Here is a 104,095-nt window from a genome sequence, read left to right on the forward strand (position 1 = left end):
ACACTCGTCATTGCAATCTTCATTACCACACATTGGCAGTTAAAAAAAAATTTAAGCCAGTTTCTCTTAAAAAATGTCCCCGATGAAGTGGTAAAAAGTTACTAACATGTGATGGGTTTCTTATCATTATTTTAAATGAGTTAATAGGTCCTGTTTTAATGTCAAATACCGTATATATTGATATAAACCCACATAAACAAAAGCTCTTTGGGGCCCTCAGTAACTCCTCAGGGTATGAATGGATCTTTGGCCCAAAGTGTTGGCACTGCTTGGGTTATTCCTAGGCTCTTTCTAGCTTGAGAAAAATGTCTTATCTGACAGAAAGGGTGGAGAACATGGCTGAGTTTTCTGGCATCTTTCTCTCCCTCAAAAACAGACACTGTCACTAGAATGAAAATTTTAATGGTCTCCACTCACAGGAGAAGCAAGACATACAGGCCTTCAGCCCATCCATGCCACACCTCTCCCCTGCACAGTGTATCCAATGATGGGTGGTGGGAGATAGAGGGGTGTTTGTGGCCTGTGTGGGCTAGGCCCAGGTGTGGACTCCTCCCACCCCCTAGATTCTCCTATAGTCCCTTTTCCTATTCCCCCTAAGGTGGCTCTTCCCCTTCTCCATAAAAGTCACAGTGTAGCAAGGTTGAGGGAAGAGGGCACAGGAAGGGGCAGGGGGGGTCCAGGAATCCACACCCCAGGCTGGCCTGAGTCAGCGTGGATGGTGGGTGTGTGTGCCTGTGTGTGTGCCACTGGGCATGACTGTTGCTCTGGTCTGGCCCTGTGAGCTTTGAGTTCTCTCTCCCCAACACCAGTCCTCTTTAGAGGTCATATGTAGTGTCTCCACTAGAGTCAGTACACCTAACCCGTTCACACCACTTCTCTGATCCTTTGGCAATGGCAGGGCTGCTGGGGGTGAGGGTGAGACCTCTCTGTCACTTCTGGCACAGGGAAGGGAAGTATGGAAGGCCAGCAGGAGAGGCAGGTCAGCCTCGGGTGCTATTTCCTCGCTCCCCCAGGAGCCAGTAGGTCCGAACTTTGCCTTTGCCCTGGAGGGAAAAAGAAGAGGTTGGGATAGGGAGTGACAAGCCCACTTTCCCAAATGATGGGAGCGAGAATGGGTGCTTAAGAAGGGGCCTCGGGGAGAGTAGCCCCCTCTGGGACCCCAAGGGTGGTAAGGGTAGGGGCTTCCTTCTCTACCTTCATTTCTACATCCCCTCGAAGCTCCAGCTCAAAACCACCAAACTCCTCCAGGACGGCCTTGGTCTCAGAAGACAAGTGGATCTTAAGGGCTGAGTGGGATAGGGAGAAGAAGGGAAGGTGAAGGATGCAGTAGGAGGGAGCAGGGGAAGTCAGGGACTGTAGAGCATAGAAAGATGCTCTCTCCTTCTCTGTCCAGAAAGCTTCCTAATTCAGAGTTTCACATTCTCCATGTGGTGTCTGACCATACTGGCCTCTCCCCTAGAACTTGAGAGCTGTATTATCTACCCTGGTAGGGAAGAGTAGAGTCAAGGTTGCTATTTAAGTTAATTAAAACTAAATGCAGTTGATTAGATGCCTCAGTTGCAAGCCACATTTCAAGTGATTAATAGCCCCCTGTGACAAAGGCTACCAAATTGGATGGCACAGATTAGAGAACATTTTCATCATTGCAGAAAGTTCTATTAGTACTCGAGCACCTAGACAAACATCAAATAGCACGGCTGGTCAGGAGATCAGGCTTCATACCCTGCTCTGCCCAGAAGAATGCTAGTGTGAATGCTTGCTTGGGGAAGTAATAGGAACTCTCTGGGCCTCATTTTCCTAGTCTGTAGAGTGGCAATAGTGACAATGCCCATCTCAGAGCCTTGCTGTGAGGATTCAATTCAGCATTCATGGGGAAAGGCAGAAAACCGTACTTGAACAACAATAAAAAATGTTTAAAAAATAAAATCAATTTCAACATTCATAAACACAATCTGGCACACAGGAAGCACTGTATTAGCGGTTGCCATCAGTTATTTAACTCACCATCCTCATTTTTTAGCTAAGGTAACTGAATCCTAGGTGAGGAGATCTTCCCAGGCTGCTGAGGTCACACTCAGAGACCTCCGGATGTCTGACGGGGCATCCTCACACCCCTTCTCTTCTGTGACCTCCCTCTAAACACACTCCCTCCACTCCTGAGGTCTGCATCACAGTGACCTTGTTCTGTTGTTTAATCATTTCTGAAAATGTGCTCCTTCAGGACTGGGCCTCAGCAAGAGGCTTTCCTCTACCTCGTCAGCCCCAGACACAGCGCCCAGGGAATGCCTGCTGAACCAGAGCCCCTCTCAGCTCCCAGTAGCCCTTCTCCCGCATGAGGCTTGGATGGGGTCTGCATGTATCCTCCATCTAACTGTGTGTGGTCTGGGTTTTCTCAGTATGCCAGGGCCTGGCACTCAGTAGTTGCTCAATAAATGTTTACTTGATTGAACTGTGTTGAATACAGCAGGAGGGCAGAATATCAACAGGAAGCGGGACCAAAGGAAGGGGTGGGAGGAAACATTTATTGTGTGTCAGGGGCTGTGCTAGTTTTTTTACGACCTGAGACAGACATCATTTTACAGATAAGCGGCTGAGGCTCAGACAAGCTGAATGACAGTTACGTGCTCCTCATGTTATTCGGCTGTCTCATATGACTTTAGTGAGGCGGGTATTTTGTTCTAATTTTTGCAGATGAGGAAAATGAAACTCAGAGCTGGGTTAGTTGCAGAGCTGAGATTCACACCCGAATGAGCAGCTCTGAGCCCCCAAGAGGCGCTAAAGGTGGCATTCCTGCTGGCAACTGGTGAACACTGGCCTGGGAAGACTTTCCAAACACTTGGAAAGACAGGGCAGCTAAGATCCGAGTCTCTGATTAGAATTCAAGGTGATCTGCCCAGACTGAGCCCTTAGGAGCAGGGAGCCTGGGAGGAGAGAGGGCTTAGGAGCAGGAGCTGGGAAAGAATGGGACAGGCACAAGCTGTCCAGGGGGACTTTCCTGGACTCCAGCTACCCTGCCCTCCCTTTCCATCTAGAGGGCCACCATACCTTCTCCGTTAGACTCCATTCTTGAGGCCGTGTTGACTGTGTCCCCAAAGAGACAGTAACGGGGCATCTTCAACCCTACCACACCAGCGCACACAGGTCCTGGGGGGAGCAGAACCCATCAGCTAGGGAGCAGGAGGATGTTAAGGGAGGTAGGTGGGAGCCTGGAGGGTGGCCACAGGGAGGGGCAAGGGCATTCCCGGAGAGGTAGGAGGTGGAATCTTGAGGCCCGTGGGAACAAGCCTCACTTTAGCAGCTCGGCCTCCTGGAGCCGCTTTTCCGCGCCGTCAGGGCTTCACCTGTGTGGATGCCGATGCGCAAGCGCAGCTGCTCCTGGGGCCGGTGGCGGATTCGGAAAGAGCTCACAGCGTCCAGCAGCGCCAGGGCCATGCGGGCCACCTCCCGGGCGTGCAGCCGCCCATTCCGCACTGGGAGCCCCGACACCACCATGTAGGCGTCGCCGATCGTCTCCACCTGTGAGGGTGGGGAGAGGGTGGGGGACTCTATCTCTTCCCTGTGCCGCTCCTAACACTTCCTGCACTGCCGTCTTCATTCTGAACCCCCATCCACCAGTCGCTGGCTTTCCTCCTCATCTCCATTCTCCCATCCTCCCCGAACCCCAGCGGTTTCTCTGCCTGCTCCTGGATCTCCTTGTGACGCTGTCTCTCCCCATGTGCCTTGGGCTCCTCTCTTCAAGGCTCTTTCATTCTGCCCTTCACTTTTCTCTGACCCTGTCCAGGAGTCTCTCTGGCTCTTCCCATCCACACTCCCACTCTCACCTTGTACACATCAAAGTTGTCTATGACGGCATCAAAGCAGGTGTACAGGTCATTGAGCAGGGTCACCACCTGGAAGGAAAGAGAACCAAAAGGGATGGGGAGTAAGGACCCACCTGGGCTTGGGTGGGGAAAGCAGAAGCAGAAGGTAGGCCTATGGGAGGGAAGTGCTAGGCAAGCACACCAGCCCTGTCTTCCCCAGTGGGCTGCTCCCTGCCTCACCTGCATGGGTGTGCTCTCTGCTGACAGGGCCGTGAAACCCACAATGTCACTGAAGTAGATAGTAACGCTGTCAAAGGCTTCCGCCTGGACTGTCTCCCCGCGCTTCAGCTGCTCAGCCACTGAGCTGAGGAGGGGTCAGGGATCAGAGGGTGAAGTGGGGTTGGGACGGGGGTGGCAAGGCACACATCACGAGACAAGGGCACTCACTGAGGCAGGATCTGGTAGAGCAGGGCCTCAGCCTTTCGCTTCTCTTCCAGGTAGGCCTGGGTCCGCTCTTCCACCAGCTCCTCCAGGTTGTTGGCATACTGCTCCATGCGAGACAGCAGGTTGTCTAGGATGTTGCTGCTGTTCTCTCTGAGGACCAAGGGGCAGCGGGCAGGGGTGAGAGGGGGCAGCGAGCCCTACACCCAGCCCACTCCAGGCCTTCGCCCGACCCAGGCCGAATGTCGGCCCACCTCCCAACTGCAGTGGGGACCCTGGAGGGAGTGCAGGTTGAGGGGCACAGCAGGATGGTGTGGCAAAGGGTAGGAGGAGCGTTCAGCTCATCTTTGAGATGAGTCAAGCGTGACTTGGGTCAAGTGTGAAGCTTTAGGCATCCTGGCTGTTTTGTTCAACTTTGTTAAAACAGTGAGTTAGAAGGAGGTAGAGGAGGAAGGAAGGGACAGGGATGACTGAGAACAGCAGGAGGGCAACAGGCTTAGTGGTGTCTGCAGACACCAGGTTAGGCAGCACAGTGGGAAGGTGAGCTCACAGGGTGAGCTCCTGTGGAGGGCAGAGAGTCCCCATTTACCCTGCACACCACTGGAGACTAGGGACCCTGGGGGCCGGCTGCCTTGCTGGAGGAGAGGAGTATGAGAGGTAAGGGGCTGTGGGGACAGCTGGGTCATCCGGTATTCACAAGGGGGGCTGCGAGGCTGTGGTGGGTGCAGTAGGCTATGTAAGGGGGGCTGTGAGTGGCTCCCTCTGCCACTGCAGGGGTGAGATTAAGTGAGGCATACTGGTGGTGGAGGGGCACGGGAGGCTGGGGCTGCTCTATGACTAAGGCCGGTGACCTGTTAAACTTTCTCAGCATCAGGCGGATCTGCTGGAAGGGTGGCCGCTCCTGTGGGTCCTCTGCCCAACACCTCTGCATCAGGTGCCCCAGTCCTTCCATGTGACTCTGCAGGGCCAGGGACGGCCGAAAGGGTGGTTGCTCGCCCCTAGTCACACGCTCGATGATCTCTGTGTGGTTGGGGGAAGGAGCTCAGCAGTGGGCCAGCCAAAGGCCTGTTGACATATGGGGTGAGGAAGTCCAGGACCAGGGCATGGGGCAGGTGAGCCCTGTAGGGTCCTAGGCCAGTCAGGAGTCAGGGTCACTGACAGCAATGGAGCAACAGGTGGCTGAGCTTTCCAGAAGGAAGATGTATTTCCAGGGGTCCCTCTCTGTGGAGCTGGGGTTAATTGAAACTGGCAGGGCTAGGAGACAGCATGGTCCTCTCACCTTTGGGGCTGAGGTCCAAACCTTCCACGTGGAATACACCACTCCTCAGAGCAATCTCCTGAAGGATGATCCCAAAGCTGTACACGTCACCAGCCTGAGAGCCCCGGGTGGGAGGCGAGGCCATTCGCAGGAGCTCAGGGGCTGTCCACAGCTTCTCTGCAGGTCAGAGGTAAGGAGAAACAGGGTGAAGGGCCCCAAAGCTAAAGGCCCTTTGTTTGCCTTTATGGATGTAACTAAAGGTATGGAGGTATGGATGTAACTAAATTTGGCTGGGACTGATGTTGAGTGTTAGAGCTAGAAGAGGCCTGGAGACCACTAGCTCCATCCCTCTGACTGACTGACTCTTCCTTCTGCTGATGAATGAACTGAGCAGGAGCCCAGGAAGGCATGCTCAAGGGCATCGAGGCCAGGCCTCAGTTTCCCTGCTGGGCTGGGCTGCGGTCAGGGTTGGGGACAGAGTGGGTCTGAGCTCACTGGCATAGAGGATGTGTCCTTGCTCTGGCTCTGGGTCCCTGAAGCTCTCCAGCCCATAGTCAGTGATCTTCAGCACAAATCGGCTGTCCACCACGCAGTTGGATGACTTGAGGTTGCCATGGGAGCAAATGGCCCCATTGTGCAGGAACAGCATCCCCTGGAGAACGCGAGAGGCAGGGGTCTTCGGTGTGGGCAGGACACACAACCACAGCCAGAGAAGCATGCCTCCCCCACACCCAGGGGGCTCTCCTGGACCTGCCTTGACGATGTCATTGGTGAGAGAGTACCGGAACATCCAGTCTAGGGTGATGCTGTCATTTTCCAGAATGTCCTGCCGGGCAGTGAGAGTCAGACCTGTGCCCTGCAGACTCCCCCAGGGGGAGGAGTGCAGGGCTCCGACTGCCATGCAGAACAGGACAAAGCTTTGCATTTACTCTAGTGCCACTGCCCATTTTACAGATGGGGCAAATAAAGGTCAGAAAGGGAGAGGTTTGCCTGGGGTCAGACAACCGGCCAGGTTCAGAGCCAGGGCTAGACTCAGGTTTCCTGACACCCCTTTGTCACCTCACCTGTAGGCTCCCACGGGGACAGTACTCTGTGATGATACAGATGTTGGGGGGGTCGGTGCAGGCACCCACAAACCTGGTCAGGTGTTCATTCTGTACATCTCGCATCTGCAGGTGGAAGCCAGCATCAGGAGCCTGACAGAGACCTCATTCCTCACCAAGTTGTCCCCTTTTCTTAAGGACCCCTCACCCTTCTTAACTCTGTTCATTCTCCACAGACATTCTAGGACCTTCCCTGGTGATTCGCAGCCATGTTCTTTCTCCCAACTTCCCCCTCCCCCCAAATCTGCTCCCTACTCCCTCAGCCTCCTAAGCCCTCCACTCCCCAGGGGCATCAAATATGGCCCCTCAAGGACCTTCCTCCAGGGTATCTCCGGTGGCCCTTTCCCCATCTCTGACCCCCTCCTACCACACACAATATGCAAAGGCCTATCCCCCAGGGCTACCAATAACCCTCAGGTCCCCCCAACCAATGCTATTGGCCAACCTCCCTGTGTCCCCTGGGTGGGATGCTCCCCCAGGCTACTGCCTCACTCCCCACATTACATGCTTCAGTTCAAACAGGACTTTTCGTGTCAGCTCAACCCGTTTACGGTTCACATGTTTCACAGCCACGAGGTTGCCCTGGGCAAGAAATGGAGACTGTCACTGTGCGTCACTCTGGAGAGATGGCCCAGTGCCCTGGGAACTCCAGCTGCTCCTGACAGCCCACCCCTGTCTCTGGGACCCTCCCCTGTTCTCTGTTAGAGAACACCCTGCCCCAGACCCCCAGGCCCACCTTATAGTATGCTGTCTTGGCAAAGACTTGGAACTGGCCCTCCGTGGTGAGCAGGGAGCCATAATTGGAGCCCCTCTGAAGGGATGGAGAGCAGAAGGGGTGTCAGCGCACGCGCCCACCCAGGGGCTGGCTCTCTCTGCTGGTGGCTTGAGCTTTAGTCTTCACTACCCTGCCTTATCTTTGTGTCTCCCTCCTTCTCATTCCACACCATGAAATCCTCTCCTTAGTTACTTTTTAAAAATGCATTTTCACATATACTATCATCAACCTTTGAAAGAACCCTCTGAGGGAAGCTCTGTAAATATAATTATTATCTGAGGTCATCTCAGAGAAGGAGTGTGACTTATCCAAGGTCACACAGCAAGTGTAGAAAGAGCTGGGACTAGAACCCTGCTCCCTGCTCTCCCATACCCATCAAGCACTGCTCTCCCCCTGCCTCTCATATCCAGGTTCTCAGCTGCCCCCCACTTCCCCCCCAATGCCAGTGTTCTTACTCCACTCAAGGTCAGCCGGCTGCCTGCACTCCGGAGGTGCCGCTCAAGGCTACTGGGCTGCAAGTCCTCCCAACGCACCCGCCACAGTTCTGAAGCCAGTTCCTTTTCCAGCTGCATCTTCCTGGAGCAGGAAACTTGCATCTGAGCCCCTGACCCGGGGCAAAGGCACTCTGTCCCACAGCCCCTTCATAGAGCCCTGGGACCACTGCACATGCCTGAGAGCCCCACTGTTATGCTAAGAGGCAGATCTCAGGATTGTCATCGGGGCTAAAAGTCAGGGGGTGGGAGAATTCTGCCTCACTGGGACCTTGGGTAGTCACTTCATTTCTGAGTTTCATGTCTTCATGTCCAAATGTCCTCATTTGGAAACTGGGGACTCGATGTTTATTTCAAAGCATCATTATAAGAATGAAAAGAAACACACTGTGCGGCAGTGTCCGCACAGAAGTATGATCAACCAGCACTGACTTTCTTCCCTTCCTCCTCGCTTCCCTCCACCCTTAACTTCTCCTGAACTTTCACTTCAGCTCCACCGGAAGGCAGGAGTGGGGCTCCTTTATCTCTCTTGGTGCGCACAGGGCTCCTCAGCCCTGCTCTGCTAACGGGGCCCAGTCCCAAAGGGTCTGAGCCATAGCTTCTCATCCAGTCTCCAAGAGTGAGGAGGACAAACCAGCCCCTGGGCCAGAATCCAGGCCTCTAGGATGCCACTCCCCCAGCTGCTCTGGCTGCTAGGGGATCACCAGGCTCTCCTGGCCACTCCCATCCCTGTTTCCTCCTCCTCCTCCTCTTTTCTTGTGTCCTAAGGCTTTTTAGTCTCTTTTCTCCTCCATCTCCAAGGTCCTTCCCCTGCTGTACCCTCACCCTTCCCCCTCCCTCTGCACCCCTGCCACCTCCCCTGAGGTTAGTGCTCCAGGTCTCCTAGCCCACTGACCACTTCATCCCAAGGCTCACCTGTATATGAAGATGGAGACGACCAGGATGCTGAGCAGGGAGAGGCTGCCCACCAAAGCCAGCACCTCCAGGGTGGAAAAGTGTGCTGTAGAAGACAGTCCAAGTTGCAGCAAGAAAGATTTTGGTTAGACAACAGAAGAAAGAACCTTCTAAGAGTCAACCAGTGAACTACGATGATGGATAAAAGGAGGAAAACTCTCAGTGTGGGAAAGGAGCGCTTCCTTAACTCCTCATGCGGGGAACCAGGGGCTCCAGAAGGGAGGCCTGGATGGCAAGGGGCAGGCACCTTGGTTGCAGGTGGGATCCTCATTTTCAAAGCCGCATTTGGGGATGTCAGGAGGCGGGTATCCTAGGGGCCAGTATAGTTCGCGCCCTGATACAGCCACCAGCTCCTGGGAGGTCCCATTGTAGTTCAGAACGACCTACAGGAGGGAGGGCAGGAATGGTGGTGGGGGCAAGGCCCCCTGTCCCGTGGATAGTCCTGCCTCCCACCCACCCCCTTCTCTGCTTCCAGGCCCTGTGTCTGGGCTGTCAGCTATGCACCAGATCCCTCCTGTGCGTGGATGTGTTCTATACCCATGCCCCATGTTATTAGAATGGAAAAACTTGAAAACTCTTCAAAGCAGGAAAAAACCTTCATATAGGTAAAACTCTATACAAAGAAAACTCCATATGGAACCCTAGCCCTATACATGGGCAGTCTGAAGCACACAGGAAACAGGAAAAAACAGGAAAAGGCAGTGTTCTCAGTTAACATTCTTGGCCTAATCCATGTACTCTTCCTCCAAGAAGTCTTCCCTGGATGACCTGCTCCTTGGGGCCTGTGCTCAGTTCCTTCCTGTTCCTGACCGTGCTAGAGCTGCTCGTGTGTCCATCTCGGCCCTGAGCTGCCTGTCTCTGTGGCAGGGCTTCTGCCGACCTTAGGAGACAGCGGGCTTCTTGAGAGCAGGGTTGCACGGCCTCCTCAGACATGGGGTTCCCCAAGGGTAGTGCCTGTGAGCCCCTAACATTCTGGCTGCTATCCCAGACTAGAGCAGATCTCTTTAATCCAGAGCTCTCCATAAGTGACCAAGCATGGTAGGTCACAGAGTAGTCAGATACCCTGGTAGGGCTGGGGGGGGGGGCACAGAAGCACAGAAGGGTGAGATGTCTTTCTCTGTTGGCACCGTCTTCTCTGGACACAGCCTTACCCTAAAGGCACTAGTCTCAGGATCCATATCCCAGAGGGAAAAGTCAGTCTCTCGGTCTCCATTGCTGTCCATTCTCAGGTATCCTGTCACACCTAGGAGCATGGAGAAAGATGGCTGGAGTGAGTGGAAGGAAGCGCAAGGACCGCCCCCCATCTTGTCTCCACCCCGACTGCCTCTGCCTTGCCCTCCTAACACATATATATGGAATGACAACAAAAGGGACAGACACTTCAGCAGCAGGGATGACTGGGGCTGGATGAGCAGAAGGACTTCTTGATGGAGCTAGAGGGATGGGGCAGGAGGCCTAAAGAAAGCTTTGGAGGTTTCTTGGGGAAGAGAGGAAAAGACTGGCGTAACTAGCTCTGCTGCAAGACTAGAGGCTTCTCGTGGCCTCCTGCTTGGTGCATGCACCACAAGGCAGCCCACTGCTACCTCCAGGTCCTGACCTTGGAAGCTTCGGTTCCACATCCGCTGAGTGATGCCCTCCCCATCGGTGACAGTTCCCCCTTGTGCCAGAGTCTCTCTCACTGCCTGGACAAAGAGCAGAAGCCCGTCGTGGAAGGATGCTGGGATGGTGTTCACCTGCAGGGACCAGCAGAGCCTGCCTGGGGTGGGGTACAGAGTCGGGTGCTGAGGGGAGGGGAGGAATGGGAGGTGCTGGGAATTTGGGAGAGGATGGGAGAAAACACCCCACGTGACAGATTTTGCTTCTGATAAGGTGCCTCTGCATATAACACCGTTCGAATCCTGCTAAGCAGATAGGGTAGGACATACTGTCCCCAACTGACTGACGAGGACATGAGATTCAAAGGTTGAACAACTCGTTAAAGCCACCCCTTGCCCCCATCGGCAGGAGAGACATGGAAACAATGGGAAGGGAAAGGAGGATCTGGGGATACTGGGATGGCTGAGAAAACAGGGCGGAGACTGGGGGGGCCATGGAGTGGGGGCTGAAGGTCCACACTGGAGGGTCCTAGGACCCCCTCCTACCAGGCCATCCTCCATGGTGAAGTTGAACTGTTCATGGGCCAAGTGTTTTAGTTGCTGCAGGAATTCCAAGTACTCAGGATTATCTGGCTCTTTATATGTAATGATTTTGGCAGCCTGAGGAAGGGGTCAGTGGAGAGGGGTGAGCTGGGTGCTTACCGATCCTCACAGTACCCTGGTGCCCACCTCAACTGGACCCCATGTCCTGGGTGAGGTGCTATCTGCTCCAAAGCAGGGGATCCAGTGGGGTGGCTTCTCCAAGTCCAATTAGTCTGCAGGACTTGAACATACTTCCACATCCAGTCTATTCTCTTAAATCTCGTTATCCTGGCTCTGAGTCCTCTGGCCCTCCATACACCCCTGGCCCCAGACTCCTGCTCTTCATCACCTAACTCCCTGTGAGCATTAAGAAACTCGTTTCTAGAATCAGACACTGCAGGACCCAGTGCCCAGAAACTATGTGTCACCAGCTGAGAGTCCCACAGCAGGGCTTCTGACCTGGACACTCACCTGAAAGGCATGGTGGGCACTGCCATCCTGCCCATCCCCTCTCTCCCAGGGCCTGCGGGGAGCAAGGCCATGTGCACCTTGCAGGCTTTGCCCAAAGAGATCCAGGTGGAAGAAAACATAGTCCTTCCCACTCAAACCAGCTTCCAGGGCCAGAAGCATCAGGGTTCTGAAGGCATCTGGGGAGCTGCAGATGTAGATAACTGGGAAGGAAGGGGGGCAGTCAGAGAGAAAAGCAGCCTAGTCTTGGAGGAGGACACTCCTCAGTCAGGGACGCCGGGGCACCTAGGGGGTGTTCAGAGACACTGTGGTACTTAAGTGGGACCACTGGCTCACTAAGTCTAGGCTTCGGCCGCAGAAGGATGGAGAAGGGTGAGAGAAGGTGGGAGGGGAGAAGGAGCAGAGGTAGGGGGAGCAGGGACAGCTGAGCTGAAGGTGGGGAAAGTGGGGTCAGGAGTGTAGGCAGGAGGGAGAGGAGGGTCAGCTGGAGAGGGGAGGTTGTGTGGGAGCAATGGAAAAAGAAGATGGAGGAGGGGATAGAGCTTGTTGAGTAGAAACAGAAAATGGGTGAGATGAAAGAGATGGGAACTAAGCCGGGGACCTACTGTAAGCGTCAGGGTGGCGCAGGCGTTCCTTCCCTCCGGGTACTTCAGGAAGAACTGAACCACCTCCATGCAGGAGGTGGGAGAGTGGGGGAGGTGAGAAGAGAGAAGAGCATAGTATCAGGAAAAGAGGGGGGATGGAGAAAGAGAAGGAAATATAAACTCAGAGATGAAAAAGGCCAAAAAGGCTGGGATAGGAATGAGGAGCCGTGAGAAGGAGGAGGGGGAGGGGGAGGAGAAGGGGAAAGGGAGGGGGAGGAGGAGGAGGAGAAGAGGAAGAAGAATGGCCGGAGAAGATGGAGGACTTCCGAAGGCACCTCCGAAGGCTCTGGAGCAAAGCGGCGGACCGCTGTGCCCTCTCACCTCGGCCTTTGCGCTGCACCGTCCGCAGCACAATAGAATACTGGTGGAGGTCGCCCTCGGCGAACTCTAGGTGTTCTATGGTGACGTTGAGGCGGTCTCGGACCCTCACGTAGAGCCCCTCCACCATGAAGAAGCAGCGCTGGTCGTCCTGCGGCCGGTAGGCGTAGATCACAAGCGCCCGGCGCTCCCAGCCCAGCCGTCGGTGCAGCGCCGCCACGAAGTCGCCCAGCTTGGCGTGGCTGGGCCCCGCGCGCGTGGTCAGCGCGTACTCGCCCTCTTCCCTGAAGCCCAGCGCCGGGGCGCCGGCCGTCAGCAGCGGCACCCGCCAGTGCGCGGTGAAGCGCGCCACCGGAGCCGCGGCGTACACGCAGCCCGGGCCCAGGAACACCGCGGGCTCGTGCTCCCACTTGAGGTCCACCGCGGCCAGAGGAGCGGCGGTGTCGGAGCAGACACCCCGCGCGTCCTCGCTGCTGCCCAGCACCGTGCGGACCGTCCAGCCGGGCAGCAAGTCCGGCTGCGCCTTAATCCTGGCCAGGGCCAGTTCCACGGCCGGGCCCACGCGCGCCCAAGACCACGGATAGGAGGTGTTGGTCAGCGGCAGCACCGCGGCCACCGTCAGGTTGCCCGCGTGGCTGCCCCGGAGCAGCAGCAGTGGCGGCAGGAGCAGCAGCAGGCGCAAGTGGGCGCCGGTGGGGCACCTGGGGCGCGGCATGGCCTCAGAGGGCACCGCGACGGGCAGGGACTCCCACCATGGCTTCCGCGGTCCCCTCAGGCTCAGGGCGCGCCCCGATGAGAGGGAAGCAGAGCGGGGCGATCACCCCGGGGCACTCAGTCTCCTCCAGCTGCGACGGTCACCATCAGGGTCTCCAAGAGTGCACGGCGGGCGGACCCCCAGCGGGGCGCGCGACGGCGGGGTGCGTGGAGGGAGCTGCGGAGCAGGTGGGTGCGAGAAGCAGATCGCCGGAGCCCGCCCCGAGTGAGCGTGTGTGTGTCAGGAGAGAGAAAAAGTGCTCGCGGGAGCTCCGGAGAGAAGGTGCGAGAGGGCGCGAGGGAAGCAGAAAGGGGAGTGAGTGCCGTGCGGGAGCGCAGCCCCAGCGAGTGTGCCAGAAGGGGTGTCCGGCCGGCCCAAGTCTCCGGCTGTCCGGGGGGGACTGGGGAGGACCTGAGCCAAGCTCCAAACCCTCCCTCCCGGACGCTTCCCCTCCCATACTCGGTGACAGCAGAGCCAATCCCTGATCTTTAACTCTTTCCTCTCCGCCTCCAAATCGCGGGCTCTCCCGCGCCCACAGCCCGTGCGCTGTCCCTTAGACCCTCTTCCAGCTTTTCTGCCGCCCGACATCCACCCCATCAGAGAGGTGGCATCGCCTCGCAGGAACGTGAGGGGGGACTGAACTGGAAAGTGCGTGGGAACGACCGGAGGCCTCTTGCACTTCTACCTTCTCCCTCCCTTCTCACCGGGTTCCGTCTGGGGAGGAAGGATGTGCTGGTGTGGGATCTCCGCAGGAAAATGTGTCTGTGTCTGAGAGTGACTTGTTTCTGGAAAAGACGTTAAAGTAGGTGAGCCCAGGGTCCCAGTGATCCAGCCCATCTAAGACGCCCCTCGCTCTCCCATAAGCGAACCATCGGAGAAAAAGGACCAGGTGGAAGCGCGGAGTTAACTCTTTAGTTCCCAAAGTGTTGTACGCAGTGGAGGGAGAGCATGCGGGTGGCTGGCGGGGAGAGAGGGGTGACCTCAGGGCCGCTCTGGGAATGTGACTGTGTATGTGTTTTGTGTTGAGAAGAGTTGATAAAATGAGTTTCGTGGTGGCGGTGAGAAATAGTGCTGGGAATGACCGGCAGAGGAGAGGGTTTGGCCACACTTGACGGCAGCGCGGCTGGTCAGGACCGCTGTGGAATCAGTCTGCCCTCTAATGGTCAGCAGGCGTCATTGACCGTATTATGCCACAACCTCCCCAACCCTGCGCCCAGGCCTGGACCCAGGGTCAGCAAACTTGTTCCGTTCAGCAAACAGTTGCAGGGGACCTAGTACGCATTAAGCAATGGCTAGAAGCTGAGGGTAAAAAGAGAGATACATATTCAGTCTGTACCTCTGAGGACCTCTTTTTGGGATATATAACCATAACGTACTGTCTTTAAGCACTACAGTATGGAGATGGATACATTACTAAAAGGCCCAGATGAGGACCATTTTGCCTGCCTTGGGACCAGGAAAAACTCCCAAGAGAAATCATTCAACAAGGGTGGAGAATGAGAAAGATATTCTAAAGAGCGTATAATACTGAATTATGTTTCTTATATAGAGAATTTTAGGAACTTTTAAAATATTTTTATGAGTAAGAGGCCCATGGACCAACTCAGATGGCAGGCATGTTTTGTTTAGCCTGCATCCTCTCCTCTCTCCGTGTGTGTGTGTGTGTGTGTGTGTGTGTGTGTGTACGTACGGTTTTATTTACTTTACTTTTAAAGAGGGGAAGGAAGGGACAATATGCGAGAGAAACATTATCGGGCCACCTCTCCCATGCGCCGCAACTGGCCGGGTTGCAACCCAGGCACTTGCCCCGACCAGAAACCAAACCAGCAACCCTTTGGTTCCCAGGCCAATGCTCAATGCACTGGGCCACACCAGCCAGAGCTCTATATGTGTTTAACCTAATAACCCAAACTTAAACATCAATAGATGACATGTGAGTATTTGTAATTATGACTTACCTCGACCTACTGGAGAGCTGCTAGTAGAAGTTCTGCATTTCTCCATGATAGCTCAGTAGGAATCAGTATCTATTACCTCTTTGAGATGTCTAGTTCATCTGGTTCTTTTCCACCCTGTTCACTCATTGGCATCATTTCTTTTTTTTTTAATTTTTATTTATCTTTAGAGGGGAAGGCAAGGACAGAGGGAGAGAAACATCAGTGTATGGTTACCTGTCATGTGTTCCCCACTGGTGCCCCCCACTGGGAACTGGCCTGCAACCCAGGCCTGTGCCATGACTGGGAATCAAACCCGGAACCTTTGGTTCACAGGCCCATGCTCAATCCACTGAGCTACACCAGCCAGGACTCATTGGCATTTCTGATTGCAGTAAAGATTTATGTTTTCAACACTGATTTATGGCGTAAGGTGTGTACATGTAGGAATGACTGTGGAAGAGGTAAAAAATGGCAGCAGAGGGCAGCTCATTCAAGTTTCTCTGTGACAGGCATGTCTTTCTCCTGTAAGGGGAGCTCCAGAGGCTATAGGGGTGGATAAGAGATTGGAAGATTTTAGGTTTTTTTTGTTGATACACAATTTTTTACTGATATGCAGCAATCCACTTAAAATTTTATATTAACCCTGGCCGGTGTGTCTCAGTTGGTTGGAACGTGTCTGGTAGACACATCTCAGGTTGTGGTTTTGATTCCTAGTCAAGAGAAGGCGACCAATTGATGTTTCTCTCTCCAATCAATGTTTTTTTCCCTTCTCTGCCTCCTTCCTCAAAAAAAGCATGTAAAATTTATTTTAAAACATTTGGAGAATGTAGTAAATTTCCTTGATTAAATGTTAGCCTCAAAGTACACTACCAGGCATACTCTTGGGGAGATCACAAAACGGAAAGTTCATAGACAATACAAGATTACTTGAAGGATGTAGATTATTAAATCTTAAAATTTCTTCAACTTTTTTACTAGGGAGGTTTTTAAAAAAGTTTTATTGAGGTATAATTGATGGACCAGAAACTACATATTTAGTGTATCCAGTTTGATATGTTCAGACATATGTGTACATCCATGAAACCATCACCCTGATATCTAGGTAATGAACATATCTGTCACCTCCAAAAGTTTCTCTGTGTCTTTTTGTCTGCATGTATGTGTGTTAAGAATACTTAACATGAGATCTACTCTCTTAAATTTTTAAATGCATAAAGTATTATAAGTACAATCAATTGGATTTCATGGAGAGAAGACACTATACGGATAACTGAAGTCTAGATGACATTGGCCCATTCGCTGAGAAGTTGAAGAAGCAGGTTTTGGGGAGATGATAAAACTTTTAGCGTATTGAGTTTGAGGTGACTGTAGAAACCTAAATGGAGGTGTCCAGTAGGTCATAGGGTTAGTGGAGCTGGACTTCAGGGGAAATGACTCTGCTACAAGTCTAATTTAATATTTGAAATTCTCCATCACTAATAGTGAACTAAACAATTTGTGTAATTTCTGAGCTGAATACAAACTAAAACATTGAATGAAACACTTGGGCTTGGTGATAACTTGACCTGGGAGGCATTTTATCTGCCCTTCCATTCTAAATGATAGCTTTGGATAGGGCAATCTTGGATGTAGGTCCTTGCCTTTCATGACTTTGAATACTTCTTTCCAGTCCCTCTGGCCTGCAAGGTTTCTTTTGAGAAATCAGCTGATAGTCTTATGGGAACTATTTTGTAGGTAACAGTCTTTTTTTCTCTTGCTGCTTTTAAGATTCTCTCCTTATCTTTAATATTTTTTAAAAGGATTTTATTTATTTATTTTTAGAGAGAGGGGAAGGGAAGGAGAAAGAGAGGGAGAGAAATATCAGTGTGTGGTTGCCTCTCTCACATTCCCCCCTACTGGGGACCTGGCCAGCAACCCAGACATGTTCCCTGATTGGGGATCGAATTGATGACCCTTTGGTTTGCAGCCCAAGCTCAATCCACTGAGCTACACCAGCCAAGGCTCCTTATCTTTTATTTTGGGTAGTATAATTGTGATGTGTCTTGGTGTGCTCCTCCTTGAGTCCAACTTCTTTGGGACTCTTGCTCATGGACTTGCATGTCTATCTTCTTCACCAGATTGGGGAAGTTTTCCTTCATTATTTTTTTCAAGTAAGTTTTAAATTTCTTGCCCTTCCTCTTCTTCTGGCACTCCTATGATTTGGATGTTGGAACGAATGAAGTAGTCCCAGAGATTCCTAAGCTTCTCCTTATTTTTTTAAATTCTTATTTCTTCATTCTGTTCTGATTGAATGTTTATTTCTTCTTTCTGTTCCAAATCATTGATCTGAATCCCAGTTTCCTTCCCCTCACTGTTGGTTCCCTGTATATTTACCTTTACTTTGTTTTGCACAGCCTTCACTTCTTCCTCCATTTTGTGACCACACTCAGTGATTTCTATGAGCATCTTGATTACCAGTGTTTTGAACTGTGCATCTTGATAGACTGTCTATCTCCTCATCACTTAGCTCTTTTTCTGGAGTTTCGATTTGTTCTTTCATTTGGGCCATATTTCTTTGTGTCAGTGCACCTGTTACATAGTAAGGGGCAGAGCCTTAAGTATTCATCAGGGAGGAGTAACCCAGGTTGCTGTGTTGTGGCCCTATATGTGGGGGAGGGGTTTGAGAGGGAACAGTGCCACTTGCTCACCTCTCAATGGGCTTTCAGTCACTTCCCCTGCTACCTGCAAGTGAATTGGGCCCTTCTAGTGCTGATTCCTGGGTGGGTGGATTTGTGTATGTTCTAGGACCCTGTTGGTCCCTCCAACAGACTCTCCTTTGAAACTAGGAGTTTCTCCTGCCACTGTAACCCCACCCCCAGGTTTTTATAGACAGAGATTTTAAGGCTTTATGTCCCTGCACTGGAATTCTGGGTTGTGTGGCCTGTCTCACTCCCCAATTGTTTCTACCTCAAGCTCTCACCCAGCTGTCCATCCCCATCCCTCCTACCAGTCTGGATGAATGTTTCTTCTTTAACTCCTTCATTGTTAGACTTCCATACAGTTCAATTTTTCTGGCAGTTCTGATTGTTTTTTGTCTTTAAATGGTGTTATTCTTTTTTTTTTTTTTTTGGTTGTGTGAGGAAGTGAAGCATATCTACTTATGCCTCTATCTTGGCCAGAAGTCTGGAAGAAATTCCATTAAAAATCAAGAACTAGTACAGTGGTGAGGAATTATTGGTGTTAGAGCATGAAAGGACAGGAAAGCAGAGCTGAGACCAGCAGAAGGACTGCTTTTACTCTAGGGCCATTTGCTGATGAGGAATTGGTGAAAGAAAAGGAGTTGTGTGGGCCAAGTGAGACAAAAACTGGAGTCCAAGTGTCCCCAAAGGTGAGAGCCTTAGTAAACCACTCTCCTGTTTTTGGTGAGGATCCTGGAAGGCTGCACTCAGAGGGAAAACCTAAGAACAGTGTAAACTAGAAGTAGAAAACCCAGACCCAAAATATTCTAAAACCAAAGTTAAGAATAAATTGATGGATATAATAGCAAGTTAGATGGACTGAGGCTTGAGTAATGATTCAGAAGAAGACACAAATTACTCAGAATGAAGCATGGATAAAAAGGAATGAGCCCTGGCTGGTGTGGCTCAGTGGATCGAGTGCCAGCCTGCAAACCAGAGGGTCACCCATTTGATTCCCAGTCAGGGCAGATGCCTGGGTTGCAGGCCAGGTCCCCAGTAGGGGGCACACAAGAGGCAACCACACACTGATGTTTCTCTTGCTCTATTTCTCCTTTCCCCTCTAAAACTACATAAATATTTTTTAAAAAAATGAATGAAGAACATGAGCCCTGGTTGGTGTAGCTCAGTGGATTGAGCACAGGCCTGCGAACCACACGATCGCAGTTCAATTCCCAGTCAGGGCACATGCCTGGGTTGCAGGCCAGTTCCCAGCAGGGGACTAATGAGAGGCAACCACACATTGATATTTCTCTCCTTCTCTCCTTCCCTTCCCCTCTAAAGGTAAATAAATAACATCTTTAAAAAAAAGAAAGAAAAACATGAGACATAGGGGATACCTTGATAAAGTCTGACGCACCTTTATTTGGAGCCCAAGAAGGCGGGAAATAATAGGATAGAAGCTATATGTGGAAAAATAATCGCTGAAAATCTGAAAAAGTGGATAAAATATGTCAAGCCACAAATTCAATGTTCAATAAAACTCAGACAAGATATTTTAAAAATTCGTATTTAGACCCATCAGAATGAAACTGCAGGAACTTCAATAGAAATTTAGAATATGAAAAATTATTTCATATAATTACCTTCAAAGGAGACACCATTAGATTGACAGCTTTTTTTTTTTTACAGTAAAAAGGGAGGCCATAGACAGTCAAAACAATATTGTAAATGACCTGAAAGAAAATAACTCTTGCTCTGGCCCTGTGGCTCAGTTGGTTAGAGCATTGTCCTTATAAGCCCAAGGTTGTGGGTTCCATCTTCTGACAGGGCACACACAAGAATCAATAAATGAATGCATAAATAAGTGGATTGACAAATCAATATTTCTCCCCCCCCCGCCACTTCTAAAATCAATAAATTAAAAAATTCGCAATCAAAACCACAGGTGAGGACAGAGTGGAGCCAGTAAGCTGGGTTGGTTCTGCTAGAGAGGGAGCAGTTCCTGACAGCACTGACCGGGCTTTTTGAGAAGTGCCGGTTGTCTGGCCGTGTGGTCATCACCCTGAAGATGTATGATGGTGGAACTAAACGCATTTCAACTAAAGGTTCTGCAGAGTGCTTTGAGTCCTCAGACAAGAAGTGTCTGTTAAGAGCTACTGATAAGAAAAAGATCCGCACAGTGGTGAGCCCCAAAGAAGTGAATACGTTTCAGATGGCTTATTCAAACCTATTGAGAGTTAACATGAATGGCCTGCAGAGGGATAAAAAGTGCAAGAGTAAGAGAGCAAAGCAGCACAGCGAAGGGCACCAGATTCCCTGATTTCACCAACTAACCACTGAATTGCTATTTTTCCTTTGGTTTTTACTTTTGGCCACAAAGCTAGGTTTTCTAGTCCCGCTACATGAACTGTTTTCGTGTAAGATCAGAGCCATTTTGGGTGGGAGAAGAGCTGTGATGTTTACAGGGTAGTTAGAAGAAGCCATTTTATTTTTGTTTTAAAAGATTTCATTTGTTTATTTTTTAGAGAAGGGAAGGGAGGAAGAAGGTGAGAAGCATCAGTGTGTGGTTGCCTCTCATGTGCCCTTCACTGGGGACTTGGTCCACAACCCAGGCCTGTGCCCTGACTGGGAATTGAACTGGTAATTCTTTGGTATTCAGGCCAGTGTTCAACACTGACCCACACCAGCCAGAAATAAAATAACTCATTTTATTTTTGATCTAGCTAATTGGTCTGTGTTGCATAGTTGTGTATTCTTGGATTATAGTTTAAAGCCTCTGCAGCCATCTGTGTGAAGAGGAATGTATCATTAAACCCGTCTATGAGAGAAAAAAAAGAAAAGAAAAGGAAATACAGGTGACATAAAGATTTATTCATACAAATGAAAACCAAGGGGTTTTAGGAGAAAGGCACTAATGGCAGAAGGGCACTAATCCCTGAGCAGAAGGAATATTGTACCAGGTCAATGGTTGGAGTGGCAGGAAGGAATAAAGAGTGTTAAAAATGGTAAATCTAATTGACTACTAATATAATTAATAAACACTAGTGTTTATGATATTAAAATATATAGAGAATTAAATTCTGTGCTCCTAAACCTGCCCAAGAGAAGTGAATGCATCTGGACCACAAGAATCTTGTACAAAAATGTTCAGAGCAGATTTATAGTCTCCAAACTTGAAACAACCCAAAGGTGTTTGTGTGTGTCTCAGCCAGTTGGAGGTTCTGAATTCATCAAAAGGAGAAAGGACAAACTGGTATAATTAAGCAATGGAATGCTACTCATAACAAAAAGGGAAACATTGCTGATAAAAGCAAAAATGTGGAAGAATCTTGAAATGTGCCAAGCAAAGTAAGTTACGCAGAAAAAATATATACAATGTGAGTCCACTTATGTGAAGTTCAAGAAGAGACAAAATTATTCTATGATAATAGAAATCAGAGTAGTGATTGCCTCTAGAGGCAGGGTAAAGGGGTATGAGTGAACTTTCTGAGGTGATAAAAATGGTCTTATTTTAATCTGGGTGTTCCTTATATAGATGTAATAATTACTAAAAAATAACTGAGCTGTGGGGTTAAGATCTGTGCATTTTGTCGTAATACATCATATCAATAAAGTATTTAAAAGACTCACACAACAGCAATAGTATATAATTCTAGAGACAGTGATGGTGGTAAATGGAATTAAACTATTCCTGCATTTTCCACGAGGAGGATAAGCATATTGCATAACATTAGATTTTGCTAAGTCAAGGATGCATGTTGTAATTTTTAGGGTAGTCACTTTAAGAGGAGAAAAAGTGCCTAACTGTCAACAAAGGCAGGAAGGGAATAATAAACTAATCAGTGCAAAAGAAGGCAAACAAGGGAAGAAAGTATTAAGGAAGGACAGAGCAGATAGTAATCTGATTAATTTAGATGCAAATACAGTATATACACCTGTGTGTGTGGCTGGTGAAACCTCGCACACAGGTGAAATCTGCCAGTTTATATTGAGTGAGGAAAGAAGAGAGATGGGGGAGTCCGGGCAACGGGATGGGTAGGGTCCTTCCCTCCTTGCTGCGGGTAGTTTTTTTGTTTTTCGTTTTTTGAATTCTCTCAGTGTCTAGTTTCCCTTCTGGTCCCTCACAATCACTCCTTTTCTCCTGATTCAACCAATACACTGCCTTCTTTTCTCAAAGCCGCTTCTGCGCGCTGCCCCATTGCACTTGCTGATGGCCAAAACAGCTTCAAAAGTCTGCATTTTTGATGGAGGAAGAAAGTAGAAAGATGGTGTTTATTCTTATTTAAAAAGTTGGAATTCTGTTCTGGAGGTAAAACAAATAAATCACCGATAGCAGAGGATGGTTTCGATCCATCGACCTCTGGGTTATGGGCCCAGCACGCTTCCGCTGCGCCACTCTGCTCTCTGCAAGAAGAGCGCTCTTCTGATACCTAGAGAAAGTTTTCTACTAGGTCGCTGTCCTGACTTTTTATACAGTGCCGACTAGGGTCTCGTAAAGAAAATGACCATTTTCCGAGGTAAACCAATAGGCTTACGCGGAGGGGTAAGGCGGGAGCCAATCGCAACAGAGTTTGTTGAAATACGCCAGCCAGCCGCCTCTCCGGGTGTCGGCTCCTCGGAGGAGAGGGGCGGTTAGTGCTGTTTCCATTGTTCGGGATTTAGGCGCCATGAGGTAAGGGCACCGGGTGCTCCGGGGAGATCTAGGGCGTTTGGCCCGAAACTTTGGGAAGGTGGGCGGAAAGGAGTCGGAGGATCTGAAAGGACCACATGTCTGGGGGCTGCCCTAAAACCTGAGCGCCCCGGATCTGGGCGAGTGGGAGGTCCGAGGCCGCGAAGGCAGGGAGACCTGGGCCTGGGATGGCGCACCCTTCTTTGCCGCCCTCCCCTCCCCAGTCTAGCCTGAGAAAGGCTTAAACGTGCCTCTTCATCCTCTGCCAACTACGCTAGTAAATCAGCAATTAGTCTCTGAAGTGTTAGGGTTGGCGTGTCCTGGGATTATGGGTATTTCTTATAGGGGCTCAGTGTTTGAGCATCGTCATTGTTTAGTGTGGGCTGTGATTAAATTATCCAGCACGAGGAGGTAAAGGGGCGAGGCTGAGCTTTTGGAATGGAGAGAAGTGTGAGTGGGAATGGGTATACTTGGCTTCCAAAGGGAAGTTCAGAGCTATGGAAGTAGGCAAACTTGAAATGATGTGGCTAGTGTGGTGGAGAGATTTCTTTAACGAGGTCAAAACAAGTTAGTCTGTTCATGCACTTACAGGGGCGACAGAGGCCGAGGTCGTGGTGGGCGCTTTGGTTCCAGAGGAGGCCCAGGAGGAGGGTGAGTGCCAGCTTTTAGCATCTTTGCACCGGTTAGTTTCCATTTCAGTCATCTTAATTGGAGCATGGAGTGGACTCCTGTTACCTGCCTTTGTGAGATCCCGCTGTGCTTTAGAAACCACAAGCTCTCTTGCTAAATGAATTTGGCTGAATTGTGCTAAGTCACTTGATGATCTGTGGTTAATAACTGATTGTTTCTCGTGTTTTAGGTTCAGGCCCTTTGTGCCACATATCCCATTTGATTTCTATTTGGTGAGTACCATGGCCCCTGTTCACTCGTGGACATAGCAGTGGATCCTGGCCACTTGTCACTTGTAGTTTCCAGGAGGCCAGCATCTCCCTATTACAACTGATTGCAGTAGGAAAAGGAAATTGGTGTGTAGAATTGGGGGTTTGAGTCAGCTGAGTTGCTTTACATACAAAAACAGAGTAAGCCACTGTTTACACTGTTGGGTAGGTAAGCTACTTTGAACTTCATTTATTTTTAGAGAGAGGGCAGAGAGGGAGAGAAACATTGATCTGTTGCCTCTCGGACGTGCCCGGACCAGGGACAGAACACGTAGGAGAGGCAGGATCACCACCAGGCCAGCCACATTGTGTCCTGAAGCTGTGCATGTGCCCTCGCTCTGTGGGATGATGCACACCCAACTGAGCCACACTGGTCAGAGCACCTATATATTACTTTTTATAAGTAACAGTTGTTTGCTTCTGGTTTAGTGTGAAATGGCCTTCCCCCGGGTCAAGCCAGCACCAGATGAAACTTCCTTCAGTGAGGCCTTGCTGAAGAGAAATCAGGACCTTGCTCCTAATTCTGCTGAACAGGTATATCCTTTTGGCTTTCTTCCTGCAATTTCTCAAAGACAGCTAGAGAAGTGAATAACTACTGGTGAGGTTATTGTTGTCAGAACCTAGCCTAAACTCCACAGTTTTGTATTAGCCACCCCTGCCCCCCTTGTGCACAGGGGTATGTTCCAGGACCCCCACTGGATGTAGACACTATGATAGTACCAAACCCTGTGTGTACTATCTTTTTTCCTATACATGCACAACTCTGATCATGTTTAATTTATAAACCAGACACGGTATGAGCTTAACAGCAGTGACTACAATTAATAAAGTAGAACAGTGATAACAGTATACTGTAATAAAAGTTCCAGTGTCTACATGATGAAATGAAGGGAGGTGAATGATGGAGGGCAGGCACTGTGATGGAGGCTAGGCTACTTCCTATGAGGATTACTTGAACACGAGCACTATGACACCTTAACACTTGATCTGATAGCCAAGAGGGCTTTGGGCAGGTAGCATATACAGTGTGGATACGCTGGACAGAGGGATGCGTCATGTCCCGACGGGAGTGGCACACAATTTAAAACTTATGAATTGTTAATTTCTGGAATTTTCCATATAATATTCTTCAACCATAGTTGACTGGGTAACAAACCATGGAAAGCAAAACTGGCTGGTGGGGGACCACTCTAATTGTTCTCCTATTTCTCATTGTGGGTGGAGGGAGAGTGCCAAATCACATGTATCTTTGCTTTTTTACTGGGGAATCTGTCTTTGAGATTAAAAAGTTGATTTGTTGTGGTATGTTCAAGAGTCAGTGTTTTCAAAGCACTGTATCAGTATTGATTCAGTTTGTGTAGAAGGGATTAGGGGGAAATAGTCAAACTGAGAAATTGCTTTCAGTTTTTCACCTTAGGTTATTTTTATTTCCTGCTGTTTTTCAGGCCTCTATCCTTTCTCTGGTGACAAAAATAAACAATGTGATTGACAATTTGATTGTGGCTCCAGGAACATTTGAAGTGGTGAGCTTTTGATGATTTAGTCCTAGAAAAGGGCAGCCTTAGTAGTATGGAAGTTTCATTTGCTCCTTTGTGGTACTGATTTTGGAGACAAGACTTGAATCGTTACCAGCTAGGCATGATGTATGAAGGCTTTTGTGTGGCTTTGGGATATGATTTGCCCTCTGCAACTTCCAAATCTTAGTAACAGGCTATGTTGTGATCGAACTCTCAGAGGAACTAGGCAGCCTTTTCCCTTTTTTCCTCTTTTTTTCTGAAATCCTTTTTCCAACAGCAAATTGAAGAAGTCCGGCAGGTTGGATCATATAAAAAGGGAACCATGACGACAGGACACAATGTGGCTGACCTGGTGGTGATCCTAAAGATTCTACCAACATGTGAGTGTACTTCTTTCCGGACATGGGAATAGAACATAGCAGTTGGATTTGAGGCACAGGGATCTTTAAAGCCCTAATTTCTTGTAAGAAAGGATGTTTGGAAGACAAATGGGAAAATATACTTATTTATAAAAGTTCTTAGTTTATTAATCCTCTCATGAAAAATCTGTACAATCACCACAGATGAAAATCCCTGAAAAATCTTTACTCCTTCTGTTGTCCATTCTCCAGCTCACTTTTTGCCAGCACCAGTGTTGACCTTTGCAGTCTCCCTGACTTTCTTCATTCTGTTCTTGCATTCCTTTCTCTGTTTTGTTGGGGGGGTCTTGTCATATAGGCCATGTCTTGCAAGTCTATGTTTGGGTTCATTTTTGTTAGCATAATCCAAGGAATCATAAATCATGCCAAAACCAATTGTCCTGCTACCACCAAAATAGGATATGAATACAAACAGATGACATCTGGTGTGGTCTTACACATCCTGGCTAGTTTCTCCAGATTTTCTGCTGTAGGTCCTGTTGTTGCCTTCTAAGGGTGAGGGATATCAATGATCATTAGTTTCCACTGAAGTAATCTGTTGGTCTGAACTTCCTAGACACAATAGTTCCTGTGTTGTTCACAGGAAGATTGGTGGCCAATCTTCAAGTAGCCAGGGAAGAAAAAAGCGGAAAATTTATTTATTTAAAGTGTGGGGGTAATAAGGGACAAATTGTGTAGTATGTGTCTGAAAAAAGGTATGGCAACCTGGCTGGGTAGCTCACTTGGTTAGGGCATTGTCCCTGAGACACCCTGGTTGGGCACAGACAAATTTCAACCAATGAGCCTGAGGTGGTGTGGCTTGGTGGATTGAGCACCAGCCTGGGAATGGAAAGGTCACTGGTTCGATTCCCAGTCAGGGTACATGCCTGGGTTGCTGGACATACAGGAAGCATCTGATTAATATGTCTCTCGCACATTGATGTTTCCTTCCCTCTCTTCCTCCCTTCCCCCTCTCTAAAAGTAAATCAGTAAATCAATTTAAACAACAACAACATAAGAATCAACCAATGAATGCATAAATAAGTGGAACAGCAAATCTGTTTCTCTCCCCCTTCTTTTTTCTCTCTAAATATCAATAAATAATTTTTAAAAGATGTATGACCAGTTATATAGGGCAGTGTTATTAAAATGTGAGTGGTTTTGCCCCACGGGACATTTAGCAGTGTCTGGAGATATGTTTAGGCTCCTGGCATCAAGTGGGGTGAAGGATGGACCCTGCCCCTCAACATCCAAAGAATTATCCAGCCTAAAATAGCATTAGGGCTGCCCTCCTGTAGGATGTGGGACTAGGAGAAAGTATCCCGTGTCCTGAGTCTTCCAATTTCTATTTCTAATAGCTTCCCCATTGCAAAAGTGTTTTTCTCTATTGCTTTCTCTTACTCCAGCCTTGAACTTGGGGTGGAAACCAGAATACTTAGTAGATAATTATAATGTTTATTATCTCCTTTTCTCTCATTCTAGTGGAAGCTGTTGCTGCCCTAGGGAACAAAGTCGTGGAAAGCCTAAGAGCACAGGATCCTTCTGAAGGTTTGAGTTTGTTGCTGAGCATGTATTTAGTGGTCAGAGGAGCCACATCTGTCATTCTGAGTCCATAGCTAACAAAGTCTGGTCAGGCTAGAAGGAAGAGTGAATGAAAAGTTTTATGTTGGGGAAGTTTTGGCAGAGATCTCCGTTGTTCAAAATCCCGATGGATCTCCCTTACTTTGAAAACTCTGTATTGTAAATCCTCATTTTGAACTTCCGCTGCTTTTGAAAACCTATTTATTCCTCCATCCTGGATTTTTCTTTGGTCATCTAATGGGAATGTGAGAGTTACAGCTTTTCATTTTCTTTTTTAAAGAAATTATTTTTCCATTACCACTCTCCCCCTTCCCTCTTCTGCCTCCACCTTCCCACCCCCTGCCCACTTTTTCTTTCTTTTAGTTTTGACCATGCTGACCAATGAAACTGGTTTTGAGATCAGTTCTTCTGATGCTACAGTGAAGATTCTCATTACAACAGTGCCACCCAATCTCCGAAAGCTGGATCCAGAACTCCACTGTTAGTACTTTATTCCATTGCTGGGAAGTTTGGGGGAAGTTCGAAACAAAATATAAAGTTGCCGTTGAGTTTACTTAGCTTGTTGCCACTCCACATGGAACCATCTAGAACCTAGGTTTACTCTCAGAATTTGCTACCTTCATCTGTACCTTGTGAAGACAGGTTTGCTAGTGAAGTTGTCAAGGACAGGATGGCCAGAAAAGCAGTTTGAGGACTTAAGAAAAAGAACCAAGGAAATGTTTATGGAGGTGGGTTAGGCTTTTGGAGAAGATTGTGGACCTCATATGCCTCTAGATTTGGTCTAGGGGACAAGTAGTGAGTTTCAGACAAATGATTTGCTGATCTGAGGAACATGGAGTGGTATAAGGGGTTACATTATCCAGGTTACTGAACTATGGCAATGGGATTGAATTGCCTGCTTAATAATAGAAATGTTTCTCCTTGTCCTGTTATGCTTCTAGTGGATATCAAGGTGTTGCAGAGTGCCTTAGCCGCCATCCGACATGCCCGCTGGTTTGAGGAAAATGCTTCTCAGTCCACGTGAGTCCCTCCCTCAGTGTTAAGATAACCTAACCCTTCTAAGTATAGTGAATAGCAGGATACCCCGATACCATCTGACAATGTTTCTGGCTCCCGATTTTCTGTCTGGATTTTGAATTTTACCTTAAGTAAGCAAATTTAAATTGAGACAAATAAGAGAATGCATAGTTCTGGAAATAGCTTCAACTGTATACCTCAGGTGTGGAAGTACATGGTCATACTACTTTTAATTCCTGGGTTCCTCTTACCTTCAGAGTTAAAGTTCTCATCAGGCTTCTGAAGGACTTGAGGATTCGTTTTCCTGGCTTTGAGCCCCTCACACCTTGGATCCTTGACCTCCTCGTAAGTAAAGAAGGGCATTTGGGGTTTCTTCCTGGTCATTCCTATTTAACAGGAGTTACTCTGATGTCTGTCAGAATCTGAAATTTGGTGAAGCTTAAAAGAAACCTCATTAGTGGTCAACTAACCCAATAAAGATTCAGTGTTTCCCTAGCTCAGTTGCCTGAGTCAGTTGGTGTGACTCGGATGGAGTGCTGTCCTGTGCACTGAAGGGTTTGGGGCACATGCCTAGGTTGTGGGTTTGGACCCTGGCTGGGTCACCTACGACAGGCATGTGATTAATGTTCCTCTTTCTCTCATCAAATATGTATTTTAAAAAAATTCAGTGCTTGTTATTACTTCACAGGGATTTTTAGTGCATTAAATAAATAGTTATTACTGCCCCTTTGTCTTTTTTATTATGCTGTCATTTCATTAACATGATAGTGAAGAGAACATACCAGATGAGCAGTCACTTCAGAATCACTTCTGAACATGAAAACTTTGGCTAGGCCTTAATAACCAGTTTTTCTCATAATGGTTTATGGTTTTAGTTTGTTTGAAGATAGATTGCTATTTTTTATGGCACACTTACCAGGTTTATTGTTTTCTAGGGGCACTATGCGGTGATGAACAACCCCACCAGACAGCCTTTGGCCCTAAACGTGGCATACAGGTAGACATTCTTCTCTGGGTTTGGGTCTGGATGTAAACTCTCTTGATGTTTTAATACCTTCCTGTGTTTCAGGCGTTGCTTGCAGATTCTGGCTGCAGGACTGTTCTTGCCAGGGTCAATGGGTATCACAGACCCCTGTGAGAGTGGCAACTTCAGAGTACACACAGTCATGACTCTGGAACAGCAGGTATTAGGAAAGCTCTTAAATGGTCTGTTTTGTCCCATTCTTGAATATCCTTGAGTAAGAAGGCAAAGGGAATGTGGTCTTTAGGGGTCAAGGATTTGGGGGTTCTCACATACTTTGGTCTTGAAATTAAAAGTTGCCATTATCTCTATTTTCATGAGAATGTTAGTAACATAAAGGTACTTTGATTCTCCTTGCTTATTTGCCCTCACTTTGTTCTCTTTCAGGACATGGTCTGCTACACAGCGCAGACTCTGGTCCGAATCCTCTCACATGGTGGCTTTAGGAAGATCCTTGGCCAGGAGGGTGATGCCAGCTGTGAGTGACCACTGGGCCAGGGGTTCTTTGGAGTATTCTGTGTTCTGCAAAGCAGCTCTACACTATTCAGACATCTTAACATTTCCACTGTGTAGATCATGGCTTCTGTGTTGGGCTACTTGTCTGAAATCACTTTTTTTACTCTTCTAGATCTTGCTTCTGAAATATCTACCTGGGATGGAGTGATAGTGACACCTTCAGAAAAGGCTTATGAGAAGCCACCAGAGAAGAAGGAAGGAGAGGAAGAGGAGGAGAATACAGAAGAACCGCCTCAAGGAGAGGAGGAGGAAAGCATGGAGACTCAGGAGTGACTGTACCTTATCTTCACCCTTTGTTACCCAGAGGGGAGACTGGGGCTTAATTAAGCTAGCTGCTACTGGGCTTTACATGGTGGCATTTCGGAGGGATGGGGAGACAGGAAGGGAAATAAAAAATAAGCTCTGTGGAAGGAAATGTCATCCCACTTAGTTTTTTTATTGACTTAATCATAAGTCTCCCATCTATAATGAAGCAGGATAACAACTTTTCTTTATAATACTGTACAATCCCCAGCTCCTGGAAATCTCAGACTAGTACTGAGACTAGTACTTTGTTGTTGAAATGTCAACTGTTCATGCTTCAATTTTTTTTTCTTTTTTTCTAAGAAAAATGATTAAAGTACTTCCTAGTAGGGCTCTTGGTCTTGTTTTTCTGTGGTATCTGGCCACTTTTTTTTTTTTTGCTTCCTTTTTCTTTCTATACTTTTAATTGAAAATGTTACTCATCCCCTGGCTGGTGTGGCTCCATGGATTGAGTGCTGGTCTGGGAACCAAAAGATTGCTAGTTCAATTCCCAGTCAGGGCACATGCCTGGGTTGTGGACCAGGTCTTCAGTTTGGGGGCTTGTGAGAGCCAACCAATCCATGTATCACACACTGATGTTTCTCCCCCTCTTCCAGTCTCTAAAAAAAAGGGGGCAAAAATAGAATCTAAAAAAAGAAAACACTGAAGTATTTTCATTGTGAACACTAGATCACAATTTGAAGCTGTATTTGAATTAAAGTACAAAGACTTGGAACTTTTCCATGTACCAGAGTAAACTAGAATATTTGAGCATTTATTAAATGGTTTTAACACTGCTACTGCATTCAAGCTAGTGAAATCCACAAGAGGGTAGATAGGTCGTCCACATTGACTTTGCCCTCCAAATTTTCAGTATAAATAGAAAAATGAGAGTCATAGGCAAAGGATATGCTGCTCAAGCGCCAACAACCAGTCATGTAACAGGAAGCCCCTCCCTGGTTAACTAGGCTTGAGGGTAAAGGTGGGTCTTAAGTATGTACCTTTAAAAAAAACAAAACAAATGTAGCCCCGGCCTGTGTGGCTTGGAGTGGAGACCAAAAGATCATGGACTGGATTCCTGGTCAGGTCACATCCAAGTTGGGAGTTTGATCCCCAGTCGGGGCATATTTCTCTCTAAAAGCAATGAAAACAATGTCCTCTGGTGAGGGTAAAGAAGAAAAATCAAATGAAGAGGTCTTTGCTCATTCTTAGAAGGAAGCAAGAGCTGTAATAAATCCTTTGGGATTCTGAGTCCTGTATGTACATAGGCTTTGGACTCCTTAAGTGCTTCAAACACAAACGACAGCACTGTCCTGATGTCCCAGGATATCCTGGAAGAAATGAGGCAGCTGGAAAACAGTACTTGTGCTATCCTGAGGCCATGGGACCATCTTCTGGCCTGTTACTTGCTTGGGGAGCCAGGGGGATAAACTCCTGAATCCAGCATTGCCCTCCTTCGGGCTGTTTCCTTGGCAACACTATGGTTTAGCCGCCTCAGCCGTTCCTACAAGACAAGATTTGGAGTCTTAGTAACTCCTCTGAAAGGCTTTAGAGCTCACTGTCATCCAGGCACTGGAAAGTATCGGATTTGCTCCATCTCAATGTAGGTCTTCTAAGGTATGCAAGAATGTAAATGACAGCAACTGGATATTGAGAACAAACAGTTCTATCATGACAGACACTAATTTAGTTGACAACTCTCCTTTAGTTGAAAAATTACGTTTTTTCCTAGCTGGTGTGGTTCAGTGGACTGAGTGCTGGCATTCAAATCAAAGGGTCGCAGGTTTGATTCCCAGTCAGGGCACATGCCTGGGTTGCAGGCCAGGTCCCCAGCAGGGGGCACAAGAGGCAACCACACATTGATGTTTTTCTTCCCCTCTTTCTCCCTTCTCCTGTCTCTAAAAATAAATAAAATTTCTTTAAAAAATAAATATTACAGCCCTGGCTGGTGTAGCTCAGTGGATTGAGTGAGGGCCTGCAAAGCACACACTCGAGGTTCGATTCCCAGTCAGGGCACATGCCTGGGTTGCAGGCCAGTTCCCAGCAGGGGACTCACGTGAAGCAACCATACATTGATATTTCTCTCCTTCTCTCTTTCCCTTCCCCTCTGAAGATAAATAAATAAAAGGTTAAAAAAAAGAAATATTACGTCTTTCTTTGTGTTGGAGACTTTCTGGCATCCCTTGAAAATTGGAGCCATATCCTGAAAATTTAGAAAGCAGAGCAAAGATTCACTACTGTTAGGAAATAATTTTACCTGGGCATTCTGTAGAATGTTGTTGACTAAGACAACTCGTCGCCGGGCATTAAGTAGCTTCTTCACATAGGGGTCGAGATCCAGGGCCACTTTCTGATCCTCATTTATACGGCACAGTTCTGTGAGTGGAAGTAACATGCAACTAACACCTACTGGCTCATTTCTTGTTCTTAGGCAAAGCAGGCTAGTAAATGGGATGGAAAACACTCGTGCACCACCCACATGGGCCACAGTCACTAGAAACTTAAAGGATTCTGTTGGCAGGCTTGCTGTGCTGCAAGGAAGTGACAGTAAACCCGGCCCAAAGGACAGCAAAACATTTGGTTCTGAAAGTGACCTGGAGAATTCCCCGGATACACAGGGATGCTTACTCACCAGTAGCTAGGTTGTCAATTTGTTCCCGCAGCTCTACCTGGCTCTCTCTGCAAAGGAGTACAAGGCCTACAGGGTCAATCAATGGAACTCAAGAAACCCGTTCCCCTACGTGTTTCCCAACTGCATAGAGAAGGCAGCCTCACACCCTACTACTTCCCACCCCGCCGAGGCCGTTCCACCCTCCTCCAGTTTCCCAAATTTATTCTTATTCTCTTCAGAACCTTCAAAGAAACTCATCTTATCTCCGCCCTTTCTTGGCCCCGCCCCTACAAAGCCAAATCGAGAGGCCCCGCCCTAACATCCCGTCTCCGGCACCTGACGGCGTGGACGTGAGAGTCGAGCTGCTGCACAGCAGGTCGCAGGAACTCGAGGAGTCCCTCGGCGAAAAGGTCACGGCCTGCGGGCCCGGCCACCGGGGTTCCCGCTATGGACACAGCAGCGGAACCAACCCCCGCCATTTCGAATTGCCCTTATGCCGGAATCTGCCGCGAGGGCCGCCGGGAACTGAAGCCCAATTGAAATGGCCGCGAGGGGGCGCCCGGGAAATGCCTGGTTCCACTCAGCCTCCGGGATTTCTGGGAAATGGAGTCTGGAGCCCGCAGAGTAGGGAGAAGGGCCAGACCTTAATGCTCTCAGTAGTTGTAGTTCTTCATAAACCTTGAAGGGGCGTATATTTTTTAAATCTACAGACTTAAGGAGCTAGGGGAAGGAATAATTTTGGGAGGGGTGGGTATTTTTTGTTTTCTCTAATTTATTTTTCTAAGAAAAATAAATTCTTCTATCCCTAATTATCCATAGTCTTGCTATGCTAACTTTATGAGAAAATCAGAATACATTCATAGTATTGTTTTATATTTCTAAACTTATGAGTATATTTTAATGGCACTAAAATATGTACAAAACCGTTTATGAATATTATTCACCCTTAAAAAGGAATGAAATTCTACTACCTCCTACCATATAGATCAACCTTGCAGACATTGTGCTAGGTGAAATAAACCAGACACAAAAGGACAAATATTTTATGATTCCATTTATACGCAGTGCATATAGCAGTCAAATTCATGGACATAAAATGTTTCATCTCTGTATCAGAACAGTGTTGCCAAGGGCTGTGGAGAAGGGAGAATGGGGGTTACTGTTTAATGGGCACAGTCGTGGTGTGGTGGGTAGTAGTAGTGACCGTGTCACAATAATGTAGTTTAATGCCACTGAACTGTACACTTAAAAATGATTAAAGTAGTAAAATTTATGCATGTTTTGTTACAGTAAAAAAAAAAAAAAAGTAGCCCTGGGAGGGTGGCTCAGCTAGTTGGAGCGTCATCCTATGCAACCCGTGCACCAAAGGGTAGTGCACTGCTTTGGTTCCCTGTCAGGGCAGATACTTGGGTTGCTGAACTGATCCCCAGTCTGCGGGGGAGGGGTGCCGGAGACAGATAGTTAACTGATGTTTCTTTCTCAATCCATGTTTCTCTCACATTTTCTCTAAGATCAGTAGACACGTCCCCGGGTGAGGATTAAAAATGTGTAAATAAAAATTAAAAAAATAAAACTTACATGTGTTTCCATATTTTCATTGTTCTTCCTTCCAAAAGTTTCCTAAGTTTTGTTTCATTTTTACAGCTTTTCAGAAAGTTTACATCTTGGTTACATCTCTTACAATCTTGTTGACTTTCAGCAAGAGGCACAGCCCTCTGTCCCAGTGGCTCACAATTCTGTGGGCCGGAGGATGAGATGTGCCTGTAGAGATGAATGGCTGGAGTTCAGCCATTCATCTCTACAGGCACAAGTCAAGGCTGAACTCAAGGGATTCAGCCTTGAGTTCATTCTCAGGAGTAAAGGAGATGTTTAAATCACTGTGAGAGAGTGCTGATCAGAAGCTGTAAACCTGAGATCATAACTGTGGTCATTTTAAAGCTTTGTACATTTTTTGTTTGTCTCCCATTTCTCTGTATTTTTCTCTCTAGTGATTAGAGGTAAAAATTTCATGAGAGGCTGGGGACTTATTTTGGGAGTAAGTAGTAAATAAGTGAGTATTTAGGGCAATTGCAGCCTACTTCACAGTCAGGCTTTCAGACGGGGAAGCCTAGGAGGTGGAAAAAAATGGTGACATTGTTGAAAAGGAAAGAGAGAAGACCAAGTCCTTCAGGCCTGAGAGAGAACAAAGACTGGCCTGGACTGGAAAAGAAAGTTGATAGCCTAGTATCTAGACACAAAGCCCCTACATTATGCTGCAGTTCTTTCTTTCAGGTACCTCTTTAAAGAAGTGTTGCCAAATTTAGAAAACAACAAACAAAAACCTTGGGACAGTAGGTAAATATGAATTTTAGATAAACAACAAATAATTTTTAGTGTAAGTTATCCTACTTCAAAGGCCGGTTCTCTGAGGAATATTACTTGGTTTTTTTTTTTACGCTTTCCTTTCCACTCCTGTTCTTATCACCTTGAGTTAGCTGTTATCTCTCAGGAAGGCATTGCAACACCCTCCTGACTAAACTTGCCTCTAGTCTTTCTACTCTCCTGGTCACTCTGCATTCTAAAATACCAGTCAGATGACATAATAAACTTACTCTGAGAAAGTAAGTGCTGAAAGGGACTTTTAGAATCCTTGTTTCCTGGGTTCCTTGGACACCTCTGAGAGGAAGACTGGACAAGGGTCTTACAGAAACCCTGAAGTCTGGTAACAGGTTGAAGGCCAGTGTTGGTTCAATTATTCATTCTCTAAACACTTATCAAATTCCAGGCATCACGACACAAGGTATTCAGCACAAAACCCCCCTCCTCCCAGCTTGCACCCATATCACATAGCAGTGGCCTTCTAGTCCTTGGCTTTTCCATAGAGGCTGAAGGAGATGTAGGTCGTAAGAACTCCCCCTCTCTTCTCTTTCACCTTCCCACCCCCTGGGTCATGCTTAGGTTAACCTGACCCCTTCTTGCTAGGGACTTCAAGGTGGGTTTCTGGGTAGGTCCATGAGGAAACTGTGGGAACAACTGTTTTGGCTCAGGCAGTACAGCCACACAGTGCCCTCTGTCTCACAGGGTAGGTGCACCCCTGCAACCAATGTGGACCATGGATGGGGCAGGGGGTGTAGTCGGAGTTATCAGAGGGTCCCTCCTGCGGTGGTGTGCACAGATACTGGCATCTGATGATGGCTTTAACTGGGGAGGAGGACTTGAGAGTTAGACTTCTTTGGGCCTGTTAAGTCCAGCTCAGGGACAGGGATTTCCTGGTCCACCCTACTGTCTGGGAGGTCAGAACTTTGCTTAGGGAGCCCTACAATGCTTCAGAGGCAGAGCTGAAGTGGGTGACAGTACTGGAAGGAGCAGGGATGGGGTAGATGGGCAGTCAGGAGGCCTGAGATTCTAGCTGTTTACCAACTGGTGCTCCTGGAGAGTTGCCGTCTCACCTCCCCCATTCTCTGGTCAAACCAGTATCAGGTCAGACTCTAGGCTTCCTGCTTATCACAGAGGAGTCGGAGGCTGAATGAAGGTGGGGTCCTGGCATTGCCAGCACTGGGAACTGCAAAGTGGCTGAGGAGGCCTGTCCTGTTCTTTTATCTTCTTGGTCTAACTTTCTCCCATCTCCTTCTTTCTCCAGTTGCGGACCTGGCTTTTCCCCTGAAATGAAATTCCTTTAAAGGATGTGCTTTTTGTTGAAGTCCAAATGGTAAAGTTAAGTTTTAGAAAATTTGGAAGACTTTGGTGTTACAGACAGCTTCCCTCTGTGTGTCTGCCATCCCTGTGCTTTTGGGTCCCTGGACCCAATTCCAACCTGTGTTTATGTGTTCCCCCACGCCCCTATTAAAGAACAAAATTCAACTGAGTAAATATGAATACTAGTTAGCTTTATTAGGCAATTCATAAATCTCATGAATTAGGCAGCATCCCATCTAGTAACTAGAAGGATGCTCCCAGGAATTGTATAAATTGGAAGGTTTTTATAGGCAGAAGGAGGGTAGAATGAGAAAATTAAGAATGAATTACTTCAAGAAAGGTCACCTTCCCTTAGGGTAAGGCAGGGGGTCTTATCAGGCAGATTACCTTACTAGTTCTGACTAGGTAATTCCAGACTGGTTTAAAATTCAACTCCTGGAAGGAACTGAAACTGCAATTAAATTAGTTACTAAATTTTGGTTTGATGATGTAGCTTAGCAAAAGTGACTCCATTTTGGTCTGTTCTTTTTCTTTTCTTTTTTTAACACCTCTAACAAGCAATTCTTAGACATCAGCTGAATGTCTGAGAGTTCAACTCAATTCTGACACTATCTACACGGACAGCCCACCAGGCCGGAGCATCAGATCTCACTGATCTGACAACCCTCTCTGCTGAGGGTTCAGTCCTGTAAGGTCCACCACCATCCCCATCCTATTTCAGATGCCATTTGAAAGTCCTGGTTGTTACCTGTGCTTCTGACTTACTGGCTATAAATTCCTGTGATACCCTCCTAGGGTCCCATTAATTTGCTAGAGCAGCTCACGGAACTCAAACATTTTACTTACTAGATTACCAGTTTATTATAAAAGGAGGTAACTCAGGAAACAGCTGGATGGAAGAAATGAAAGAAGGTAAAGTATGGTGAAATGGCAACAGGCTCTGTGACCTCTCCTGGTGCTCCTCTCTTCTCCAGTCCCCAAATGTTCACCAACTCAGAAGCTCTCCAAGCCCTTCTTTTGGGCTATTATAGAGGCTTCATTACATAGGCATGTTTGATTAAATCATTGGCTATTGGTGCTTGAACTCAACCTCCACCCCTCTTCCCTAGGGTGTGGGGCAGGGAGGAGAGGGGGAGAGGGGATTGAAATTTCTACCTCTTTAATAACAAGATTGGCAACCAGCCTTCATTTTCAGATGGGTCCCAAAAGCACCTCATTAATATAATTCAACCTCTAGTCCCTATTACCTCTCCAGAGGCCTGGGAGGTAATTTCAAAATTAGAAGGTAATTTCAACCTTCTAATCACCTGGTTGGCTCCACTAGCCACCAGCCCCCATCCTATGGGGCTCCTTAGCATAACAAGACACCATTGCTCTAATCACATGAAATTCCTAGGGTTTTAGGAGCTCTGTGCCAGGAACAGCATTCAAGACCAAATATATTTCTCATATATCACATCATACATGTGTTTAAATTATACATTTTTTAAAAAGATTTTATTTAGAGAGTGCAAGGGAGGGAGAGAGGGAAAGAGACATGAATGTGTGCTTGCTTCCCACACGCACTCTCCCCACCCCAGGACCTGGCCTGCAACCCAGGCATGTGCCCTGACTGGGAATCGAACTCATGACTCTTTGGTTTGCAAGCCAGTGCTCAATCCACTGAGCCACACCAGGGGCATACTAAATCTTAAGGCAATAATCATGTTACCCCAAAGAGCAAAGGAATTAAATAAATCAAACCTAAATGGAGAATCAAGTTGTCAAACTGAAAGAGTCTGGAGGTTTTGCAAGAAATAAATGATAAAGATTTGTTAAAGCATCTTAAATTTTGCAAACTTGGAACACAGCTAGGCAAAAAATGCAGAAGTGTTCCAAAGAAAGAAAAATCAAGTTTTTAGAGTAAAAAAATACATTCTCGAATTCTTAGCCCCAGGATGATTATCAGTCATATATCAAGTGGTCTGGAAGACCAGCACCAGGAGGTCTGGTCAAATCCAGTGCTGTGGGTGTGAGTCCTTCAAAGAGTAATCAGAGGGTTACCTGGAGGTCCAGATGCATTTATAGGCGTTGATGCAGGATTGAAAAGTTCAAAGTTTAAGTCCTCAGGCTGGTTAGAACAAGAGCCCTCTCTCACAGTGTTGATAATTGTAGCAACTTGATTAAAGCAACTCCATTTTCTTTATTCCCTATTTTTCTCTTTCCTCAAAACAAATCCTTTAAAGCAGTGGTCCCCAAACTTTTTGAACCAGGGACCAATTTTGTGGAAGACAATTTTCCCACAGATGGGGGAGAGGGTGCGATGGGGTAGGGCGTTGGAACTCAGGCAGCAATTCAAGCAATGGGAGCTGCATGAAGCTTTGCTTGCCCACCCCTTACCTCTTGCTTTAGAAGCCCCATGGGGCCTCAGCTGCCCCAGGCCTACTGGCCTGCCAGCCCCTCAAGGTAAGAGGCCCATGACTAGGGACCACTGCCACCATCAGTTCCCAGTTCCTGGGTTTATCTCAACACTCACTCTCCTTGGCACATGACATACTCTTTTAGGTCTGGATACCTTTGTTGTTTGTTATATTCAGATCGTATTTGTTGCCTCTATTTGAGGCAACATATATGATCTGAAGAGAAACCAGAGTATTGTTGCCTCTATTGGGAATATTCTCTCGTCTGTTAAATTTTACTGACTTTCAAGATCCAGTTTATTGATCTCTTCTGTGCTCCCTCAGCCTTTCTTTTTAAGATTTTATTTTTAGAGAGGGAAACATCAATGTGTGGTTGCCTCTCACATGCCCCCCACCAGGGACCTGGCCTGCAACACAGGCACGTGCCCCAACTGGAAATCGAACCTGCAACCCACTGGTTCACAAGCCGGTGTTCAATCCACTGGGGGGCACCAGCCAGGGCTCCCTATGCCTTTCTAACAATGCCTTGTGTCTGTATGGAAAGCCCTCCACAGACTGCGGTTGAATGAGTGAAAGCTTACCCAGGAGCCAGGCTGACTCTCCTTGTCTCACTCTACCTGGGGCACTCACCAGGGACATAGGATAGCAGAACAGGACACAAGCCCCAGGAGATGCTGCAACTACAGTGAGCAGCAGGTGGGGCTAGAGAGCCCATGAACTGCAGGGGGCGGGTTCCCTGTACCCGCTTCAGGGAATGGAGGAATATAGAGAAGGCAGAAAGGAAGAGGTGCTTAAACTCCAGTGGTCACTCCATTGCCTATCTCTACTGAGATAGGCAAAGCCCCCACTCTATCCCACCAGGATGCCTCAGTGTTCCTTGACCACCAGGCCATGCCTTGACATTTCCATAGTAGCAAAGATTCAGATTCTAGAACACTGCCAAGTGGAGCCAGTGCAAAAGATGGGTGTAAAAGACATGGGGTCTTTTTGGACAATCCTGGCCATGTAGCTCAGTTGGTTAGAGTCATCCCGAAGTAGCAAGGTTGCAGAGTTTGATCTCCTGTGAGGGCACATACCAGAAGCAGCCAATGAGCATGTAGAATAAATCAGGGTTTTTTTCAGATCAATAAATTCAAACAAAAAGAGTTCTTTTGGACAACCAGTCCCACTGGGCACCAAGAGCAATGAGTCAGCAGAGTGGGGTGTGACTGGAAGCACCCTGGACAGGCAGGGGGAGCCTGAGAAGAGGCTGACCTAGACAGAGCGGATCAGGTATACCCAGCACCTTGGCAAGTTCCCATCTCAAAAGACCCAGATATTCTGGCCCTAGCATCTTTTCCTTAGCTTCTCCACCCACTCGTTTTTATGCAGGAAATCTTGCCAAGACCAGCATGAGCAGAAATAGATCGGGGCACTCTATATAACTGCACAGCTGTTGAGGACCCACTGTAGCCCCTTCTAGACCCAGCCAGGTTCCTTTAGTCATACTGCTCCAGAGCCCTTTGTGCCCCTTTCACTCCTTACATAGATGAAAGATTCTCTCATATTATCAGGGATGGATCAAGAGCTGCCAGATAAAAATAATTAAGGGAAAGTTCTAATAATTTTTTTAAAATGTCACTTTTGGGAAATGAACTTATTAGCTACCTTAGGTGAAGGGTCAAGCACTAGGGAGAGAGGGCTGAGCGTCATTCCAGGTTGTATGAAGAGGATAAGGAACCCAACTCACCTTGCAGCTCTCTTCCTCTTCTTAACGGTTTCCTAGAGGCCCCGAGGGGTGCTTGATGCAAGGCAACCAGGGGATGTTAAGTTTGCAAGGCAGCCTGCCCACTGCCAATTGGCACCACCCTCACAGCCTTGGAGCCTACCAAAGATCTCCTTACCACTAGCCATGCCCACAGAAAAATACTTCATGACCCAGGTCAGCTTGGTTATATCAGCATAATTAAGTCCTCTACCCCCACATGGTTTTCTCAAGCTCTTCCAAATGGACTAAACCACTTGCTGCATAGTTAAGTCAAGTAGCCTTGGTCAAACCAACAGGATTCAAGTTCATGATGTCCTAACCAAAATTTCCTTCCCAGCATGCAATAAACCCCATCTCTCAAAAGATCAGGGTACTATGTACCTCAATGGTATAATTAGTTTGGTTGGTGTAGTTAAGGTTCCTGCCCCTTAAACAGTACACGGAAAAGGGGATACTAGTGCTAGGGTCCAAGATATTGCCCAAGGCCACCTTGCCTGAGTTCTCCATGGACCAAATGGGCCAGTACATTACTGTGCGGTTAATCTTTCTGCAAAGCTTACTCAGAGGTGGACAGACTCTTCACTTTCTATACCAAATCCACAATATCCCCTCCTCAAGATTTCAACAAAACTATGAAGGACTCAGCTCTACAAGGGGTATACCAAGATACTGTTATAGTAGCCATAGCACTTCAAAGAGCACAACAAATAAAGAGAAAGTCCTGGCTGGGTCTGAGAGAATGATTTCTTGTTAATAATAAACCAGAAATACAAGATTTCACAGAAACTGGGACAGTTAACAAGATATGGTCAAACTTACAAACCTTCAATGAAAATAAGATGGTCAAACAAAGCCAATGTATGGAAAAGCCCAATTGGTTTAGGATAAATGTAAGAATTATGTTCAGAATATCTTCTGAACCCCCCCAGCAGGTTATCTACCATATTTCTCCCATTCCTTCTGCAGCACCTGCTTAACCAAATGGCTTTTCCCTATTTCATATTTCAGGCGTAAGCCAACCCAACAGGACCCCTTTGGATGTGATGCAAAGCCAAGAGGAAGGTTTATATAAACCTTATTCCAGGGTAGAGAGTATGCACACACCCAAGCCAGCACACATTATATGGTATCAATGCACACGGTGGCAACTTTAATCAAACCAGAGCTGCTACCATGTATATAACCTGTTATGTAGCTTTGTAGCTAGGTCAATGTCCCTAACTTACATTAAAATATCAATGTGGCAGATTGCATTTTGAACTCCAGATTTTTCTCAACACTTCTAAGAGGCTATTAGAGTGATACAGAACAAAACTATATGTCAGAAACCTAGGCATTAGGGAAGAACACTGATGGATTATTTCTGGGACTTTTCCCAGAGGGTATAGAGATGTTAGAATGGCAGGGCATATGTAACAGGTGAGGGGAGGCAGAGGTGGAAAGAGGGCCAACATATTCACGTTCAAGAGAAGTCTGGGAGAAGGATGGAAAAAAACCCCAAAACCCCCAAACAACAAAATGAAACCAAATTCAAGTCAGAGGAAAAAAGGGTTTCATACAATATAGTATCAAAAAAGTAAAAGGAACACACTAAATGCACAAACTGGTGGCAAGTTAAGTCCATAGTCTATTCTGATAGGTCCTTCCAGGATCAATCAGGTAGGTTTCTTCTCATCTGTTATCTCAAGGTTATTTACAGAGGCGATAACTTTAACAAGAGTCTCTCACAAGAGGGCAGGCAGGCTTCAATCATTAGTTTCTGGATCTGTCTGTGCCATGTAGGCATCCAACTCGGCATCCAGGTGTCCTTTCGTTTTCGACATGTACGCATCCAACTGGTTGTCCAGCTGCTCCTTGGTCAGCACAGGGCGAGAAAGGGCACCTCTCCCTCGTCCACGGCCTCGGCCTCTGCCTCCAAAGCCCCCTCTTCCCCGACCTATCATACCCCGACCTGGCCCAAAGGAAAAAAAGACAGTTACAAGTAGGTTTAACAGGTGCTATAGTAAATGCCCCTTAGAGCACAGGGGCCTAGCTGAAATGCTGAAGGGCAGGGCAAGGAGGAGAAATCTGGAAAAACAGTAAACACACTGGGTAGCAAGCAACACATGGAAAGCACACATAATGAATCCCTTATTATATGCTCATCTCTAAATGTCACTTAAATTTTTTTCTTCTGTCAACAAAGGGAAACTGATACTTTAAAAAACCTTAATCTTTTCTAGACCAAATGATCTGAAGTTTGAGGCCCACTGTAAGTTTCTCATTAAATTACATATAAACCTATTTAATAAGACAGGAAGTAATAAAGGCACAGAGCAATAGGGGTGTGAAGCCAGGCAATTTTCAAACATAAAGACCTAAAATGAGCTGACCCCATGTCAGGAGACTGAGGAGTTATTTTTACACAGGAACAATGTGGGGAGATGGGAAAAAACATCTTGAGTAGTCCCAGCCACTTTTATCTCCTATTCTAGAGACTTAAGGTTATCTGAGAGGTGGTTTCAATTCACTTAGCAAAACATACCCAGTTTAGACTTCAGACTTCCCCACCCGTGTCATTGCTCAGAAACCAAGTCAAGATAATTTGGAAACATGCCATTTATTTCATCCTGAAACCCAAACTAGCTTGCACTTCACTCAATAAGGCAAGCAACAATGGGAGAGAAAACAAGCCTTCAGTTATCAAATTTCCTTTCCTAAGTTTTTATCCCTTGGCAACTTCAAGGTAATAAATTATGGAATACGCACCACACATTTTAAAAGGATCAAAGCAAATATACAGCAGGGCTAAGATAATAAAAACTTTCTTTTTCGCCCTGGCTGGTGTAGCTCAGTGGATTGAGCACGGGCCTGCGAACCAAAAAGATTGTGGTTTGACTCCCAGTTAGGGCACATGCATAGGTTGCAGGCCAGTTCCCAGTGGGGGATGCATGAGAAGCAACCATACATTGGTATTTCTCTCCCTCTCCTTCCCTCCCCCCTCTAAAGATAAATAAAATCTTTAAAAAAACAATAAAACTTTTTCTTGGATAGGTGCTATTGGGAGTTTTCCACTAAACTCTATGCCAGAAAACTCCTGAGACTTGGCATTTTAACAGCAATATCATTAATCTCTTCCAATCTGGGTCATGGGGTCACAAAAGAATTATCATTAAGTTTCAAAGGTATTATCAATGTGATGGGGGGAGGGAGGTATAAGGAATCTAAAAGGTAATAAAAAATATGATTCATTAAAATGCTAATTAAAACTAATCCTAAACTAAACGGAGGAAAAAAGATTATTAACGAGTCAGTTAGTTAACTGACATATGGGATTTTGTGCCCGTGTATGATGTGCACCCACGGTTTTGTGCATATTATGCACAGGATTATTGTATAGTGTGCACCCTTATTTTCCCCTAAAAAATCTGGGCCAAAAAGTGCACATTATACATGGCAAAATGTGGTAGTGCCATATTGCTTTCTACCTTTATCAAAAAAGGTCACCTCTACTCTGACCAGCGTAGCTCAGTTGGTTGAGCATCGTCCCACAAAGCAAAAAGTCACTGGTTTGAATCCCAGTCAAGGTATGTACCTGGGTTGTGAACTAGTCCCCGGTTGAGGTGCATGTGAGAAGCAATCAATTGGTGTTTCTGTCCCTCCCTTCCCTTCTAAAAATAAACAAAACAAACAAAAAAAGGTCATCCCTAGTTTCCTATAGATACAACTTCACCTTGGATTTACTTGGTTTCAGAGTCAATACCCAGCTCCAAGTCTCACTATCTTTAACTCTGCTTCATTTTTGTATATCTTCCTCTTCTGGATTCTTAAGATTTAAAAGGGGGATTCTGAGTTATGGGGTGGGTTGTATGTGGTGGTGGGGCAGGGACAGATTAAGGTAAAACCCCAAACTGACCACTTTGTCATTTTAATAATACAATTTCATGTACCTTTCCTAGTTCTAGGAAAACCCATTACAGAGTTTTGCACTACTATCACGTGAATTCAGAAAGTAAGCCAGTTTCAAAAAACAAAACAAGACAAACAAATAAGCCTGCCTATGACTTAAAGCTGTGCAGAAAGGTGGCTCTGAGTTTTGAAGGGAGAGAAATAAGAGGGAGCTACTCTCTGAAGTTGGTAGCTGACTAACCTCTACCACCGATTCCGCCACGACCCATAGCTCCACGCCCTAGGCCCCCTCTCCCAGGACCTCCACGACCTCGAACACCACCTCTTCTTAAGCCCATTCGGGGAGCTACGGCTCGTCCACCTCGGAGCAGGTTTTGACCTTGGAGAGGAGGCATACAATGTATATGCAGGTAAGTCCAAGAGAGACAAAGTAGATTCTAACCAAAGGAAGGTGGTGAGGGTTAGATGAGTTAATTCAGGTAATTTTTAGGTTGGGTGGGGCAAGTTGCATACTGAGTGTGAATAGATTAAGATGCTCTTTATTCAATCAATTCAACAAATCTGACCAAAAATCTGTTTTTGGAAGAACCTGGGAGGAATTAAAGTAATCAGTAAGCGCATACATTTAATAAATATCTGTTGAATAATCAGACAGGCATCTAACATTACAACAGATTTACAAATAAATGATATGGTTCCTGCTCTCAAAAAACTCTTATGGGGCCAAGAACTATACAGGGAATGGTAAAACAGTGCCCCAAATGTAATACATAGCTAAGTGCTATGGGTCAACTTGTCTTCTCTTTTTCACAAATGTATTTTGCTAGCACCAGGAAAAAAGATGATTGGTTAAAAGGCCAACAGACCCATACATTTCTTAGACTTGACTTATTTCTAGAGCTTGAATGTGTTTTAATTCAAGCAGCAGCAGGGTGTTTTAAAATGGAATGGAGATGACATGGATTACCAGTTGTTATACAGGTCATAGTCTTTCACCACTGCACATTATCAGAAAAGGAATGATATTGATAAAAGGACATGCAGCACTATTAAATATATGTGATTTCAAGTTATTAATTATGTTAATACAAACTCAGTCTTAAAAATGTTAAACCAATGTGTCTGTAAGCAGCCCAAGAGAAAAAGAAACAGCGTGGGACCCAACCATCATCAGGTACGCAGCACTGACCTCGGAGCGACATCCCGCCCCTAAGTAGGGTTCTTGTGGCACGTCCCCCACGTAGTCCTCCTCTGGGCAAGCCTCTCTGGATTATGGGCAGGCCTCGTCCTCCGATTGCTCCCCTGGCCAGGGCCCCTATGGGTCGGCCTAACCGTGCCTGGATGTTACTCTTACCCAGGCGCTGCTTTAAGCTCTTCTGGAAGAAAAGGTGTTGGGGAATTGAGATCAAAAAAAGCAATCCAGTGGGATGTGGTAACTCAAAGTGCAGAGAAAAGGAAGCCAGTGAGATGTCTGTGTGAGGCATTTAAACCTGCTATGGGTATCATAAGGATGCTATACCAGAAGCAGGCCTGCACCTCAAAACATAGTTTAAAAGAATTCTGATTGAGCTTCTAAGAAGCCTGAGTATGGTCCCATGAAATTGGCATCACCACAAATTATCTTGCTAGTTTGGCAAAGTCATACACCATTACTTGAAACTTAGGTTTTAATAAGGACACTGTATTTCAAATCCTGATTCTGTTGTTTTTAAACCACAGGTTGACAACATATGACTTGATTCAGACCTGCCTAAAAACCACCACTCTCTTTAAAAGTTTACTCAAACACCATAGTAAGTTCATCACACTCTGGGCAAAACTTAAAAGTTCATCTGGTTTCTTGTGACTTAAGAACAACATCTGATTTCTCAATGAGTTCTGTTTTTCCTGAGTATATATGTCTAGATGGTCTACTTTCTACCATATGATATAAACAAACACAAAGAAGTCAAACTTCCTTTTCTTCCATTTCTTAAACAGCCACAATTCCATCTCTACCCGTGCAAACAGCACCATTAAACTAGTATAATGACCTTTAATTCAAAATAAACATACAGCTCAACTGTATCTCCACAAAGAGCCAGCCAAATTTGCATTAGCATAAAGATAGGCTACATTCACAAAACTCAGGGCCACACTTGAGGACAAGGACATACCAGATAATCTGTCCCTAAAAAACAAAACAAAATAAACAACAACAACAACAAAAAAACCATGAAGACCACATTGCAAATAATTAAATTCATTCAAAGAAGGTAACTGTAGCCTGGAACACAACCAAGGCCTTAGCAAACCTGTTTTCCTATAAACCCATCAGTCAATATAAATGAAAATAAATTCTATGTACCCTCAGACTTCACCCACAAGCAACTACCAATGATTCTTTTGCAACCATATGTTCTAAGCTACTATTATTAGCTTCCTAGCACAAGATCATAAACTCTTTCTAATCAGAGGGGCAGACTCTGAACACTATGTGCCTCGTGTGAGCAGGTGTAGGCAATCATGATAGCCCGTTACATCACTCTCCTGACAGCATACCTTATTGTACATGTCATTTGTGTTCCATCATCCTGAGAATATTTTCCCTTCCCAAGCTTTATTTGCCAGCAATACTGGTGTCTAACATTGATGGGAAGCTTAAGGACATCCACTATTGTCATCCAGTTTCTACTCTAGAGCTGTTCTACACGCAAAGATAGCAACTAGCCACATGTGGCTATTCAAATTATAATTAAAAAAAAAAAATCAAGTCCCTCAATTTCATTAGCTGCATTCTGAGCGTTCAGAAGTCAAATGTGGACTAGCAGCTACCGTACTGCAGAGCACAAATATAAAACATTTCTACCACTGTAGAACGTTCTATTGGACAGCACCACTCTAGAGGCTATTTCTGCATTTAAAGCTTCTTAAAAGATCCTTTGGAATAATCTGTCAAAGACATATCTTCAGCAATTTTTGTATTTACTCTTGGAAAATGGTGGTGCCTTTTACTACTTTCCTGAGTCAGGGACGAACGCAGTCACTCCAAGGCTTAAGGTAGCTGAAGCAGAAGGCCTTGTTTATTTTTGGTGAGTGAGCCCAACGGTTCTGGGTGAGGGTTATATTTAACTGCTGAATTTATGCACAGCCATGCAGTGCTACCAGTTAAAGTCCTTACAGTTGCATGGCACCGCCCTCCAGACGCCCAGCCACAGCTTGGACATATCCTTCCACAGCCACTGTCCGGACTTGCATAAAAAGTCTATGAATAATAAAGAGCAGGTTTTATTTCATGTCTGAATAGGATTATCTCTTACTGAAAATTTGAAAGAGAACCCATTAACTTTTAATTACTCAGTGCTCTTGCTCTACTGAGAAAACTTTAGCTGCTGTGGAAATGAGGGTCACCCTACATTTTCTACATTTTAGCACTAAAAGCCATTGACTAAGGCCATTCAGACTCCCCAGACTAGGGGAGAAATAATAATATCACTTCCCTAACTTGTAAATAATTTAACAAGGAATAAAGGATTTTTTTAAAGGTCATTCTAAAGCAGCAACTAGAATTTCTTTGTGGAAAAAGCCAGTGAATTTGAAGGGCAAAGGATCAGAAAATAACAGATTAACATTCACTGATTAACAAAGAAACAGGCCACACTGACGGTAAACTCCCTAAAAGAGAAAGACAACAAAAAGTTACTTATTGGTACCTGCCAAAATGGGAATTCTCTGAAACTTCTCTTTCTTCCAGAGAAGTTTCAGCTTTTGCCCTGAGCCACCTGGTATCACTCCTGACAGCCTTAGTGGACTGCCTGACAGAGATCACCAGCTGCTTCTGGAACATTAAGACCTGTTCTCTCACCTGCTTAATTTTTAATGCTGCCTGGACAGAGGGTCTATTCTCCATCTGCTGGGCCAGTCTTCTGTTTCTGGCACTGGCTAGCTGCTGTTGTTGCTGCATCGAAGCCCGAATATTCACTGGCATCGGCTGTTTGTTCTTCAGCATATTAGTAAAGCTTCAAGGTCGAACAAAATGGATGTTTAAATAAAAGCTTTATTATAAAACATTTATTGGCATTTTCATGGCTTGCTAGACCAGGAACTCCAGATCCCACGAACTTTTAAGTAAAGTGGCACACTTAGATCAAGGTTGATGTGGGTGAAAGACTCCTCTGCTTCCACAAACTTGCAAGAATCAGAAACTTAGAAATGCAGCTAAGTGCAGCACATTCAATCAAAAGTGATAACAAGGGCTCAAGTAACAGCTTTTAGAAAGGCGGAAGGTATGAAATACACACAATAAGCAGATATGGTGACAACACGAGACAGGAGATGTAGTTTCAAAGACAAACAAAGAAAGCCAAAACCCTGGAGAACTGAGGGTGTATTTTAAGGGCAAATATAAGGAAGAACTAGAGCACCTCCAAAACTTAATAATGCATCCATGTAAGACAGGGGTACATCACATTTTCTTTTATATATATATATGTTTGCTTAGTTATCTGAATATGAAGAATTGGTGTATCATACCCTAAGAGAAAAAGAGCAAATATGCTTCAGAAAAGGTGAAAATATACAACGGTCGAGTATCAACTTACTAAAATCACTGGTCAAAGGCACTCAACGAACTCTCACTGACACAAACTGCCTTTGAATAAATATCTTTGCTTTTCTTAGTCTCAAATGACAACTGATTACTTCTGAAAAAGTTAATTACTTCAACTGTTTAGAGCTGGTGCAGCCACTCTTTCAGCCCCGGCCAGGCAGCTCAGTTGTTGGAGCATCACCCCGATATGCCAAGGTTGCAGGTCAAACCCCTGGTCAGGGCACATAACAGGATTCAACTAATGAATGCAGAGATAAGTGAAACAACAAATCGATGTGTCTCTCCACAAAAAAACAAAGCTTAACAGAATGAAAAAGAACACTTAACTGTAAGAGAATCCAAAACAAAAACAAACTAAAAGCAGAATGGAAAGAAAGTGAAATGGAGCAAAAGCAAGTGCCTCTTACAAGGCCCAAGAATGGCATTCAAGGGCCTTTGGACATATTTAAAGCTTGCTACCTGCCTCTTACAGGCCAGACACAACATTGCTGGCCTTGGACTGGGCAGCAAGCCTACTGCAGCCAGGTACTGTGCTACCAAGCTGCGCCATCCCTGTATCAATGTTAAAAAAATGTAAAGAAAAGGGAGGGTATGAGGAGTCTTTTTAAAATACATCCCAACAGATTAATATTTCAGACAGCTTAACATAAAAATCTACTGATAAGGGGTTTTGAAACAACCGCCCAATTTGCTTTGTGTACCACATAAATAAGATGCAACTATGAACAGAGGTCTGTAGCCTTCTGTTGGTATTTACTTTAAAACTGGTTTTTGTGCATTGGACCCCAGGGCCAATTTAAGTAATGTTTTCTTATCAATGAGCTGAAGTTGCTGTTGGCTGCCTCACCGCTCATTTAGAGACATCTTGGTGGTGCTTTTTAGCACAACTTTCGGCGCTGACTGTGCAGCCATCTTCAAATCCCGAGGATCTACAAAGGACAATAGGCAGAATGAGCAAATCAAAGTAACAACGACCTTATTTCTACAAGGCCCAAAGGCCCAAACCAGTAATGAATGAGAGGCCTGTATCAAAGACTATTTAAGGGCACGCTAAACTCATTTCAGGTGCTTATAAGATAGTTCTGTCAAATACACTTCAAGGCCATGGCACAGGGCAGAAAATAATCTGCCAAAGCCTCCAAAATGGCAGACTTAAAATCTAACCGAAGGAAGTGTTAAAAGTTTGGTTTTTCATCTGGCATAATCCTTTCTCAAAAACCTTGGCTGCAAGCAGCTCTTTAACAGTGCAGAAGGTCCTGGCTGGTGTAGCTCAGTGGATTGAGCACCGGCCTGCGAACCAGAGTATGGAGGTTCAATTCCCAGTCAGGGCACATGCCTGGGTTGCAGGCCAGTTCCCAGCAGGGGATGCGTGAAAGGCAACCATACATTGATATTTCTCTCCCTCTCTCCTTCCCTTCCCCTCTAAACATAAATAAATAAAAATCTAAAAAAAAAAAAGTGCAGAAGTAGCCCTGCCTGGTGTGGCTCACTTGACTGAGTGCCTGCTGGAGAACCAAAGGGTCGCAGGTTTGATTCCCAGTCAGAGCACATGCCTGGGGTGTGGGCCAGATCCCCAATGGGTGTTCTCAAGAAGCAACCACACAGTTTCCCTCCCTCTTTCTTCCTCCCTTCCTCTCTGTAATAAACAAACTCTTTTTAAAATGTATATATCTTTAGAGGGGAAGGGAAGGAGAGGAGAGAAATATCAATGTATAGTTGCCTCTCCTGCGTCCCCTGCTGGGAGCTGGCCTGCAACCCAGGCATGTGCCCTGACTGGGAATCGAACCGCGGTCCTTTGGTTCGGAGGCCCGCGCTCAAACCACTGAGCTACACCAGCCAGGGCTAATAAATAAAATCTTAAAAAAAAAAAAAGTGCAGAAGCGGCCCTGATCAGTGTGGTTCAGTTGGTTGAGCGTTTTCCCACAATGCGAAAAGGTCGATCCATAGTCAGAGTTGCAGGGTGGGTCCCTGCAGCCGAAATCAAGAACCATTCATCTAGAGATGACACGGGCATACTCAGTTTCAAAACTGACATTCGACTCCAAAATCAGGTAAGTAGGGGCCTGAGCAAGGGACTGAGGACCTGGTGGTGGGAGCAGACAAAGTTTCCTAATGGGGACTCTCCTGGGAATTTTACCCCACACGGCTCCACGAAATTTAACCCTAAGGCAGCCATTACTTCCTAACGTTCTCCAAAGTCCCGTAATCCTCATTTCATCTCCCCACCACCTCAAAGCCCTGGCAAGACCACCAACTGCTCAATCTACCCATTCTCCGTTCCATCCATTTCAAATCCCAACCTTTTCGAGCAGTCCCGCCACCAGTTTCCAATTCAGGCCCGCCCCCGTCTCCCTCCCCAGGGCTCCGCCTCCTCCCCGGGCCTCCACGCTCCAGCACCGTATCCGCTTCTCAGCCCACCACCGCTTCGGAAGGAGCCAGCCCCTTCTGCTCCCCAAGACTTTCGTTCTCGCTGTAGAAACTTACCGAAGGAAAAGGACGCCAGTGCTCCTCCCGGGGCTGCCACGACTGCTGCAGAAGGCGGGCCGGAAGCCGGCCGAACCTGAGTTGATGGTGGAGGGGCTCGGGTAAACTTGTTTGGCGGTTGGCTAGATGTGTAAACGGTGGACTGCTAGGTTAGTTCCTTGCTTTTGGCTGGCTGTCTGGTCAACCGGTCCACTTGCTCGCCTAGCCTGCCCTTTCCTGCCTTTCGTCTGTGTCACCACAGCCACTGCCGCCAACTCCCGCACGGTGCCCAAACAAAATGGCCGCCACGCCCAGTGCGGAGTGGGACCGGCTAAAATGGCGTCGGCGTCACTACGTCACGCGTCAGACTCGCGCACAAGGAGGGGAGGAGGTGGGAAGATTTGTGTTACGCCTGCGCAGGAATAGCGGAGTCCTAGGGAGTAGGCGGGCATTTGGCAAAATCCGGATCTGAGTGCTCCTAGGTCACGAAGGGGCGTAGACAAGGCCTCGCAGTTGGGTCTGGGAGGGACTTCACGGTCCTGGCCTGGCTCCAGGCTAAGGTACACTGTCTAAAATTATTTTATTTTTATTTTTATTATTATTATTTTAAAATTTATTTATTATAAGAGGGGAAGGGAAGGAGAGAGGAAGAGAAATACCAATGTATGGTTGCTTCTTGTGCATCCCCTGCTGGGAACTAGCCCCTGCTGGGAACTGGCTGGCAACCCAGGCATGTGCCCTGACTAGAAATCGAACCGCCATCATCTGGTTCACAGGCCCATGCTTTATTTTTATTTTTTAAAAAGATTATATTTATTCATTTTTAGAGAGAAGGGTAGAGAAGGAGAAAGAGGGAAATATCAGGGTGCCTCTTGGACACCCTGTACGGGGACCTGGCCAGCAACCCAGGCATGTTCCCTGACTAAGAATCGAACTGGCAACCCTTTGGTTTGCAGCCTGTGCTCAATCCACTGAGTTACATCAGCCAGGGCTGAAATATGGAGGGAAGGAGAAAGATCACTATGTGCTTGCCTCTTGAGCGCCTCCTACTGGGGACCAGGCCTGCAACCCAGGCATGTGCCCTGACTGGGAATTGAACTGGCGATCCAATAACCCTTTGGTTTGCAGCCCACACTCAACCCACTAAGCTACACCAGCCAGGGCTGATAAAAAGTTCTTTTTGTGGAACTGGCATAGGTCTCTCTAAGGGGCCACTGGGATTGGGTAATTTGCATTGGTTCTCCTGTCTTCATTCTCATTTGCTCTCATTCACAATTGTGGAATGCTGTGAAGGCCCCAGGCAAGCCCTGTGGGGGCCAGTGCTGACAGCTCACATCTACTGGATTCTGCTCCAGTTACCACAGCCCAGTCAGTATTTTCTTCTTCACTTTCTCCCCTCCCCAACTTGGCTTGAATATTGTTAAATTCTTATTTGGGTGAGATCCCTATCTGCCATCCATGTCGGTTTTGATACAGACATATACGGAATTTTTCTAAAGCCTGAGTACACAAAATGCTTAAATGTTTGATGAATAAGTGAATGAACACATCTTCAACCTTCCCACACCCCCCTACCCCCACCCCTGTATATGCCAGTCTGAATCCTTTTGTTTTCCTTCCTAGCATTTATGTGTATAGGTTTAGTGGCCTGGTGCCCTTACTAGAGTTTACCTGTATGAGAGTAAGCGTCGTGTCTGTTTTGTTCACTGCTCTATCCCATGTTCCTACACAATGTCTAGCACATGGAAGATCCTCTAAATATTCTTTGAAGGTTGAAGGGAAATTCTTTTTCTGGCTTTATAGCTGAGAAACTAAGGTCTCATCCACTTCTAGCTATAACTTTGAACCCCTACCTTCCTGGGCCTTGAGCATTCCAAAGGTAGGAAGATGTAATGGTCCCTTGACTTCTCTTTAAATAAGGTCTTGCCCCAAATTAGGCAGGTTGGGAGAGAGCCACCTTCACTTCCCCACCCACTTCCAGGGTCCAAAGGAGACACAGCAGCTGGCGAGAAAGGAGCCTTTAATGAAAGATGAGTTGCAGGACTGACCCACTACTCTTGCGCCCTTGTTGGAGGGTGGGCAAAGGTGGGGTTGTGGGGAGGGAAAAGTGGAGTGAAAGGAAAGCAGGGTGTAGAGGCAGGTATGACAGTACAGAGGGGAAGGGCGCTGCCCACTGGGGCTGTCCGCTCAACTGTTCTCCCAGAAGAAGTTGTTACAGGCCACTGTGAGGGCAGCCACCAGCACCACATACTCCTGGAAGTCCACCTCCCCATCTCCATTCTCGTCTAGCTCTTTCATCACCTTGTCCACAGCATCCGCATCCTTCTGGGCCTGTGAAGTGAGGAGATGGAGAGGTAGTTGTATAGAGACGTATAGAACTAAATCAGAGGGAAGGGGGAGGGTTGGGTGGGAAGAGGGAGGCATAGATAAGCAAGGAGAACTACGTCTAGTGGGACTCTTCTGCTTCTCTCCTCAAAACTAACACTTGTGGTCTCCTGTTACCTACAGAATAAGCTCCTCAAAAAGGTGGAGTAATAACATTAGTTATTATATGTTGAGTGCCTACAATGGGATAAGCCCTGTACCAGGCATTTACAAGTATTATCTAATTTAATTGTAATACAAACAGTATGAAGTAGACTTCATTATTCTCATTCTAAAAAAGAAACAAGTGGATAGTTTGTGGTTAAATGTGTCCGAAGCCACACAGCTAGAAAGTAGCAGTGCCAGAATTTGAACCCAGGTTTAATAAAACCTCAAAGCTGGTGCCTTTCTACTTCTCCTTTAGCCTACTTTTCTACATCCTTCACTCCAGTCAACACTACTGAGCAAGCTGCATATTCTTTCTGCCATGCTTTTACTGATGCAGACACCTTCTGAAATGCCTACATCTATCCTAATAATCTTCCATTGGAAATCTGTGGCTCAAGTGCCACATCTTTGGAGAAGCTGCCCCACTTCAGCCAGGTTAATATTCTCCCACAATCTTTTCTGCCACCTCTGTTGAGGTTCTGTGTGCTTCCTGGTGTTCAGGCTTTGCATTCAAGTGTCAGTCTTTTCCTTCTATACTGTGAGCCTTGTTATTGATGCGTTTACAGAGGGCCTGGCACTTAACAGGTGATCGATGTATCAGGGCCTTTTGACTTGAACCAAGAGAGTAAGGAGATGGATGAGCTGTGCTGGGAGGGGGTGGGGAGATGGCAAGGAGATGCCCACTCTGTTCCCCCACCCCTCACCCCGTCCACCCTGTACCCCCCCCCCCCCCCGCCCTGTGCTCACGTCCAGGAAGCCGGAGAGCTCGGTCTGCAGCAGCTCTTTCAGCTCCTTCTTGCTCAGCTTGTACTTGTCCCCCTCCTTGCCCGAGTGGGCGTGGAACACATTGATGAGAGTTTCCATCGCTGTCTCCAGCTCAGAACCCATTGCGCAGCTCACCTACCCACCCCCCACCATGGAAGTGAGCTGGGAACCGTGTTCAGGATATCTGGGGTCAGGATGAGGGGAGCCCTCAGACCTGGCCCTCATCCCACAGCCCAAATATCCATGAGATTGGAGTCCCATCGCCATCGCAATTTACCTCTCACTGGGATTTTATGATGTAGGAGAACCCAAATATATCTAAGTCCACAGCTGTTCTTTGTGTCCCTCAGTCCATACTCCAGCCAGAGAGAGTCACGGTTAAGAGCATGGAGGTAGAACAGCTGGAGCAGGGCTGGCTCTGGAGACCTGCAGTGGACTTTCCAGTGTCTCCTGGCTGCCTGAGCAGACTCTGAAGAGGGTGTGGGAGGCAGGCAGGGAGGCAGGGGTGGTCACAGGACCCAGCCAGTCTTCCTCTGGCTCTATTTTTACCCTGGACATTGCTTGCCAAGCATAGCCAAGCTCTACTGTTGGGTGTGGTGGGCTGGGCTCCTCTCTATAGACTCTGCTGCCACCCCTAGCAAGCAGTCAGTCTGGTACCCTTGGACACCTGATGGAGAAGGTGCCAGCCTGCGTGGGCAGCCCAGGGTTCATGGGGGGAGAGAGTCTCATTGCCTCTGAGCTTCCTGTCAGCAGACTGGGGGCCTCTTTTGGTCCTTCAACTTTGTTTTGTCCTGAACATGGCACATTGGCTCCCTGGGGTATGCCTCTATTATTTCTAGTTTGGTTCCTTTTACTCCTCTGCAGAAGCAGCCCTTCTGTTGGGTGGTGGTGGGAAGGGAGAATGTCTGAGCCTCTGCCCTGGAGCCAGAGCTTCCAGGGAAGAGGAGAGGAGACTTGTGTCTCCTGCTGCCAGCCCTCCTATCCCAAGGGCCTGGCCTGGTAGATGTGGGGACAGGAGCAGCAGGGAGAAGGGGTTGGTGTGCATTGAGGGAGATGAGGAACTCTTGAGTTCAAGGGTCTGGGAGACAGGAGGAGAAAAATGTAGGTGTCTGTTGAGGAGAGGAAAGTGCCAAGCCAGGGGGCTCTTTCCCTTGGTCCTGGGACAGTCAACCCCTCCACAGCCTCAGGGGGCAGCTCAGGTATCTCAGATCAGGTGTCCCCATCCTGTCGCAGGCCTGAGGGGCTGGACAATGGGCCCTGATCAAATGACATCCCAGCTCTTCAATGGGGCCCTTGTGAGTGTCACCTGAACTCCGGACATGAGAAGTGGTTGTCACAGAGACATGGGGGAGATGGAATCCAAGCCCCACTGATGGAGGGGATAAGGGGCTTGCGAGGGAGGGGTGCCCATGGCTCAGTTACTGGGCCCATCCCGGAGGGGCACCTGGAGGTTGCCTGGAGCTCTTGAGCAGCCAGGTATTTTATGTAGGAGCAGTTCTGAGAGGATCTTGGCAGGGAGGAGGAAGAGGGCAAAACAAAAAAGAATTGGGGGGAAGAGGAATCTAGAGGTCTGGGCAAAGAGAGAGGAGGAGGAGAAAGGGGAGGTTATATGAAGTGAGAGCTGGGAGTGCGTATAGTACCCCACTGCCCCATTCCTGAAATTTCACGGTTCATGCTCTGCCACCCCCAGACTTCCCTGGGCCCTGAGATCTTGGCAAAGCTGGGTGGGGGTGGCAGAGGCTGAGACTGCAGGGGGGTGGGCAGAAACAGCTGTTCCATCTGCACAATCTTACCTTACAGGAAGTGAGCCAAGGGTTGAGTCCCATGCCCAGGACCTGGGAGATTGAGGAAGCCTTGGGAGAGCACCGAGGGCTCTCTGCTAGGAGAGCCTGGGCTTTTGGAAGCTGGGTGGCTGGGTTACCTTCAGGCTTCCTTGCTTACCTCACTCCCAGATAGCCCTCTGACCTTCACTTGCCTCCAATTCCTGTCTCCCTCAAGTCCCAAACTGCCATCATCCAAACTCTTCCCAGACCCTCACCTCAGTGCACCACAATGCCATTGTCCCCAAAGTCTTGGACCCCCGCTGAAGTCCCCTTTCCCCTAAGCTGGCCAGGGCTGGGGCAGAATACTCACTGTCAGCCTGGACCTGAGGTGGGAGCAGGTTCTGGACAGACAGACAAGGCTGAAATGTGGCCACTGGAGCTGTGTCGGGAGACCTGTCTTCAGTCCTCCTTCCCCCACTGACCCCACCTCTCCACCAGCTCCACCCCTTCACAGACACCCAGTGGGGCAAGGGGCCAGGAGTGGACAGAGGCGCCCTCTGTGCTGGAACAAGCTGCCCTGTGTCTTCTCCAGCCTTGGTCGTGTCTCCCCCACTGCTGGCCCCCAGCAGGCAGGGCCCAGAAGGAAGGCAGGCGGGGGGTGGGGTTGGGGTGGGGGGTGGGGGGGTGCAGGCGGGGGGTGGGGTGGGGGGGGTGCAGGCGGGGAAGGTCCTAGGAAGGACACTGAAAGCCCCTTACACCCCACAGTACCCAGTTGTCCCCATCTAGGCAGGGAAGGGGAGGAGCCCACTGAGGGGGGTCTCAATGAGGGGACCCCTCAGTGAATAATTTAGTTTTGGAAGTTTCCCTCAGAGGTTTCAGTATGAGTCCCCCACTGAGGGATTTCAATCTGGGGTCTCTGTGGGGTCTCATTCTGATTCCCCTATTTGTGAGGTCTGTCTGGAATCCTCTGAGGGGATGATCTTGGGCTGCAAGGTCTTTTGTGGGATCTCATTCTGAGACTAGTGTTTCTTAGATGGGACCTCTCGGTGCTCCCTCTGTTGGTTCTTTCCGTCGGCAATCTGCAGCCTCCCCCCTGCCCCCGCCCCCGTTTGGGCGTCTCCCATCTTCAGAATCAACCAGGAAACTCGACACCCTCTGGACTTGGGAGCGTTTGTCTCCCAGCCTGACAGGCTTGTAAACCTCAGCTCTGCTTGCTTCAGCCCATCTCTGTGACTTGTCCTGGTGAGTCCCCCTAACTCCAAAGGGAGCATGGGGATCCTTTTTCTTTTCTTAAAAAAAAGATTTTATTTATTTTTAGAGAGAAGGGAAGGGAGGAAGAAACATCGGTCAGCTGCCTCTTGTGCCCCAACCCGGGACAGCCCAGGCATGTGCTCTGACCAGGAATCGAACTGGTGACTCTTTGAGGGACAACACTCAAACAACTGAGCCAAGCAGGTCCGGGTATGGGGAGCCTTTTTTCTCTTGGGGATCCCAGGTCCCTCCCCAGGAGCCCGCTTAGATTGGGAAGTAGCTTGTGGAAGAGTCCCTTGGGGGAGAGCAGGGGGGTGGCTGAAAAGGGAGGATTAGTGGGCGCATCCCCTACACCAAACCTTCCCTATGCCTCGGGCCGTGAGTGCCCGGAGGAAGACCTTCCTGGGAGGCGGCAGTCGGACAGGCCCACCCAGGACCGCTGGTACCCGGAAATGGGCGGGAGGTCTGGCGGGTCCTGTGCTCTGCCCGGCTGCCAGCTGTCCCTGTGTGGAAGCAGGGAGGGGCCACCGGGGGGGCGGGTCTGGCCTGAGGGAGCCAGCCCTGACCACAGCTGGGCGTTTGCCTGATTCCTGCAGCTCTGCTGGGAGGAGTCGGTGGAGTGCCTGCGGGTGAAGACCCAGGTTCCCGAAGGAACAAACGAGCTTTGGCGACAAACAACCTTCTGACTCTCTGAGGCTGGGTGAGATTCCACAAAAGGACCCTTGGGACTGAACTCCATAGAGGGGCCAGGAGACCGAGAGGGCTCTAAAGACCACGCTGAGGATGAAAGCCTCTCTCTGAGAGGGGGGTCTGCAGGCTGAGGGACCACCACAGAGGGGTCCTTAAGACACAAGCATTTCAAAAGATTGAGATCTAGAGAGGAAGGAGTCTGGAAGTGAATACCGCTTCTCCCACCTACAGTGAGGAGCTCCTCTGCCCCAAACTCCATCCCTGTCCCCTCCTTCCTTCCGAGCAATGCCTCCTCCAGGCAGAGGCTGAGGCGGTGCGAGGGGCAGGGGACACCAGCCTATCCTGAGTCTCCCTTTCTCTCCTTACTCTTTGGTGGCAGGTCAGCGCCGTGAGGCCATCAGCTGCAGTCCCAGGGTCCTAATGGCAGCAGAGCCACTGACTGAGCTGGAGGCGGCCATCGATACAGTGGTCACCACCTTCTTCACCTTTGCAGGGCGAGAGGGCCGGAAGGGCAGCCTCAGCATCAATGAGTTTAAGGAACTGGCCACTCAGCAGTTGCCTCACCTGCTCAAGGTAGGTGTGGGTCTCTGGGCCTGAGGTTTTGGGAGACGGTGGCAGTGGGACACTGTGTGTGTGACATGATATTGCTAGGTATGATAATGTGACCACAGGTGTGTTGTGATGAAGAGTGTAGGTGACTGCTTGTTTAAGTGGTTCTGGGTGTTCTTGCCTGGTGTGTGTGTAACTAGATAACACTTTCTAAGGGAAAGTGTGTTACTGGGCTTTGTGCTGCCATCAGAGGATGCTGTTAGCCTGGCTGGTGTAATTCAGTGGATTGAGCGCGGGCTACTAACCAAAGGGTCACCAGTTCGATTCCCAGGCAGGACACATGCCTAGGTTGCAGGCCTGGTCCCCAAGTACTGGTGCATGGGAGAGGCAACCACACATCGATATTTCTCTCCCTCTCTATCTCCTTTTCTTCCCTGTCTCTAAAACAAATAAATAAAATCTTTAAAAAAAGAGAGAAGAAGATGCTGCTAGATTCCTGATGCTGTTAGATTCCTGCGTCTGCTCGGTGCCTCTCTGGTCTCATTTTATGAACACGAGACTGGACCCCAAGCTGCTTCCAGGAGGTTCATAAACCATCAGAGCTGGGCGGGCGAGAGAAAACACAGCCTATATCCCTTACATAACAATTAATGGAAACTGAGGTCCAGCTGTGGGAAGAAGTTTGTCTAACATACCCAAGCCCCACAGCCTACCGTAGTTCACGTAGTCATAGAATATCAGTGACCTATGGTGACCTCCTGCCCTCTCTGGGAATACCCTCGACAAGGTGCCCGACAAGGTCATTCCTTCTCTCCTCACTGAACAGAGTAGGGATTTAAATTTCATCCATTCTGCGTTGGTACACCATCCAAGGCTGCTAATAGTTTTTTTTTTACTTTTTTTCCTGAAAATTCACAGACACATAAAAGTGTGTGAAGATAGATTTAAGAGAAAAACAAACAGCCCTGACTAGCATGGCTCAGTTGGTTGTGCGTCATCTTGCAAAGTGAGAGGTCACTGGTCCCCTTTCAAGTCACGTACCCTGGGTTGCAGGTTCTGTCCCCAGTCGGGGTGCTTATGAGAGGCAACGGATGAATGTTTCTCTTTCACATTGATGTTTCTCTCCCTCTTTTTCTCCCTCCCTTCCTCTCTCTCTAAAATCAATAAAATCTTTTAAAAAGAAAAAGAAAAAAACCAAACAGGTCTCTGAAACTCATAGTCTATCATTTGCAAAATGACATCCCCAACATCCTTAGACTTCCTAGACTTTTTCCCTTCCTCTTCTCACAGTAAACTTTAGACTCTTTCCTGAAAGTTCAGCATTTCCTGTAGCTTTGTCAAATAATGTAATGACTGGTTTTTTCTTCCAAATGGGCCTGGGAGTACCGGAGGGAACTCTTTGCTTTTCATCGCTGCTTCCAGATCCTAGTGCTTTTCTTCTTCCGAGATGCCCAATTCCTTGGCAGCTCGTGTACCTCCTGCCTTCCTTATAGCTCTCCAGGTGCTAGCTCACTGTTTTTCTTCTCTCCTCTGGTACTTCTCACCTCGGTATCCACACAGACTACTCATCCAACACCTGGGTTTTTCCATTTCTTGAACTCCTCACTTCCAAAGATTCTGTTTTCTTTGCATCTCAGCAGTCTACTCAGAAGATCTGAGTGGAATGATCTGAAGTTTATGCTTCAGATTTTGTCGTTGGCAAAATAAGCATACCACCTCCAAAATCACAGTTTTAAGCCTCCCTTTCTCTATCTTCTACCCCCATCATTCCGATTCTCTCCCTCTGTAGGGGAGTAAAAATGAGTTTTTGTCTTACCTTTCTATATTCTTCTGGCTAGCATAATAATCAAGTTAACATGAAATAGATAAACAGGCAGAAATAACCAAATTTCATACACATGTACACATGGGGGTTCCAAAAAATGTGGGGTCTGAAGACACCCTGGGCAGTTGAGGCTTCTGTGAGGTTCTGGAGCTAAGGAGAAGGGTGAGTGGATTGTGGTTTGGAACTTGAAAGGGCAGGAAGGCAATTCACATGGAGACAGAAGAGCAAATGTTTGGTAAATAAATATTTGCTGGGCCATCTTTCATATGGGACGCAGAGAGGGCTGTTAGCAAATGGGCCTAATAAACTATAGTAATCTATGATGACAGCTCCCTTCCTGAAGCAGGCCCTTTATCTAAATTCTTTTCAGCTTTTAGGGGGAAGGTCAAAGGTTTTCCCTGAGTTTGTTTTTTGAAAATAACCAGTCTAAAGTATTCAGTTACCATCCCCAAGAGCATGTTTTGGGGTGAAAAACATGCTCTGCTTCTAGCTCACTTCTAGCTAGTTAGTTCCTCCGCTCCAACATGTCCTTTACTCCCTATCACTTTCTTGTCTTCCATCATATCCCTTGCATCCTCATTTCCCCTGTTGCTCAGCTGGGTTCTAAGACTCATCATTATAACCACTCCCTCAACCCCTGATTCAGAGAACCCCTGATTCCTTATCCTTGTCTGTCAAAATCCCAACCTAGATTAAATCCAACATTCCATCTTCATCACCTTGCTGGTTAAATCCGCCGTTCCATGTCTGCACTCACGAAGCAAAATCTGGCTGGAGAAAAAGGTGCTGCTAGGCTGATTTGTCTCACTTGAAGTCTAGAACCACAACCCCAACAGGACTCTCAGCGATGCCTGCCACTTCTACGGTATTTCCTTAGTTGATTAATTTATTAGCTCTTTCAGATGATTATTTCACAACTTTTCCTCTCTCCTCAAACTCTGGTATCTCTTTCCACACTCTTCCTCTCACTAAGAAATTTTCTCACTGAGAAAATAAGAGCAATCAGCAACATCTGTGTACTCCTTAACCCAAATCTACCAATGACCAACACATACCCGCCTGCCTTCCAGTTTCCATGAATGAGCCGTATGTGCTCCCAAGGCCAGACCTTCCATGGTGCCCTGGATCTCATCCCTTTTCACCTACTTAAGGCTTGACCCTTTCGATTCTTCTTCCCTGTCTTGCATCATCAAAATTTCCCTCTCTACTAGATTGTTGTGATCAGTTTCCAGATATGCTACAATATACCCCATCTTTAAAAGAAAAAAACAAACAAACCTCTCTTGATTTTGTAACTCCCTCTGGCTATGCCATAGATTTCTACTTCTCTTTTATAGCAAAACCCCTCAAAAGCAATGAGAGTTATTTATACTTATTGTCTTCACTTTTCCTCTCCTGGTCTAGAATGCTCATCCCTCAGGTACTTGCTAGGCTTATTCCTTATTTTGCTCAGATTTCTGCTCAACTAGCAAATCCTCCGCGTGGTCTTCCTTCACCACTGAATACAAAGATCATTTCCCTCGTGCTCTGTTACTTTATTCTGCTGTATTTTCTTTTAGAGCACTTCTATCACAACTTGACCTGCACTGTCTGCTCATACATTACTAAGGCTGTGAGTCCCATGAGGAAAGGAAGCTACTGTTCTATCTCTACTTAGAGCAGTATCTGACTAGGAGTAGGTGCTCAATAAAATATTGAGTGAGTGAGCCCTGGCTGGTGTGGCTCAGTGGATTGAGTGCTGGCCTGCAAATCAAAGGGTTGCTGGTTCAATTCCCAGTCAGGGCACATGCCTGGGTTGCAGGCCAGGTCCCTGTTGGGGGTCGGTGAGAGGCAACCACATATTGATGTTTCTCTTCCTCTTTTTCTCTCCCCTCTCTCTAAAAATAAATAAATAAACCTTAAAAAAAAAAAAGACCATCAGATCTCTAAAAAGGACATCCCTTGGTATTTAAAACAAAAGAAAGAAAAAAATAACCAGCTTCAAATACTCAGTACTTACGGGATGTTTTAGGATGGCAAACTCTGCCCCCTCTTACAGTGCATGAAGGATATTTTCCCATTTTTAAAAATTGATGCACTGGCCCTGGCTGTGTGGCTCAGTGGATTGAGTGCCAGCCTGGGAACCAAAGGGTCGCTGATTCAATTCCCAGTCAGGGCACATGCGTGGGTTGCAGGCCAGGTCAGGCCAGGTGTGGGCCTGCAAGAGTCAACCACACATAGATGTTTCTCCCCTTCTCTCCTCTCTCCCTTTCCCTCTGTCTAAAAATAAACAAATAAAGTCTTTAAATAAAAATGGATGCATTGTGTTCTAACATGGGTTAACACAAATTTGTGCAGCCAACGTCTTACTGGAGTTTTCTCTTATGTCCATTTTCCCCCTTTTGCAAAAACGGGGAAAATGCAGAGAAGAACATCCTTGTTTTATATCCTTTACATACTTGAGGGAAAGGTCTGAAAGCAGAATATTAACTTGAAAGGCATGGCTGTTCTTAATTTTCATAGGTATTACCAATTTGCTCCCCCACAAGTTTGTATCCCCTTGTACGGCTGCCAGAGGTGCGTGTGAATGCCTGTTTCCCACGTCCCCATCCAAAATGAGTCTTCTCCCCGCCCCTGCTAATCTATTTACTGTATTTCAGTAATGAAAGAAGAAAGGTTAATTTTCTTTAGATGCACAATTAAGCCCAAACTGAGTCTTACTAAGCTTTGTAAAAAAATGTCTGATCTTATTTATTTTATTACTCTTTCTTTTTTAAATTGTCACCCGAAGGTATGTTTTTAATTGACTTTAGAGAGGAAGGGAGAGAGAGAAAACATTGATATGAGATGTTAGGGTCATCAGTGATGCAGGCTATGAAAGAATTCACAAAGAGCCCTGGCTAGTGTGGCTCAGTGGGTTGAGCACCAGCCTGCGAACCAAAGGGTGGTTGGTTAGATTCCCAGTCAGAGTGCATGCCCGGGTTGCGGGCCAGCTTCCCAGTAGCGGGTATGTGAGAGGCAACCACACATTGTTTCTCTCTCCCTCTCTCTCCCTCCTTTCTCTTCTCTAAAAATAAATAAATAAAATCTTAAAAAGACACAGACTCTTATATTTACAAAAAATAAAGAATTCACAAAGAGAACAAAATGCAGAGAGAAAAGTTCAAAACGCTGGTAATCAGGATGCTCACAGAATTGGTTGAGTGTGGTTGCAAAGTAGAGGAAGCAGTGAAGGCTGTGCAAAGTGAGAGAAACCAAGAGTGGAAAGGGTCATGGTGTGGAGAGATACACCAGCCCTGAGGGGTGGGGGCTTTGAGCTTTTTTTGGATTATAATTAGATTATAAAGGGGTGTGGGGGGTGCTGTTGTTTGGCCCCTGGACTGTTGGGGGTATTGCAACACAGATTTGGGTGGTTTTGCATAAACTGCAGTTCGCTTCAATGTTCTCTTTTGCCTGCAACTATGGGGGGCAGTTTGTCATGGTCTGCTCTTGCTTTCGAGTTATTTCCAGTCTTGGGAAGATAAATCTAGAAGAATAAAATGGCAGTCCTGTTTAACAAGGTCATAGGCCTGCTTTGCAAATGGTGCCACAATAGCAAATGGTGCCAACTTTACCTTTTTTTTTTTTAATTTTTTTAAAATTTTTAAAAAATATTTTATTTATTTATCTTTAGAGGGGAAGGGAAGGAGAGAGGAAGGAAACATCAATGTATGGTTGCTTCTGGTGCATCCCCTGCAGGGAACTGACCCCTGCCGGAAACTGGCCTGCAACCCACCAACTTTATCTTTTTATGAGAGAAACATCCATTGGTTGCCTCCTGTATGTTCCCTGACTGGAGATTGAACCTGCATTATTTTAAAAAAAAATTTAAGTTTTTAGAGTGGAGGGAGGAAGAAGGGAGGGGAAGAAACATCAATCAGTTGCTTTTGTTGGCTTCCCGACAGGGGACTGTACTGAATCGAGCTTGCAACCCAGGATGTTCCTTGACTGGGAATCAAACCAGTCCTTTTGCTTTGCAGGACAGACAGCGTTCAACCAACCGAGCTGCATCAGTCAGGGCTAGATCATTTTTGACTGTACTCAAAGGTGGACTCCTGTCTCTTGGCAACCTGTTCCTGGGGTTTTTCTTTGGCTTCCTTCACTCTCTCAGCCAAGAGTTGAGCATATTCTGCTGCCTCCTCCTTATTTTTCTTAGTACCCTGTTTCTTTAGAGCAATTCACTGACATTTGTATTGGAGGATGTGTGCAGTAACGAGATACTGAATCTCAGGTGCTTTGTTCTTGTGTTTCATCCCTTCTTTGTTTAGGGGCTTTCTCATAACATATTGGTGGATATAATCAATCTTTAGAGATTGAAAAGTTTTTGGATTCTGCCAGCTCTTTTGGACTCCAGTGGACAAATCACAGTAATATCAGTGAGATTGTTACTGAGCAGATGTCCAAGGGGGGGGGGGCAATATTTGGCCCACCCAGGGATGCAAAAAAAATTGTTATAGAACAGATACACCGGGCCGGACTCCAGAGGATGGTATACTAATACCGTCTGGGCCCCCCTACTAGGCCCAATCATCTGTCGCCAATTGGAAAGACATCTCTCAATGCCAGAGATTTGTGAAAAGGAAACAAAATGTTTATTTAATGCTATTCAAGCCTAATGCCTTCATTAAAATACCAAAGTCCTTTAGGGTATACACCTACACACCTACACACACACACACACACACACACACACACACAGAGCGCACTCCCTTCCCCCTCTGTCCTAACTCCAGGTACCGTAAATCAGGAAAAGAGCACACATCCGTTTTTTCCAGGCCTCTGGGATCATCAGCTGTGTTGACATCCAGGCAGGATCTCCAATTAATCCAAAGTCATGTGCCACCTTCCACTGGCAAGAGTTCTTTGTACCAAGTTCCAGTCAAAGTCTCTCCTGTTTCCCAGGCCACATGGCCAAAGGGAGCACCCCAAGGCCAAAGGGAGCACCCCAAAGCCGTGTGGACCTTTTCTACCAAAGCTGCAGGGGTCCACACTCCACCAAAAGCGCGTGTCTTTCTTCTTCACCTGGCTGCAGGGATCTCCATTCTGGCAAAGCTATGTGGTTTTCCCTTTCACCTGGGAAAGGGGGGTTCTGCACTCTGCCAAAACCACGTGGCTCCCTCTTTCGTCTCGCCAAGAGGGGGTCCTCACTCTGCTCGAAACCGCATGGCTCTTTCTCCAATGGCTGCCATGTCTGGGTTTAAATCCCCCGTGCCCATCTTCCTCTGTCCCCCTATTTCTGACTCCTCCCACAATCAGTTACAGCTGCCAGTATTTCTGTACTATTATTACAAGTTTACTGGGCTGCCATCATGAGTCTGGGTAGGTATGGCCCCATGTCCTAGAGCCAATCTTCTCCGAACTCCCACGCAGGTGCTGTGACTCAGGGGACCTGCCCCCCAGTTACATCTGGGCGGGAAGTGACTTCATCCCCCTAGCTCCAAGCCTGGCCACAGCCATTTAACATATCCAAGTGACCTGCCAAAGGCTATAGATATGTTAAATGACCATGCCATGGATTAGTTGCAAGGCTGTGGCTGTACAAAACAGCCCTGCATGTTCCTGCTCCATGTGTCCCTTCCCCCAACTCACACCTGTGGGGGAAGGGGTGAGGACATCTTATATGTCTCTTCAATATTCCTATATACCTTGAGTTCTGGACACCATTCCAAATCTTTTTGGGGGGCCTGCCGCTTGGCTGCACCCTGTTTCAAGATCAGGAATATCTTCCTCCCCTTTTTTATAATAGTCAAGTTGAGAACACTGAGATTGGTCTCCACATTGCAACCCTGAATAGCTTCGTGCTTTCTTCAGTCCTCTATGGTCTGTCCCAGGAATCCCCCTTACTCAGCAGCAGGAGAACAGGGTCAGGGCAAGACGCTGTGCCTCCTGGGGAGACCTTGTTTGTTTTTCCCACCACTAATTTGAACAACATAACCCTTCCATTCTTTACCCAGAGCATCAGCAGCACCTTCTGTGGTCATACATGTCTCATAAATGGAACAAAGTTTGTGTTAATTTCCACTTCAATGAGTTTTGGCGACCATTGGCTGGGAAAGAGGTGTTCAACCTCGTCCTGAAGCAGCTGACCGCCTCTGAGGAACCCTGAAAAAGAGTTACGAAGCTTTTAATTTTTGCCAATCTAATAGGTGAAAATAGTCCTTGTTTGGATTTATACTACTTTTAAAATTCTGAGTGAAATATGACATTAAAAAAACTTTTTCATGGACATGTATATTGCTTTTTCTGTGAACCACTTGTTTATTTCTTTTATCAAAGAGTTTTTCTTTTTCATGTTGATTTCTTTCTAGCTCTTTATAGAATGAAGAAATCAGCTTTTATCTATTATGTGTGTTGTGAATATTTCCCCCTAATTTGTCCTTTGTCCTTTGACTTTATTTTGGGTAGTTTTGCCATACAGAATATAAAACATTTTTTATGTAGTCAAGTTACTCAACTTCTCCTGAATGGCTTCTGTGGTTTATGTCATGCTTAGAAAGATCTCCCCCAACTTAACATATTAAAAAAAACACACACACTTTAAAAATAAATAAATAAAATATTTTTAAAAATATACTTAGTTTTATTAAAATTTTCCCACTGATGGAAATTATCCAATTCCCATGTGTTTTGGGTATCTTTATTCTGTTTCATTTATCTGTTTATTATTTAGTAACAATCTCATTTATTGTAGTTTTTTTTAAATGTAATTTTTTCTTTTTTTAATTTTAATTGTTCAAGTATAGTTTTCTGTCTTTTACTCCCATCCCAGCCCACCCCCTACTATAGTTTTTTTAGAATTAGATTTTATTTATTTATTTTTAGAGAGAGGGTAAGGGAAGGAGAAAGAGAGGAAGAGAAACGTCAATGTGTGGTTGCCTCTCACCTGATCCCCACTGGGGATCTGGCCCATAACCCAGGTATGTGCCCTGACTGGGAATTGAACCGGCAACCCTTTGTTTCACAGGCCTACACTAAATCCACTGAGCTACACCAGCCAGGGCTTTATTTACTTATTTTTAAAGAGAGGGGAAAGGGGGGTAGAGAAACATCGATCGGTTGACTCTCACACACCCCCATCCAGGGACTTGGCCCACAACCCAGACATGTGCCCTGACTGGGAATCCAACTGGTGACCTTTTGGTTTGTGGGACAATGTCCAACCCACTGAACCACACCAGTAAGAGCTTGTTGGTTGATTCTTTTTTTAAAAAATATTTTATTTATTTATCTTTACAGGGGGAGGGAAGGAGAGAAATATCAATGTATGGTTGCCTCTTGTGAGTCCTCTGCTGGGAACTGGCCTGCAACCGAGGCATGTGCCCTGACTGGGAATCGAACCATGATCGTGTGGTTCGCAGGCCCGCACTCAATCCATTGAGCTACACCAGCCAGGGCGGTTGATTCTTGTATGTGTCCTGACTGGGGATCAAACCTGAAACCTTTGGCCTATTGAGACGACACTCCAACCAACTGAGCTATTCTGCCAGGGCTCCAGTTTTCTTTTATTTTAAATACATTGTCTGAGACCCAATTTCCAGTATAGTGGGGCTCACCTCATTTACATAACAAAAGACACCTCATCACTCTTCAACACTTAGGAAATTCCAAAGGTGTTGGGAGTTGTGAATTTGGCACTGTGGAGAATGACCACATACATATGAGAGTTATATTTTGGTTGGTCATTTGAATGACCAAATATATATTTTTTATAAATCACAATATCACATATATCCTTCAGTTGAGTTTTCTTCACAAAAGCTAGATAGATTTCTATATTTATGCTAAGTGCTTTATTTTATTTTTTGACTATTTTAAATATGATCTTTTTAGTATAGTTTTTAACTGATTAATATTTATATTCATAAAAGTGAGTGGGTCTTGAATATTAATATTATAATCAAATACTTTATCCTTTTAATTTTTTTTGTGGGGGGAGAAATACATAAAATAGTGGATAAGAGCACAAACTCTAAGTCAAACAGTCTAGGTTCAAATGTAGATTCTGGCATGCCGTCCCTGGTTAGTTATTTAACCTTTCAAAACCTTAATTTTTCATCTGTGAAATGAACTCATAGTAATGTTTTTTGTTGGGTTGGTCTTGCACTTATTCAGTCAGTACTCCGCTGTCTTCATGCTGCCCCGGGCTTTCGGTCACAGTGGTGAGCAGGCACCTGCCGCGTGCCAGACAGTCTCCCAGGCCGTGGCATCACAGCGGTGAACCAGAAGGATGAGGTCCCTGTGCTCGTGGAGCCTTTCATTTCAGTAGATTATGGAGATTAAATGAAGTCAAAGAGTGTAATGTGTTTAGCATAATGCTTGGAATAGTCAGCACTGTAAAGTGCTTACACTTGTTGGAATGATAGCCATTATGATTCTTTTTTTTCTAGGTACACAATGATATAATTGCTGATATAGTAAGAGGTGCATTTTTCTTTTCTTTCCTAAAACTAATTATATTTTTTATTTCTTTCTCTTGACTAACTATGTTTTCTCTTCCTCCCCGTATGTTGTTGCACTGGGCAACTTAGCCTTCCACTGGCATTACTTATAGTATTACATACAATTAAGAATGATTGTGGCTTTTTAAAAACTCTTGTGTGACTCTTCTTTGGATTAGCTTTGTGCTGTCTATAGATTTGGCAAGTCTTCTCTGCCTTCATCCAAATGTTGATTCAGGTGTTGAGCGTGGAACGGCCGGAGGCACCCTTTTCTGGTTTGACATGGATGCATTGTTCAACAGGCCACGTTTTGGTTGTGCTTGTTTATTTGGCAAGAAATCTTTTGATCATGATGGTCCAGCTTACAGTGTCCTTTGATGTCACAAGCCCGTCATGAGGGACTTTGTCCAGGGTCCCCTAGAAAAACAAATACCTGTGTCTTTGCCATTCTCCTGGTCTACCAGGCTAGTGACTCAAATGGAAAAAACGAGAAAACATCAGGTTTGTGCAAATGAGCAGCCAAGTGTTGTGAACTTCTCCAGATTTCTGAAGCAGGAGGGTGGTCCAGGAAGGCTCTGAGGGTGGTCAGAGTAGGTCCGTGTCTACAAGGGCTCCCGGAGGTCCTTGGACAAATCCCAGGGCTGGTGCTGTAGTGTGCTGGAACCCACCTGCACCTGCAGGTGAGGGCCCACTGTGTGCATCTCCTCCCAGCTCTGCATTCAGTGACATTTGTGGTTCATAATCTGCTCTGGTGAGAGTGTTTATACTCCAGCGAGCACTATGAATCGCATTCTCCCCTGTCCTCCTGCCCCTTGGAGTTGGGCACCACGGCAGCTCTGTCTTGGGGCTACAGCCTCCTCCGGAAGGTGTGGGGCAGGTCCTCACAGTCCCTGAGAGAAGGGAATGAAAATGAGCAGTTCTTCCCTCTCCAGGTCTCGAGATCATTTCTAACCCCACCCTTCCCTTTGGTGTCTCCTCAGGATGTGGGCTCCTTGGATGACAAGATGAAGAGCTTGGATGTGAATCAGGACTCAGAGCTCAAGTTCAATGAGTACTGGAGACTGATTGGGGAGTTGGCCAGGGAGATCAGGAAAGAGAAGGCCCTGGAGATCCGGAAGAAGTAAAACCTGCTGGCCAGGATGGGGCAGGCAGGGCAGGACCATGCAGAACCCCGTTCCCCCAAATAAAACCTCCTCCTTAAAACATGAATGTTTTTTATTCACACCTACCCTGATTTCTTCTTTTGAGATGAAGGGGTGGGAACACTCTGCCCTGACTTGAGAGTGGGTTTAAAAATTATGAGCTCCTTGAGGATAAGGAATGTTACTCATCTTTGAATATTATGCAGCATCTAACACCTAGATCTTGTGCTCGGGGTAGGTTCAATAAATAAATGGTTGGCGAATGAATATATGAAAGACAGAGACAGATCTCCTGGAGCAGGTGAGGTGACTCATATCCTACCGGGTGCCTCCTGGGGCTCAGGGGCATGGGCTTGGCTCCCATTTTTCTTATTCCTAGAGTTTGTGTCATTGAATGATGATGAAAGCAGGGAACATGTGTTGAAGGCTTGCTATTTCTTGCATTATCCTAGTTAATTCTCACAGCCCCTTGAAGTAGAGTCTATTTTTAAGTTCCATATTAAAGAAGAAACAGATTTTAGAGTCACAAAGACAAGATCAGGTGGACCTGGGCTGAAATCCCTCAGCCTCTGATGGGTGCTTGAGAGCACTGGACCCTCCTTCCCACCCGCCTCCCTTGAGAGTAGGGGTGAAGCAGAAGGATGAACATAAGGTTCTGGTTCGAGAACTGTGGGGTCAGGGTGGTGGAGGTCCTGCAGGAAGCAGAACTTTAGAGTGCTGTAGTGCCCCTCTCCCTGTTCTTGGCTTAAGGGGTACGTATGTGGCTTGCACTGACTGCCACCAGAGGGAGCAGAGCTGAGGCAGCCTAATGGGTACCACCTTCCAGGGGCTGACACTGCATACCTTCAGGTGTCCATCTGGGTGGGGCAGCTCTTAGTCCAGAGGAACATGTAAGTTCCCTCCCTGCCTTACACCACGAAAGGGTCCTAGATTGAGACCTTCTATCTAAGTGCACCCTGGCTGAGAGGGACCCTCAGACTGAGACTCCCAGGAGCCATTTGTCTGAGATATTCCAGAGAGGTACCCACACTGAGGGACTCCTACACTGAGGGGATCTCCTACAGTGAGAGACCCTTGTAGAGATCCCCAGACTGAGATTCCTCAGAGGGACCCAGGTTGAGGCACTTGTGGAGAAATCCTCAGACTGAGAGACTTCCAGAGCGCCCCCAGTTTGAGACCTCCAGAAGGAGCCCTCAGAATGACACTCTCAGAGGGCCTCATTGAGACCCTATCAGATGCTTCTCACTGAGGCCACAAGTACAGGGGAGCCCTAAAAAGGGCCTTGGAAGGGCATCGGGATTGGTCACTTAAAAATAAAAGGACAAAGTGAGACAACAAATATTTATTTGAGATCCAAAAGAATAAATATTCTGGCTCTGGCTGGTGTAGCTCAGTGGGTTGAGCAAGGGCCTGCGAACCACACGATCATGGTTCGATTCCCAGTCAGGGCACATGTCTGGGTGGCAGGCCGGTTCCCGGCAGGGGCCAGTTTCCAGCAGGGGATGCATGAGAAGCAACCATACATTGATGTTTCTCTTCCTCTCTCCTTTCCTTCCCCTCTAAAAATAAATAAATAAAATATTTTTAAAAAAGAATAAATATTCTGGAAGCACTGATTTAAGTAGAAAACTCAAATAGTGTTTCACTTGGGGTCAAGGGGAGTATTTATGAGAAAGAGAAGGGGGATAATTACAGGTGAAGAGATTAAAAATTTTTTTAACTTTTTTATTTTGAAAGATTTCATTTATTTATTTTTAGAAGAGGGGAAGGGAGGGAAAAATAGAGGGAGAGAAACATTGATGTGTGGTTGCTTCTTGTATACCCTCTACTGGGGACCTGGCCCATAACACAGACATGTGCTTTGACTGGGAATTGAACCAGTGATCTTTTGGTTCTCAGGCTGGTACTCAATCCACTGAGCCACACCAGCCAGGACTAAAGGGTTTTTAAATGGTGTTAATATGCCAAAGAAGGAATTTCTGCAAGTGCAGATAAGCTAACATAATGATGCTAATTCTTAGGAATGTCTTCAATTTTCAGTCTGTTTTGTTATCTCTGCAAACAGTTGTTTGGATTACAATGCTTTAGGCCCACCCCAAAGGTTATTTGTCCAGTTTTAACATTCCGAAGTTTTGAAGGGTGAGATAAACAAGGCAGTTCCTCTGAGGTGGCACCTTGAATTCAGTTTTTTAATTTTATTTTTAATTCTTTTTTAAAAGATTGTATTTATTTATCTTTAGAGGGGAAGGGAAGGAGAGAAGGAAAGAAACATCAATGTATGGTTGCCTCCCGTGAATCCCCGCCAGGAACTGGCCTGCAACCCGGGCATGTGCCCTGGCTAGGAATCGAACCGCGATCGTGTGGTTCGCAGGCCTGCACTCAATTCACTGAGCTACACCAGCCAGGGCTATTTTTATTTTTAAAAGATTTTATTTATTTATTTTTAGGGAGAGGGGAAGGGAAGGAGAGAGGGAAACATCAATGTGTGGTTGTCTCTTGAGTGCCTCCTACTGGGGACTTGGCCTAAAACCCAGGCATGTGCCCTGACTGGTAAGCAGAACTGCAACCCTTTTGTTTGCAGGCCTGTGCTCAATCCACTAGCCAGGGCTGGACTTCACTTTAAAGTGGCTCCTTTATAAATAAATATAATAAATATAAATAATTTTAAAAATAAAAATAAAACGGCTCTTTTATTATTTTTTTCATCAGGTATGCTCTGAGCTCAGGGTTTGGGAAGCTTTTTGACTCTGGGTCCCACCCCATTCTTGGCCTGACCCCCTGCCCTTCTCCCTTCCTCCTCCCCATCAGGTGAGGAGAGCTGAGTCCCTGGATCTGCTCCCTGAGATGACATCCTCAGTACTGGAGTGTGTGTTTGTGTGTATGTGGTTGCTGTGGAGTGGCTGGGTTAGGGAAGGCTTGGGGCTCTGAGAGAGGGAGGAGCAGGCAGCCCAACCAGTTTGGAGAGGTCATTAGTTGCCAGATAACTCATCTGGGCCTTGCACGTGTGCACGCTGGTTGAGCTGAAGGGAAGTCAGGACGGCACCCAGTCTGGCCCCTCTACCAGGCTGCCCCTCTCTGGCTCCTTCCTGATCCAGTCCTCATTCATCTCTCTGCCATCTGGACTGAGGAAGGCTGGGCTATGTGATCTGGGCCGGCTTGAGTGTCACTGACCACAGTGGTCCAGGTGAGGGGTGTGTGTGTGTGTGTGTGTGTGTGTGTGTGTGTGAGACATCAAAGTACAGAGGGGTCCCTGACAACTTCTCTGAACCCACATGTCCCTCATTTCCTCTGCACCACAAACCCCGCCTTGCTCCGCATCTGCTTCTCCTGGTTCTTAACTCAGGATCCCTCCGTTTCCTTGCCCTACAATTCCTCCAGCCAGGCCTTTCCTCCCACGATCCACCCTACAGTGTTGCCACACTTTCCCCCTCTCCCTTCCCTACCTTTCCTCCCCTGTCTTTTCTCGGGACTCTGCCTCCTGGTCTAGGGCCAGGGACACCTCAGACCTGGCCTCCCATGGCTCCCTGCTCTTGGCAGGGATGGCGGCAGGCTCTGGAGCTCTGGCCAACGGAGGGTGGGGCCCACACAGCTGGCTCATCACCCAAGCAGCCGAAATAGCAGGGGTGGCTTAGGGATGAGGCCCAGCCCCTGCCTCCCCTCCCTTCCCCCAGGTATAAGAGCTGAGCTCAGGTGAGCTGGCTCATCCTGTCCTGTCTCAGAGGCTGCCAGCAGGTAAGGCTACCTAGGGCTTTTCATCCAAAATGGGCTTCCCCTTGTCCAAAGGGCATGATCAGCTTCTCCTACCCTAGACTACCAGGGAAAGGGTTGGAGGGCGGGCACTGGAGGCTGGTGTGTGTGCATGGAACTGAATGGGTATTTGGAGGGGGAGGAAGGAGTGAAGCTAAGGTGAGGCCCAAGGGATTCTCTCTAAATGGGTTGGCTTGGGGGTGGTGTGTGACCTTAGCTCCTGGAGCCTGGGTTTCAGGTTATCTGGGATGGAGCCAAAGGGGCTAGTTGAAAAAGAAATCCCGGGATCTGACCTCTCCTCAACCACCCCACTCCTCTAGGCAGATCATGAGCCACCAGCTCCTCCAGGGCAGGCAGTAGGACGACACAACTCTCACCAAAGGACCAAGCACACCAGGCACCATGGGACAGTGTCGGTCAGCCAATGCTGAGGTGGGCCCATTCATTCCTGGCCCGTCTTTCTATTCTCACACTCTCCTCTCCTCTGAGGGTCTGTGTTCCCCCATGGACTTCTCCCTTGCCTTGGTCTTGCCTACCCTCCAGACTCTGCCTATAAGACCAGACCCCCCTTTCTGGTGCCCACACAAGGTGATGCAGATGGAGGCTTCCCAGGAAGAGGATGCCGGGGCCATGTGCTGAGACCTGCCTTGCCTGGGGAGGAGGGGCTGGGGTGCTGGGAAGAAAGCCTTGTCCAACCTGTAGCTCAGGGCACAGGCCAGTGGGGGTGAAGAGGGCTGGATGGAGTGGGAGGGAGCCTGTGTGCCTTCCAGCTGTCTTCTGCCCTGTTGGCCTGGCTAGGTTCCTGGGGAAAGCAGGGTGTGGTAGGGTGGGGTAGAGACTCCCTGATGTGGGTGATGTCCCTTGCCCTCAGGATGCCCAGGAATTGAGTGATGTGGAAAGGGCCATTGAGACCCTCATCAAGAACTTCCACCAGTACTCGGTGGAGGGTGGAAAGGAGACGCTGACCCCCTCTGAGCTACATGACCTGGTGACCCAGCAGCTGCCTCACCTCATGCCGGTACTGAGGGGGTGACCCCACGCCAGGCAGAACACTGATTTCCCAAGCAAGTGCTTCAAGGCCCCACCCACACAGCCACAGCCCCTGGCACTAGCAACCCTTAGCCCTTCCCCCTTGCCAGTGCCAGGTAGGCTCAGGCCCTGCTTCCGACCCCTGGGCAGGGTGGGGTGGGAAGATTGGAAGGTGCCGCCCCCCTGAACTGTGGTGTCTTTCCTCCCTCAGAGCAACTGTGGACTGGAAGAGAGAATTGCCAACCTGGGCAGCTGTAATGACTCTAAACTCAAGTTTGGGAGTTTCTGGGAGCTGATTGGAGAAGCAGCCAAGAGCGTGAAGCAGGGGAGCCCTGTCCCAGGGAGCTGAGAACCTTACCCTGGGATTCGTGGGGGGGACGTTGGGGAAGGGGGAGCTTAGAGACTGTGGGCACAGAAATAAAACTCCTGTCTTTACCATCACCACACTGTTCCCCAGCTTGCACCTGTCTCACCTCTGCAAGGTTCAGGTTCATTATAGTTCATCCTGGGGGTCTCTGCACTTCATCCCTGGGAGCTCCACGGAGCTGATGGGTCCAGGAAGGGTCCAGGAATCCCCACCAGAGGGAGGCGCACGGGTCAGGTTGGGGCCAGGTTGGGGCCAGGGATGGATGTGGAGGGGTAAGGATGGCGTAAGGGCCACCCCTTTGGGTAGTGGGTGCAAGGCAGAGAGGAGCTGGGTTATGGGAAATGACTTGAAAGGGGCTGAAAATAGGGCTGGATATTTTGTATTAAAAATGGTCTCTAAGAACCTACCCCTGCTAATCTCTCCCCAGCCCAAATTAGCTGTCTGTCCAATGCTATCTCTTCCTGCCTCTGGCTCTGCCCCAGTCTCCTCCCAGGACTGTCCTTGGGCTCCGTCAAGGGAAGTGGGAGAGCAGGGTGGGGGACAGGCTAAGGAGGGTGCAACCTTGGGAGTGAGAGGACCAGCTGGGTGCTTGGGCGTTTAAAGAATGATGGTTATTTTGTATCGTTTGATTAATAAAAAATGAAAAAAGTGAAAGATGTCTTGACTGGACACCCTCCCTTCAGGCCCACTGGGCCAGCCCTGGGTGGTCAGAGTGGAGGGCGGGGTCTTCGGGTGGGTGGTACCCGTGGCGCTGCAGGTTGTCAGCGAAGTGAATGCAGACCCACTTCACTTCATGCATTTGGGCCCAAAAGGTGGGCAGCCTGGTTCTCTGTGAGGGACAAGCTCCTCTCTGCCAGTGGGCTGGCCCTCTGATTGGAGGGGAAGGCATGAGTGCACACCTGGGATTATGAACCTAGGTGTGCCAGAGCCTGGCTGATGAGCAAGGGAAATGTGAGGCTGGTAGCCTGGGCGTGAACCTTTGGAAAAGTGGGCATGCTCTCAGTATCAGTTTCCTCATCCTAAAATGGGGGTATTAATAGTTCTTCCCTCATGGGATGGTTAGGCGGCTAACTCAAGACAGCATGTCCTTAGCACAGAGCCTGACACAGTGGGTGCCTGGTGAGCTGAAGTCACAAGTTGGTGAATGGGTCCCCTCTGGTTTCAGCTCTGCCTTCCCAAGCGGATGTGGAACTGGCCAGTTTCCTCGGTTAGACTGGGAAGAGCTAGAGGGTGTTTCTGGAGGAATCCTCTGCTGCACTAGAGAGGTCCCAGGGATGGTCAGGACAGGTCCTGGTAGACTGACCTGGAGCTGGAAGCCCGGGGCCCCCCGCGAGTCTGGTCCCTGGTGTCTGTCGTCTGACTTGAACACACAAAAATCAAGCATAACCCCTGAAATCCCAAGAGCAAGAAAATTTCTGTGGCTAGCCAAGCTGGCTTGTAATGCTAACTGAACTTGTCTGTTTGGGGACCCTGAAACTGAGCTCCCAGTGACCCAGGTGAGAAGGGCAGGTGACAGTCCTTCCCTTCCTTTTTCCACCCGGGGAAGTTCTGTCAGGCCCTGCGGGTCTAGGAGGGTGGGGTTGGGGGAGTGCCAGCTTCCACCACTCCTTCTGGGGTGGGGGCGGAGGGGTGTTAAAAAAGGTGTGTATCCCTTTAACGAGGGCCCAATCCCAGGGCCAAGTGAAAGGGAGTTCAGTCACTACCTCCCCACCGAGCCAGCTCAGCCAGGCAGGGAAGGAGGGAGTGGGACACGTTCTGGGAGTGCGGCGGGGAGGAGTCCTGGCTGGGCTGAGCTAGGGTTGCTGCTTGGCCGTGCCAGAGCCCAGGCCCCAGAGCCTTGCTGGAGAGGAGGTGAACCCAGGAGGCAGGTGAGCACCCCAGGCCCGTCCTGGGAGGTCTGGGGCTACCCGAGAGGCCCCACAGGCTTGAGAGGCCAGGAGAAGGGGCAGTGAAGAGGTCCTGGGGAGGGGGGCTGCCAGTGACTGGGCGGGGGAGGTTTCGTTCATGATTAACTTTTCCAAAAGGCTGGTTTGTGAATGGAGAATTCTGGTGGGATTGGGGACTAGAGAGGCCTTCAGAGGAGTGGAGGGGTGGTGAGACCCCTCGCCAGCCTAGCAGCTGCCTGGGCTCCTCTCCAGGGGCTGGGCCACTGGGCAGGGTGTTTGGAAGCTTTGCCCGCAGCTGCTCTGAACCTTCCCTAACAGAAAAAGGGCAAATGCCTGCTGGTGGGGTTTGGAGGGTGGTCAGACCCTGGACACAGGCCTCGCTGGCCTCTGGGAGCTGTATTCTGGGAGAGGTGTTGGGGTCCAGGAAGAGCCAGGGAGGGTCCAGAAAGCCTGAGAACCTGAGGGGTGCTGAGGTGGCTTCTCTCCACCTCAGGACTCAGGAAGGTCCCTGGATGTAGGTGCCATTGTGCTCTGAGAGTGATTCCTTGGGAGGGCAGACGGAACCTGGAGGAACCTGGGTGACATCCCAGGGGAGCTTGGGAGCTCCGGGAGAGGGGCCAGAAGCCTGGGCAGCTTCTCATTCACCTCAGGACCCAGGCAGGTTCTGACTTGACTGGCTTTGTTTGGCGCAGCCACTTGCACTGTGGAGCATTCCCTTGCCCAGCCCCGTCGGGTGGGGGTGAGGATCTGTGGGGGAGAGGGCAGTGGTGCTGGGCGAGGGGACACTGGACGTTCCGATGCACTGGGCTCAGCCTTTCCCCAGCCACAAGCAAAGAGCTCTTTGGGTGTTGGAGAGGCCAGGGGCGGCAGTGGTGTGTGTGCATGTGTGTGTCCACTAAAAACTCCTCCAACGTTACTTTTCTGGAAAAACATTCAGAGGAGCTGGCTTCTTGCTCTGGCTACATTCTCCAAAAACACAAGTGGGTAGAAAGTAGATGGGTTACCCAAGCAGAGGGGATCAGGAACAGCAGAACCCTCACTCTGTGTGTATATGCATGTGTGAATTAAATGCAGTGAGTCCTGTGATGTGGGGGAGGGCGAGGCAGGGCACTTGTGTGAGGTAGCAGCCTCTGGAACTGGGAAAAGAAAGTGAGAACATGGAACCGAAAGTGAGGATATCGAGGCTGAAGAGGTTAGTGTGAAACAGCCTTGGAAATTGAGTAAAGCGTTACCAGAGCACTTCAGGTTACACCTTCCCTGTATATTGAAGTGAATTAAGGAAATGCATGAGTGAGTGAGTGAGAATGAATGAATGAGTCGATAAATGAATGCATGAGTCAATGAATGAATAAGCAAATGAATGGTGAATAAATGAATGAAAAAATTTGAGGTAGATGGAAGGAGCACAGAGCGTGTCCAATTTAGGCTTGAGAATGGGCTCGGCTGTACGAGGATGGTGACTAGGAGGGATAGGAGTCCAGGGACATATCCCAACAGTTGGAAACAGTTTAAGCCTCAAGAAGTGCTTGTGAAGGTGGGAGAGGAAGGTGAATTTTGGAGAGTTTGTGGATGTCCAGGCTGCAGATTGAAGGCAACTAGAGAGATGAAGAGATGGGGGGTGATTAGCAGGCACTTGGAGGGGTGGGGCCCAGAACTGGGGTTGGTGTGGGAGGTGGGGCTGGAGTGGCTGAGACCCAGGAGCCTGGTGTCAGGCAATTTGGGCTTTTGGAGAAGTCATCAAGTCATCAAGCTGAGCTCAGGTGAGCAGAGTGGGAACAGGGCCTCCTGGTTGCTTAGTGATGAATCAGCCAAGGAGAAGACAATGAGAACATTTCTGGAGGGGCAAGGGCCCCAGGTGAGAGGGCCCTTGGGGGAACCAGTGGTCTCCCCATTTTGGGGGGGGGCTTCAATATCTACCAACTCTCAAGTCAATGTAGGACAACACGCTGCCTACCTCCAACCTCTCCCCAATCCTGTGCCTGGGACCATCCAGCCTGGTTGGTGGGAGGATGGGACCAGCAGGAGGAGCAGGTGGCTATGACATCAGTGTAGTGGTAGAGCCTGTCTCTTGGCCCCCAGGGGAGGGAGGAAGGGCGGAAGAGGGTAGAGTCATCTGACTATCTCACTCTGACATTCTTCCTTCAGAGAGGCATTTACTTAAATGTATCTCCAGGAGTGTCTATTTGACTACAAGGGTGGGGTGGGGCCAACCATTGGGAGTGATCTGAACACCTGAGAGCAGGCGGATGATTGCCACCTAGGTGCTCCCCTGGGTCCTGCCCACTTGGCTGCCAGAAGTTCAGTAGGGATTGGGGATTGGCAACAGGGAAGGGTGGGGGTTCCTCTGGTCAGAGGACTAGGCTCCAAGAAGGCAGGTGGTGGGTGGACTTTGGGAAAAGGAGCAAGACCTATCACCGTCCCAAACAGATTTCTTTCCCTTTCCTCCTGTTTCCCACTACATTCCTCATGCAGGGATCAAGGTCTGGGATGAGTAAGGGTGGGGGCATTCTCTGAACTCTCTTGCCACTCACAAAGCTTGGTTGGGAGTAGCCTGGGCACAGTCCTTGCTGAAATGTGTACACCTTTTAGAATCCTGCAGTGCTGGTTTCATACTTCATCCTTTTGGACACAGACCAGGGTAGAGAAGGACAGGATTCCCAGTCAGAGATGATGCAGCCCGATCCCACACCCTCTCAACTCTCTTTCCTTCCTTTATCCGGACTAGTCTCATTGTTCCTTCTGAAAAAAAACATGACAAAAACCAAACAAACAAACAAACAGTCTTAGAAGGGTGGTCAGGGGTTTTGCATACCTAGTGTCAGGGCTGGAAGGACGTAAGGCGTTTATAGACCATCTTCTTTGAGCAAAGCACTGGGCTGAGCAATACATGCTACACCAGATGCAGAGATTCAAAAAGCAGGGAGGTTGTCTATCCAGGATTTTTTTAAAAATGGTCCCAAAGCCTCATCTTTCTGTGTGGTTCAGAAAACACAATGGCTGTGTGTCAGAAACACTTTCCTTGCTTCTAGTAATAGCTGGTGTCTGGGGAAACAAGGCCCAGGAAAAGGCTGCAGCCACACCGGTTAGTGGCGCTGGACTGTGCTGACTGAGTCTGCAGGAGCCAGGGGAAGAAGAATGGCATGGGGGGTAGGGGTCCGGGCAGCCTTCCTGTGGGAGGTGCAGTTCCAGCAGGCTTCAGCTGGGTGGTGAGGGCCCGGAGGAAGAGGACCCCAAAGGGATTAGAGAGCAGGTGGCAAGGGCAGGGACTGAAACTCGTGGATGTCCAAACTCTTACAGTGGCTGTATTTGCCTTCCCTAGCCAGGACCTGATGGGCAGGTTGGCTGTAGCTCCTTCCTGGGCTTGGGGGAGGGAGTGAGGGGAGGCTTATTTGCCTGGGTTCACTTGGGGGGGGGCACTGGGCATGGGCGGCGACTCAGAGTAGATCCGCCTGTTCCCTTCATATCCTGTTATTCAGAAGGCTGTAATCGCTGGGAATGTGAGTGTCTTTTGTCCTGGGGTGAGGGGGTGACTGTGGCCTCTGGCTGGCTGCAGCTCTGTCTCCTGCTGGGGCAGACCCGGCCTGGCTCCTCTTTAGGTAATGGGGTGTCAGGTCCTTGGGTGTTGCTGTATATTGTGGGGTGGGTTTGAGGGAGGCTAGGCCAGTGGGGTGTGGCTGGGAGTCAGCTGAATGTCTGCCTCAGTGAATCAGGACATTGTCCTTTCCCAGGAGCAGCCATGGCCTGAGACTCCAGAGTCTTTGTCTTGGAGCCTGACTGAAGGGCCTGGGGAGGGCCTAGGTCCCTGCCTCCTGCTTTGTTGCCGGGGCTGGGGTCTCAGACAATCTTGGTGTCTTGGTGAGGGAACATGGCTCCTACCCTCCACCCCTCAGCCCCTTTGGCTCATCCTAGCAGTTCCTAGTGGTGTTTGCACCTAGGGCAGGAGGCCTGGATAGGCCAGGTGTGCCGAGGGTGGAGTGATGGGCATTTACTCTCCTCTTCCCACGGCAGCCTCTTGCTCTCACTGGAATTCTGACAAGCCCAGTGCCTGGGGCTGGGGAAGGGCCCGGAGAACCTGTTAAGGCAGTTGAGCTGGGGAACACCTGGATTAGAAGAGCCACATAGTTCTCATTCCAGGGCTACCCTGTGCCCCGCTTTCCTCGTCTCCTCCTCCTGGGGACCTGCCAGCCTGGAGGACCCAGGGCCCAGGGTGGGTGTGGGAGGAGGTTTGACCTGTGGGGTCTCTTCTCACCTGCGCTTCCTGTGGTGCTCAGGACCCTTGAGAAGTGAGGCGGTGAGATGGCGGACTGCTACACGGAGCTGGAGAAGGCGGTCGTGGTTCTGGTGGAAAACTTTTACAAGTATGTGTCTAAGCACAGTCTAGTCAAGAACAAGATCAGCAAAAGCAGCTTCCGAAAGATGCTTCAGAAGGAGCTGAATCACATGCTGACGGTAAAGCTCCCACCCAAGGGCCTTTTTTCTCTCCAGCCCCAAAGCCCTGTCCTCTCAGGGTGTCGCCTCTGTTCCATCTGAGTTATCCTCCTAACCAGGGTCTTGACCCCACCCAAGCCTCTGTCCTCTTGGGGTACCCAGGCCAGATCCTGGGCCTCTGCCTTGGGTGCTGCCTGGGGCTCTGTGAGACTGCCACTCAGCACTGCTGGCCCCATTTCTCCCCAGGACACGGGGAACCGCAAGGCTGCCGACAAGCTCATCCAGAACCTGGATGCCAACCATGACGGACGCATCAGCTTCGACGAGTACTGGACCTTGATAGGCGGCATCACCAGCCCCATTGCCAACCTCATCCGTGAGCAGGAGCAGCAGAGCAGCAGCTAGAGGACCCCACCGTCCCCTCACAGCACTGCCTGCATGCCCGGCCCCTTCTAGCCTCCTGCCCACCCAGGCCCCATCCTCACTTCTCCCTCCAGACCCTCTCCAGACCCTTGCTGAACAGGGGGAGGGGGTGATGTTAGGGCCTCTGTGAGCATCTCAGTCTGGGGTCACCTCCCTCAGGGTCCCAGTCCCTGGAGCCAGCAGACCCTGGGGGCCTGGGCCCTCTGAGATCTCAGTGCTGTTTGGGGACCCCAAGAATTTCCTCAGTCCACCTACCCTTCCAACATCTGATATTCCTGCCTACTTTTTAGGTCTCTCCTGACCTCTGGAGGTCAGCTTGCTGCTCCAGGTCTTCCTGCTCCTGGTATCAGCAGCAGAGACCTCTCCCCTTCCCCTCAGCCCCTCTGCTGGGGAAAGACTTCCAGGGACTGCCTTCCAGCTGCCTCTGGGTCTGGGAAGAGATAAGCAGGGTTGAGCCCCCTCCCTCCTGCTCAGCCCCTGAAGCATGGCAATAAAGGCTGGATTTAAAATTTGTATCCCCCTCACCCACTCCCTTTGTGATGCTCATTAAAACCTTTCCACTCCTTGGAACCTCCTCAAGCTTGGTGGTCTTTCTCAAGGCCCCTGGCAGAGCAACAAAGAAGTAGAACTCCTGGATCTCAGCAGGGCTGTCAGCCCTGGGCCAGCAGCTCCTTCCCTCCAGCCCCATGAAGGTCTGAAGGCCACATGTCACCATCTGGGTCCCTCCTGGCCCAGACTCAGACTCATACTCACCTTCCAGATACACAGTCTGTCCCAGGTAGTCCTCACTGCAATTCTGTGAGAGAGAGGCCATGATTCTCGTTTTTTGTTTGTTTTTTAATTTTAGAGAGGGGAAGGGAGAGAAAGAGAGAGGGGGAGGGAAACATCGATTTGAGAAAGAACACTAATCAGCTTGCCTTCCGTATGTGCTCCAACTGGAGAACAAATCTGCAACCCAGGCATGTGCCCTGACCGGGAATTTAACCAGTGGCCTTTTGGTTTTCCAGCTAATGCCCAACCCACTGAGCCACAATGGCCTGGCTGACCCTCAGTCTTTAGCCACATGTTGCACTGAGGCCCTGAATGTTCAGCAACAGGTTATTCTAATACACAGAAAATTTGGTGGGATGGGAAAATAGGGGTTCAAAGAGAGAGGGGTGTTGGAGGCCAGAGTTGGAACTGGGAGGGGGAATGGAAATCAAAGCTTGTAGCTGCTAGAGGGGTAATGCCAGCTTCTCCATTTCTCCCCTGTTCTTTCACCGATGACGCCCCTACCGTGGAGAGAAGGCCTGTGCTCCACAGACCGGCAGGGAAACAGCAAAGTCCAGCCTGCAGGGCTCTGCAGCCACGTTTTCAACTTGGGGCAGTGTATGTCGAGGTTTAAGATTTTTCTAAAGATGCACAGGCACAGGCAGTTTTCCTGGAACCCATCTGTAGATCCTAAACCTTCTAAAATCGACCTGCCTCAGAACAAGCCTGCAGACAAGGTAGCAGGCTGGTGTCTTCCGTCCTTTCCCTGGGTATTAATGAAAGGGGTTATGGTGCTGCCCTGACTGAATGGTGAAGAACTCATTCACATTTTTGAGAGGGTGGGCACACACTCACACAGGGGTGGGCAAAGGTAGGTTTACAGTTGTTTATATGGGAAAAGACATACAGTTATGATTATTACAGTAGCTTTATTAACTCAGAAGAATGGCACTTAGGTACAATCTCATAATACGTGCTCAAACTTCTGGCCTTCGTCATTTACGCAATCTTGGAGGGTACTCGCTATAATAAATCCTGTGTTTCACATACAACTGTAAACCTACTTTTGCCAACCGCTCTCTCTATGTGTGTGTACACATACACACATATGTATACATACACACATGTATGCATATCTATAATAATTGTGGTAAAAACACATCACAATCTACCCTGAACACATTTTAAGTGTGCATTACAGGACTGTTAGCTGCATGCATAGAACTTTTTCATCTTGCTTGGCTGAGACCACCCACTGAACCACATCTCCCCGCTCCCCCTGCCCCCAGCCCCTGGCAACCAGCATCCTACTTCCTGCTTCTGTGAGTTTGGCTACTTCAGATACTTCACACAAGTGGAATCACTCAGTATTTGTCCTGTGACTGGCTTATTTCACTTAGCATAATCCCAAGTTTTATCCATGTTGTCGCATATGACACAAATTCCTTTTTTTGAGAGGCTAAATAATATTCTATTGTATGTATGGACCACATTTTCTTTATCCATTCATTTGTCCACGGACATTTAGGTTGGTTCTACATATTGGTTGTTGCGGATAAAGTTGGAGCAAACGAGGAAGTGTTAATATGTCTTTGAGACCCTGTTTTCAACTGTTTTGTATATGTACCCAGAAGTGGAATTGCTGGGTCATATTGGTGGGTCATATATTTTAGAACTTTTGAGAAACTTCATACTGTTTTCCATAGGGGCTGCATTGATGTTTTTCGATCTTCTTTCCTCCCTGTCTAAAAGCAATAAAAAGAAAGTCCTTGGGTGAGAATAAAAAGAAACAAAAAAGACTTGTTTTGCAGCCTAACATGTGACCTGTTCTTGAGGATGTTCCACGTGTACCTGGGAAGTGTGTATATTTTGCTGCTGTTGGGTAGCACGTTTGTACATGTCCGTTAGGTCCGTTGGTACACAGCGTTGTCCAATTTCCTCTGCTTCTTTACTAATTTTCTGTCTGGTTGTTCTAATGTGGGGGTTCAGAACAAGCCACCCCAAGGTGGCCTCTGTGGTGTGTGTACTGTTTTGAACTAAAGTCACCTGTAGCCATGGGCTCAAGAGGAACTTCTGCCTCTTTGTTAACTCCCCAGAACTTGAATTAGGAGCCTTGTCCAGAAGAGATTATCAGAGGTAGACCCTTCTGACTTAATTCCAGGGCAGGATAGACTTCTATTTACTAAACATCTATTCTTCTTGTCATCCTTTGAAGCCCCTAAGAGCCTTACCCCATTCCTAGCTCAGAATGTGTTGTAGACCTACCCTGGCTGGTGTCACTCAGTGGTTGAGTGCTGACCTGTGAATTAAAAGGTTGCTGGTTTGATTCTAAGTCAGATTACATACCTGGGCTGTGGGTCAGGTGTCTAGCTGGGGGCTGCGATGTATTTCTTGCATATTGATGTTTTGCTCCCTCTTTCTACCTCCCCTCCCTCTCTCTAAAAATAAATAAATAAAATCTTTAGAAAAAAAAAAGTATGTGCCCTGGCTGGTGTGGCTCAGTGGATTGAGTGTCAGCCTGTGAACCAAAGGGCAACTGTTCAATTCCTAGTCAGGGCACATGCTTGGGTTGCAGGCCAGGTCCCCAGTAGGGGATGCGCAAGAGGCAACCACACAATGATGTTTTTTTCCCTCCTTCCCTCCCCCTCTCTCTAAAAATAAGTAAATAAAATCTTTAAAAATTTTAAATGAAAAGTATGTTATATACCCATTTTCTTTTTCTGTCCCTGAGCCTCTTGTGCAAGTGAGGTCTCTGACTCTCTCATGTATGTGAGCTTCCATATATATGTATGTATTAAATTTGATTATTTCCTCTTGTTAATCTGTTTCATGTCTACTTGATTATTAGATCAGCTGAAGGAGCCTTGAGGGTAGAGGAAGTTTCTTCCTTCCTCCAACATTGTTATATTTATATTATACATATTTATTTATTAATTATTTATTTCGGTTACAGTTGACATTCAATATTATATATATCTAAATGGATAATAGAGGGCATCACACCACTGCAATGTTTAGATGTCATTAAGGACACATTTAAAATAGGCTTAATGGTTTCACTTTAAAAGTCACAATATTTAAAGCATTCCAGAAATTATACACTCTGCAATGATTTAACTTATGATATCTTACCTATGAAATTAAAATACATGTGAGGGAGTACATAGTTTTTCTTAAAAATTTCTTTTTTCAAAAATTTCATTGATTTAATTTTTTACATGTATTTCATTGATTATGCTATTACAATTGTTTCATTTCCTCCCTTTTCCCCCTTTACCCTGTTTTAATCTCCCTCTATGTATTTTTTAAAGATTTTATTTATTTATCTTTTTTAGAGGGGATGGGAAGGAGAGAGGGAGAGAAACACCAATGCATGGTTTCCTTTCACGCGTCCCCTGCTGGGAACTGGCCCACAACCCAAGCATGTGCCCCGACTGGGAATCGAACCGTGATCCCTTGGTTTGCAGGCCCGCACCCAATCCACTGAGCTACACCAGCTAGGGCTTCCTCTATGTATTTTGTACCTATCAATTATGCTTCTTTTTTAAACAAAAGGTTTTATTTATTTATTTTTAGAGAGGGGAAGGAAGGGAGAAAGAGAGGGAGAGAAACATCAATGTGTGTTTGTCTTTCAGACACCCTTTACTGGGTACCTGGCTCACAACCCAGGCATGTGCCCCGACTGGGAAGTGAGTCAGAGACTCTTTGGTTTGTAGTACGGCACTTAGTCCACTGAGCCATAGTAGCCAGGGCCAATTATGCTTCTTATTCCCTGTACTTTTCCCCCCATTCTCCTTCCTTTTCCTCCCCACTGATAACCCTCCAAGTGATCTCCATTTCTGTGATTCTGTTCCTGTTCTAGTTGTTTGCTATTTGCTTTTTTTTTAGGTTCAGGTGTTGATAGTTGTGAGTTTGCTGTCATTTGACTGTTCATAGTTTTGATCTTCTTCTTTTTCTTAGATAAGTCCCTCTAGCATTTCATATAATAAGGGCTTGGTGAGGACAAACTCCTTTAACTTGACTTTATCTGGGAAGCACTTTATCTGCCCTTGCTTTCTAAATGATAGCTCTGATGGATAGAGTAATCTTGAATACAGGTCCTTACCTTTTATGACTTTGAATATTTCTTTCCAGTCCCTTCTTGCCTCTAAGGTTTCTTTTGAGAAATCAGCTGATAGCCTTATGGGCACTCTTTTGTAGGTAACTCTTTTTCTCTTGCTGCTTTTAAGATTTTCTCCTTATCTTCAATCTTGGGTAATTTAATTATGATGTGTCTTGGTGTGCTCCTCTTTGGGTCCAACTTGTTTGGGATTCTCTGAGCTTCCTAGATTTGCATGTCTATTTCCTTTGTCAGATTGGGGAAGTTTTCTTTCATTATTTTTTCAAATAAGTTTTTGATTTCTTGCCTTCCTTTTCTCCTTTTGGCATCCCTGTGATTTGGATGTTGGAATGTTTAAAGTTGTCCCAGAGGTTCCTAAGTCTCTCCTCATTTTTTTTGAAATCTTTTTTTTTTCTATTCTGTTCTGGTTGAATATTTATTTCCCCCTTTGTTCCAAATAGTTTATTTGAATCCCAGTTTTCCCCCCTTCACTGTTAGTTCCCTGTATGTTTTTTCTTATTTCGCTTTGCATAGCTTTCATTTCTTCCTTCATTTTACAGCCATACTCAATCATTTCTGTGAGCATCTTTTTTACCAGTTTTCTGAACTCTGCATCTGATAGATTGGCTATCTCCCTGTTGCTTAGTTCTTTTTCTAGAGTTTTGATTTGTCTTTTCATTTGGGCCAGATTTCTTTGTCTCAGAGCATCTGTTGCATTGTAAGGGGCGAAGCAGTTGGTATTCACCAGAGTGGGGCAACCCACTTCCCTGAGTTGTGGCACTGTACATGGGGGAGGAGTCAGAGAGGGAAGAGTGATGCTTGCTCTGCTCTCAGTTGGCTTTCAGCCACTTCTGCTACCAACAACTGAATCTGGCCCTTCTGTGTCCTTCTGTGGATACCTGGGTGGGTGGGTTTTTGTACATTCTAGGACCCTGTGGGTCTCTCCAATGAATTCTCCTGTGAAGCTGAGAGTTTCTCCCACCACCTCAACCCTCACAGGTTTTTTTAGCCAGAGCTTTTGAGGCTTTATTTTCCTTGGAAAATAAAGGAACCCTGGGTTGTGTGGTCTTCTTTATTTCCCAGTTGTTCCTCCTGGTTTATCCACATGAAAATGCGGGACTGCTCACTCTGCCAGCCACTGCCTCGCCCACTCTGGTCCTCCAGCCACCTCCTTGCTGCAAGTCATCTCCACCTCAGCTGCCTATCTCTGCCTCTCCTACCAGTCTGGATGAATGTTTCTTTTTTAATTCCTTGGTTGTTGTACTTCCATACAGTTTGATTTTCTGGCAGTTGTGGTTATTTTTTGTTTTTAAATTTGTTGTTGTCCTTTTGGTTGTTTGAGGAGGCAAAGTAAATCTATCTACACCTCCATCTTGGCTGGAACCCAAAATTTCTTTAGGGAGCACAGGAGAAAACCCCTCAAAGACCATTTTGCTTTAGAGAGCATTGGGGGCATTGGGGATGTAGAGTGGGGCTACCTGGGTGGGCTTCGGAGGAGGGATGAGCTGAACTGGATTGGAAACGGGAGAGAAGAAGATCAAGTAGGGGGATAAAGGGGCCTTGAAGAACAGGACAGAGACAACAATCAGGTGCCAAGGCCTTGCCACAGTGAAGCAGGTGGCTTCTCCAAGCCACAGAGCAGTCCCTGGATGCCATGAGAAATACTAGAGGCACTTCCTTCCTGCCGCCTCCCTTCCAGTGACTGGCTCCTCATTTTTCAATGTTCTACATTGAATCTTTCTTAAGAGAGAGTGGGTGGGGAGAGTAGTAGGTGAGAGTCTGGTGGGCCAACCCCAGTCCTGTTCCTGAGAACTCTGCTGCTGCTGCTTTAAGAGAAGTGGCTGTGCCCCCTTCAGTTCTCTGGTACATGTCTGGAGCTCAGCACTTCATGCTTTCAAGACTTCAGAATAGCTGGCAGGAAATAAGAGAGCATGTGACCCCAGTTAGAAGACCGTTTCTAGGAGACTTAAGTTCCAACCTAAAGTGTTGGGGAAAACACTGAGCTCCAGTGGAGGTCAGAGAATCTTAACAACAGTCAGGACTTGTGATTCAGGGCCTAAAGCCAGATAGGCCCCAGAGGGACAAAAGCTGCCACTGCAGGCCAGGCAGCTCAGCCTGAGACCTCCCTGGGGAGTGGTGAGGCCAGAGAAGGGGAAGTGTTTTTCCTTCACCCAGGAGTCCAGGGACCAGACAGCCTGAGCCGGGCCTGAGCAGAGCAGGGGACAGAGTGTCAGAAGTAGGCCCCACAGTAGTACTGAGGAGGGTCTTTCTGTCTGGGATCTCACATGGGCCTGACCTAGTATTTAAACCACTTGGGTCTAAGGTGGTGGGTGCCCAATAAATTTTGCCTGTCAAACCCATCTGTAGCCAGATTTGTCATTCCTTAGGATGAAAACCTGGTTTATTTTGCTATATTAGGGTAGGAAACCAAAAACCACCTGTGTCAGCTTTTGTACTTCCTGTACATTTGGTTTTTCTTTTAATTTAGATTTCTAGTAATTCTGTTACAGAACAGACTCAAGGGGGGGAGTGTATGATATACTATTACTTAAAGGACCCCCCACTAGGTTCACTATGCCAGCAGCCAGAGGAAAGAGTGTCTCAATGCCAGAGATTTGTGAAAAGGAAAGGAAATGTTTGTTTAAAGCTATACAGACTTAGAGTAGTGACTTAATATCTTCTTTAAAATATTAAAGTCCTTAGGATACCCACAGACACACACAGTCCTTCCTTCTCCCTCTGTCCTAATCTGGGTAGCGTATCTCAGGAAAGGAAGTAGAAGTCCATGATTTGAGTTCCTGGCACCATCAGCTGTGTTGCCACCACGATCTCCAGTTAATCCAAAGCCATATGGCACCTCCTCATGGCCCACCAGCAAGAGTCCTTTCACCTCTTTTCTTTTAGGAAAAGTCTCTCCTGCTTCCTAAGCCATGTGGCAAAAGCGAGCACCCCAAAGCCACATGGTCCCCACTCTTGCCAAAGCTGCAGGGTCCCCACTCTGCCAAAGCCGCATAGATCCCCCCTTTCCACTGCCACAGCTGTGTGGTCCTCCCGTGCATGGCTGCTGCGTCTGGGTTTAAATCCCCACGCCAATCTTCCTCTGCAGCCCCATTTCCGATTCCTCCTACAGTTGGCTACACCTGCCAGCATTCCTCTATTCTTCCAGCTTCACCAGGCTGCCATAGTGAATCTGGGCAGGTGTGGTCTCATGGCGTGGAGCCAGTCTTCCCCAAGCTCCCACACAGGCGCTATAACCAGGGAGATCTGCCTCCCAGTTACATCTTGGGTGGAAGTCACTTCCATCCCCCTGGCTCAAGGCATGGCCACAGCTATTTAACATATCTATGCAACCAGTTAAAAGTTATAGGTATGTTAAATGCCCATGCCAGGGGTTAGCTGCAAAGCTGTGGCTGTACAGGGTCCTGCTCCATGTGTCCCTTTCCCCAACTCAAACCTGTTGTGAGGGAGGAGGGAGGACATTCTATATATTTTTCTAATATTTTCTGGACACCTTGAGTTTTGGATCCCATTTTAAATCCCTATTTGGCCCCCCCTCTTGGCTATGACCTGTTACAATTCCTTTTGAAAAAGTAAACAATTCTTTCTATTTGTCCAATGTTAAAAGTTTTAAAAACACTTTCTCATTCAAGTCTCATTGGTCCTCCTGACAGCCCTGTGAAACAGAAATCATGATCACATTTTACAGATGAAGATATCAGAGCTGCTGTGACTTAGCCAAGGACACACTGCTGATGACCATCAGCTCTGTGACTCAGACCATCTTTTACTAACTCTGTGGACTGCTTGAAGGGCAGAGGCTCTTGCTATGTCTTAGTTCCAATAGCTATGAAGGGCCAAGAGTGCCCTTTACATGCCCTGTATGGTGACTGTGGTTGCTTCTGTGGAGACTCATTTGTTCATTCATTCATTCAGAATAGTACCTTGTAGGTGCCATTCAAAGTAGACGCTGCAATAAAAAGAATAGCGACATATATATTTTCTGATTTTATGGGGCTTTCAGTTTAGAGGTAGAGGAGAAGAGAGCAACTACACACATGATCACACAAACAAGTAGATAATTACAAACTAAGAGAACATTGGAGGGGTCACAGCTGTGGTAATTTCTAACAAAGAACCTGACTTAGACCGGGAGTGGAGCATAGCCTTCTGGAAGTGACACTTGAGCTGAAATCTGCGAGATGAACAGATGTTGTCCAGAAAGAGAAGAGGTGAGAGTGGAGTTGGCGGAAAGAAGGGCTTCTCATCATATGTAAAGGCCCTGAGTCACTGAGGGAAAGTGAGTGTGGGTAAAGCCAAAGAGCAAGGTGGAGACAAGAGAAAAGGCCGGACAGGCGGGCAGGATCTTGGGAGACATGTTAAGGATTGGTAGCCACTAAATATTTTTTTTTCAGTGATATGAGTACATGTGTGTGCACTTGTTTGTGTGACATCATCAGGTTTGCATTTTGAATAAATCTTCATTTTCAATACGGAAAAGAGAAGGGGGCGGAGTAGATGAAGAAAGACTGATGAGGATGTAATTTTAAGGAAATAATAGCTCATTTTAAACCAAGTGTTTAATTTATACCAGGTGCTGTTCTGAGTATTTTATATGTGTTAACTCCCCACGATGCCAGGAAGGAAGTGCTTCTATTATTTCCATTTTGCAGATAGGGAAACCAAGACACCGAGAAATTACAAAACTTGCTGGAGATGATAAAACTGATAAGGGCTAGAATCCAGGAAGTCTGATTTTAGGGCTGCTGCTCTTAACTGCAGCTGCCTCCTGAGCTGGGGTGGTGAAAGTGGACACTCATCCCCTCATTCAGCATGTACGTGTTTAGTAGTTACGATGTCCAGGCACTGTTCTAACTCTGTCCTCGTGGCGCTTGTGGTCTATCCAGGTGGAGACGTCGTATGGTGTGTAAAGGGGAACGAAGCAGGTGAAAAAAACAGTGAGCTCTGGGGAATGAGGTAGTGGGGAGATGTGAGGAGGGGGTAGATTTGTGAGAGACTTAGGCTATAAAATGGGGAGGTCTTGAGGGACTGGATATGATGGACCAGGGAGAGGAAGAGGCCCAGATTGTTGGGGGAGGGGGTGGGTATGTAGATATCGGAAGTTTAGTTGTAGACATTCCTTTAAACTAGTTATGTGGGAATATCGAAGAAGTAGTTGGATATACATATCTATAGTTCAGAGGGGCTAGATTGGCAGCTTGAATCAGAAACATACAGATAGAAACCTATGCATTGGGCATGGATAAACTTGCTGAGGGATAGAGCATGGAGTAAGAACAGGAGAGGTTTTGCCTAAAAAGCATCTCTAAGATAAACAAATAAATAAGTAAATAGCATCTCTAATTCTGACACCAATTCCAATTCCGCTGTATTTTTCCCCCTATGCCAAAGCAATTTCTCCACCAGCGAGGTGTCTTACAATCCAACTCAATTCTGACACAAGCTGTCTGAACATAGTGTAGATCCCACAGGTTAAGGGCTTAGTCTTATTGAATGCACATTCACTTCTGCTGCCAAACGCAAGTCCAGGTCGCTACCTGTGCTTCTGACTGATTGGCTATTATCGGAGATTCCCACGACCTTCTCTTTGAGTTCGATTAGTTTGCTACGGTGGCTCACAGAACTCAGGGAAACAGTTTACTTACTAGATAACTGGTATTATAAAGTGATATAACTCAGGAACAGTCAGCGGGAAGAGATGATATGGCAAACTCTGTGGGAAAGGGTGCATGTCTCCCGGGTGTGGCACAGCTCTGAATCTCCGAATCAAACTAGAGGTTTGATCCAGTTCACCAACCCAGAGTTCTCTGGACACTGACCTTTTTCTCCTTTTTGGGGGAACACTTTTCTCTTTTATTAAATGCAAGCTTTATTACACAGGTATGATTGATTAAATCATTGGACAGTGAGGATCATTCAACCTCATGCCCCCTCTCGAGAGTTTTAATCGTCTAATCACAGAGCTGGTTTCCATGGCAACCCGCCTTCATCCACCGTCACTTCATTAACATGAACTGAGTTGTGTTTGAGAGGGTTTTGTTATAAATATCGTTTATAAAACACCTTTATTGCTTTTATCACTTAGAAATTCCAAGGGTTTTGAGAGCTCTGTGCCAGAAATGGGACCACCAAATACATATTTCTTATTATAAATCACAATATCACAGCATCTCAAGCTTACCATGTCCCAAACTACCACCTTTTGTTTGCCCTCAATCTGCTCTTCCCGTGCTTTCCTCACTCTCAAGTCAATTGGTAACTTCATTCTCCCAAAGTTGAGGACTGAAACCTGGAGCCATGTTCAGTTCTATTAACAACAAAAAAACAACAACAACAACAACAACAAAAAACAGAGAGAGAGAGGGAGAGAGGTGCAAGGTGAGAGGCAATAAGCATTTATTTGAGATCAAAAAGAATAACTATTTGAGAAGCACTGATGCAGGCAACAACTCAAAAAGTGTTCCCATTAGGGGGTGAAGGCAAAGGTTTTTTAATATGAGAATGGGCAAGGGGATAATTAATACATCAATGAAAGGAAGGAATTTTTATAGGTGCAGATAGGCTAACACAGTGAAGCTCATTCTAAAGAATACGTTGCCCTGGAAGGCAGCTCAGTTAGTTAGACTGTCATCTCAATATGCCAAGGTTTTGGGCTTGATCCCTTGTCAGGGCACATACAAGAATCACCCAGTGAATGCATAAATAAGTGGAACAACAAAATGTTTCTCTCTCCCTCTCTAAAAATCAAAGTTAAAAAAATAAAGAATGGCTCCAGCTGCTGTTGCTCAGTGGATTGAGTGCCAGCCTGTGAACCAAAGAGTTGCTGGTTAAGTTCCCAGTCAGGGCACATGCCTGGGTTGCAGGCCAGGTCTCCAGTGGGAGGGGCGTGCAAGAGGCAACCACACATTGATGTTTCTCTCCCTCTCTTTCTCTCTCCCTCCCCCTCTTTCTAAAATAAATAAATAAAATCTTAAAAGAAACGATGGAAAAATAAAAAAGAAAGTAGAGAAATGATGGGTACCTAGAAATACTAAAATGATTTAAAAATATTGATTTGAGAGAGAGAAACATTGAGTGAGAGAAACATCAGTCAGATTCCTCACATATTCCCCGACTGCGAATCGAACCGACAACATTTTGGTGTATAGAACAACACTCCAACCAGCTGAGCCACCTGGCCAGGGAAGTTCTTTCATGTATTTGAAGAAGACTGGGAACACTGAATGCTTTACTTGTTATTATTATTTTTTTACATTCATAGGGTTTCTTTCCAGTGTGAAACATTTGGTGTCCTGGTAAGGAATTATAGTGTCTGAAACTCCTTTGACAGGTTTGTAAGGAACTGGAATATCTTAAGGTCTTTCCACATTCCTTACATTCATAGAGTTTCTCTGCACCGTGATTTCTATATCTTCAAGGATGACTGGGATACCTGAATACTTTATTGCACTTTTTTTACACTGATAAGTCTCTTCATTGTGGGTTTTTAAAAAATTTTCACCTGAAGACATTTTTTTCATTGCTTTTTTAGAGCGAAAAGAAGGGAGAGAGGAAGAAAGAGAGAGAGAAACATCAATTCGAGAGGGAAAATCAACCTGTTGCCTCCAGTATGTGCCCAGAACCTGGGATTGTTTGTACCAGACCAGGGATTGAACCCACAACCTAAGCATGTGCCCTGACTGGGAATCATACCCACAACTCCTTGGTTCTGAGACAATGCTCCAACCAACTGAGCCACAGCAGCCAGGGCTTCAGTGAGGGTTTTTTTTGCATATTAGAAACGAAGTGAAGAACTAAAGGTTTCCCCTTACATTTATAAGGACTTTACATTGATGAAGACCTTCTGCAGTGTGGTTGATGGGTTTGGAGCCATGTGAGAGCTTTCCTACATTCCTTACATTTATAGGGTTTTTCTTCTTCTTTTTTTTTTGGAGATTTAACAATTTTTTTATTGCTGTTGAATTACAGTTGTCTCCATTTTTCCCTCAATGCTCTCCCCTGCCCTACCTATTCCCACATCCCACATTCAATCCTCCCCACACCTTGTCTTTGCCCATGGGTCTTGTATACATGTTCCTTGACTTGACCCTTCCCCTCCTATCCTCCATCTTCCCCTCCTCCCTCCCCTCTGGTCACTGTCCATTTGTTCTTATTTTTTAAATATATTTTATTGATTATGCGTTTACAGTTGTTCTATTCCCCCCCTTCATTCCCCTCTACCCTGCACACCTCCTCCCCACCATTCCCTCCCTTTAGTTGATGACCACGTGTCTCAAGTTCTTTAGATTCTATATTTCCCCCACTATTCTTGCCCTCGCCCCTATCTATTTTCTACCTACTGTCTATGCTACTTATTTTCTGTACCTTCTCCCCCTTCTCCTCCTTCCACTCCCCTGTTGCTAACCCTCAATGTGATCTTAATTTCTATGGTTCCACTCCTGATCTAGCTGTCCTCTTGGTTTGCTTTTGTTTTAGGTGTGGTTGTTAATAACTGTGAGTTTGCTGTCCTTTCACTGTTCATATTTTTTATCTTCTTTTTCTTAGATAAGTCCCTTTAACATTTCATATAATAAGGGCTGGGTGATAATGGACTCCTTGAACTTGACCTTATCTGAGAAGCACTTTATCTGTCCTTCTATTCTACATGAAAGCTTTGCTGGATAGAGCAATCTTGGATGTAGGTCCTTGTCTTTCATGACTTGGAATACTTCTTTCCAGCCCCTTCTTGCCTGGAAGGTCTCTCTTGAGAAATCAGCTGACAGTCTGATGGGAAGTCCTTTGTAGGTGACTGTCCCCTTATCTCTTGCTGCTTCTAGGATTCTCTCCTTCATTTTAATCTTGACTAATGTAATGATGATGTGCCTTGGTGTGTTCCTTCTTGGGTCCAACTTCTTTGGGACTCTCTGAGCTTCCTGGATTTCCTGGAAGTCTATTTCCTTTGCCAGACTGGGGAAGTTCTCCTGTATTATTTGTTCAGATAGGTTTTCCACTCATGGCTGTTTCTTTTCCCCTTGTGGTACCCCTATATTTCGGATGTTGGAATGTTGAAAAATGTCCTGGAGGTTCCTAAGCCTCTCCTCATTTTTTCGAATTCTTGTTACTTCAAATTTTTCTGTTTAGTCATTACTTCCTTCCTTCTGGTCCACTCCCTTCATTTGAGTCCCAGTTTCCTTTCCATCACTATTGGTTTCCTGTGCATTTCCCTTCATTTCAATTAGTTTAGCCTTCATATGTTCTTCTAATTTGTGACTAAAATCAACCAATTCTATGAGCATCCTGATCTCCAGTACTTTGAACTGTGCATCTGAGAGGTTCGATATTTCTTGGTTGCTTAGAGTTATCGGCTCTGAGTTCTTTGAGTTCTTCTTGAGCCATAATGTTTTGGTCTGTTTGCTCCTGTTACCTAAGAGGCTCAGAGCCCTAGGTGTTCAACAGGGCAGGGCAACTCAGTTGCTGGGTGGTGACGCTGTATGTGGGGACTGGCTCAGAGAGGGGCAAGGGCGGTCCCTTCTGCTGCTTCCCGCTGCTGGGGCCTCACTGCTCACTCCATGTCACTGCTCGTTCCTTCGCCTGGTTTATTGGTCTGGCTGAACAGTTCATTGTTGTTGGACTTCCGTGTAGTTCAATTTTCTGTGTTTGGTTGCATATTTGTTACTAAAACTTTGTTGTTTTTCAACTTGGTTGTGGGAGGAGGCACAGTGTTTCCATCTATGCCTCCATCTTGGCCGGAAGTCCAGGGCAATGTTTTTAAAATGTTGTTTTTATTACGCCATGTTACTCCTTTGAATAATTTCCAAGCGTACCAGTCATTTGATATTTCCCTTAACAGGAGAAATATTTGTTCATACCTTGATATCCCTTCAGTCATGCCCTTTCTTTTCTCTAATATCCCATCATCTTACAATTCTTAAATTTAGGCTGATTCTTCTTTTGTGTAAGTCCCCATCCAAAGGCTAGCTCTTGTGTCCTTCAAGTACTTTTCCTCGTGCTGCTAATAAAATTCTATGCTAAGCCTTTTTTTGCTTTCAGCTCATCTGCTGACAGAGTCCAGCTGCAATACAATACAATCTGCAGCAGCTAGAGACTACTAATGTTGGGAACAAGAAAATTAGTCTCAGCCCCATGGAGCCTGCATCCCTAGCAAACATCCTGTAAGTTGATTGCCATCTGTTTAGTTTCAAAATTTTCCTTTCAGTTGAGTCAGACCCCACCCTGTTCCCGCGCGAGGGCTCTGTAAGCCAATAGCTAACCACCACATCTGCTTCTGTGCAACACTTGCTTGCTTGCCTCTATATAAGGACTAGTTGTAAGCGCTAGTAGCTGGGCGCGACTCTCGTTTGCAGCCCCTGCGAGCACCATGTCTCCAGACACTTTGAGAGTTTGCCCCTGCACAGGTTAAACTTGGCCAATAAAGTAACATCTTTGAAACCCTGAAAGTCTCCGACATTTGTTCTCGTGGTTGGTGGATGCAACACTCTAGCTGACCATTCCATTCTGATTCACTCTCTCTCTCTTTCTCCTCCTACCCCGCCTCCTTCTTTAGCCTTTAAAAACAATTGGTTTTCTTATATTTAACCAATTTTATTCTCTATATCTCAGGTATGATGGTGATTTATTTCTCATTTTAGTACTGTCTGTAAGAGTGTTCATCTTCTTGCATCTAGTGTTTCTGTCGAGAAGTTTGATATCAATTGAATTCTTGTTCCTTTGTATTGCTTTTGGAGTTGTTGAAAATTTTGATGTTCTTAAATTTGATGTTTGACTTTGATGTTCTTATATTTCCAGGTAGTGAGTCCAGGCGTGTTGTTTCTCCCTTTGCTACCCTATGCAGCACTGTGGGAGCCATTTCAATCTGAGGTCTTCTACCTTCTTCCAGTTCTCAGAAATTTACCACCACTATTTCAACTATTGTCTCCTCTCTTTTGTTTTTCTTCTTCCCTTCTTTGGGAAGTCTTATTATCTTGATAGCCATACTTCTTTTTATGTCATGTAGCCTATTTAAAAATATTTTATGTCTTTAAACTTTTTTTTTCCTTTGGGAGATTTTCTTAATCTGATCTCACCCATTTGTTCTCTAGCTGTGTGCATTCTTTATGTTTACCAATTGTTAATGTTTTTTATGTCAACTAATATTTTTATATCTAATATGTCTGCTTTTAGTTATTTGTTTTAATCTTGTTTTTTAATCATTTAATCTTTATTGCACTTTGTTCCGCTACCATTTAGTCCCCCATACCCTCCTCCCTGTCTATTTTTTAAAATGATGTGTTGTTCTTATTTATATCACTAATCTTCTCTTTATTTTTTTGAGAATATTGTCTTGTTTTAACTTTTTGGTCCAATAATTTCAATAATTCTGCTTCAAGTGGTCTATGTCACTCCTTTTGGGCTCATCATTATAATAGTTACACCCCTCAGGTTCTGATTACTTAGGCTTGTGAGCACACGTTTTCTGGGCTCGGGTAAGGCTTGTTGTTCTCAGTTACCGTATCCGGTAATGGGTGCTAGGGAGGACCCTCAGTGTGGACAGCTAAAGACAGACACCAGAGAGCTAGTGTCATCATTCTTTTTGTTGCCACTCTGAAATGGCCTACGGAGTTGGGCAATGATGCCCAGAAAACCCCCACAGCCCATGGTTGGGGAATGGGGGAAGGAAATGGTACAACATTTAAGATACTTTGCATTACAATGGCAAGTAGATAGCTGAGTCCTTCCAGAAGGGAAGCTGTGCTGCTCTGGGTAAAGGTGTATGTGACCTTCAGTATAGTGCGGAGCATAGAGTCTATGTAGGGGACCCCGGGTCAGCATTCAAAATTAGGATGGCCAACCATGAATAGGGGTGATGTGGTTTAAAGGGGATAGAAGGGCCCCCACTGGCCTGCCATGTGGTGTGGTGTGTAAGGAGGTGCCACACGGTTTGGAGTAAGGAGGTGTCACATGGTTTTGGGTTAAGAGCTGGAAGAAAAAAGAGGAGACCCTCAGGGAAACCTACCTTATGGAGTTGCTAGGACATGCCCAGCCAAGCACAGACTAATGGGAGATACCTGGAATGCCGAACTGTAACCAGGAGTGCTGAGCTGCAGCACTTTTCTGAAAGAGGGTACATCTGAATGGCATACTCTCAAACTGGCCTGGTCTGGCAGAGAGGCAGGACTGTGGGTTTGTGGGTATTCTAAAGGGAATGGGACTTAACAGCAGAATTTATTCTACATCTGTGTAACTTATAAAAATATATGTATTTAGAGATTTTAGGGGGAAATGCAGATAACTGTAATTGAACAACAATAAAATAATGTAAAAATATTTTTAAAATTTATTTTTATTATTTTATTTTATTTTATTAAAAACATTTATTTATTTTTTCTTTTTAAGATTATTTATTTATTTATTTATCTTTAGAGGGGAAGGAGAGAGGGAGAGAAACATCAATGTATGGTTGCCTTTTGTGTGTCCCCTGCTGGTAGTTAACCTGCAAGGAACTGGCCTGCAACCCAGGCATGTGCCCTGACTGAGTATCGAACCGAGATCGTCTGGTTCGCAGTAAAATTTATTTTTAGAAAGAGGGGAAGGGAAGGAGAAAGAGAGAAATATCAATGTATGGTTGCCTCTCGTGCATCCCCTGCTGGGAACTGGCCTGCAACCCAGGCATGTGCCCTGACTGGGAATCGAACTGGCCACCCCCTGGTTTGCAGGCCTGTGCTCAATCCACTGAGCTACACCAACCAGGGCTAAATCTGTATAACTTTTAAATAAGCAACTTCTTTCTTTTTTAGCAAATTCTGGCATTGCGTATCATGCCTCTTGGCAGTGGGCGATAGGACTCCACAGCTGTTTGAGAACAGCATAGGCTGGGGTTCTGTAACAACGACCCTGAACAACATCCTGGGCAGAGATTTGCCTTTAAATTTAACTTTGAAATGCAGCTCCGGGAAGAGGCAATGTCTTCAGATTGTAATTGTCCAGCTCTGGGAATTTAAAGGAGGAGGAGACTTAGTTGGCCCAAGTCATCCTGATGGGGGACTGGAAAGTTGGAAAATTTTAGTTTAAGTAATAGCTAATAAGCTTAGTAATCAATGCACATAAAAGTTTTTGTTCCAGGAACTGATTCTGGGATACCATAAGCAGTTCCACCTTTGTGCCTCGGGAGGACTGCAAGCAGTCATGATGGTATCTGAGCCATTGTACTTGAGGGTGCGATGACCACCACCTGGGACTCAGCTACAGACCATTGCCCAGGGCGAGAATGCTGCCGGTTTTTTTGAAATCTAATGAACTTTCCCCTGAATTCCAATCCCCTTACCTACACTTTGTCTCCTTATAAAAAAGGGCCATTCGAAAATGGAATTTAAGACAGGGTGTTAGGGTGCAGACCCTCTGTCTTCGCAGATCCCTGACCATCTGAATAAAGCACCATAAAGATAGAATCCTGGCCTCTGCTGATTGGGCCTGGTAGGTGACAGGCAGCACGAACACCAGCTTTTCCGGTTACCGGTCTTCATCAGCTTCTTCCCCAAGAAGGCTCTGTGCTGCTCTGCAGTCAGCTGTCAGGGTGCTTGTCTTTTCTATGGAGGCAATCATATCAGCTTATTTTTTTTTAATCCTTATGAGACACCATAGTAATTCCTGGGAAAGTTTCTGGGCCAGTGGAATGAGGAAACCGAAGCAAGTAAATTAAGCAAAAGCAAACCCTTTGAGCAATGTTAACCAGAGAATACATAACCTCCCTGGCCATAAACCAGCAGGCTTCCAGGGAAGGGAGGAATTCTAATGCAAACAGGAGAGAGGAGACTGGGACCCAGGGAGCCGGTCTGGGAACAAGCCACGCTTCCTCTTCAGCTCCCCTAGGAATTCCCCCCTTCCAAATTCCCTATATAAACTTGCTTCTGAAAGCTCAAGAGAAGGTGGATGTTAGGGTTTTTACCTGCCACCTTCTCGGACTGCTGGCCTCTAATGTTAGTAAAAGAGCAGTTATAATCCAGCCCTTGTCTTGGAGGTTTGGCTGAGCAGCGATGGCACCTGGAGCCCTGGACTTGGTTGCCCTCTGGTTTTACTTGAACCTTAAGAAAAGTGTTTTTCTTGCTGAAGTGGCCATAATCTTCAATTCGATGTTGAGTAAAGTTACAATAGCGAGAATCCTTTCCTCGTCCTTGACTTTAGTAAGAATATTTTAAAGCTTTTACTGTTGTCCTGAGTAGTGTGACTCAGTGGGTTGGGCATTGTCCTGCAAACCGGAAAGTCCCATTTGATTCTCTGTCAGGGCACATGCCTGTGTTGTGGGCCAGGTCCTCGGCTGGGGTGCCACAGGGGGCCACTGATGTTTCTCTTACATTGTTGTTTCCCCCCCCTCTCTTTCTCTTCTTCTCTCTAAAAGTGGTGAAAACATATACTTGTGTGAGGAATAAAAAAAAAAAAAAGCCACATTTGGTAGTGTGTTAACTATACAAAAAAAGACACTGTATAATTTGCAGGAAATGTTACAAGAAAGAAATGAACCTTGGCGGGGCTGCTTCAGCTAACTAAGAAGTCAAAAAAAGGGGGGGCCTTGGGGACAGGGCCAGGGGTTGTTATCCTGGAATAGCTGCCGCTGCCCACTGCCCCCTGGTTGCAGGCCTTGTAGAGTGCCTTACAGTTTAGAGGAAGCATGTTTCTGAGGAAAGGTGGGGAAGGAAAAGCCATGTGGCATACTCCTGGGAGGGAGCGTGCACTTGGGGAACCTTTGTTCTGAAGGGCTTTTTTAAAGAAATATTTTATTTACTTATTTCTAGAGAGGGAGAAGGAGAGAGAGAAACATTGATGTGTGAGATACATCAATTGGTTGCCTCTGGCACACTCCCAGCTGGGGGCCTGGCCCACAACCCAGGCATGTGCCCTGACTGGGAATTGAATTGGTGACCTTCCAGTTTGCTGGTCAGCACTCAATCCAGAGACACACCAGCCAGGGCACTGAGGGGTTTTAAAGGCTGGGAGTTTAGGGGAGGTCTTAGGGAAGGAACTTAATAGAATGTTCATCAGCTTTATGCTAATATACCAAAATGAGATTTAGTCCCTTAAAAGCATCTGTCCTTGGTGTGGTTGGCAGATGGTACTAATTGGATTCGTGCTATTCACTGGCCTGAGTAGAGTGATTTAAGCTCTTCACTCTTGTTGGTTGGGGAGAATCACTTACTTTTGTAAATGATTTACTGCAAATCATTTATTCTTAAGTGTCCTTGGTTTAGGGAAGGTAGGATTTACTAAGTGGCTGCAAACTGATGTTTATCTGTCTCAGTTTCCCTGATCCACTTGCTTAGGTATTTTCCTGGCTTTTTACTCCCTTGCCTCAGCACCACCAGTTGTTAGGCCGAGAAGCTCTCCTTTCATTTGGGGGCAATACAAAACAAGAAAAAGGCCAAAGGAAGTCTCTTGGGTGCATGGGATCCTTGAACTTCTTTCTCAATTCCCCTTTAGGAGGGATACGTTTTCATTTCTCTTTCATAATGGGCCTTGCCTGCCCTTGCCACATCTTCACATTTTCCTTTCTCTTTAGCAGATGTGGTCTTCCCCCTCTTGAGCTCTGAGAAAACTCTAAGAAGTTGACTGGAGAATCTGAGTGCTTCTTGTGTTCCTCCTGGCCAGTTTGCACAAAGAAAGCACATGGTGACATTTTTTGTCGCTTGGCTTCATAGGATTGTTTATTTTCCTCAGTGAGCACGGAGTCCTCCAGTGCCTGTCTGGCTTGTAACTTGCCCAGTGCTCTGTCCTTGGAGCTCCGTGTACTGCCTGATCCATTTCTTTAATGGTTATAGATCTTCAGATTTCCTCTGTTATCATCCATGTTGGTAAGTTATAGTTATATATTTCTGCAAAACTGCCTAGTTATTGGAATTTTTCAGATTTCAATCTCCGTTTTATTTGGAGAATCTGGTTAATTTGGATTAAGGGTGTGAGCAAAGTAGCTTCACTTTCCCTGAGTGCCCCAGAGCTATTACAAATTTAGCACCATTTTAATATTAATTTTTGTTTTTGGATTTTCTGACCCATGCTTGTCATGTAAACTAAAATCTCAAATCTGCTTGAAGGCAGGCCATGGTTAAAATTTCTCTGAGAAAATGATTTTCCCACTCAGAGCCCAGGCCGACACACACAAACCTCCCTGTAATCTCATTTTGCTGGTGGGAGATAGTGTCATCCTTAGAAAGTCTTGGCTTCATGTAGAAGCTTTCCAATTCCTAGCTACTTGCAAATACAAAGACTCATCTCTTTTCCATTGGTCCTTAAAGACTGAAGCCCCTTGTTCCTCGTACTGGACAACAGCCCTTCCCAGGAACAGCTGTGGCACTAACTCATGCTTACTTGATTTCTAGCTCCTCCTTTGCTTTAAGGAAACCTGGTTTTCTGTTGTACTTCCAATAAAACCCACACTCCTTACACTGGCCTATAAGCCTGTGCATGATCTAACCCCTCCCGACCTCTCCCGACCTCTGTTTCATCCTTTGCCATTCTCTCCTTCATTCATGCCCCACTCACACAGTTCTTCTTTTACTGCTTTTTTAAAAATATTTTATTTTATTTATTTATTTATCTTTAGAGGGGAAGGAGAGAGGGAGAGAAACATCAATGTATGGTTGCCTTTTGTGTGTCCCCTGCTAGGAGTTGGCCTGCAGGGAACCCACCTGCAACCTAGGCATGTGCCCTGACTGGGAATCGAACCGCGATCGTCTGGTTCGCAGGCCCGTGCTCAATCCACTGAGCTACACCAGCCAGGGCCCTTCTTTTACTTCTTTCACACCAGAAACTCCTTTCTACCTTTGGGCTGCTGCCTGAAATGCACCCCCCCACTCCCTGTGTGGGTAAATGCTCCTCTTTTGGGTCTCTGATGGAAGATCTTTTAGCAAGCCCTTTGCTGAGCACCCTGCTCAGGTTGTGATTCTCAATCATTGTGCCCTTGTTTTCATTCATAGCACTTACTACCATTTGTAATTATACATATACTTCCTGTCTTCCCCACTTGATTACATGCCCTACCAGGGCAGAGAATATGTCTGTTTTATTTACCAATGTATCCCCAGGGCTTACTGCTGTGTCAATGCCTGATAAACATTTCTTGAGTATATGAATGAAGAATGAATTGGAGAGTTGTATCCTTGAGAGCCACACAGAATTTAATTGATAAAGAGATCAGTCGAGAGAACCAGAAGATTTCTGAGCAAATGACTGACAAAATGGATAGCTGTGATCAGAGTGAACAGAGGAGAGACTGGAGTCCAGGAGAGGACTGTGGTCAGGAGGTTGCAGTCCCAGGACAGCTG

General features: G+C 47.0%; 8 protein-coding genes, 1 non-coding gene and 1 pseudogene across 22 annotated transcripts; 4 read left to right on the top strand and 6 right to left on the bottom strand.

Moving 5' to 3' along the window:
- Window positions 1-382: 382 nt before the first annotated feature.
- Window positions 383-13,982, bottom strand: NPR1 (natriuretic peptide receptor 1). Its single transcript, XM_037050724.1, has 22 exons — window positions 12,433-13,982; window positions 11,471-11,670; window positions 10,964-11,077; window positions 10,420-10,555; window positions 9,974-10,065; window positions 9,070-9,205; window positions 8,784-8,868; window positions 7,833-7,953; window positions 7,339-7,413; window positions 7,107-7,184; window positions 6,564-6,668; window positions 6,254-6,325; window positions 5,995-6,151; window positions 5,521-5,676; window positions 5,093-5,261; window positions 4,248-4,394; window positions 4,041-4,164; window positions 3,822-3,890; window positions 3,342-3,516; window positions 3,046-3,144; window positions 1,195-1,286; window positions 383-1,043 (listed from the first exon to the last, which is right to left on the bottom strand). Exons 1-22 carry the CDS (start codon window positions 13,142-13,144, stop codon window positions 981-983), a joined length of 3,177 nt encoding a protein of 1,058 aa, XP_036906619.1. The 5' UTR covers window positions 13,145-13,982; the 3' UTR covers window positions 383-980.
- Window positions 13,983-22,107: 8,125 nt separating this feature from the next.
- TRNAM-CAU (transfer RNA methionine (anticodon CAU)) lies at window positions 22,108-22,179 on the bottom strand. The gene has a single exon. It is a non-coding gene; the product is annotated as a tRNA-Met (tRNA).
- Window positions 22,180-22,341: 162 nt separating this feature from the next.
- Window positions 22,342-30,068, top strand: ILF2 (interleukin enhancer binding factor 2). The gene is made up of 14 exons (XM_037050725.1): window positions 22,342-22,449; window positions 23,038-23,097; window positions 23,306-23,348; window positions 23,814-23,918; window positions 24,830-24,907; window positions 25,179-25,281; window positions 26,782-26,847; window positions 27,244-27,360; window positions 27,822-27,900; window positions 28,155-28,242; window positions 28,833-28,894; window positions 28,967-29,081; window positions 29,306-29,396; window positions 29,547-30,068. The coding sequence occupies exons 1-14, from the start codon at window positions 22,445-22,447 to the stop codon at window positions 29,705-29,707; spliced, it is 1,173 nt and encodes a 390-aa protein (XP_036906620.1). The 5' UTR covers window positions 22,342-22,444; the 3' UTR covers window positions 29,708-30,068.
- LOC118990222 (40S ribosomal protein S24-like) lies at window positions 25,281-26,202 on the bottom strand (annotated as a pseudogene).
- Window positions 30,069-30,482: 414 nt separating the features above from the next.
- On the bottom strand, window positions 30,483-32,851 carry SNAPIN (SNAP associated protein). Its single transcript, XM_037050733.1, has 4 exons — window positions 32,664-32,851; window positions 32,349-32,395; window positions 31,974-32,092; window positions 30,483-31,220 (listed from the first exon to the last, which is right to left on the bottom strand). The coding sequence occupies exons 1-4, from the start codon at window positions 32,804-32,806 to the stop codon at window positions 31,119-31,121; spliced, it is 411 nt and encodes a 136-aa protein (XP_036906628.1). The 5' UTR covers window positions 32,807-32,851; the 3' UTR covers window positions 30,483-31,118.
- An 8,023-nt stretch (window positions 32,852-40,874) lies between these two features.
- CHTOP (chromatin target of PRMT1) lies at window positions 40,875-51,416 on the bottom strand. Of its 5 annotated transcripts, XM_037050732.1 has the most exons (7): window positions 51,109-51,416; window positions 49,472-49,553; window positions 47,881-48,034; window positions 47,197-47,280; window positions 45,226-45,412; window positions 44,278-44,415; window positions 40,875-42,099 (listed from the first exon to the last, which is right to left on the bottom strand). In XM_037050732.1, the coding sequence occupies exons 2-7, from the start codon at window positions 49,534-49,536 to the stop codon at window positions 41,894-41,896; spliced, it is 834 nt and encodes a 277-aa protein (XP_036906627.1). In that variant the 5' UTR covers window positions 49,537-49,553; window positions 51,109-51,416; the 3' UTR covers window positions 40,875-41,893. The 5 variants fall into 5 exon arrangements, with proteins under 5 accessions (XP_036906627.1, XP_036906621.1, XP_036906624.1 ...); XM_037050726.1 differs by lacking the exon at window positions 47,197-47,280 and having other exon boundaries at window positions 51,109-51,414; XM_037050729.1 differs by lacking the exon at window positions 47,197-47,280 and having other exon boundaries at window positions 45,226-45,409; window positions 51,109-51,413.
- Window positions 51,417-53,090: 1,674 nt separating this feature from the next.
- Window positions 53,091-56,641, bottom strand: S100A1 (S100 calcium binding protein A1). Of its 4 annotated transcripts, none has more exons than XM_037050741.1 (3): window positions 56,518-56,641; window positions 54,367-54,523; window positions 53,091-53,418 (listed from the first exon to the last, which is right to left on the bottom strand). In XM_037050741.1, the coding sequence occupies exons 2-3, from the start codon at window positions 54,505-54,507 to the stop codon at window positions 53,275-53,277; spliced, it is 285 nt and encodes a 94-aa protein (XP_036906636.1). In that variant the 5' UTR covers window positions 54,508-54,523; window positions 56,518-56,641; the 3' UTR covers window positions 53,091-53,274. The 4 variants fall into 4 exon arrangements, with proteins under 4 accessions (XP_036906636.1, XP_036906635.1, XP_036906637.1 ...); XM_037050740.1 differs by having other exon boundaries at window positions 54,367-54,530; XM_037050742.1 differs by having other exon boundaries at window positions 54,367-54,533.
- Window positions 56,642-57,205: 564 nt separating this feature from the next.
- Window positions 57,206-70,127, top strand: S100A13 (S100 calcium binding protein A13). 5 transcript variants are annotated; one of them, XM_037050734.1, is made up of 4 exons: window positions 57,218-57,389; window positions 57,466-57,602; window positions 58,468-58,661; window positions 69,899-70,127. In XM_037050734.1, the coding sequence occupies exons 3-4, from the start codon at window positions 58,509-58,511 to the stop codon at window positions 70,040-70,042; spliced, it is 297 nt and encodes a 98-aa protein (XP_036906629.1). In that variant the 5' UTR covers window positions 57,218-57,389; window positions 57,466-57,602; window positions 58,468-58,508; the 3' UTR covers window positions 70,043-70,127. The 5 variants fall into 5 exon arrangements, with proteins under 5 accessions (XP_036906633.1, XP_036906629.1, XP_036906631.1 ...); XM_037050736.1 differs by having other exon boundaries at window positions 57,473-57,602; XM_037050738.1 differs by lacking the exon at window positions 57,466-57,602 and having other exon boundaries at window positions 57,206-57,389.
- A 2,988-nt stretch (window positions 70,128-73,115) lies between these two features.
- On the top strand, window positions 73,116-75,843 carry S100A14 (S100 calcium binding protein A14). Its single transcript, XM_037050744.1, has 5 exons — window positions 73,116-73,244; window positions 73,732-73,792; window positions 74,128-74,239; window positions 74,679-74,825; window positions 75,048-75,843. The coding sequence occupies exons 3-5, from the start codon at window positions 74,210-74,212 to the stop codon at window positions 75,183-75,185; spliced, it is 315 nt and encodes a 104-aa protein (XP_036906639.1). The 5' UTR covers window positions 73,116-73,244; window positions 73,732-73,792; window positions 74,128-74,209; the 3' UTR covers window positions 75,186-75,843.
- A 1,025-nt stretch (window positions 75,844-76,868) lies between these two features.
- Window positions 76,869-82,510, top strand: S100A16 (S100 calcium binding protein A16). Of its 3 annotated transcripts, none has more exons than XM_037050747.1 (3): window positions 76,869-77,071; window positions 81,352-81,538; window positions 81,764-82,510. In XM_037050747.1, the coding sequence occupies exons 2-3, from the start codon at window positions 81,386-81,388 to the stop codon at window positions 81,920-81,922; spliced, it is 312 nt and encodes a 103-aa protein (XP_036906642.1). In that variant the 5' UTR covers window positions 76,869-77,071; window positions 81,352-81,385; the 3' UTR covers window positions 81,923-82,510. The 3 variants fall into 3 exon arrangements, with proteins under 3 accessions (XP_036906642.1, XP_036906640.1, XP_036906641.1); XM_037050745.1 differs by having other exon boundaries at window positions 81,361-81,538; XM_037050746.1 differs by lacking the exon at window positions 76,869-77,071 and adding an exon at window positions 80,584-80,685 and having other exon boundaries at window positions 81,361-81,538.
- Window positions 82,511-104,095: the final 21,585 nt, after the last annotated feature.

Source organism: Sturnira hondurensis, unplaced genomic scaffold, assembly GCF_014824575.4.
Source record: "Sturnira hondurensis isolate 20B ecotype Veracruz unplaced genomic scaffold, ASM1482457v3 Scaffold0006829, whole genome shotgun sequence".
Classification (NCBI taxonomy): Eukaryota; Metazoa; Chordata; class Mammalia; order Chiroptera; family Phyllostomidae; genus Sturnira; species Sturnira hondurensis.

Bases quoted from the DNA above. Each gene is read 5' to 3' on its own strand.
- S100A14 (XM_037050744.1), top strand. From the start codon at position 74,210: ATGGGACAGTGTCGGTCAGCCAATGCTGAG. The intron at 74,240-74,678 runs GTGGGCCCATTC...CCTTGCCCTCAG, and splicing joins GTCGGTCAGCCAATGCTGAG to GATGCCCAGGAATTGAGTGA. The intron at 74,826-75,047 runs GTACTGAGGGGG...TTCCTCCCTCAG, and splicing joins AGCTGCCTCACCTCATGCCG to AGCAACTGTGGACTGGAAGA.
- S100A1 (XM_037050741.1), bottom strand. From the start codon at position 54,507: ATGGGTTCTGAGCTGGAGACAGCGATGGAAACTCTCATCAATGTGTTC. The intron at 53,419-54,366 runs GTGAGCACAGGG...CTCACTTCACAG, and splicing joins AGCTCTCCGGCTTCCTGGAC to GCCCAGAAGGATGCGGATGC.
- ILF2 (XM_037050725.1), top strand. The intron at 23,098-23,305 runs GTGAGTGCCAGC...CTCGTGTTTTAG, and splicing joins AGAGGAGGCCCAGGAGGAGG to GTTCAGGCCCTTTGTGCCAC. The intron at 23,349-23,813 runs GTGAGTACCATG...CTTCTGGTTTAG, and splicing joins TCCCATTTGATTTCTATTTG to TGTGAAATGGCCTTCCCCCG.
- S100A13 (XM_037050738.1), top strand. From the start codon at position 58,509: ATGGCAGCAGAGCCACTGACTGAGCTGGAGGCGGCCATCGATACAGTG. The intron at 58,662-69,898 runs GTAGGTGTGGGT...GTGTCTCCTCAG, and splicing joins AGTTGCCTCACCTGCTCAAG to GATGTGGGCTCCTTGGATGA.
- SNAPIN (XM_037050733.1), bottom strand. From the start codon at position 32,806: ATGGCGGGGGTTGGTTCCGCTGCTGTGTCCATAGCGGGAACCCCGGTG. The intron at 32,396-32,663 runs GTGCCGGAGACG...ACTCCTTTGCAG, and splicing joins TCTCACGTCCACGCCGTCAG to AGAGAGCCAGGTAGAGCTGC. The intron at 31,221-31,973 runs GTAAAATTATTT...CTTGTCTTGTAG, and splicing joins ACATTCTACAGAATGCCCAG to GAACGGCTGAGGCGGCTAAA.
- S100A16 (XM_037050747.1), top strand. From the start codon at position 81,386: ATGGCGGACTGCTACACGGAGCTGGAGAAGGCGGTCGTGGTTCTGGTG. The intron at 81,539-81,763 runs GTAAAGCTCCCA...ATTTCTCCCCAG, and splicing joins AGCTGAATCACATGCTGACG to GACACGGGGAACCGCAAGGC.
- NPR1 (XM_037050724.1), bottom strand. From the start codon at position 13,144: ATGCCGCGCCCCAGGTGCCCCACCGGCGCCCACTTGCGCCTGCTGCTG. The intron at 10,556-10,963 runs GTAGGAGGGGGT...TGGTCCCTGCAG, and splicing joins TCACCATGGAGGATGGCCTG to GTGAACACCATCCCAGCATC. The intron at 6,326-6,563 runs GTGAGGTGACAA...ACTGCCCGGCAG, and splicing joins GTCCCCGTGGGAGCCTACAG to GACATTCTGGAAAATGACAG.
- CHTOP (XM_037050732.1), bottom strand. From the start codon at position 49,536: ATGGCTGCACAGTCAGCGCCGAAAGTTGTGCTAAAAAGCACCACCAAG. The intron at 48,035-49,471 runs GTGAGGCAGCCA...TCGACCTTGAAG, and splicing joins AAGATGTCTCTAAATGAGCG to CTTTACTAATATGCTGAAGA. The intron at 47,281-47,880 runs GTGAGAGAACAG...TATTATTCATAG, and splicing joins CAGCATTAAAAATTAAGCAG to ACTTTTTATGCAAGTCCGGA.